This window comes from Castanea sativa, chromosome 1 (genome assembly GCF_040712315.1).
Source record: "Castanea sativa cultivar Marrone di Chiusa Pesio chromosome 1, ASM4071231v1".
NCBI lineage: Eukaryota > Viridiplantae > Streptophyta > Magnoliopsida > Fagales > Fagaceae > Castanea > Castanea sativa.
Genome location: NC_134013.1, coordinates 82,587,688 through 82,731,866, shown reverse-complemented (window position 1 = coordinate 82,731,866; position 144,179 = coordinate 82,587,688). Strand labels below are relative to the sequence as shown.

The 144,179-nt window shown below is 33.8% G+C and overlaps 10 protein-coding genes across 15 annotated transcripts; 7 read left to right on the top strand and 3 right to left on the bottom strand.

Moving 5' to 3' along the window:
- Positions 1-2,428: 2,428 nt before the first annotated feature.
- LOC142615746 (uncharacterized) lies at positions 2,429-7,741 on the top strand. 2 transcript variants are annotated; one of them, XM_075788576.1, is made up of 6 exons: positions 2,429-2,752; positions 3,792-4,076; positions 4,304-4,477; positions 4,622-4,728; positions 5,659-5,990; positions 6,802-7,741. In XM_075788576.1, exons 1-6 carry the CDS (start codon positions 2,564-2,566, stop codon positions 7,380-7,382), a joined length of 1,668 nt encoding a protein of 555 aa, XP_075644691.1. In that variant the 5' UTR covers positions 2,429-2,563; the 3' UTR covers positions 7,383-7,741. The 2 variants fall into 2 exon arrangements, with proteins under 2 accessions (XP_075644691.1, XP_075644683.1); XM_075788568.1 differs by having other exon boundaries at positions 6,778-7,741.
- A 1,534-nt stretch (positions 7,742-9,275) lies between these two features.
- Positions 9,276-12,856, bottom strand: LOC142609074 (uncharacterized). The gene is made up of 4 exons (XM_075780710.1): positions 12,779-12,856; positions 11,421-12,045; positions 10,611-10,982; positions 9,276-9,686 (listed from the first exon to the last, which is right to left on the bottom strand). Exons 2-4 carry the CDS (start codon positions 12,037-12,039, stop codon positions 9,415-9,417), a joined length of 1,263 nt encoding a protein of 420 aa, XP_075636825.1. The 5' UTR covers positions 12,040-12,045; positions 12,779-12,856; the 3' UTR covers positions 9,276-9,414.
- An 8,971-nt stretch (positions 12,857-21,827) lies between these two features.
- Positions 21,828-30,060, bottom strand: LOC142615726 (autophagy-related protein 11). Its single transcript, XM_075788520.1, has 5 exons — positions 28,995-30,060; positions 25,892-27,581; positions 23,304-23,524; positions 22,698-22,899; positions 21,828-22,538 (listed from the first exon to the last, which is right to left on the bottom strand). Exons 1-5 carry the CDS (start codon positions 29,927-29,929, stop codon positions 22,122-22,124), a joined length of 3,465 nt encoding a protein of 1,154 aa, XP_075644635.1. The 5' UTR covers positions 29,930-30,060; the 3' UTR covers positions 21,828-22,121.
- Positions 30,061-61,854: 31,794 nt separating this feature from the next.
- On the top strand, positions 61,855-73,772 carry LOC142618036 (serine carboxypeptidase II-2-like). The gene is made up of 10 exons (XM_075791017.1): positions 61,855-62,157; positions 62,696-62,803; positions 68,298-68,393; positions 68,492-68,584; positions 69,431-69,516; positions 69,608-69,874; positions 70,604-70,737; positions 72,626-72,721; positions 73,087-73,192; positions 73,385-73,772. The coding sequence occupies exons 1-10, from the start codon at positions 61,875-61,877 to the stop codon at positions 73,532-73,534; spliced, it is 1,419 nt and encodes a 472-aa protein (XP_075647132.1). The 5' UTR covers positions 61,855-61,874; the 3' UTR covers positions 73,535-73,772.
- A 3,700-nt stretch (positions 73,773-77,472) lies between these two features.
- LOC142618027 (serine carboxypeptidase II-2) lies at positions 77,473-84,650 on the top strand. Its single transcript, XM_075791005.1, has 10 exons — positions 77,473-77,881; positions 78,265-78,372; positions 79,372-79,467; positions 79,565-79,657; positions 80,606-80,691; positions 80,783-81,046; positions 82,449-82,582; positions 83,421-83,516; positions 83,870-83,975; positions 84,172-84,650. Exons 1-10 carry the CDS (start codon positions 77,599-77,601, stop codon positions 84,331-84,333), a joined length of 1,428 nt encoding a protein of 475 aa, XP_075647120.1. The 5' UTR covers positions 77,473-77,598; the 3' UTR covers positions 84,334-84,650.
- Positions 84,651-86,150: 1,500 nt separating this feature from the next.
- Positions 86,151-91,128, top strand: LOC142621504 (uncharacterized). Its single transcript, XM_075794773.1, has 7 exons — positions 86,151-86,355; positions 86,504-86,564; positions 86,681-86,790; positions 87,754-87,827; positions 87,908-88,011; positions 88,228-88,290; positions 90,683-91,128. Exons 3-7 carry the CDS (start codon positions 86,726-86,728, stop codon positions 90,950-90,952), a joined length of 576 nt encoding a protein of 191 aa, XP_075650888.1. The 5' UTR covers positions 86,151-86,355; positions 86,504-86,564; positions 86,681-86,725; the 3' UTR covers positions 90,953-91,128.
- A 3,864-nt stretch (positions 91,129-94,992) lies between these two features.
- On the top strand, positions 94,993-99,373 carry LOC142621503 (pentatricopeptide repeat-containing protein At4g30825, chloroplastic). 4 transcript variants are annotated; one of them, XM_075794772.1, is made up of 4 exons: positions 94,993-95,115; positions 95,217-95,286; positions 95,382-98,041; positions 98,918-99,373. In XM_075794772.1, exons 2-3 carry the CDS (start codon positions 95,267-95,269, stop codon positions 97,921-97,923), a joined length of 2,562 nt encoding a protein of 853 aa, XP_075650887.1. In that variant the 5' UTR covers positions 94,993-95,115; positions 95,217-95,266; the 3' UTR covers positions 97,924-98,041; positions 98,918-99,373. The 4 variants fall into 4 exon arrangements, with proteins under 4 accessions (XP_075650887.1, XP_075650885.1, XP_075650884.1 ...); XM_075794770.1 differs by having other exon boundaries at positions 95,217-98,041; XM_075794769.1 differs by having other exon boundaries at positions 95,016-98,041.
- A 1,510-nt stretch (positions 99,374-100,883) lies between these two features.
- LOC142635586 (uncharacterized) lies at positions 100,884-101,330 on the bottom strand. The gene has a single exon (XM_075809729.1). The coding sequence runs from the start codon at positions 101,328-101,330 to the stop codon at positions 100,884-100,886; it is 447 nt and encodes a 148-aa protein (XP_075665844.1).
- A 2,757-nt stretch (positions 101,331-104,087) lies between these two features.
- Positions 104,088-120,838, top strand: LOC142621470 (DNA-directed RNA polymerase 3, chloroplastic). Of its 2 annotated transcripts, none has more exons than XR_012841804.1 (19): positions 104,088-105,068; positions 106,438-106,641; positions 106,757-106,890; positions 107,137-107,206; positions 107,711-107,769; positions 108,059-108,176; positions 108,768-108,881; positions 111,082-111,213; positions 111,496-111,912; positions 113,105-113,155; positions 114,086-114,156; positions 114,339-114,423; positions 114,545-114,704; positions 115,171-115,245; positions 115,419-115,508; positions 116,165-116,212; positions 116,303-116,417; positions 118,839-118,942; positions 120,025-120,838. XR_012841804.1 is itself a non-coding variant. In XM_075794722.1 (19 exons), exons 1-19 carry the CDS (start codon positions 104,271-104,273, stop codon positions 120,133-120,135), a joined length of 2,949 nt encoding a protein of 982 aa, XP_075650837.1. In that variant the 5' UTR covers positions 104,088-104,270; the 3' UTR covers positions 120,136-120,838. The 2 variants fall into 2 exon arrangements, 1 of the variants encoding a protein (XP_075650837.1); XM_075794722.1 differs by having other exon boundaries at positions 114,552-114,704.
- Positions 120,839-128,837: 7,999 nt separating this feature from the next.
- Positions 128,838-132,670, top strand: LOC142634889 (putative leucine-rich repeat receptor-like serine/threonine-protein kinase At2g24130). Its single transcript, XM_075809137.1, has 2 exons — positions 128,838-131,361; positions 132,143-132,670. Exons 1-2 carry the CDS (start codon positions 128,838-128,840, stop codon positions 132,544-132,546), a joined length of 2,928 nt encoding a protein of 975 aa, XP_075665252.1. The 3' UTR covers positions 132,547-132,670.
- The last annotated feature ends 11,509 nt before the right edge of the window (positions 132,671-144,179 follow it).

Here is a 144,179-nt window from a genome sequence, read left to right as displayed (position 1 = left end):
GACTATAAAGTGGGTTCTAGTTGGAAAGCAATAAAAACAAATAAATAATTATTTTCTTTAATTTTGTATCAAGAAGACTATAAGGTGGGTTACAGTCAGCTCAACTAGTAAAATCTCTGATAATTGAATGAATCTCGCTTATACTAAAAATTGATTAGTGTCTTAGTTTGATAATAAAAATTTATTGTAAAAAGTAAACGTTATAAATTAAAATCCTTTCCCCAAAAATATAATAAAAAAAGGATAAGAACCAAGAGCCCACGGTGACCACCAACACTAGCCCGCACCATATATTTTTATGTCATCCGGTTCAACAATCCACGTGCCGACAAAACGAAACCATGTGTGACAAGTTACTGCGGGATCTGCTGCCACGTGTCGTACCAGACCAACCACCGCCGTCATTTAAAGACAAACCTGGGCCCCCACATTTATCCAATAAATTCATACGTGTCTGCCAACGCATGCTCGCACACACTTCTATCAAATGACCAAACTAGCCTTCATAAAAATGCAGTACAAACTACCTAGTACAAAACGAGTGAAATCTTGTGTACTTCTTTACCATGAATTTTAGCAAGGAAGTAGAATTTCTAAATCCATCTTCTTACTGTCTTGTCTACACCATCTATAAGAGAATTTCTCTCTTTATATTGAACTTTTGTATGATTCAAAAATACCCCTAAACCTTATATTTAACAGAAAAAAAAACTTGAGAACAACCCGGTAAAACTGTATCTTCAACTCCACTTAAAATACCTAAAAAATATGATATTTTTCTACTAATCTATGTTTTCAAAACAAACTTATCAAAAAAAAAATTATGAAACTAGACAAAAAAAAGCCTCATCACTCGCATTTTAAATTACGACACTAGACTAAAAAAAATATAAACATCATTTTAAAATAAATGGATTCAATTTATTATCTGTTTAAAATATTGATGAAATTATAAACTTTTATAATGGAGTGTTATCTTACGAAATTTAAAATATTTTTTTGATCAAAAATCGAAATGAACAAAAAAAATAAAACTAGACAATTTTTTTTTTCAAATTGTTTTGAAAAAAAATCCCCTACAATTCATTATTTGACGATCTATATAACTATTTACTAATATTAAATTATTTAAACGTGTTAAATGATCCATTAAAAATGACCAAAATTGCAGGATATTACTATCTTCAAACATATTTTGCTAAACTTCCCCAACCGAACTTATTTGGGGACATAGCCTCCATTTGAAACTCATCATTTCAAAGTTGAGTTTCAATGCATCTTTATTCTTAAAGAGTTAGTCAAGCTCAAGGTCTAAATCAGTGCTAGCTAAATTCGACTTTTCTATATTTGATTAAACATATACACTATTGGTTGAGAAATGCCAAATGTGTTAGTTTGTTCTTTGTGATCAAAATGGTACATTGAGATCCTTGAGAACAGTGGGAGGAATATATCTCCGGTAGTTGACTTCATTGTAGTAAATATTAATGTTTTAGTAAGAACTTAGCTCCAAAAGAGTTGTTCTGTTTAAATCAAACTTTAAAAAATATATATAAATAACTATCATTAAGAAGTCAATTTTCAACTGGCACAAATTTATATAGAACTCAACTTTAGAAAAGTCAAGTTCCTTCTAACCGTTGAGTTCCAAGTGGGCATTTAAAAAAAGGCCACATTAGCCGCAACCATGTCAATTAAGATGCACTAAAACTCAACTTTTCAATTTCCAAATAAACCTGAATGGGGCGCTATTTGGCAAAATAAGTTTTAATAGGGTAATATCTTGCAATTTTGGCTAACATTAAATATGTCATATGATTAAAAGTGCACATAATTGGTTGTTTGAGCTCTTAAAAAAAAAACTCATGTAGTTTTTTCTTTTTAAATTAATTTGACAGTTGGAGGATAAATGATTTGAACTTAGACATTTCTATTATTTCTAGTAGGTGGTAGTTGAATTACAATGTTTTTTGACAAGTTCCCAACTTTTTTGAAAAATAAACTCTCACCTCTAGTAATTCAATGGTTCTAAAACCACAAACTATTAATTTATTACATGATATTTTTACTATAATTCTAACGCGACAGACCATAAATAATTGCTAACTACTTATACATAAACTTATAATTTTTTTTTCACCACTTACCGCCTACCAAATCATAATTGTTATAGAAAGTTGTCATAATTTGTGGTACCATATACTTTCCTAATAAGTAAATCGAACCTTCACGATTCAACCAATTTCCATGAATTTTTAGCAACAAAAAGTAAAAAGCCCAAAAAAAAAAAAAGTAAAAAAGAAAATAAACAACAAGGGCAATTGGGTAATTAGGTCAGGGCCCATTCGAAACGACACGTGCTCGCCGTCAAGCCCCCCATTCTCTCTCTCTCTCTCTCTCTCTCTAACACCGTTAAAAGATCGCCGAACCATTTTTTCCTCCTAGGGTTTACAGAATCTCCAACTCGTTCGATCACAAAAAAACTTTTTTTACACTTTTCTCATTTCTGACTTTCTCGGGAAAATTTATCGATTTTCTTTGTGAAAATTCCAAGAAAATTTTAATGGTACAGTTCATGAAATCGACGAACATGAGGCCTGAGCCCGAATCAACAACAACAACAACAACGACGACGACGACTACAACTACAGCATCGTCGAAGCTTCCGGTGAAGTTAGAGATCGAGGACTCTCTAGAAGAAGAGCACGGACCTCTCAACAAGCGGTCAAAGCCTTCTCAATCTTTTCAAGAGGTACTGAAATTCAAAATTTTTTTTTTTTTTTGGCTTGGTTGTTTGGTTTTGGGGAAATCGTAGGAAACGGTGAGAAAATCGTGAGACTCAGTCAGAGCTGAGATTAAATATATCGAAAAATGCCTAATTTGAAGTGGTTTTGCTTATTTGAGTGGATTTGAGTTTTTAATCGGAGCTGCATGAAAGATCAGGGAGTCAAAAGTGGATTTTTCCTTTTGTTTGATTCTCCGTTTTCTCGGAAACCAAACAGTGGATTAGGGTTTGGTGATTTATGTATATGATCTTCTTATAAGAAGTTTGAGTTTTTATTATTGGTCGAGGATTTGGGGTTTTTCTGATTGTTCATCCTTCCTTGAGTTCTCAGCTTCTCTTAGACCTGCCTATGAATTTTTTTTTGGTAATTTCTTCTGTTTCTTTGTGCTCATCATCGTGAACTCAAAAGTTTATATTTTCCATGATTAATAAAATTGCCTAATTACCTATCCTTTTTTTTTTTGAGTTTTGCTTTATTTGTGTATTGCTATCTTGTATGTGATATGGTAATCAATTGAATTACTGGGTTCCCTGTGTTATCTGTATAAAATATGTATTTTCTTTTGCTTGAAAAAATACGAGTCAGATATTTTCTGTTTGATCCCTGGGAGATCACAGGAAAGTAAAAAAGTTGTTATATTGGTGATAATTTTGATGGGGTTTAATTTTCTGGTTTATTGGGGGGAAAACTAAAGAACTTCGTTGGTTACTTTCTGGTTTTCCGACAAAATTTGCATCTTCTGAGATTTCAAGGTATCTTTAAATTACATGTGGCTTTCTATGCAACTATTTCAAGCGTTAATAATTCTTGAGCTTGTTGAGGATTTTGGATTAAAACAATTTCTGTTACTTAGTTTTTATTCATTTATTTATTTATAGATTATTATCAATGTTGAGATTTGGGTTGCATTAGAAATCTAAGAGCTTCTGTAACTTTCAGTAGTAATTTGGATTCTTTTATTGATTTATTTATTTTTTGTCTTACACAATCGTGTTGCCTAATCAGCAATGGAGTTCAGGAACTAATGCATACCCTATTCCTCCTTCACAATACAACCCACTTGATGAGCCTAGCCCTCTGGGTTTGCGGCTGAGGAAGAGCCCATCTCTGTTAGAATTAATTCAAATGAAACTTTCTCAAGGGGGTGCTTCTAGTAACGGAGCTTCTCAGAGTGAAAACTTTAATGCAGTAGTTAAAAAGGAAAGTAAGGGGGCTTCTTTATCTAGTGCTACGGACAAGCTAAAGGCTTCAAATTTCCCAGCTTCACTTCTGAAAATTGGCGGTTGGGAGGTATCTTATTTACTTTTGTGCTACTTTTTTTTTTTTTTGGGGGGGGGGGGGGTGCATAGAAGCGTGAAAATATTTTAATGATATTGTGCTGCTAACATTCTGAAAAATTTAGAAATTTTTGTGGAATTTGGCATATAACTTGGCAGTACCAGCCATCTCTCTCAAATCCCATGGAAGACCTTGTTTTTTTTGTCATTAAACTCTACTTTTTTTTTTCCTGGTGGCAGTATAAATCAAGATATGAAGGTGATTTAGTAGCAAAATGTTACTTTGCTAAGCATAAGCTTGTTTGGGAAGTTCTTGAAGGTGGGCTGAAGAGTAAAATAGAAATCCAATGGTCAGATATTATGGCTTTGAAGGCAAATTGTCCTGATAATGGACCTGGTACATTGAATGTTGTGGTATGTATGGTATTTTTATGCTTTCTATCTATGTGTTTGTGGCTGTGTGTGTACCTGTTTGTAAGTTTTATGAATGTTTGTCAGAATGCTAAGGTGTGCGCACATATAAATGGTTCATTAAGACACTGGTTATTCCTTGTGTAGCTGGCTAGACAGCCCCTTTTCTTTAGGGAGACCAACCCTCAGCCTAGAAAGCACACCTTATGGCAGGCTACGGCAGATTTTACCGATGGGCAGGCTAGCATAAACAGGTAAGATTAGTTTTGTTTATCCTGTGCTCTCTCTTTATAATTGAAAGCAAGACTGCCAAAAAGTCTGCTGCTTCTATACTTAAGCCTTAGCTAGAGCCTAGAAAGTCTTGTGCTGACTTGGGTTGTTCTGGGTGTCTTATTGTTTGCTGGATGGTGTTCTTTCTCTTATCCATACTTGTTCCCATATTCTTTTGCTATTCTCATAACTCTATGCAATCAGGTCTATTGTTTCTTTTATTTTCCCTCTTGATTCTAGCTGCTTGCAACTACATTTTCTTGTCCTTCTTGACTGTGCGTGCGTGTGTATCGGAAGCATTTTTTTAATTGATCTATCCCACAAACAGGAGGAAACATTTATAGTAAAAAAAACATTTGTGCCAGTTGTGCATTTGCAGTTTCATTTTTATGTTCTCTAATCTTTTTTATCCTCTCCTTATGTAATAAGGGTACAGTAAATTTATTCAAATTACATATTAGGCTACTTCGTGTCTATCTTTTTGAAGTAGTCTTTCTTAAATAGAATTTTCTTACCTATAAAAAAAATGAAATAAAATAATTCTATCCTTTCTACCAAACACGCACTAGGGAAAATTGAAACCTTTTGTATCCATCCTACATTTTCTAATCTCTCACTTTTCCATAATATATATCCTCATTATTGATACACAGAACTCCTTACCATTTTTTTGTAAGCAATAATTTTATTGAAAAGAGGAAAAGCTTATGTATCCATGTATGCACAAAACTTCCCTAAAGAATTACAAAGAGAAAAATTACCATCTAAAAGAAAGAGAGCCGTTGAATTCTAAAATCAAATGCTCATCACTGGTTCCAAGAGTACGAGATCACTTAAACAAACATCTCATAAATGAAGATTTAGTTTTTTGTAACTTCATATTGATTGAAAATTTTGCTTTTATGGTTTTTTAGGCAACATTTTCTGCAATGCCCGCAAGGGTTGTTAAATAAGCATTTTGAAAAGCTTATCCAGTGTGACATGCGCCTTAATTTCTTAAGCCGACAACCAGAAATAGTTGTGGATTCACCATTCTTTGAACCGCGACCTTCTGTATTTGAGGACCCAGAAGAATCTAAAGAGCATAGTTTTGATCAAATGGATAGCGGAGGATCCATGTCTGGTTTCCAGGATGTAGCATCACCAACTCCAACACAATCATCTTCGCTGAAAATTGAACATAAACAGGATTCTGCTGGTTTGGCATTGGAAAATCGGTTACGAGAAGCTCCTTCTCCCAGTTCAGGTACAATGAGTGTTGTTTTGGGCATGGTGAATGAGTTTTCACCTTTTTTTTCTTGGGCTTTTGTAATTTAACTTTGGGCATTATGATATGGTAGCATGTTTGATAATTGCTTCTGATGATGCTCCTTATGTCCTAAATTATTTGTTTTACTTGACATCTTGTGAAAACATTGCTATCCAAATTTGCTAGGTGCATGGCTTAATTATGGCACACACTTCAATTAGAAGTTCTGTTTAAGAGCCCTTATGTACTGATGGCAGCTTAATGTATGAATATTTCTAGTTTAAAATAATTTATCCTGCTTTGCTTCCACATTTATGTGGTTATTTGTTATGGTAGGTGCATGCCTGAATGATGTGCTGTCTAGATCTATTCTTGTCCAATCTGAATGGATCTTAGACATTACATTGGCCGTTAAGAAACTGCATGCATGTTCTGAAGGCCATTTCATATTTTGTGTTTATTTTTGTATTTTTGTGTGTATTGCAGCTTATTTTTAGAAAGCTGAATGTTTGACATGTTTAGATTTTAAATTTTTATGCCTTTAGCATTTTGAAAATGTTGCAACTTGGAAGTGATCTTTTTTTTTGGGTAAAGACCTTCAGTTTTCCATTTATATTCTTCAAATGTTTCTGAATACTAGATTCTGCTTAGCCCTAGGGTTTGAGTGCATAAATTTTATATTTTGAGTAGGATGTTTGGTATAGTTGTAAGCTGCAAGTAAATTGTAATTACATATCTTGCTTGTCATTGTCCATTGGTCTCTGATTGTCATTCTGATATTTAGTGATGGACGCTCGTGCAATTGAAGGTAATGGAAGTTCTGAAGCTGTTGATTCTGCGGCTTCAAGAAACTGGGACCAGATAAAACTGCCTGGGATCCATCCATCCATGTCAATGAGTGATCTAATGAGCCATATTGGACAGTGTCTTTCAGAACAGATGACTTCTGGAAATCCACCTGCAACTAACGAAAGTCCTGAATACCAAGACATACTGGAGGACATTGCTCAGTACCTGCTCAATGACAATCAGTCTACCGCAGCTTCTGATGAGAAATCCCTCATGACAAGGGTCAATTCCTTGTGTTGCCTTCTGCAGAAGGACTCTGCCACAGTTCAGAATTCACAGGGTAGTGGGGGAAGTTTTGCCAATGGGCCTGATGGTGGGACGAGTGTTCAAGTTAAGAACAACCCTGAACAAATACATGATAATAAATATAGAGCTGATTTGAAGCTTTCTGATCAGGATACAAGGGATTTATCAGGCAGCAAGCAGGCAGCCGGTATGTCAAGGAAAGACTCGTTTGGGGAACTGCTACTTCATCTTCCTAGAATTGCCTCCCTCCCAAAGTTCTTGTTTAACATTTCCGAAGAGGATGCGGAGAGCTAATGTACATAGTTCTGTTGTTTTACATTCCAGAAATTGCAAGAATCAATCTAAGATTGCAAATTCTCTGTCTCTCCCTCTCTTCCTTTCTCTGTCTCTCTCTCTCTCTCTTGTTGAAGATTTACTGGCTGTTTAATATAATCTGATCACTCCAATGAGGTGATTGTCCTTTACTTGAACCTCGGGAAGTTTTGGGATTCAGAAATTTGTTTTGATGAAGAATCCTGCTCAAGTCCCTTGTAAATTACTGTATTAGGTGTAGCTTCATCACTTTATGTTTTCATGTTCTATGAACAGCTTGCTACATCTGTTTGTACAAATCGTGCAAAGTTCAATGTATTTTAAGGTTCTTATTAGCAATTTGTCCTGTTGTTTTCTGAGGATGGTATATTCTGGTTTGAGCAAGGAGTAACCAGTACGATCTCACACCCAGGACACACCTATTTGTTTTAGCTGTGAGAGTTATGAACCCTCATCATTTAAGTAGGTTTAATCAATTATGTACCGAAGCCCTTTCCTGCTCTCGGCTGATTGTATGAAAACATTGACAGGAAATCTTCCTTTTTTTATTATTGTTATTTCCAGTGTTTTCAGTATTTTGTTCTTAATGGAGTTCTGACATTTTGCCCGTATGAATTAAAAAATAAATACATGAGGAAAGAACAGTGCTCTCTCTCTTTTTCTTCATCCCCTCGCAAATCTTGTAAAGCTTATACGGAAGCATGGGCTAACCAATTATGTAAACAAAGCATTCTTTGCATCTCCACTTTAAGAAAAGAAGCCCGACTTATAAGAGATCTTACCGGGACTTAAGACATGACCCCATATGGATTATCAATTACAGAATTCAAGAAAGGAAAGGAAAATATATTTGCAACTTTGAGAAATTGATAAACGTGGACAAAGGCTCATGACAATTCCATCAGAGAATTAAAATTTCTAATTGCTTTACGCTGTAAAGATCAGAAATCTAACCAATATTAAATAGTGACAACTAATTGAGGCTAGAAGGTTCAAGATCAGTGGTCAAGCCACTGGTTCAAGTTTTGTGGATCTGAATTTAATTTCTCTTGCCAAATTTTCTAGGAAGCCATGACCCGATTGGGCATGTAAACAAGTTGAAACAACGAATATTTTGATGATCAAAGTATTACCATCTTTGGAGCAATCAGCAAAGCAGGACACGGCCTTCAAGTGCCAGGACAATTCAGATTCACCCTGATTCAAGGCCTTCAGTCCATTTGTATTATTGGTCATGATAGTAGTACACAAACAGCACTAATTTCATCAGTTTTAGTTACAATGAAGCAGGGACCATGCGCCTTTGTAGGCAAGGACAGAATTAGGGTTTCGAGTTAAGGGAGGCTGATGATCTATGGATTGTGGTGGTTTGAGCTGATATATGGAATGTGGTTGTTTGAATTGATTTGTGATGTTATTTGGATTGATTTGTGAAGTTGTTTTAGCTGATTGGAGGAGGGAAGACAAGATTTTGGAGAGAATGAAGGTCAGAGTTTTATTTTCCTTGAGCCCAATTCAAATTAAGCCTTAATATATCTATATAAAAAAAAATAAATAAACACTTGGTGGGGCCAGGTTTGGGGCCCTAGTGTGGCTCCATCCCTGCTTGTAGGCGGATGAAACCTTTTCATATATGGTGGCATGGGGATGAGGTTCAAGTTGCAAGGTCAGCAACCAAAAAAAAAAAATTTCTAACCGTCTCCCCCCCCCCCCCCCCCCAAAAAAAAAAAACAGAAGAATCTGTGGCACCAATTTTTTTGGTGGATTAGCTAATCTGTAAAAAGTTATAATAATAATAATAATAATAATAATAATAATAAATAGTTGAGCTAGATTTGACACCAAAAGTAAAATACATACATAATTATATGTCACTTTTATGAATCATCAAAGCTGTACGTACATTTGCAATAATCAACCAATGACTGTTCAAACAATCCTACACTAATTTTTCTTTTCTTTTCGTCTGCTCTAGTTACATTAGGAATGTGTACAAAAACATAAGAGTAGAATATCAGAGAGAATTGCCATGATTTGTTAGAGACAAGCCATTCACACAAATAAAACATGGTGGATCCGTGGACTGCTCTTCAGATGAGACAAGCAGCAAGCAGTGGTAATGGAAGGAATGTCCACATGAAAGAACAGCAACCTCTGGGAGAACAGAAGAATATAATTCTTCTTCATCTGTGGGTGAATATGCAAGATCGTCATCGCACAGAGGACAATTTTGTCCAAATGGTTCAGTGATAGAATCATCATCATCATCATCATCATCATCAAAACCTGCAAATGGAATTCTGATGATAAATAATGGTACCAAAATAGGAAGCCAGATATCACAATATTGAACATAAAAGCATCAAATTGATAATTAAGGTGATAGAACAACAATACAACTATGAAAGCTCCTCCTATGTATATTTTATTGAACTGGTGTGAATCAATGAATTTGTGGTTGTAATTTGGCATCATCCTATTAAAAGTTGTATAGAATTTTGGGTTCTGTAATGCCCATTATGCCACTCACTTTATATTTGTATGCAAGTTAATCAAATTTAGTGTGTCAATTTTTGAAATAAAAATAGACCATACTTGGTTTTGCACATGCTTGTAGATGACCTAATTTATAATAAAAATGTCATGATTCACTGGTAAATTCAAGAATATTTGTTTAAATTTGTCAAATCATGCAACTTAAATTTTCCAAAAAAGAGGCATATGCTTCTTACATAAATTGTTATAAGCAGCATAGCTTTTCCACCCTCCCCATTTCATCCATATACATTACAAAAAGTATGAGAAGCTTTTGTTGTGCTAATCTGTCGTTATGTTCTTTGCTTATTCATTAAAACAGCATGCAAGAGGATGGTTATGCAAAAAGGTCTTGATTCTCACTTATGTAACCATGTCTAGTTTAAAAGATACCGTGAAATATAAAGTTATAAACTCAGTTGAGCACAGACCATGAAAGCAGATGTGAACATTTGTTAACCTAAGCTTAAGCAAAAAGGAATAGTTAAGACATTCTAAGCATGGTACTTCTCCAAGATACATATCTCATCACAGCAAGTAAAATGCATAGTACCAAAATTAAACATAAGATTCTTTCCAAGACACATCAGAGTGCAAAAGTAGGCACAATGTTGGATATTCTCAAGAGTAAAATTTTAATTAGAAAGAGAAGTAAAAGGTTTTGTTTAGACCTACCATCCCACACAATATGATATGATGGAACATTTTGTTTTGACTGCTGTTTGGATGGCTTTTTGGAAGGCTGCTTCTTGACCATAGATTGCTTCTTGGAAGGTTGCATCTTGACCTTAGATTGCCTTTCAGAAGGTTGTGTCTCTACTTTTTTTCGCCAAACTTGGTGGGAAGATGGAGTGCTATGGCTTTGTCCAGATTGGTTTCTGGAAGGTTGCATTGTGACCTTAGATGGCTTTTCAGAAGGTGGTATCTCAACTTTCATTTGCCAAACTTGGGGAGATGGAGTGTTATGTCTTTGCCTATTCTTAACAGGTGGCATAAAATCTTTGCTCTTTTGAGTAGACCGATGTTGTGGAGTGTAAGTTGTTTTATCTGTGGAAAACAGTAACAACAATAAAAAGCTGCTAAATTTCCAAAGGATGATCCTAAATATTATGTTATCTTGCATGTGAAGACTAATGCTGGTACTAAACTGTAACAGAACAATGCTCAACATTGAGTGCATTGAGCTAAGCTATCTCATGTTAACAAATGACAAATGCTGGTAGATAAGTTAGCATAGGAGTACACGTTTATGTAAGGGATGTTAAAGATACGACAAAACAATAATACTTGCATATTTATGTGTGTGTATGGGTGTTTGTGTTTTATTTTTTTATTTATTATTTTGGGGGTAATTCTAGCTACGAATGACCTCTCAAAAACCCTGCAAAAGTGAGTGGTCATTGGCATCTTTCACATATTTATGTGTTTTCTTTTGGGAAATTGGGTTGGAAGTGGCTTGAGGTTAAGGTTAAGATTGTACACTACCTGTCTGAATGTAAGCTTTAATGCGTCGTTTGGCCCTGGCTGTTGTAGAATCTGAGGATATTTCAGCTTGGGAGGTCTTGACTGCATTCTTTTCATCATGCTGCTGTACTTCAGAAGGATTTTGTTCATCTAGTACTGAACTCACTTTAGACACATTAACTTGATTCTTTGGTCTAACTTGGGAGGTCCTGACAGTATTGTAATTGCTAAAATGTACTCCTGAGGGTTTTTGTATATAAGAGACAGAGCTTATTTTAGACACATTACCCTGATTATTTGGTCCAACAAGGGAGGTACTGACAGGATTGTTATTGCTATAATGTATTCCTGATGATTTTGCTCTATAAGGAGGAACTGAGGTTAATTTAGACACATTTCTTTGATTCTTTGGTTCAACTTGAGAGGTTCTGACAGTACCATTATTGCCAGTCTGTAGTCCTAAGGATATTGCCTTATAAGAAACTGAGCTTATTTTAGACACAGACACATTGCCCTGATGATGCTTTGGCGCAAATCGGGGGGCTCTGACAGTAGTATTATTGCCATTTTGTACACCACAAAAATTTTGTTCATTGGTTTTCCTTGTAACAATATCCTTTGAAGATCCCATCCTAGACATATTTACCTGAAAATACATTGAAAAACAACAACTGCTTAGAAATTATCATTCTGAAACTACAACATATACAACATCTTTGAAGTGTAGCTGTAAATACAAAAATTATATACAAAAACAAAAACAAAAAAGAAACCACAAAGGGTTTGTCTCATACTATTCAATTTATTAACTACAAAACAGAACAAAAATATTCAAGAAGAAATGACAAAATTGGCATGCAAAAACAGGATTTCTTGAATATATTGATAACAGTAGGAAACTAAATTCACTGTGGTTTGTAGTATCATAAAGATATATGTTGCTTCACTTCTAAAATTTATCTTTCTGTAAAGTATCCTTGTTGAACAGTGGTACATAGAATCATATAATGCTAATAAAGACAAAATTTTGTCGAAGATAAAACAAAAGCAAGAACAACCCAGAAACATATACCAACAAAAGAACCAAACTTTAACATGCTAATAAGAAAAAAATTTACCCACAATCCTTAATGCCCTTTAACTACAAAATTTTCAAATAAAACAAGAAAGACAAAGCAAAATATTTTAGTCAGAACTTAAAAAAAAAAAAAGGAGATAAATCTTTAACATGAAATTCCAGAATTAAGAGAAAAAGATCAAGAGCAGTAGCTGATGTAGCATGTAATTCTTTATAAGTTAGGGAAAACAATAGAACTGGAAATTATGGATGTGGGAATTGAAATTTGAAGATAAAAGAGAGAAGAGAAAGAAAATCTTACTTGGTTGGTACTATGAACATTGAACTATGAAGAAGAAGAAGAAGAAGAAGAAGAAGAAGAAAAGTGGGTTTGTGATTTTGCGGCGTGGAGAAGAGGGGGCTTTGGCTTTTAAAGGTTTTTGGTGTGGGGTCCACCAAGTATTTCCTAAGTCTAGTCGAAGTCGAATGCTACTAACGGAACCGACTTTGAATGTTTTCTTATATTGAGGGCCGTTGATGTTAGGCGGTATGAGTTTGCCAGATCTTAGAGTCCTGTGATTGGACGGTCCTGATACTATTGATTCATACAACCACTTCAGTCCTAGCCTTCCTAGAGAAGATAATAAAGAATCCGCCGGAATAAAAAAGGGGAAAGAATAAAAATAAAAAGTGAATAAATTGGATGATGTGGCATAACACTTTTTTTTTTTTTTATATATATATATATATAAATAAAAAATAGTGTTTATTGTACAGTGCGTGAAAGTGTGGCTCGGGTTTTTCCAAAAATATATATATTTATCTTTATTTGACTTTAATTTTTATGATGAATGATATATGTGACTGTTGTTAGGTTCTTTTTATTTTTTGTTTTCCTGGATGTTTTTAATTAATTATGTGATGAATTGATAGACTATTTATATTGGCCATTGTTAGAGTTTGAAAATTTGAACCCAGACCCAACTCTATTGATTTACTTGAAGCTGAGGGATGAAAATGGATATGGATAAAAATGTTTGGACATGTAGAAAAACATGACAACTCGTACTTGACTCCTTAAAATGATGAGTTGGGTTGGGTTGATCAGTAGTTCACAAGGGTTGTTCCCTTTTTCTTTTTCTTTCTTATATTTAGTTTAAAAAAAAAAAAAACTCATTATCTTTAATTTTGGATTTGAAGGTAATATTTAACTTATTTATAGAACAATCGTAGTTTTTGTAAGGCCTAAGATTGTGGCCCAGGCCTACTTAGAGCAATGTGACCCAGTACAACAAGCCCAAACAATGGATTTGTGAGAGAACAGGTTCTATGAGCCAACTACAATGCAGTGCAATTCTAGACTTGAGATAATTAGGCTGGTGTGATTAATATAAGTGCAAGAGACACAAATTTAGCATAAAAATCTTCCTTGGGAGGAGTTGTTCATTAAAAGTTAATACTAATATTTCTACAATAAGTTTCAGTTTTCTCTTCCTTTCACTTTTTTTGTGTTGAATGTGCATCTCCATTTTCAAGGGAGTTTTTTTGCTTTATATAGCTCCTCCCATTGCATCTTAGCCCTCCATCTGTACGTTTCAGGGGTGATGGTTTGGATGTTTGTCCCATTAAGACCATTCTGAAGGTAGTTGAGAGATTTGTGAGCTGTTAAGTTACTGCTTAGGCGTTTTTTCCTCATAAATGCGGCCAACTTAGTTAGTACAGAGCATTGAATGTGCAGGTGATAGTCACCTTCCTAAATATTTCATTTTTTTCCGTTGCTTGCATGATTCTGATGTCTTCCGTAGTGTTTCATTTTTTGGTGTAGGGAACCAAATAAGGTTCTCCTAAGGTGCACTTGCTCCTCGAGCTTCTCAAACGACAGGTCATCCAGTCTTTTTTCTTTGGGTCTCTTACCTTAAATTTTAGCCTGGTTCCACGTGGTCTTAATGCCCTCTATTCTTGGTTCGGGCCCAAATGCCAAACTTGGGTTAACACATGTATGGGCCTTTAATCATCCTTAGTTAGGGCCTAGGAGCTTTTGTGTGTCCTCGGATCATTTGCTCCCATAGTTTTAAAATTTAAAATTTTAGCGTATTATTTGGCCATTTTCATCATATACTAAAGTTGTATTAAAAATTCTATATGGTACATATAAAAGATACTAAATTGAGATGCAATTATTAAATCTAAATATTTCTAAAATAAAATCTATTACTAGCATTGAGTAGTTTTTCATAAAGTTATAGATTTTTTATTAGTTATTTACTTTTTTTAGCTAAAATTTTGAATTTTATTCTTATAAAATCTATGTATTTAATTATTTTAATAGGTTACTTAATTTTATTTTTTGTTTTACATATGACAAGGGCACCTGAGAGTCTGAGATTGACCATTAGATTATGGCATAATTTTTTTTATTTTAATTTCTGTAAAATTATTAAACTAGTGAACTACTAGAGTAAATTATCAAAATGTAAAATTAAGGAATTATTTATTATTTAACTTTTCTTTATTGGTTCTATTTCTTTGTTCTTTTATTGGTATTGAAAGAAAAACAAAAAGAATATTTTCAAGTTTCATTTTATTTATTTATTTATTTTATTTAATGTGAAAAAATAAGGACACTCAGAAGGCTGACCTGAACTATCAAAAGATTAGGAAAGAGTCATAAAAAACATAACCCATTAACAAGTACTCCTTTTAACTCGTACCCAACATTCTATCCCAAAAAAAAAAAAAAATTCTGTACCCAACATGGTCAAACTAACATATATGATCTGAACAATTTTCCTGGTCCAACCATTGAATCCTAGGTGATTGATTCTCATACTAGGTGGGGTTGGTGCCTAATAGATTCCAACTCCATAACTTAGCCTCAAAACTTAGTCAAGGGGAAGTAGCTTAGGTTTTGTTCTTTGAATTCTCTCCCACACAAAGGATTTTAACATGATAGTGTGCACACTAGATTCAACAATATGGCAAGACATACCCTCTAGTTCATCACAATGAAGCAAATCCAAATGTCTATATAATATACCAAGGAACAAAGGAGCAAAGGGAAAGAGACACCTTCGAAAATATCAATACCAAGCCTAAATAGTGTAGGCTTGTGATTTGTGAATGGGTAAATACATCTCTAAACACGAATTTTCTAAGGAAATAATCAATGAAAGCCACTCTGCATATATGATCCTACAATCATTGTTCAAGCAATTCCTACACAAATTTTCCTTTTCTTTTCACCTCCATTTTAAATGAGCTGAATAGCTGAGAAAATAGACATGATACATTCAAGACTAGCCATTGACACATATAAAACATGGTGGATCCATGAGCTGCTCTTTACATGTGTTGAGCAGTAAGCATTGGGAATGAAAGACATGTCCACATGAAAGAACAGCAACCTCTGGAAGAAGAGAAGAATATAATTCTTTATCCTCTATTGGTGAAAACGCAAGATGGCCATTACATAAACAACAGTTTTGTCCAAATGGTGGAGTGGCAGGATTATGAAAACCTGAAGAAGGAAAAAGAAAAGAGCATTCTTATGATAAATTATGGTGCCAAAATATAGAACCTTTATATCACAATAAAGAAGATAAAAGCATCAAATTGAGGTTTCAAAATAACTATGTTAGCTAATTTCTGTGGCATATTTTATTGAACTGATACGAATGAACGTGTTTGTTGTTGTGGTGGAAACATCCTGACCGAATTTGTATAGAACTTTGGATTCTCTAATGCCACTCACTTTATGTTTGCATGCTTTTACAAGTAGAATGACCTTTTTTTTTTTAAATTACTAGACTATATCTAGTTTTTAGTTCACTTTTTAGACTACCTGATTTATAACAGAAATTTCATGACTATTACCACTAACTTCTACCTATATGTAAAAACTTCCCAACTCATGGTTCAAAATTCCATAACAATGGCCTGTTCTTCTTTCGTAAATTGTTATAAGCAGCATAGCTTTTAATCACTCCCTATTTCAGCCTTACACATCACATTGTTGCTAAACTTTGAATTTACTTGAAGAGACTGGTCTCCAACTTTCACTAAAAAATGAAATTATTTTGATCATGATTTGAGGACAACACTAGTGTCAGTGTCCTTATAGATGCATGAAGATGTTCATGTATTTAATTAGTGTTATCTATCCTTATACCGGACAACATTATTGAGGGCGGCCTATGCAAAATGGTCATGATTCCCACTTACAGAATTATGTCTAGTTCATAAAATAATGTGAAATGAAGTTATAAACTCAACTAAGAACTGACGATTATAGCAGGTTGTGAACATTTGGGAGCCTAAGCTAAGCAACATTCTAAGCCTGTTACTTATCCAAGATACATATCTCACACAAGAAGTAAAATGCATGGTACCAAAACTGAAGTGTAAGATTCTAAGACACAACCTGAGCACATAACTAGGCACATCATGAATATTCTTTGGGTAAATTTTTGAACATGGAGAGTAGTAAAATGTTTCCTTTGGAGATACCATCCCACATGATATGATGCTTCAGAACCTTCTGTTTTGAGGGCTGTTTGGATGGCTTTTGGGAAGGTTGGCTCTTAAATTTACTTTGCCGAACTTGGTGGGATGGAGTGCTATGGTTTTGACTCTTCTTAACATGTGACATTAAATCACTCTTCGGAGCAGACTGACACTGCAGAGTATGACCTGTTTTACCTACAGGAAACAGCAACAACAATTAAATGCTGCTTATTATTGAAAGGGCGATCCTTAATAGTATGTTTACTTGCATGTGAAGATTAATTCTGGTACTAGACTAAAACAAAACAAGGCTTGATATCTAGTGCATTGAAATAAGCTAAAGATGAGTGCTCCCATTCATTAGCTTAACAAATGACAAAAGGTGTACATAAATTAGTATAGGAGCATATGCGATTCTCATACCCCAGTACAAAAATAAACTCTTACATGTGTAACGGATACTAAAGACATGACAAAAAAATACTTGTAGTATATTTTTCTTTTGGGGAAGAGATGTTGGATGTGGTCAAGATTTTGTACACTACCCTATGTAAATGTTAGTGTTGATGCCTGCTTCGCCCTAGCTGATTAAGCTAAAAAATGACATAAAAAATTATGCAACAGCAATACCGTGGAGCATGACCTGGTTTACCTATAGGAGAAATGCAATTAAAAAGTTGTTAGATGAATAGGAGCACATGTGATTTGCCTATCAGTATAGAACTCAAGCTCCTATGCATGTAAGGAATGTTAAAAGACATGACAGATTTTTTTTTTTTTTTATAATATTTTTGATGAGTAAACAGAGTAATTTTTATTTTTCCACTTTGGAGGGAGGGTGGGGTGGGCAAGGTCTTCTAGTTTTGCAAAACTAGAAGACCTTCGTTATGTTATCAAAGTCAAACATGAGTGATACATAAAAAGGTTTGATTGAAGTTATAATAAAGTGGACTGAAGATTAAGGGTCAGTTTGTACATTACCTTCGTGAGCATTCAACTTGGTGCCTCCTTTGGCCCTGATTATTAGAGAATTTAAATATGATTCTATTTGAGAGATCTTGGCTGCATTGTCATTAACATGCTGTACTTCAGACAAATTTTGTGTATTGGGGACTGAACTTATTTTTGACACATTTCCTTGATTCTCTGATCCAACTAGGGAGGCCCAGACAGTATTACTATTTCCATACTGTAATCTAGAACAATTTTGTTTCTTGAGAACTAAGCCCATGTTAGACACATTTCCCTGTTTACTTAATTCAGCTTGGGAGGTCCTGACAGTATAATTTTGTCCATTGGCGATACTTGAAACAGTAGCATTTTCTGATCTTATCTCATATAAATTAACCTGCTTCATATTTGGCAAAGTAGCTTCTTGGTTACTATAGGGTCTTGAAGCAGCCCTAGGGCCTTGAAGGCAATAGCAATGATCTGCCTTTACCCAACTTGCATCTCCAAAACCTCCTAAACTAGAGTCCCCACTGTGAACTGCTCCATTAGTCCTTCTACAATCATTGTTAGATGAAGTCTGGCCACCCATGTTAAGGCCATAACCGTAAACATTATGTTGATATCTATCTTCATTGTTACCTCCACAGCCAAGGGGAGAACTGAGATCAATCTTCTTCGGATGGTAGAGGCTACCATTTTGAAATGAATTGTGGGCATTGTGCACTTGGTGCCCCGGAATTTCGTTTCTTGATGACTGAGCTCATTTTAGACACATTTCCCTGATCACTCAATTCAGCTTGGGAGGTCCTGACAGTAGAATTTTTTCCCTTGGCGATACTTGTAACAGTAGCATTTTCTGATCTGATCCCATATAAATTAACCTTCTTCATATTTGGCAAAGTAGCCTCTTGGTGACTATGGGTTCTTGAAGCAGCTTCAGGGCCTTGATGACAATTATAATGATCTACATTTACATAACTTGCATCTCCAAGACCTCCTAAACTAGAGTCCCAATTGTGAAATGCACCATTAGTCCTTCTACAATCAATGTAAGACAAAGTCTGGCCAGCCAGGCTAAGTCCAAAATTGTAAACATTATGTTGATATCTATCTTCATTGTTACCTCCACAGCCAAGGGGAAGAGAACTTACATCAATCTTCTTCGGATGGTAAAGACTACCATTTTGAACTTCATTGTGGACATTGTACGTGCTTGGTTCCCTAGAATCTTGAAGATAGTATGTGGCTGGAAAATGACTTCCAAAGCTCATATTTTTATCAGACTCTGGCTGCTGAATATAATTTGATTGAGCTTGCAGAAGATTAGCTGCATTCACCATTGTACCAGAAGGAGACTGATATGTATTGGCCATGTACCCTCTTGGATGTGGACTGGCAATTGCTGGTATATATAAGGTAGGTCTTTGGACATTGTCAACTCCCATGGAATACATTGGCCTATAATTGTCTTGTCCTTCACTTTGTAAAATGCGATTCTCTTTAGCTTGGTAATCTTCTTGAGCAATTCCCACTTGGTAAAGGTTGCCCCACTCCATTTAAAAAATGAATTCTGGATTAACATTAATTAATACATAAGAATTTATCAAATACTCCTTTTAACGCCACAATATATTACCAAATTTTTAAAATAATTTTTTTAACAGTGGAAATTCAATAAAAAAAAGGAAAAAGAAAAAAAAAAAACATAGAAGAAGATTTGTCACAGCATTAAATCCAGTGAGGTAAGGCTACCAATGATTTTTCTGCACTCTAACCAAAATTTTTCTCATAATGCTCAATTTTTTTCTGGTAACAAAATCATTGCAAAACACAATAGCTTTTTTTATCACTGCTAACAACAACACCAAGCCTTAGCCTAAAAAATTTGGGGTTAATTATGAATCCTGAACAGACTACTTAGGATCGGTTACATTACATGTATTTTTTTTTTTTTTTGTCATTAAATTTTATCTAAAGTCATACCATCTATTATTTCCTTAATTGACATATCTTTTTTTTACTACTTTTATTAATGTTTTTTTTTCATCAACCTTTTTTAATCTCCTTTCTTTTCCCCAACTTGATTCAACTCACTCTTCCTCACTTATACATTAATCGCTCTCATTTGAACATGACCATACTATCTCAAGTGACTCTCTCTCATCTTTTCATCAATATGCCATCCCCTTTCTTTAAGCAAATTCCGGCATTTCAAATCCTATCTTTCCTAGCATATCTACTTATCCAATTTAACATTCTTATTTTGACTACACTTATTTTATAAGCTACATCTTAACAACCCCTCATTCAATACCGTAGAATTTATGAATATGCTACTTTCACATCATTGAGTAGCAACAAAAAAAAACCGTAAAAAAAAGGTTCCCCTTGAAAATATTGCTGGAAGTAGGAAATGATCTATTGCTTCACTCCTAGAATTTGTTTTTCTCTTGTGGGAAATTTTCCATTAATAACAAAATCAAAGAGAGCCAGAGACAGCTGTTGTAATTTTCTAGTTACAGCTTTTGTAATTATGGTGAAAGAAACCAACCCAAATCCCACAAACCAATAGACATACTAACAACAAATAAAGAATAAAAATTTGAACAGGATGCAACAAAGATAAAATCACCCACAATATACTTGGTATAATTCTATGAATAATAACTAGTAAAGTAATATACTTTTATTCCTCTTACACAATGGTTATGACCCTCTAAAGCCTTATAAAAATCTCATAAATATTTTTTTTTGAGAGGAAAAAAAATATCATAAATGAAGAAGGAACATATATATATATATATATATATATATATGTATGTATGTATGTATGTATGTATAAAAGTATATTAGAAGAAATATAGAATACCTGTTATATAAATTTTTTTTAATACAAACTGGGTTTTTGATACACAAACAGAAAACTTTGTTACTGGGAGCTCTAATACTGTAGTACTAAGTCTGCAGTCAGCACTAGAGTGTGTTAGGTTAGGAGCCGAGGCCTTTGGCTTTTAAAGGTTTTGGTGTGGGGTGCCGGGTGCATACCATAACATTACCAAAAGTCGGTTTAGACAAAGCAAAAACATTCAGACTGACCTACTTTTCTCTTACGTTTTTATTTTTTTTATTTTTTTATTTTTTGCTATAAATTTTTTAGTCTTGTAGCTCAAGTAGAAATTCCTGGCTTTCTCAACAGGTACAATAACACATTTTATTTCTCATCATTGGATGGTATAGGAAGAGAGAAGAATGAAGTTCATTTATTAAATCTTGGTCTAGAGTTTAGATGAGGAAGTGCAAAGTTGTTTGGAGAATGGGGGGATTACCAAAGGAGCACAGTTGTTTGAAATGCTCTTTGAATGGATCACCTTCTAAACCAAATGTTGTCATAGTTTTTTAAAGTTGAAAAATGTTAGATGAGTGTCTTAGCATGGATGAAATATGAAAAAGAAAATTGTAACAGCATTTTCTTCATTTTTATTTTTTGGATAATTTGATAATAGAGGAAGGAATATTGATGGTTTGGCGAAAAGAGATAATTGAATTCCATTCCTTGGCCAAAATATGCCAGTTTCTTTTGAAAGATATTACCAAAAGCATTTTTAATTCAACTAATAAGTCAGTCTTGTAAATGTGAAATCTTTTTGTATATAAAAGGGTTTTTTTAAATTTCTTTTTTTGAAAATAATATATATATATATATATAAATTATATTACCTAAAAAAGAGAAGTCAAAGTTAGGACCAGAACAGTTTTAGACAATGTATTCAAGGAGGTCCTAAAGAGAAAAGAACAGTTATTAGACTGTGTATTCAAAGAGGCCCTAAAGCATCAAAGGCTATATATATGCAAAGTTATATTACAAGTGGTGTAAGATGGGCTTAAATGAACATAATGCATCACAGGTGCTGCACATCTTTCACGCAAGAGACGGATTTAATTTACAACTCCTATATAATTGAATGATCATGTTTTGACACATAAATAACAAATAAAGATCAAGAGCTGGATAATATTCACAACTTCTTTCTACTTTTTTTTAAGATACGAGTAGCTATATACACAAAAGGGGATATCGACTTAATTGGATGATCAGCTGTACAAAGGAGAAATCAAGTTCCAAGTCCCACCAGGTTGGTTTAACTTATGAATGCTATACTAAGTATGTACACTTTGATTCTTCCATCACATCTATCTGCCTGAAGCAGGGATCAGGAAGGAGGTGGTGAATGAATGGTAGTATCAGGCAACATGGCTACCGTCACTAAGAAGTATTCACAGCCAATGGGGAGACCATATGGGTTCAAGGTTGATCCTGAATTCAAGGTCAACCGATCGGTCCCTGTGTCAGAGGTCAGGTTTTCTGCTTGATCCATCCTACCATGCTCAGGCCGAGTTGGAGTAGGGAGCAACGACTTCACAATTTGGCGTTCAATATGCACAATCTGCCCAACAATGTAGTTCGGTCTGCATGGGATATGGTCAGCAAACAAGGCCACAGATTCAGCAGACAAGTAATAATTCAAACAGTTCCGAGTGATCGCCTCATAATGCCCGGCAGAGTTAAGAACAAATGCAGCGATCTCATGAACTTCCAAGCGGCCAAACGATATCTTTTCCTTGTTCGCCTGTAACACAATCACAATCAAAAGATAACTACCAATTTTAGTTGGTGGCTCAATCAGAACCGCATCCCATTATTTTCATTCATTTCAATTTTTTTTTTCTTTTCAAGTAACAATGAAGAAATCATAAAAACACCACGAACAAGTCAATTAAAAAATTACCTGCTTCTCAAGTTGATGCTTAGTGTATAAAGTTTTAACCAGCTCTTTCTTCTCATCCAATTCCTTTCTAAGTTGTTCAACTGCAGCTTCAACCTTTAGGTGCTCTTCACGGCACCTGGATAAATAACTAACTCTCTCTGCAAGGACCCGGATGCATCTTCGAAAATCGGCAGTATCATCATCTTCATTGTCGTTCATGGAACTGAAACAATTCAAACCAAACCAACAAAAATAAAAATTATAAGGATGTCAGTGCAAACACTCCCCACCTCTCTTCTTGCCCTTTTTTTGGGAGGAGAGAGGGGGAGGGGACATTTGACAAGAAAACATAAACTCATCAGAAAATTAAAATCTACAAAATTGATGTACCAATTGCTTTAGAAGAGGCACTTATCACCCCCTTTTTACTTGCAAATTAATTAACTGATTTTAGTGTCAGCATGATAATTGAAGTATTCATGCACAATAAAGTTTAGTGAGGCATCCACAACACTTTGGACGATTTGAGAATCCCTCCTTTGAAGGAGAAATAGAGAAAAATGGGGAGGGGGATCAATGGAAGCTTTTTCACAAACACTAATATTAGTCTTCTGGCAGGAGTCTTACTTAGCCAAAGATTGTGCTAAGGTCTGCAACGAATCTGCAAAAGCAGCCACTCCACCAGGTGGATTAATACAGCTCCGAAGTCTTTCAAAAAGGCCACGCATTTTCAAAGCAGATGCGCGCAGTGCACTATACTCTGAGGCCCTCCGATCAGCTGCACAAAGATGGGTCTGGGCTTCCTCTCTTGCCTCATGCAAGCAGTTTTCCAAGTGAGCACAATTCATCTGTCATGCAGGGGAAAAAATGTAATAAGAAAAAACAGAGTCAGTGGGATAAAAAATTAAAATTATTAAAAGCATGTTTCTCTAATAGACAAGAAAATTACAGTTGCATGAAGATGATTTACAGGAGACACCAATATCGCAACCAGACAGAGGCGTATGGTTCCCAACCAAAATTTCATATATGCATTAATATATAAAAAAGTACTACAGATTTTCTCTTGCATCTAAATGTCAAATAACAATTACACCTCACATTTTGTGTAGATGCTGTGATGCTGAATTAACAATAAAGTAGGTTGTTAGAATAGCAAAGAAAGCAAAGAGGATTAATCTAAGGAAGCTGCAAGTGTCTGCTCAGTAGTTTTATGGTTAAAAAAATGGAATACTCTTACTCTGATTCACACAAAGTTAATAAGTAACAGCCACTAAGGCCAGAGGAATTTTTTGCTTTCTCTTATAGTGTATTATTAGTTTCTTAATAAAAAATTGTCAGAGGATTGCTTAGCTGGCTAGCTTCAAGGAAGGGAAAATTGGTTTAGCATGCATCTCCTTCTGAAGACTGTGTAGTAAATTAAGTTCTCCAAATGAGCTGTCCCTTCAATAGACAACTTTGATTTATAATTCAGTAGTTAAATGCTGTGTCCTTTTCCATTTACACGAGTTAAATGCTGTTTCCTTTTCTTTTCCGTTCTTTTTTTCCATTTACTTATTTTACCATATGTGAAGCAGCAAATGGCATTAATTAGAAACTCTAAGTAGGTTATCTAGCCCTGGGGTTCCAAATCTTTTTAGTTCAGTTCAAATCAGTTGCCCAAGGATCATTTCTGAAATTCTGAGAGCTAGAAAGCAAGCACAATAAACAACTCTTCTATTTTTCCAGCTAATGTTTTCGAAAAATGCTTCCTTTAAACCAACAAAAAACTTTTAAATTTTTTGTTCTTTTACTAAAAAAGTAAAAAATTCTTCCATTCTTTCAATAGATAACCCCTGATAAGGTTTTCATTTAGAACTAGCAACATAGCCATCACCAACCTTTCCTTCAGTGATCTTACAACAAACAGTGGTTTTTTGGATAACTCAGATAAACCTATAGAAGATCTGTAGAGGCATTCACTCGGACCAACTAATGATATTCCTATTCAGGCAAACCAATATTGTCATCCCACAGGGCCACAATATCAGGAAAGGCAACCTGAAACCTTGTAAGTTTCACTTTTAAATCATTTTCATTCATGCATAAATAACTAAACATCATGCCAAACTTCGACAAAAATGTAATAATTTTCCATAACAAAGAAAAATGTCAAAGTTATGAGAAAAGAATATAGATGATAATCTCTTCACTGAGCCAACCAATATGAACAATTTATTATTTTAATGCAAAAAATTTCATTTGCGTGTAATAAAGATTAGTTACAATCTTTAGTTTATCCGAAGGACTTGACTAAAGTCACCCTAAGACTATAGGAGCCTATAATTACCAATTCAGAGGGGAAGGACTAAAAAAGAGGGCAAAGTTTCAGCCACAGGAATCCAACTCAGGGATCTGAAACTTTTGTTATTGTTTCAATTGTACATTGTTCCCACTTCAGAAAAAAGCCATAGCACAACTAAATCCCAGCTGAACGGACTGTCAATCATAAACTATCCTACCTTACCCCTTTCACAATTTCCTGATATTAAACATGTTGAATATCTCTACAATTGACAATGTAGCCCCTTAACCCTCTTAGCATATCCAAATTTAATTGGAATCTAACATCACTCTTTACGTGACAAGGTGTGCTAAAGAACGATTAATACTTAACAGGCTATGCTACATTTTCACTTCCCCATTGCAACTAAACCTAACAACCCTAACCTAGTCGTAGAAGTTCACAAGTATGCATCATGTTATGCCCCAGAATTTCAGTGTCAACACCAAATGCTTGCAGTATCATTAGAATCTAACCATACACAAAACTCAATTTCCAGAGTAATCATGATAACCTAGTGTCATTAAGTGCTAACATATTCAAAAAAGGGACATTTAGCTATCCTTTTGGAGGCACACTCACTCATACTTTAGTTTGAGTGTGTATATATGCATGCCTAATGGACATAACAACATTCAGTAGAAATTCAGAAAGACAAGAATGTAAAAAATTATTGGGGCAGAAATGAGGAAATCATCTAAGAACTAGTTGTAATTTGTGTGTGTGTGCGTGTGTGTGTGTGTCCGAGAGAGAGAGAGAGAGATTAAATTTGACAAAGAAATAATGAACATTTCTTCATAGAAATTTGAATCAATTAATACTTACAAAATCTCCTACAATGGAAACTCCAAGAAACCATAAAAAAAAAGGTTAAATTTCAGCTAGCTAATACCTGAGATTCATCAAGGAGCTTCCGACTCGTTTCCAACTCCCTCCTAAGCAAGGAAAACTCATCCAAGGTAGCTTTAAGCTTGGTTTCAGTTTCAGTCAATTGGCTTGACTTGTCTGCAAGTGCACTTTGTAATTCCAACAAAAGATCACTATTGACTTTGGAATTTAACCCCAGCTCAGCCTGTGTATCAGAGGGTAAAGCAATCAGAGGCCCAGCCATGCTCTCAGCAGTGGAACTGTTTGTAAGGGACATGCCCAACTGTCCTATCATCTTATCTTTCCCATCTTTATCACTGACAAGAAGTTCTTCACGATTTGGCTCCACCATTGAGGAATCAAGCTGAGAATTTTGCATTCCAAAGGAATCCATCATATTCTCATCCACTCCTTCTCGAGCTTTGCCATGTTGCCCAGTTAATAACCCCAATTTTGCATTCAAAGAACTTGAGATACAAGAAACCTCATCCATGGGCTCAGTAGTAGATATGCAAGGTATGTGGGCTTCACTACCTAAGACTTCTCGCTTGCAATCATCAGCCCTCTCAGCCAAAAGTGCAAAATCAGTTGTATCTTTATTATTTGAAATCTTCTGCCCTTGCAAATATTGATCAGACAATCTCTGCTCCAATTCTTGAATGCGCTTCTCATAAGACACACACTGTGTCTGCTTCATTCTAAGCATAGATTGCAGATGTTTCACATATTCATCTTTCAGATGCAAGGCTTCAGATGTCTTCTCTTGAGCATTTTTCAATAAGCGATCCAGTTTGTCATCATCCAGAGATTCGTATTCAACTTCAGCCCAGTGCAAACAATTAAAGGCAATTGCAGAAGCAAGGTCAGCCTTCAGTTTTGCATTCTCAACTTCCATTTTACTAGTCCCAGCAACCTCAACCAACTCACAGCCTTCAAGAAGCTCCTCAGAGTCATATTTCTCAAGGGTGGTGTCCACAGAAATCTCCTCAGGCTCAGCTGAATGGGAACTGTCATTAGACAAAGATAATGAACCTTTAAAGCTTCCATGCTTCTCACCCTTCAAAGGCAGTCTGGCCAAATGCTCAGGAGCATATCGATCTAGGTCTGAAATGTCAATATCAAGTAAACCAGTATCAAAAGGAGCTATATTGACATCACATTGATTGGGGGTATCAAATAATCCAAGGGATCCTAAAACATCCCTGGGTATGTAAGAACTATAAATCTTCAGAAACTCCTCCCGTCTCCGAACCTCAACCTCCCTCTTTGTAGCAAGCTTTTCAGCCAATTGTCCGGCCATGCCCATGTAAAGCTTCATAGAAGCCTTTCTTCTCACAACTTCTGCAAGGCAGGATCGAAATGCAGGGCCAAGCCCACGGAGTAACTTCAACTCCATAAACTGATCATCCTGACGCACCAGTGCCTCTCTAAAAACAGGAAACTGTAACTTAGCATCTTTGACGACAACAGTGACAATTGTTATCTGTTGCATGTAATTATGTAGAAAGAGATTCATTTCATTCTTCTTATCCCTGCAGAAGTCCAATAGCTTAGAAATTTCACGATCACAAGCCTGCATCTTAGGCAGGTGATTCCTGTCATGGACATCATACATAGGACCCAAGGCTGAAACTGCATCATGAGGACGGAGGGATGAAGATAATTGGCTGGACAGACATTCATCCACTAGTTTCTTCACTGTATTGACATCTTTGCTGCATGGATAGACACATGTAAGTATTCATAGGCTTTTAGAAATAACATGATTAAAAAAGAACCAGGTATCATGATCATACAAACCACGGAATACAAACAGTAAATACAATGGTTAATTCATAAGACACAAGTGACATCCAGAGTCTTTTTTACTTATATTGGTAAGTTACACACACATTAGTGATTACGCTGTCTACCAACCACTATTTCCAAACCACACAGAAGTGGGATCCTTGTGTATTGGATATGACATTTTTTAAAGTTACACACACACCCAATGGGTCTTGAACCCATGAACTACCCTCCATCCCATTATTAAGGGAGGACAAAGCTCCTTTTGTGCTAGAGCCCATTGGCCAAGTAACATCCAAAGTCTTGTGTACTTTAAACTTGCTTAAACCAAGATTTTGACTCCATGACCGCTTTCAATTTTGGGGTTTAGGCATTTAGCATTGTAGACAGTAGAGCCAAGCAAATGAGGTCCAAAACACCATAAAGGTAGTTCACTTATCTGTATCACAATCCCTTGCTATGCTATGAGGAGAACCTAGGTTCAAATCTCTCTCCCCCCACTTATTTTAAGCAAGCCAAATTTTATTTGAAAAAAAAAAAAAAAAAAACTGCCATGCTATCCAGTTTCCTTGTGTGTATATACATATAATCTAGGTCATGGCTTCAAAAAGTTTAACATCATGACATGGACCAAAGATCTCTAAACAAGAAAAAGCACACGGGAGAACGCATGCACACATACACCATACAAGCCAGGTACGTTACTAGCCCAGATGGTGTATCATATTGTAAACTGAACCACTCCATGTATACCTGATGAACAAGGCATCATGTATGTCTGTTGAAGAATGTGTACATATGGAAAAAAGTTAACTAGCACACGTTTGGCAAGTATGCACTTCTAAATTAAATTGAACATAAACATCTTCAACCATATGTCCAGAAAATGCTCTCCATTTGAGATATGCTGAGTAAAAATTTAACCTAAGACTAGCATAACAATGGAACAGTGTAGCACAAATCAATGAGGCGTGCATGCACAGTGCGAGGCTGCATCTGTCTTGGAGAATACAAATACCAAAAAAGGAAAGACTACATGCTTAGAAAGCATGAACCTTTAATTAATTAGGGAATTGAAATCTTCAACCACACATAAATATATCTCCATGAGGGAAGTGCCAACCAACTATAAGATTATCCTAAGACTAGCATTGTGTTCGTACAATTTTTGGAAATTATGTAACTCAGCCACAACAAAGTTTTGAAAAGATCAAATCCAGGAAAAACTTAAATGACCTGAAGTGAGTAGCATAAATAGGCATTTCGAGACCAAACAAATAATAAAGAAGATAAATATATAGGTAATGCTGAAACTACTGCCAAAATAAAAGAGAACCCACCTCAAAGACTGCAGTATGCTCTTTTGTTCATTGATGAATTGCTGGTCCTCCTTAATCATCCTCTCCAAATCTCTAGTAGGAAAAGATATCCTGCTAGCAAACAATTCCTCAACCTTGTATTTCGCTTCATTAACCTTTTGCTTAAATTGTGAAACCTTGTTCTCAAACTGCCTGTGGGAACTGCTACAATTCTCAGCTGACTTCCGCAAAGTCTCTTCCTTGACAAAATCCAGTAAGCACTTGCGTGTGGAAGTCTGTAAAGGAAGGGGAAGCTTGATGGATCTCAATTTCTCAATATCCTTCCCAAAATTTCCCAGGAGATCAGAATGAAACCGGTGCTGTTGCGAATAACGCTTCATGAATTCTGTGTAATTTTGGTTAGTCATCTTATAGAATTGATCCAAATTACAACTTGCAACCTCCAATGCCCTCTCTTGAACCTTCTGCTCCCTCAAAAGCCTCACACAAGTATCATATTTCTTTTGGCTACATTTATAAATTGCATCTCCCTGGATGAAATGGTACCTGAATTGCCTCTCATATGAAGGCAAAGCCTTCAAAGCAGGGTCAGGAGCATTATCCAAAGGATGAGGATTATGCAAAGAGGCCGGCAATGGAATCTCAGGGCTATCAAAATTCTCAACTTGCTCCGGCTGAGGACGAGGCGAATTCATATGCAGTCTTGCCTTATTAAATACAAACACTTCCCTGTCATCCGAAGGAAGATTATATGCTGATAACAACTTCTGCGGGTCAAGTCTAACCTCCAAATGCAGAACAACCTGCTCATGTAAACCAATGTTCTCCACGGATTCAACATACTTCATAACCACCTCAACCGGCGTGTTTCCATTGCAGTGGGGCTCATATGTGTGCCCATTCTCAGCAATACGAACCACAAGCTTGCCTCCAACTTCTGAGGCAGTAGAACTCATCTTATCCTCTAAGAACAAACTATCCTCCACCACAAATTCCCGATAAACACAATCAAAACCACAATACCACCTTGTTCACACAATCCAATTCTCAACCCCAACGCCTAACCGAGCTTAAGCCTCGATAAAAACCCGATTTCTCACAATCCCACCACCAAATTCTGCAGAAGCAGCCCGATTCTATACAAACCTACCAAGGATTTTACCCCCAAAAGGCACTAATTGCCAATGACCCATCAGTGAAACCAGCAAAACCAACCTATCCAACACAGATTTCCCCACCACAAAAACCAAAACTTGGATCACCAATCCTTGCCAAAACCCCCCCTCAAACCAACACCGACCCACAACAAAAATCTTCGAAAGTATACACAAATTCCCAACGAACCCACCAACGATTACACACAAAACTCCAAAATCATCACCGACCCACCATACGATTCCGCAAAATTAACCCAAATCGAACCAGACCCACCAACTTTTTCACCGTGAAATCCCCAATTTCACTTCCGGCAAAGCCCCAATTCGTTCCACCCTCCAACAATGACCACCACACGAAAACAACCAATCGAATCAAAAACGAATTTTGAAGAAAGGGTTAAGGAGAAAAACTTGCACAGAGGCACGAAGATAATCAAAGAAAAGGGATTACGTGAAGCTAAAGAATCTTCTAAAATTTTTTTCTTTTGTTTTTGTTTTTTTTTTTGTTTTGGTTTTTCTCTCAGCACAAGGTTTGCACGAAACCCTTTTTTTTTGCTAGTTATTTTATTGTAATCTACGTTATCTTATTCTTCTTCTTCTTCTTCTTCACCGATTTTTTTTGCTATTTTTTCTTTTTCAATGAACAAACACAGAGAACCTTCTGCAAGAAGTAACCACCGCGAAGCAGAAGAGCTCTCTCTCTCTCTCTAGAGTGTGTGCTTGCTATTCTGTGTTTCCCTCTGTCTCCTTCTCTCTCTTCACAATAACTTTGGAAGGAATAGAGAAAGGAAGCAGCTATATATCGTTTAGATATGATTGAACTTTTTCTATTTCACTATTTTATTCTGCTACAAATTTTTCAGATTCCTATTTTAGTAGAGTATTTAACTATTCAACTCAGATAAAAAACATAAAATAAAAAGAAGAAAAAAAAACTACTATTCAACTACTTGGGGGGGGGGGGGGGGGGGGAACACAGAGAAATGTTAGGTTTATAAGTTTTTGACATAAATATGTCACATTCTGTCTACGCTATTTGTTGTGAGTGGTTAAATTATAAACCTATTATTTTTACTTTACAATTTATAATTTATCATGTGGACAAATTGTAATAAAAAATGTGTTAAAAGTTGTAGTTTTAGCATTTTTAAAAAAGCAATTGATAGACTAAAAAATATCACAAACTACCATTTTTTTTAGGAGTCATTCAAACCCTAGATGTCTTTGATAGAAATACCGAAATATACCAACCTAACATGCCACAAGTCACCTTAGTATGTTTGGTGAAAATTTTCACTTACTTATAAGTTATAACTGATTTTATGCGCCTCAAATAGGTGATAATATCCTCATTGAGATACCTAGATAGTGGGTTCATTGGTTGGGCAAGGTAAATTTGGAGGTTTGAGTGAAATAGGCTATATATATATATGTATGTATGTATGTATGTATGTATATAATTTTATTTAATATATATTCAGATTTTTTATATGTATAATTTAATTTTTGGATAGATATCTTATTTATAAATTATTTTTTTTACATATTCTCTTACCATCTTAAATTTTTTTTTCTCCTTTCTCTTAGTAGTCTCATGATTATCTCTCTGCTTACTCTTTCCTTCATCTCTATCTAATTTATGTCATAGCAAAATACTTCTAACCAGTTCCATCTCAAACTTACCTTGCTCTCTTCTCACACGGGTTTTAACTGCCCAAAAGCTAGGATAGAATTGGAACGAGACACTTGTAATCCAATCCTACATGGCTTGCATATGTGTTTGTCCATTGTAAGTTACTATACTAAAAACAATGAAATGGGTTCAAGTTATATCTCGAACTTACCTTGCTCTCTTCTCACATGGGTTTTCACTGCCCAAAAGCTAGGATAGAATTGGAACAAGACACTTGTAATCCAATCCTACATGGCTTGCATATGTGTTTGTCCATTATAAGTTATTATACTAAAAACAATTAAATGGGTTGAAGTTATATCTCGAACTTACCTTGCTCTCTTCTCACATGGGTTTTCACTGCCCAAAAGCTAGGATAGAATTGGAATGAGACACTTGTAATCCAATCCTACATGGCTTGGATATGTGTTTGTCCATTGTAAGTTATTATACTAAAAACAATGAAATGAGTTCAAGTTATATCTTGTATAATTTTAAGCAATGTTACATTACTCAATATTTTTTTTTTATTGGTTGCAAATTTTGACAAATCCACCATTAGATTATATAAAATTTGTATATTTTTTTATACTTGCGAAATTTCAAGACAATCAAATGTCAATAACTATGTCATCAATAAAATGTTTAAAGTTCAAGTCTTTATAGTTTATAATAATTATCCATCAAAGCCGGGTGTATGATTAAATAGTAAAAAAAGTCCAATTGACATGAAATTTAGCATGCGTGTTAAGAACATGTAATCCATCGGTGAGATTTTCAATTTTAAAATCCAATAGAAATTTATTAAGTGGTGTAATATTATTTAAAATTACACCAAGTGTAACTGGAATCCAACTCGAAAACAATATATATTATTGAAACTATGTTAATAATCAATGAAATAGAGTTTCACTTGTATTAAATTATCATAATTAATACACACATACATGCATACAAATAAATTTTGAATCATCTGGTATTATGATGGTATTAGTGGGTGAGTTTACTATATTAAAATACAAAATTAGAGTAGATTATCAAAATAATTATTAAAAGATATTAAATTTTATTTTATATTTCTTAAATATTTTTTGCAACATGATTTCAGTTTGAGAAGAATTTCAAATTTCTTAATTTTTTAAAAATATTTTCTTATAGTTCGATAGTTGGGGGAGGAAGTATTTGAACCCTAGATGTTTTCATTGAAAATAGTTGAAGGTGCTATCCAATTAGGCTACAAGGCTCTTGGCAAATTTCTTGAAACTTAGGTAAAAGAGTTTTGTTTGAAGTAAACTATATCTTAACAATTAATAAACTAAATTATTTAAATAGTTTATGAGAACATATCCACTTGTCACATAGAAAAGATAGTCACTTGGCTTAATTAAGACTTCTAGGAGCATGAAAAAAACAATAAAAAAAACTAAGACTTCTAGAACCCAACTTTTATTATATAAATTTTTTTTTTCTTTTATTGGTTTTCTTGGTAGCGTCTAACAAGTCCTATAGCAATTAAAAATCTAACTAAATGTAATGTAGGTTGGTGTTAAACAAATTTAAAACATTTAGAGGTCTCAAACGTGTGTTTGTCACTGATTTTGAGGTTACTTGTTACCAAAGAAAAAGGTGATAAATTAAATTTTAGGTTTTATTAAGGTCTTGGTTCAAACCTAAACAGCTTAATTTCGAAGTGCTCCGAATTTTTTTTTTTTTTTGAGAAGTCAATATTACATTATCCCAATATATAAAAATAAACAAAAACAGAAGAATATATATATATATATTATTACCCATTTACCTTGTTCTTAGATGTACATCATTAATGTATTCCAATAATGGCAGCTTAAGGTAATGATGACATTCAATCCCATCAAACAATTGAAATTATATTTGTCTTTATCTTTATCTGTTATCATTGTTGATATATTCACGTCTATTAATGTAACACGTTTATCAAATAAAATTTTTTTTAATGTAACACGTTTTTTTTATTGATAAGTACATGTTTTTTATATGTTAATGATGTTTCATTTTTTTTTGCTAATGTTAATGATGTTTTATGTCACCGAATGCATAAGCAACTTATATATGTAGTATTATTCTATGGCTTCTGTTCTGTATGCTAATATTATAGTGATCCGATAACATCATAACAATTTATTCTTAGGGTTCACCATCACATTATTCTTTGGCTTCTGTATGCTAATATTATAGTGATCCGATAACATCATAACAATTTATTCTTAGGGTTCACCATCACATTATTCTTTGGCTTCTGTATGCTAATATTATAGTGATCCGATAACATCATAATAATTTATTCTTAGGGTTCACCATCACAAATGTCGCACTTAATTAACCTCTCACTACTTTCATCACCATCTCGAACATGCTAAAAACATCAGGCTATCATTAATATTGATTTAGTTTCATCAACCCACAAACTCAATCATCAATAATTTCACTAGAGCAAGCTCGCAAACACTGATGCTACATAATATATTGCCTAATTTGACACTTCCCAACCATGTTTCACATGCATTGTCTGTGCAGTTTCAATTTTGTGTCTCTGGATATACCCAATGTAATTACTTCGAGAAAAACAATTTAAATCTAAATAATAATAAAATTATAAATCAAAGGCTGAGATTGCATGTCAGCAACATGTAGTGGATAAGATGAGTTAATTTAATAGAATTTTTATTTTATTTTAAATATAATTCGATAGTTTGATTCGAGAGCATACGATGAAAATCTAAGTGGAACCTAATTTTAATTAGATCATTGCCCCCTTAAAAAGAAAATAATAAAAAGGTTCACTAGCATCTAGCAAAGACAAGAATAAATTCAGATTGTAAAAGTCAAATATTCTAGATGATAATTAAAGATCTCAACCGCTAAGAATATTTTGCCGCCTTCTTTGCAACAAAACAGTGTAAACTTGGTCATCAAGAAAATTAATTAATGGTGGACTCTTTGTAGAAAAAGTAGAACAAGAAGTACTCGTGCATGCATGTGTAATGTGTTGTATATAGAGGAAGCCATTGAAGAGGTCCATTTTGGTAGGCTAGGATAGGGACTAATAGTTTGTTTTACATTTTTAGCTTTCATCGAAAATTTCAAGAGAGAATGATCAAAGCTATTAATGAAGGGCCAGAAAATATGAACTGGGTCTAGATTTTTTTGGATAAAATAATCCAAAGTATTAGGTCATTGTGAAATTAGTTGGTAAGTTCTTGGCAATTTCCCTGGTTTCTGGGTTTGGTTTTAATGGAAACTCCTTGCATGTGTATGAATATTTTAAAGGTGAAATTCTAATGTCTGCCATTAGATTCTCAATGCCCAAATTGTCTGGGTAAGCAATTTCCAATGGCTTTTTCTTGGTTGGCCAAATAAGCAACACGTGGAATTCACTGATTTTGTTGTTTTTTTATAACATGTAAATTCCACCACCAGTTGAGTAAAAAATAAAAGTGGTTTCAATATCTAACACTTGTCAAGTTTTGGTGTTTTTTGTTTTTGTCGTTTAACAAACTTTAGTGTTAATTAATTAGTTGTCAGAGAATAAAGCAAGGTCAATTCCACATCCGAGGATAGAGGGGAAAGATATGTTGGTATTATTTTATTGTTAAGCAACTAAAAAATTGTGATAGTTGTTTGACAATGAATCATGAATGTTTCACACCATTACACTACCTTTCACTTCCTTTTTTTTTATATACCTAAGAAAGCCTTTAAATACGGCCATTTGGACAGCCTTGAAAAATTGGATTTGGGGTTGGTAAAGTTGAAGAATTGGTAAAGGAAAAGCATGGAATTCAATGAATAAGGCCACAAAATTAGGCAATATTACATTAATTCTCACAATTTCCTACATTTTGGTTTGTTTTTAATGAGATTCATTGAACCTTTAGTTGGGTATAAACCGTGTCACTATGATTGATACATTTCCAATTATTTGAGCTTCCTACAATAACTGTGCTAGAACTGAAATCCATTTAATCTTACATTGATCTAAAATGGCAGTATAGATGTCATTATTGGAGGGAAATTATTGTGTACTTTTAGAGTACCATAAATGCGTACTTCCTCCTCTCACATAAATGGTGGGTTCTACTAATTAAATTCATGGTAGGACCCACCATTTATGTAAAAGGGAGGAGTACGCATTTATGATATTCCGAAAGTAACTAATAATTTTCCATTATTGAAATACTTGAAACAAATTGAAGTTGCTTCCAACTAGCTAGCTACTGCCTAGGCATGCATATGGTACAATGTGAATAAAGTCAATAAACCATATCAAGTACAATATTTGGCATCATAGAGAGGCTCCATTCAATGAACATTTATAAAATTGATACAAAAATGAAAGCTAGACATATTTACAATAAGTTAATAAATGTTTAGGAGTTAGGTTTTTGTATTTCCAAAATTAGCACCACCTATATAATGTTCTTGAAGATTGTGGTCCTATTTTTTTTGGCCAAATAACGAAAGTAAAAACAATTCGTCATATCATTTGGAGTTTTGGACTTCTTTTTAAAAACAAATGCGTTAGTTTGCCGCTAAGGGAAAAATGATCAATTTTGGAAACTGCCATTAACTTTAGCTTTGGCCTTTGAGTTGAATACTTAGGTGAGAAGGGAGATAATCGCACAACACACCTTTTTGTTACATTTGAATCTGTTTATTTGCATGATTTAAAAGAAAGAGGAAAAATGGGGGTTAATAAAATTTTAACCATTATGATCTTTTATAAAGTTTCTATTGATCTTATTTTTATTAGGCTCCTTGTGAACATGTTTGGATCCACATAAAGCAATAACTCAGATGTTTCCCTAACCCAATCTAGAAAATGGAAATAGACCAAAGGGAACCGCACCATAGGGAATGTATGTGTCTTGTCGCAAGGCTCATTTTAAGTGGTGGGTAATAGGGTGTGCAACATTATTTGATCAAGGTCGGGGCACAAGGATCCTAATACTATTTAGGTGCAAAGAACTATTGTAGAATAGACTGTCATGACCTTTTTTGGACTCTCACGCGCACCTAAAATGCACTAGTAGAAATCATTGGCTTCGAAGTCGGAATTGCATGAAATTTGGCAGGCTAAAGCGAAATGGTCTTTTGAGCAATGGTCGTAGCCTTGCATAATTAGTGAGAATTAGGGTTTTAGACATTTCTTAATTATCCTAGGGTTTTACTTTCTCAATATTTATATGTTTTATAGCTGTCAGAGGTAAATCAGATTATTATTAATAAAATACAGATTTTTTGTCAAATTTTTTCTCTAGTGGGTTTCAGTTTATCACCTTGTAGATTCAAAAAACCCCTTGTGGATTCGAGTTTTACTACCTAAAAACTAACAGTTTAGTTTCTGTCCATCAAAAAGAGCATTGTATGTGCTTTTTTTAGGCTTCCGCGACATCGAGAACTCTTGAGATGACTGCAATAAGCAACAATTTCACTCACAATTAAATGGTGAGCAAAAACTCAAACTTTTAAGTAAGTTTTTATTAAGAATTAAAACGGGAAGTTATAAAATGAGGGTGGATGTCATTTTTCATCTAGATCCACAAAATTTAATCCCAAAATTGAAGAGAAAAGATTAGAAATTAGGAGGGACTTTACATTTACATAATTACATTGTCCCTCTATTGACTACATGCACTTTTTTATTTTTGTTTTCTAATACATGTCATGTTTTGGGATTACCAATTCTTTTTGTTTTGTTACTTACGGAATATATGTGCTTTGGTTTTGTGGGTAATATGGAATTAAAAAAAAAATCGCATTTATCAATATCTCGTTACTCTTCGTTGTAAAAATAATTATGTTATATTATACATATGTGATGACAAGTCTATATTGTTATCCTATGATAGATTTTGAATATCAATCCTGGAGGAACTACTACAGATCCTATTATTCATTTGTTAGTACAATATATTATTGTAATAAAATTTTAGGTACTGTAATAAAAAAAAAAGTTAAAAATAAATTGTTTCTTATGTAATCGAGGTGAAATTATAATTAGCACAAAATTATAATTTATTTTCTTTATTTTTTCCCTCTCAACCAAATAAAAGAAAATTATATATATTTTATATGTTCTCTTTATTTTTTCATTCCCTTCTACGAAATTCAAAATAAATTTACCTTTTTTTTAGACTTTATATTTCTCGTCTCTCTTTTTTATTCATTTTTGCAACTAAATAGTAAAATAGAGCATGTGGGTCCCACTTGTTTGGAGAAAAATGTCTTATGACTTATGAGACTAATTAATGGGATACCTTCTCCTTGAAAAATCAATAAAAGGTATAACACCAACTTGTTACTTAACATGCAATAATATATTAAGGTTTTAAAAGCAAAATGGTTTAAAGACACAATCTATGACAAGTCAAATGGATTATTCTTTCTCTTTTTCTTTTTTTCTCAGCAAAGAAAAAAAAAGTTCTTCATTTTTGTACCGTTCATATGGTTGGAATTATGCTTCTCCAACTAAAGTTTACCTTTCCCTGAAGAAACCATTAAATAAATGACCAACGGTGCAGAATTCTTGAAAATAAAAGTTGATGCCACTACTTTTGGCAACTAGATCTTTAGTCTTAGGATTCTCAAAAAAAAGATCTTTAGTCTTAGAGGTCAATATTTAACGATTATATTTTTTTTAATGGAAATATTTAACGATTATATATTACACCTAATTGAAAACTGTAAAATAAGAAGAAAACACAAAGAATGCTTTGAGAGAAAACTGTTATTTACTAATCTTGAAAATTGTAATAATGGTTGTTACATAAATCAACTAACAGAGGAGCTATATATACAGAACCTAAAACAGAGACTGAAAACTAGCGGCAAAACAGTAACCGTTTCTTCAAAACTACAACCAATAAGATAGAGACACTTGGCATCTAATATAACTAACTTCCCACTAATTTAAACGGTGCGTTTCCCTTCCTTTTGTTTCTTTGCCGTTTTATGCTTAGGCTTTCTTCCACTGATGTCGTTTTGCTCTCTTTGTTTGTCCTGTCGTTTGTCTATTACTCCATTTACTTCAGCTTCTATTACTTCATTCATTTCAACTTCAACACTCCCCCTCAAGTCCAGTGTCTTAGACTCTGTGACTTGAACTGATTGCAAAACTTTAGGCTGAAATATGTCTTTCATTCCCAATTTTGCTGAGAGTCTTGTAAAAGCTGCCATGCCTAAAGCTTTTGTCAAAATATCAGCAACTTGAGAATTGGTTGCCACATGAAAAGTCTTTATTTTCCCTTCCAAAATCTTGTCCCTTACCAGATGACAGTCAACCTCTATGTGCTTGGTCCGCTCATGAAAAACTGGGTTTGCAGCTATATATAAAGCTGCTTGATTGTCACAAAATAACATAGCAGGTTTATGATGTTCAATCTGTAAATCCTTAAGCAATTGCATCACCCAAGTAATTTCACAAGCTACACTAGCCATTGCCCTATACTCAGCTTTTGCAGAGGACCTGGACACCACCCCTTGCTTCTTTGATCTCCAAGATATCAAGGAATCACCCAAATACACTGCATACCCTGTTAAGGACCTACGGGTATTAGGGCATCCAGCCCAATCTGAATCACAAAAGGACTTAATGTGCAACTCTGAACTACTAGGAAAGAAAATCCCTTTACCTGGTGACCCTTTGATAAATTGAAGAACCCTATGTGCTGCTAATAGATGAGGTTCTCGAGGCTGTGACACAAATTGGCTCAATCTGTGCACAGCATATGTCAAGTCTGGTCTTGTCAAAGTTAAGTATAGCAGCCTGCCTATGAGCCTTCTATACACTCCTGGGTCAGCAAGTAACTTCCCTTCATATTTGGACAGCCTCAAATTTTGCTCCATGGGAAATCTAACAGGTTTGCAGCCCATAAAACCTGTGTCTTTCAAAATCTCCAAGGCATATTTCCTTTGAGTAAGACTAATACCCTTAGCAGTCCTTGCAACTTCTAAACCCAAGAAGTACCTTAAGGTGCCAAGGTCTTTTAAGCCAAATTTATCATCAAGCAGTTTCTTCAAGGCAGCAACACAAGTAGGATTGTTACCTGTAAGCAGAATATCATCAACATAGACCAAGAGTGCAGTGAATGAAGTTCCTTGTGAATGTGTGAACAAGGAGTAATATGATTTTGACTGCACAAAACCCATCTGCAATATGGTATCTGAAAATTTCTCAAACCATTGTCTTGAGGCCTGTTTAAGACCATATAAACTCTTGTTTAACTTGCATACTAAACCCTCCCCCTTGCTGTGAAAACCAGGTGGCAAAGACATGTACACATCCTCCACCAAATCACCATGTAAGAATGCATTGTTAACATCCATTTGATGCAAAACCCACCCTTTCACAGCAGCCAAGGAAAGCACTATTCTAACAGAAACAGATTTGGCAACTGGAGAAAAAGTTTCAGAGTAATCAAGGCCAAGCTTCTGAGTAAACCTTTCAGCAACTAAACGAGCCTTAAACCTCTCAATGGACCCATCAGGCAAGTATTTAATCCTATAAACCCACTTGCAGCCTATCGCAGTCTTACCAGGTGGCAATGGGGTTAAAGTCCAAGTATCATTGACGTCCAAGTATCATTGACTTCCAAGGCTTCAATTTCTTTGTCCATGGCAGCCCTCCACTCAGGAAACTGCACAGCCTGATGAAAAGAGACAGGTTCTGATGGAGTAGCATTGACTGCTAGAACAAATGACTTAAAAGAGGAGCCCAAGTGAGAATAGCTCAAGTTGTCTGAAATGGTGTAAGGCAGACCAGGTTGAGGTTTAGCACTAACCATCTTACAAGAGTAGTCTGAAAGATAAGAAGGAGCAACATGGGGTCTAGTGGACCTTCTTAAAGGAGCAGAAGGAATAGGAGTAGAATCAGAATGAGAAATAGATTCTGATAAAGAAGGAGTGGTGGCTAGAAGCTCTAAGGAAACAGAATCAGTAGAATGAGAAGAATCTAGAGAAGCTGGTATGGAAGTATCAAAGGAAGGAGAAGGAACAGTAAGGGGAACAGAATCAGAATCACAAGGAAAAAAAGAAGAAACATGAGGAAACACAAAATCATGCAAGTATGAGGTAGATGGTGAAGGATTAGAAGCATAAGGAAAAATTGTCTCATAAAACACAATATCCCTGGAAATGAAAATAGAATTGGAGTCAAGGTCCAATACTTTGTAGCCTTTAATGCCATGAGGGTAACCTAAGAAAACACATTTTCTGGCCCTAGGTGCAAATTTGTGCCTATGATTGGGTGAAGTGGAGACAAAACACAAACAACCAAAATTTTTGAGATGAGCATAAGAAGGTGGAGCATGAAAAAGGAGTTCATAAGGAGTTTTGTTACCCAAAGATTTGGAAGGAATCCTATTGATCAAGTGAATTGCAGTAAGAATGCAATCACCCCAAAAACATAAAGGAACTTGGGATTGAAATTTCAATGCCCTAGCAACATTGAGTATATGTTGATGCTTCCTTTCAACAATGGCATTTTGTTGAGGAGTATCAACACAAGATAACTGATGCAAAATGCCATTGGAATGAAAGAAATCTTTGAGGAAAAATTCAGTACCATTATCACTTCTAATGGTCTTAATATTGCTATGAAATTGAGTTTTAACCATGTTAGCAAAACTAGGAATTAAAAACTGAGTATCAGACTTCAGTTTAAGCAAATACACCCAAGTGCATCTAGAAAAATCATCTACAATGGTCAAAAAATACTTATAACCTTCAATAGTGCAAGTAGAAAAGGGACCCCAAAGGTCACAATGAATCAATTCAAAAGGAGTAGAAGATACATGAGTACTAATGCAAAAAGGAAGCCTTTTCTGTTTTGAAAAATGACAAACTTCACAGCATGGAGTTTTATTGGAAATGTCAATATTTACAACATTTTTCAACAATTGAAGTTTGGAAAATGAAGGATGACCTAGTCTAGTGTGCCACAAATTTGAAGATGAACTGGCAGCAGCAGTGAGAGCATAAAAACTTTGTTGTTTAGCTGAGTTCAACAGATACAAGCCATTACTCACTCTACCCTGACCAATCATGCTCCATTGAGCAAGGTCCTGAATAAAGCAATAATGACCAAAGAATATAAGACAACAAAATAAGGATTTTGTAAGCTTGCTCACTGAAATCAAATTAAAACCAAAAGATGGGACACACAAAACATCAGTTAAAACAAGTGTAGAAGAGAGATGCACAGTGCCCACATGTGTGACTAAGGCTTCTTCCCCATTAGGCAAATAGACACAAGTATTGACTATGGAAGTGATAGATGTGAATTGAGTTACTGAGTGTACCATATGATCAGTTGCACCAGTGTCTATGATCTAAGAATCAGATTTGTAAGCAGTCCTATCAGTTACTTGAGCAGAAAAAACAGAATGTGAAAGATTGGGTGGAATCCAAAAGGGGTTACCTGAAAAACTAGTAGAGAAGGAAGGGGAATTGGAAGTGGTAGGCAAAGATGATTGAAGTTGTGGTGAAGTTGGAACAGCATTGGAAGTCATGACAGATGCAACATGACTAGTTGGAGTGCCAAAACCTGAACCCACACCTGCATACCCTTTCAAGAAACTTAGCAATTGCTCACACTGAGCTTGGGATATGGGACATTGAGGCTGATAGGAAGCACTCTGCTGCATGAAAGAACCACCAGGAGCACCATGTGCAAAACCAAAAGGTGAGCTAGCAGCACCATTCCCAAAACCAGACTGAGTACTGATGGGAGCATTCACCAAATTCTGAACCATACCATCAGATTGGACACCAAAAGTAGGCAAACCAGTAGGCACACCATTTGACTGAGCTATGGAATTACCATCAAAACCAAGATTTCCTGAAACTTGATTAACCATAGGCTTGGTACCTCCTTTGGGCTTATAACCAGGAGGGTACCCATGAAGTTTATAGCACTTATCTGCTATGTGTCCAGTAAAGCCACAATAAGTGCACACAGGTCTTTCTTTCTTTCCTTTCCCACCAATTTTGTTCTGACCTTGATTTGCATTGAATGGCCTATTATTATTATTCACATACATTGCCACAACATCCAATTGTTGAACCATATTAGCAGTGCTACCCAGATTCCTTCTTTTCTCTTCTTGCAAAACTAAAGAACACACTTTACTAAGAGAAGGAAAAGGTTCAAGAAGCAAAATTTGCCCTATTAGGTTTCCATAGCTGTCATTCAAGCCCATCAAAAAACGAAATACATGTTCTTTATGCTGTGCATCTAACTGAGATGACTTAGAACCACAAACACAAGCACAAGTGCAAACTGTGAAAGGTTGATTATTAGCAAATTCATCCCATAAAGTCTTGAATTTAGTGAAATATGAACTCACCGAGAGTGATCCTTGAACCAGATGAGAAATCTCCTTTTGCAACTCAAACAATCTTGGTGTATTGTCCTGAGATAGCCTGTTCTTGAGATCAATCCACAAATCTTTTGCAGAATTGATGTACATAACACTAGCTTTAAGATCAGGACTAAGTGAATTGGTTAGCCATGAAAGGATAGTAGTGTTACATCTATTCCAAGAATTGAATAAGGATGAAGTTGGATCTAGTTCTGAAATTGAACCATTAACGAATCCAAACTTGTTCCTGGAACTCAGAGCCAGAAACACAGATCTCGCCCAAGTCATGTAATTCTCAGGGCCAATGAGAGGTTGAGATGTGAGAATTAAACCAGGATTCTCATTTGCTGGTAGGAAATAAGGATTGTTTGCATATTCATCTGCCATGACTGCATTTGCAGTTGGAGTGGACGAAGAAGATGGTGCACTCGAAGAGTCTGAAGCCATGGGAAGCCAAGAAACTTAGTTCAAAGAAAAAAAAAATCTGTTTGGTTGGTAGGAAAGTGAAAGAAAATTGCTCTGATACCATGTTAAATAAGAAGAAAACACAAAGAATGCTTTGAGAGAAAACTGTTATTTACTAATCTTGAAAATTGTAATAATGGTTGTTACATAAATCAACTAACAAAGGAGCTATATATACAGAACCTAAAACAGAGACTGAAAACTAGCGGCAAAACAGTAACCGTTTCTTCAAAACTACAACCAATAAGATAGAGACACTTGGCATCTAATATAACTAACTTCCCACTAATTTAAACGGTGTGTTTCCCTTCCTTTTGTTTCTTTGCCGTTTTATGCTTAGGCTTTCTTCCACTGATGTCGTTTTGCTCTCTTTGTTTGTCCAGTCGTTTGTCTATTACTCCATTTACTTCAGCTTCTATTACTTCATTCATTTCAGCTTCAACAAAAACAAAACTATAAAATTTAAGTTATAAATTAAGATAAAATAAAGCTGTTCTTAATTTTTACCCAAATCTTAATAACACATTTATTGAGACATTGTGAATTGCAAATCCCAAGCCATCCATCAAAACAGAATCCTATGATCGAGAAATTAACATCACTCTTTCTGCAAACGTATTCATCAACACTCAACAGTCATAAATATCGTTATCATCTCACACTTTTTGTAAATGCAGCTCGAAAGCCAGTAAAACCTTTTACTTGGAATGGAAAAACTATTGCAATCTTGACATCTCATTCACAAGTACATTTTGCTTTCTTTTTCATTGAGACATAGAGCATATGATATAGGACCATGGTTAATATAATTCTCTTCCCTAATAGAGTACTTTTGAATTTTGATCTCAACCAAATACTCCTAAATAAATAGGAAAAAGAAATGTCTAAATGCCTCCACAATCCACATGCATCATTATGCAAGCCATAATTGAAGCACTTGCCGATGGGGCCTTGGTGATGGATATTCATATTGCAATGAATCATTGATGTCCGATATACATTACTCATCATTTGGTTGCCTATAGAGAGGAAATGAAAACTTGAAAATCTTATAGCATCTTATTGAATTTCTCTTGTTTGAGTTTAGTTTTTGGGTAAATTGCATCACTCTTCTTTGTTGTTACTAAATTACACTCTCAAATGTTTCATGGAATGCAATGTTATTATAGTAATGAAATGTTCTATTAAAAAAAAATGCTTACTCAAAGTATGGACAAGAGGATACTCCTCTCCCTTGAAGTTTGTAGATAATCCATGTATAAATTAATAGAAATCCCTTTTAAAAAATAGAATGTTTTATTAGTAAAATTTAAATAATATCATATATATAAATCTATAAATCTCAAGGGAGAGAGAAGCGGAGAAGTGTCATTTTGTAAAACTTTTAGGGATGTAATAATAATATATATTTTAAGTAGAGAAGAGAGAGTTGAACTTTAGACATATTTATTAGAAATATCAGTAAATGATATATATATACAAACACACATCTTAGATGGAGAAGAGAAATTTGAACAATCCTATATACGTTTTCATTAGAAACACAATGGAAGTACCTGTTTTATCAAAAGCCCAAAGGTCATTAGTTAGGAAGTATCTGTCATGGTAATGCTGCCAATTAACAAAGATACAAAGAAGAAAAAAATGGCTGTTATGGGATTGGTGAATGGTAAAGCACCTTTATTCCAATAGCGCCGAAGTATCTGTCAAGCTAATGCTGGTGCCATGGTGGTCTTTGTTTATAATTTTCCGTAGTTTAATGGGAAACTGCTTTGTACCATATGTACAGTAAATTAACATTAATTAATTACAAAAGAAGGATCCACAAATTCTCATTAGTATTTTGATTTGAAATTGAATAATGTCAGACAAGTGGAGCTCTCTCTCTCTCTCTCTCTCTCTCTCTCTCTCTAACACTTCTCAATTTCACATCATATACTATACATGATATATATCCCTATGATGTTGCATAATTGTTAAAAAATTCTAATGAAATTGTTTGAATAGTCAAGGTAAGAAATTGAACCAAAGAGTTTATATAAATCTTAAATAAGCAACAAAGATGAAATGTTTTAGACCCAAACGCAATGTCGTTAGCCAAATCAATGAGATGCAAACAAAAGAACATTCATAGAGCCTCATGGCCTGGACTGTCACATGGGGACGAGCAAAATGTGATGGTGATGTTTTAGCCACAATATACATGTGCATACAGATTACAGAGACAGTTTGTTGAAGTGGACCACAGTATTGGGATTGAGTCTTCCAATCATCTTTCATGTAAAATTGTGTACTGCAGCCTGCAAGTTGTTCAATTTGCTCGTCAATTTTTGCAGCTCTCACGTGCTCATCCCTTAGCCATAGAATCTCAAATCTCAATTGATCAACAACAAAAAAAAGCTTGGTCTGGATTCTGTAACAGTTCTCATCACCCCCACCATTCAAAACTAAAAATGATCCATTTGCAAACTTGTTATTTCTACCAACAACAACGTATTTATAGAGAATTCGTTCATAATGGAGTGATTAACTTTTACGCTGACTGTCAACTTACCACAACTCTCTTCCTTTTCTCGGACTTAAAACAAGTTGTGAATAATATATGATATTAGGCACAAACATATGTGAAATTTTACAATTTCTTTTTAACCTTTTTTTTTTTTTTAAATTCAAAAAAAATACATTTTAAGTAGAGAGGGTGTAAACCCTAATGTTTGGAAATATGAAAAATAATACTACTTGACTTCCAAGTCTTACTAAACTTTAAAACCAAGTAAAGGTTCTTTCAAAATGTTTGGTACCAAACGGTTTGCCTCTTATTATTAAGCTTTCTGTCAAATTTAACAGGAAAATCAAAATTTATATTCAAACTTATGCCCAATACTATTTTTAAAAACATTGATTTCTTCATTTTTTAAGTTTAGAAAATATTATAACTGTATCATAGTTAAAGGTAAAAATTTCAATTTACCCAAAATAAATATTAAAAACTCAAAACTAAAACATATAAAATACTAAAAGAAAGATAAAAGTTGTGGTAAACTTTTTTTTGGTAAGTAAATCCTCCAGTTTCCTTTAAATGAATAATATTTCTATTTTGTTATATGCTAGTTTCATTTCCATTTGAAATTCAAAAAGAAAAGAAAAAAAGTGTGGATGGAGATTTTTTTTTTTTTAATACAAGATAAAATTCTTATTCTAGTCTAATCTAAGTGTATATGTGTGTGAAACTTCTTCCTGGAGACTTGAACTCCGACCCTTGCCCCCAACACCCCACAAGCATTTATACTTGTGAAGTGACCACCGCACCAAAGGTGCGCGGTGATAGATAATGTATTTTTATATATATTCTATATTAAAATTCTTTTAATGTTTTTAAGTGTAAGATATGAATTCATGAAATCTCTTTATTGTGATTTTCAATTTTTATTAGACCAAGATACTTGACATATGTATAATATTACAATGATGACAAATTAATATAAAATAATAATTTTTAATGGATTTCAATTAACTTAACTAGTTAATTTCTGATAGATAGAATCCGAAATCTTAGTTTGATAATATTTATAAAATAACTATCTTTTAATATTAGAAGTTATGTTTACCAGTTTATGAAACAAAGCACCTTACGCCACAAAGTCCATTTTAGCTTTCTTTTGTTACTTTTATAGTTTACAATTGCAAGAGTAAATATCTTTCATTAATTATTAGTGGAAGAAAAATCTTAGCCCGACTTGCCAAATAAACCAATGAGCGTCTCACATGAGAGGAACCAATGGGCTTTAAGCTTCTGATTTTACACGTCTTGTCAAACTTGTTTGTGGAATCTATTTGAGTTTAAGCAACCCAATTATACCAAAAGTATAAATATAAAAAATAAAAAATAAAAATAAAAAACCATTGACAATTCACAGCTAGTCACATCTTCAACTAAAAAACCAACTTCGATTAGTTAGGCAATGGTACCGTTAAACAGACCCTATCAATCAATAGGTAAACAGGTGCAGCTAATATGGGTCGGCAAGATGAAGCAAATTAATTAGGTAGATATTTTATTTACAAAATTAGTTAGAGGCTAAGGCTATATTTTTACTCAATAAAATAAATATTAATACATATTTTAAAATTTTAACTGTTAATACACATGTTAAATTTTATGTCAATTGAATATTATTTATTATATAATATATAAGTTTATATTTTATGCATAATTTTAAACGACAAAAACTTGTCTTTTAAACAATTTATTGATGACATAACTATTGATTTTGCAAGTAAGAAGGATATAAGAAGAAGATGTAATCCACTGGTGGATTCGTCAAAATTCATCTCTAATAAAAAAAATATATTGAATAAGATTGTAATCTTATGTTACAACCAATTGTACCGCTAAACTTTGTCTATTAATTATATATTATACTTTGATGGTAGAATTTCAATTTATCGTATTCAAACACTGATGATTAGCCTTTGTCATTAAGTCAATATAATAATTGATTTTTGGTATAAATTAAATTTTGATCCTTAGATTTAAGTGAAAACAACAAATTCAGTCAATATTAACACCCAAATATACTTTTGGTCCATTATGGGAATAATTTGTTTTATTTGTTTTACAGTTTTCTTATTATGTTTTTCTTTTTTAAATTCGATAGTTGCGAACTTACAATAAGAGACGGAAGATTTGAACCTTAAATGTTCCCATTTAAAATATTAGAAGATTTCTTGTTTTTGATAAATTCAATAATTACAAGGCTCCTGCTATTTTATGTCTTAAGCCGGCTGTCTTTGTTCTTTATATAACACAAATGAAATCCATACTTGGTTTATTAACTGCTTAAGAAAAGGGGAATGGGGGAGGAAACTGGTACTTATAAAAAATCAACTGTAAAGGTTTTTGTTTTTTTTGTGTTTTGTGTTTTGTTTTGTTTTGTTTTTTTGTTTTTGTTTCCAAATGATAGAATGACTTTCTCAAAAAAAAAAAAAAAAAAAAAAGATAGAATGACTAATTGCGACAATACCATTTAAAGAATAGCTCTAGACGTATTATTTTATAGTAGCAGTTAGTAATATACGTGTCGGATATATTACATATTTGAATAAATAAGAGCACTTGCAACAGTGGAGCTAAATAGCTATATAGCTATTTTAGCTCCACCAAAACACAAAAAACCACCATCTAGTAGTGGAGCTAAAAGCATTTTTTTTAGCTTCATTGCTATAGTGCACATCTATAGATAGATGTGCACTGTAGCTAAGAGCTAAAAAAAAACAATTTTTTATTCTGGCCGGATTAAAATAATATAGGTTGGTTTTTTTTTTTTTTTCTTTCTTTTATTCTCACGCCTCTCTCTCTGTTCACTCTCATCTCATCTGAACTCTCATCTCTCAAAACTCTCTCAAGCTCACTCTCCCAAGCTGCCGATAAGCCTCAAACTGACTGTGTCTATCACTCTCCTCTCACTCTTAACTCCCTTTGAACTCTCACCTCTTTGTCTCAATGTCTCCGACCCACGCCTTCGCCAGCCTCAACGTCACCGGCCCAAGCCCTAAGCCGCCGATCCATGCCTCCGCCTAGTCCTCCATCTCAACGCTCACCTAGCGCTGACAAGCTTGGGTTTCTTTGGATTTCATGGGTTTCATTGTCGATCCAAGCTCTAGGTTTCATCGTCGAAGCCGTCGTTGCCTTCCTCAGCCCATTGCTTTGGTTTTCCGTCGATCCAAGCTTTAGGTGTTTTTTTTTTTTTTTTGCATTGCGTGAATTTGATTTGTGCCAAGTGAATTTGTTGTTTTCTTTATCAATGGGATTAAGCTACATGTCAAATTAAGTATTTATGCATCAAATCGCACCGGTGGTGGCGGCGGTAGTAGCAGCAGTTGCAGTGGTTTTGATTGTTGTTTATTGTAGTGGATATATTATTTTATTGTAGTAGATATATTATTTTATTGTGATGTTTATATTATTTTATTGTGTTGAAAACTAAAATAGATCCACTGCTGTAGCATGTTTTGTAAAGTGAGTAGGTAAAATAGATAAAGTAACTTTTTGTGGTGTCAAATACCTAAATTTTTAGCTCCACTGCTGTGGATGCTCTAATACAAAAATGACAGAACTTTAATTTATAAATGTTAGAAAATTTAAATTTCTTTTACTATATTTTATTTAGTTGTATGGGTATGTAATTTAAATTTTCATAAGATATTATAACAAACTAACTATTTTAGTGCACTAATTAAGTAATTAATATAATTGTATATATTGCCTTCAAATATATATATAATTGTATATATTTGTTGAAAATTTCACCATGTTTTCAAGAAAAATAACTGAAAAAACTATTATTTTCTCATACTACTATAATGAAAATATTTTATTTTATATTAAACATCCAAGTTTTCTTATTTTAATTATAAACTTAATTTTTTTTTTCTTATTTTAGTTCTAAACTATAAAATAAGAAACTTTGGTGTTTAATATAAATAGTAACACATGCATAGAAGTAAAAGAATTTTGATTTTTGAATTGGGTTATAGAAAAAATCTTAGTACTCCATATGAGTATTAATAGTCAGATTGGAATTTTTTTTTTTTTTATATTAGAGTTATACAAACAACATTTAATACGTGTCATATTATATACTTTTAAATTTTAATTAAAAAAAGCGTATTTTTTCAGAATATTTTTTTCTTATATGGTAAGCAAGAGTTTTAAAATGCTTTCATTAATAATATATTGGATCGTATAATAGTTTACCAACCATATTTCATAGTTTATGCTCAAAATGTATATAAAGAACCTGCTAAGGAATATACCCACTTAAGCAACTTATCGCAAAGCACTACCTGTTAATAATTACGTGTTGTTCCCATCAAGTTATCTAGCAAACAGCCCAAACCTATATAGCCATTGAGCTTTCCACAACTTTGAGACCAATAACAAATACTAATAATTAAAAAAAGAATTGTGAGACCAATAACAAAGAGGCATATGTTTCTCGAAAATAATGCATGCTATAGTTATCAACATAAATTTTCGGATAATCTAAGCATCTATGTAGTCAAGGTTACAACCAAAGTGCCACGTAGCCTTTGTCCCACAGCTATCAAGATTAGAATCTTTCTGTTGATAAAAGTCACCTGCTATATAATGCTATATCATTTTCTCATTGTCAATTTCGTGTTTATATGGTGTCAAATTAACGTAAAAGAAAGCTGTTGCTATGTCTCTTTTTCTAAATATTCTATGTGTTCATACACAGACACAGTGATAAGTTTTGTAATAAATGGCCTGATTCTTCTCTAATTTTCTCATCTGTCCGGTTGTCGAAAAAACTGCACCTGCTCGGGGAAATAATCATATGCTCAAAGAAGTCTGGAAAATCTCGTTTCTAAAAAATTAAATAAATATATAAATAAACAAAACAATTGCATTACATAAACATTATAGAAAATCCCATCCATACAAGTGCCAAAACCGTCTATAATATTTAAGTTAGCATTATAAATTACGACTGTTGTCCCAAAGAAAATGAAACAATCAACCCCTTTGCTAATATTTCTATAATTGATGCATTTTACTTTCTTTTTATTTTAATTTTTTGTGGATGCCCTGAAATTAAGTTTCTGGTCTGTGTAAGTAGTGAAATGCTTTGTCGGTAAGAGAGATTAACAAAGCCAATAAATAAATAAATAAAATGTCCAAATCATAATACCAGAATTGGCAACAGAGCAAGTTGGCTCTCTCAAGTATCTTTACTTATAAAAACTAAAAAGCAACTCAAACGCCACAATATGAGACATCTATTATGATTCATGACTTCAACCTGAATATCAAGCAATGATGTCCTGGCAGTTCTAATTATTTAATTTTTTCTTCTTTATATATATGTGTGTGTATGTATGTATAAAACTTCGTATTGAGCAGTAAAGCAATCAGCGTCAAGAGAAAAATTAGCAGTACTAAAATTTCCAACATTGTTCATCAAGTCTGCAACTACTTTAACATCCAATTCAACTTCTAGAGCACTAATTCGCGGGTTTACTCATGTTTTTCAATCTGCAGATTAGTGTTCTAGAAGTTAAATTGGATGCTAAAGTAGTTGCAGACCTAATGAGTCTAATGAACAATGTTGGAAATTCTAACGCTACTAATTCTTCTCTTGTGACTGATTGCAGACTCCTAATTTTTCAAGTTCCTCAAGTTAAAGTGACTCATTATTATCGGAAAGTCAATCACTATATATGCTGATGCTCTTTCTAAATTAGGAACTCATTACCCATCAAATTTCTAATGTTTTGTATTGTAATTCTCACCCTCTAATCTTTTGGATGTTTTCCTTTCGGATTTGTTTGGCCTTTATCATTTCATTTCTGGCTTTGCCCTGACTCTCTGATGTAGCTCCTTCTATTTCTTAGTTGAATGCATGTTCCTTCTCACCAAGAAAGAGAAAAAGAAAAGAAAAGTAATGTGGCTTTGAGCTGGGCTCTGGAGTGGTAGGCCGAACACTAGACTTAATGGTACGGATATGGCCTTCATATATTAGTCTTTCCAGGCTTTCTAGATAGTTTGAGCTCGGCCCTTTTATTATGACATGAGCCCAAATCCGTTTACGACAAACTGTCAAAAGACTCAAAACACTGATTAGACGTGTTTGGTTCCATTCGGTAAAAAGTACTACTTTCTAAGGAGCAGGATTACATCTATATGTTAAGAAAGATATGCTTTGCTTTTCTTACTATTGAACAAGTTATTCGAAGTTTAATTCTCGTTTATATTAAAAATTAATTGGTATTTTGATCTGATAATAAAGAATTATTATTAGGAACGGGCGTTATAAATTAAAATTCTTTCTCAAAAAAAAAGAAAAAGTGAGCATTGTTTTCGTAAATTTTCTTTCCTATATTGTTAAATAAAAATGCATGTTAAATAATTAATACAAAGTCACTTTTACATGAATTTTCTTAGACACCTGATATTTTTAATAATTATGAAATAAATTGTGATTTAGTTATTACTAAACTTATTTAATATACAAAATCTTCTAGAAAATGCATTATATAGAGATTTTGGTTGAAAAAAAAATTTGGGGTACAAATTTTTCTCACATTTGTTATATCAAGTTATAATTGGTTATTGGTGAAATGTTATTTTCATATAGATTAATGAAAGATAATATTTGTATTACTCATCTATCTCGGTAATCTTAAGTTCTTAAGTCTAGTGGAAAATTTTGAGTTTCAGTTTAGCTCAATTGGTCAAGTCTTTTGTTGTTGAATAAGATATGAGACTCAAACATCACCTATACAAAAAAAAAAAGTGTCTTTGCATGATGATATATAAAGCAAGTGGTGGAAAAAGTTTAGACTTTTTATTTGTAAAGGAAAAATATAGAATACTTGGGGATTACAATGAAAGTGTACTCTCTCCTGAAAGGTTCGGTTAATGGATGCCCTTAGAGTGTTTGTTAATAAACCATTTTAGAGAGAAATTATAAGGTCCTCATGGTGGACAAGTGACGTGGTTCACTATTCTACTAAAAGACTCTTACTTGTTTAAAATTGCTAAGTTGGAATTTTTTTTTTTTTTAAACAGAAACTAATTACAGACTCAGTAATTTTAAACAAATAAGAGTTTGTTAGTGGAATAGTGGACAAGTGACATAGTTCACCAGAGGACGGTATAATTTCTCCATTTTAGGAATGTTTTGATATAACTTTTATAAAAAATATAAAAACTGAATCAATTTTTTTTCTTTACCATAAAAAATTTCTAAAAAGTATTTCCTAAACAAATGTCTTTATGACATCTATTAACAAAATCTCTTAATTTATAAGAACATTATATATTATATAAGAGGAGAGATAATGTATTTATTGTGCCTATAATTACCAAACCAAACATGCCCTTAATTAAGAGTCCAAATCTTCTATCCCAATTTTCTTGCTCCACTCTTTACCTATTTAATTAAATTCTAATTTTTTTTTCTTATTTTGGATAACTAAAATAAATAAATAAAATTAAAAACCAATACATTCCAACCACTGCTGTTACCTCTCTCTCTCTCTCTCTCTTGTGTAACCACTGCCATCAGCACACCTACAAAAGAAGCCCACCTCCACCTCACTGGTCCCTCCAGACTTTGTCTACTAGACCAAGCCAAATTGCTTTGTTGATTTGAATTGAAAGTCAGAAAGCATAAACTTTCTAGGGTTGCAATTTGTTGTGATTTAAAATTTAAGAAGAAAAAAGGAAAAAATTGAGTGCCTTGATGATTGAAGAGGAAAGCTACAAAAATAGTAAAGGCAATGAATATTTAAAAGTCGAAAATATATTTTTAGTCCCTACATTTTTGGTTAATTCTCGTTTCAGTCTCTGCTTTTTTGGAATGCCTATTTTGGTCCTTGAAAATAAAAAATCGTTACCATTTTGGTCCATACCATCATCTCATTAACGAAAATTGCATACACGGTAAACGGAGTGCACCATTAGCATGTTAAATGTTGACATGGGTAATAAAGTAATAATAAAAAAATTATTCGGCATTTAAAAAGCTATGGCAGCAAATAAATTTAAAAAAAAAATTTTAAGTGAAAAAATTCAAATAAATTTTTTTTCAATTTTAACAATTGAGAAAAATTTTTATAGCAACTTTCTCAAATTTTCTTGAACTTTCTTAGTCACTCAACACAACATCACACAAACCCAAATTAAAACCCTTGAGTCCCCAACCCAATGGACTCTCTCTCTCTCTCCCTCTCTCTCTCTCTCTCTCTCTCTCTTCAAACGGGCTAAACCGGCTAGATGTCTCTCTCTCTTAGTTCAAGATTTCCTATTTTCTCGGTTCAAGCTCTAGACCCCTCTCTTTCTCTTAGAGCATTCTTATCAAGATGGGCAAATCCTATAAATGCTAAAATTTAACATACAAAATCCTATAAATACTAAAAAGCATGCTCCATCAAACCTACTAAATGGTATAATTTTTGCAATTGGTGAACAATGCAATCTCATATTTGAGACCGCACTGTTCACCAATTGTAAACCTTTATATTATTTTTTTATTCACTGGGCCCACTTTCTTTTCTTCTTCTTTCTCATTTCGTTTCTTTTCACCATTTCTCTGCTCGCTCTCTCTCTCCCTCTGCCCGACGTCTCTGCCTCCCTCTCTGACGAAACCCAAGCCAGAGCATCAAGCCAAGCCGATTTTTTTTTATTCACTCAACGCTCTCTCTCTCTCTGCTCTGTCTTTCTCTTTCCTCTCTCACTTCTCTCTTCTCTCTTCTCTTTGTGCTTCGCCGATGTGGTTCGTCGATGATTTTGCTCCGGCGATTGTGGGATGCCGATGGCTGTGGTCCGGTGATTGTGGTCATGGAACGTGGGTCTGATGGTTGTGGTCCAGTGGCGGCAATGGAGGTTTTTTTTTTTTTTGGTTCTGCGTGGTTCTTCTTGGGTCTGATTGGGCTCCGATCGTGCGAAGGAGGACATGGTGGTTGTGGGATTGATTTTGGGTATTGATTTGGTTTTGGGATTTTGGGTCTTGATTTGGTTGGGGTGGGTCTTGATTTGATTTACAGGTGCGAAGGTGGAAGTCAAGCCGCGCGTGGAAGAAGATGATGACGGGGAGGGAAGTGGTGTCGGTGTCCTGTGGGTTTTGGTTCGGCGTGATGGGTCTGCTAGTGGGTTTGCTGGTGGCGGCGATGGTGGAGGTTTCTTTTCTTTCTTTCTTTTTTTCTGCTGTGGTTGGTGGTGGTGAGTGGATGTGGAGGTATCTTTCTGCTGTGATTTTTTGGTGGTGGTTATGGTATGGATGGTGGATTTTTGGTAGGAGGTGGGTTTTTGGTGGGTGGTTGGTAGTGTGGTGCCAGCGATGCTGTGAGAAATAGAGGAGAGAAAAATAAAAAAAATTATTGAAAAATTATAAAGAATCATAATTTAAATGAAATGGTAAAAAAAATAGAAGTTTTGATATAAGTGGTATTGTAAAGTGGTGTGTTATATGTTATAAAATTAGGTTTTGAGAGGCTAAATGCTATATTTTTAAAGATGTTTGATAAGAATGCTCTTAGAGCATTGTGACCAAACAAGCCAAGTCACAAATCACACCATTGCCACTGCCACCAATGGTCGAAAACCCAGGTCTTTAAGGCTCTTTAGGTTCAAGCTCTTGATGTCTAGTTCGTTCTCTCTCTAATTCATTATATTTGTCTCTCTCTTTAAACCCATGGCCAAAAACCCAGATTGGTAGTGATTGCGTGGTTTGATCGGTCCAAATATGAAAGAGAGAGAAGCATAGAGGACATCTAAGTTAGAGAAGGGTTAATTGGATTGGGTTTTCTTTGGGGTATGTAGCAGATCTGTGGTTTGATGATTTTGGCTAAATTTTATGGAAGCATAGAGGTTGGGTTTTGCTGGTTTGATCGGTGATATGTTGTTTTGTTGTTGATTTTGGCTGGTTTTGATGTTTTGTTGTTGATTTGGTTGGGTTTCAATTTACTAGTTTTGGAAATATGTTGGGATGAAGTCTATGTATTTATGTTATGAGAAATGTTGTTAGGATAAAAATTTTTGGTTGAATGTATAATTGATTTTTGTGGAAGAACGTATACAAATCTTGGAATATAAATTTTTTGAGTACTATGTCCTTCGTTCTTCTAGTTAGTATTTAACTTTTTTTTTTCGTTTGCATTTTTGTGTTCTTGTGATATGGGTTTGTGATCTTGTGATCTGGGTTTATGTTTTTATGTATTCATGTTCTCGAACATGATATGAATTTACGTGTTTTTATGTTTTTAATTTTGTTTTATGTTTTTTAATTTTGCTAAAAATTGATAAATTAATTTTAAAAAATCAAATGATGATGTTGATACTGACATGGTATTTATTATTATTATTTTATTAGACATGTCAGCATTTAACATGCCAACGGTGCACTTCGTCTACTACGTAGGCAATTTCTGTTACCAAGATTATGGTAGGGACCAAAACGATAATGATTTTCGATTTTCGATTTTCAGGGACTAACATAGGTGCTCTAAAAAAGCAAGACCAAAACGAGAATTGACCCAAAATGTAGAGACCAAAAGTGTATTTTCACCTAATTACAAACAAAAAATCGAACTTTATTTGGGTTTGTAGAACATAGAGGGCGGCTCCTTTGTCAAAACAATAGGGATTTAATATTTGGGTTTCTTAAACATAGAGGCGGTGGATGGCTATGATTGGCCGTATTGATGGTGCCAACAATCTCTTGCCAGTGGTGCTGGTGATCTTTGCTTGTGGTGACCGATGGTGATGGGAATGTGCTGGGTTATTTATTTTTTATTTCTCTTAGGTATCTAAAATAAATAAATAAAAGCAAAAAAGAATTAATTAAATAAGTGAACATGTTTCAAGTTTTTATTTGTGGAATATAGAATAGAGTAGGAAAAGTTGGATAGAAAATTGGGTCCAATCTTCTATCCCACTTTTCCTACTCCACTCTATACTCCACAAATAAAAATGTAGCATGTGTTGAATTATTTAATTAAACACCCTAATTTTTTGCCTTTTACTCATTTAAGTTCTCCAAATAAAATAAATAAATAGAACAAGAGTAATGCTACACACATAAACTATTTTACAACATTTTTAGAAATTGTTGATGTGGCTTTAGCATTTTCCAATTTTTTATTTTTATTTTTATACAAGATATAATTTCTACTCTAGCCTAATCTAAATGCATATGTGTGTGAAGCTCCCTCTTGGAGACTTGAACCTCGGTCCTTGCCCCCCACACCCCACAAGTACTTATACCTGTGAAGTGACTATCGCACCATGGGTGTGCGGTGGTAAGTAAAAATGTGATGTTAATGGGGGAAATTATTGTGTACTCCCGGAGTATCATAAATGCGTACTCCCATCTTTCACATTTAATTAGTGGGACTCACCATTCATGTGAGAGGGGGGGAGTACGCATTTATGGTACTCCGAGAGTACCTAATAATTTTCTTGTTAATGGTGAGCCCAAATTAAAACTAGTAATAATTTGCCACATCAATAGTTATGTTGTAAAATAGTTTGTAATTGTAGCATTACTTATAAAAAAAAAAAAAATTGTGGTTGTGGACCGATGGTGGTGGGAATGTGATGGATTTTTTTTGTCTATTTATTTTATTTAGATAGTTTAAATAAGTAAAAGGCAAAAAAATTAGGGTGTTTATTAAAGGGTAAATTACATATTCGATCTCTATCCTTTACACCATATTTCAATTTGGTCCATAACTTTTCAATTGTGTAAATTTGATCCCTAACCTTTCAGTGTTGTGTCAATTTAGTCTTTACCGTTATATCTTTGATGAAAATTGCTAACATGGTAAACGACCAAAATAAAATTTTAGTTTAATCTCACATTAATGGAAGCTAATTTTTTATTTTAGCCATTAAGCACGTCATCAACTTTCATCCAAAAGATAATGATTGTGGCTAAATTGACACAGTATTGAAAGGTCAGAGACCAAATTGACACAATTGAAAAGTTATGGACCAAATTGAAATATAGTGTATAGGATAGGGACCAAAAATGTAGTTTACCCTTAATTAAATAATTCAACTTTTGCCATATTTTTATTTGTGGAGCTGAAAAAGTTGGAAAGAAAATTTGGACCCAAAATTTGTGGAGCATTGAGTGGAGCAAAAAAAAAAAAAAAGGATAGAAGATTTGTCAACAAAACCAGCCAGGCTTTGCTTGTTGCTGTCAGCAAAAAAAAAAAAAAAAAAAATCAACAACATGGGAACCATTTATATTATTCTACTCCTACCCAATTAAGATTTGGACTCTTAATTAAGAATACGTTTGGTTTGGTAATTATAGGTAAAATAAATACATTATCTCTCCTCTTATATAATAAATATTGTTCTTATTAATTATGATATTTTGTTAACAAATGTCATAAAGACATTTATTTAGGGTGTGTTTGTTTAGAGGTGAAACAGGGAGGATGGAAAATTTTGGAGAGAAAATAGGAGAGAAAACTTTTTGGAAGTGTGTTTGGTTAGATAGGGAGGAAGAAAAATAAATGGTGGGGCTCAAGTATTTTCTCCCCTAGCCCACCAAAATGTTTTCTCTCCAAAATAGAGAATAAACTGAATGAGGATAAATATTTTCTTGATTGACAAAAATGTCCAGCACATATATACACACTTCTTCAAATTGCCTTTATTTTTCAACAACGTTGTTTTGGCTTATGTGTTTTTTTTATCTGGGCAGCTAGTAGCTACGTTGCTTGCTTTTTTTTTTTTTTTTTTTTTTTTTTTCTTTTTTCTTCTTTTGATTTTCTAGGCCCGTGATAGTTTTTTTTTTTTTAACTAGTTGTGATTTTTATTTTTTTAATAAATTTGGGTGATTTTTTTGTGTGGTTATTTGTCACTTTTTTGTTTTAATTGGGTATCATTCTTTAATAAGGGTATATGAGTAAATTTATTCAAACTCATTTTTTCTATCCCTCCATTTTTTCACCCCCAACCAAACAAATAGGAGAGAAAATAAAATTTTTTCTATCCTCCTATTTTTCCACTCTCCCACTTTTCCACTCCTCCAACCAAACGGATCCTTAGGAAATACTTTTATAATTTTTTTATGGTAAATAAAAAAATAAAGATTTTGCTGACAACAACAAAAATAATATATAAATGGTTCCCATGGTGTTGACTTTGTTTTGCTGACAACGACAAGCAAAGCCTGGCTGGTTTTGCAAACAAATCTTCAGTCCAATTTTTTTTTGCTTCAACACATTTTGGGTCCGGAACTTTTATCTTACTCTTTTTACTTCACTCTATACTCTATAAATAGAAAAGTGACAAATGTTGAAATATTTAATTAAACACCCTAATTTTTTTGTCTTTTACTTATTTAAATTATCTAAATAAAATAAATAAGATGTGGTGTAAAATCTATGTTTTACCCTTCCAAACCCAACATATCATATCATCTTATCACATATTTTAGAATAAGTATAACCTCACTCAATTAATTTTAATACCCATATATAAATCCAACCAAATAGAGAGTTTATTGAGATGTTATTAGGTATGGTAGGATGTATTGAATTTTAAGTAAAATGTTAATGTGACAATCTCTTATTGGATGGTATAAAACATAGGTTTTACACCTCATCCTTACCAAATTCGAACTCCTAAATAAAACAAGAGTAATGCTACAAACACAAACTATTTAACTACATTTTTACAAACTGCTGACGTGGTTTTAGCATTTTTCAATTAGTTATTAGTAAGTAAAAAATGTGATGTTAGTGGCGAGCTCAAATTAGGGCTAGTGAGAGGGTGTTTGGTAGAGTAGTTTGAGATGAAATTTTTGTAGTTTTTTTTTAAATTTGTGTGGGTGAAAAAGTGTGTGGAAATGTATGTAAAGTTATTTAAAATGTAAAAATGTGAGTTTGAAATAAGGTAACAAACAGGCCCTAAGAATTTGTCACATCAATAGTTATGTTGTAAAATAGTTTGTGACTGTAACATTACTTTTTTTTTTTAGAAGAAATACCTCGAAAACTTTATTAATCAAAGCGCTAGTCAGCCAACACAAATTGAACTACATTGGAGGGAACACACTCCATCTAAACTAAGGGTGTGTTTATTTTAAGGTGAAATAAAAATGATGGAAAACTTTGAAAAGATAATAGAAAGGAAAATTTTTTTAAGTGTGTTTGGTTGGATGGGGAGGAAGGAAAATAAATAGTGGAGTCCAAGTATTTTCTCTCAGGCTCCACCAAAAAGTTTTCTCTCCAAAATAGAGAGAAAATTGAGTAAGGATAAATTTTTTCTTAATTGACAAAAATACCCATATATACATTCTTCAAGTTGTTTTTTTTCTCTCTTTTTCATTGGGCAGTACGTTCCCCCCCCCCCCCCCCCCCTTTTTTTTTTTCTTTTTCTTCTCGGCAGTTGCTTTTTTTTTTTTCACTGGGCAGTATCGTTGCCTTTTTTTGTTTTGTTTTTGTTTTTGTTTTTTTCTGGGCCGTTGACTTTCTTGTTTTATTTTTTTATTCTTTTGATTTTCAATACCGTAGGCCTTTTTTTCTTTATTCTTTTTGTTTCTTTTGATTTTCTAGGGCTTGGTGCCTTTTTTTTTTTTTTTTTTGCAGTAACATTGCCTCTTCTTTTTTTGGGATAATATTTTTATTTTTTAATAAATTTAGATGATTATTCTTTTTTTTTGTGTGTGATTATTTATCACTTTTTTATTTTAATTATCATTATTCAATAAGGGTATATGAGTAAATTTATGCAAACTCATTTTTTTCATCCTTTCACTTTTTCACTCTCAACCAAACAAAAAGGAGAGAAAATAAATTATTTTATATCCTCCTACTTTTTCATCATCCCACCATTTTCTATCCTCCCACTTTTCTACTCCTCCAATCAAATAGACCCTAAAAGCGAAAAAGTAAGTCTAGCTCTCTTAACTAAGGCATCTGCAACCGCATTAACTTGCATATAACAGTGAGAGAAAGAGATACTTTGAAAAAAGTTTACAAGTGAGAAAACATCCTTCATCAAGTGACCATACATGGATCTGAGATTTGAACCAGACCCTAAAGAGTTTATCACAAACTCGGAGTCACTTTCAAGGACAACTCTCTGAAGATCTAATTCTCTGGCAAAAAGAGCACCGCGCCTAGCTGCGGCAAAAAGAGCACCACGCCTAGCTGCTAGGACTGTAGCATTACTCATAAAACAAAAAAGCTGTGGTGGCGGGAATGTGTTGATTTTTTATGTATTTATTTATTTTATTTAGATAACTTAAATAAGTAAAAGACAAAAAAACTAGGGTGTTTAATTAAATAATTTGACACTTGCCACATTTTTATTTATAGAGCAGTAGAAAAAAAAATGGGGTAGCAGATTTGGACCCAAAATTTGTGGAGACTTGGGTGGAGCAAGAAATTTGCAATAGAAAATTTGTCGGCAAAACGAGCCAGGCTTGCTAGTGGTTGTCAGTAAAACAAAGAAAGTGAACATCATGGTAACCATTTATATATCATCTACTCCCAAGGCCTACCCAATACCCACATCCTCAACCAGCCAGGCTTTGCTTGTTGTTGTCAGTAAAAAAATCAAAGTCAACGTCATGGTAACCATTTATATATCATTCTACTCCAATCCAATACCCACATCCTCAACCCCCCCCCCCCCCCCCCCCCCGGCGGCAAAGAAATGGCCAATCCAAGAGGACCCTCTGGTTTTGTTAACAAAATCTTGACCATCTTCATATATGTCTATCTGGGCATCACTATTGCAACCTCTTCTACTCACCCACTTGTCCAACAACGACTGGACAAGGTTCTGCAACTCCCAGGACAGAACTTTAACGTGAGCTTTGCACACTATGCTGGTTACATTACAGTCAATGAAGATTCTGGGAGAGCTCTTTTCTATTGGTTCATTGAGGCTACTAAGGATCCTGACTCAAAGCCTCTTGTTCTTTGGCTTAATGGAGGTCAAACTTCAATATTATTCACACCCTTTTCATAGTTGTTATTGATCTTTATAAATATTATTGTTTTTGACTTGTACTTTTTGAATTAACATATGGTTTTTTTTTACTGTTTAAATTATTCTATACCGTTAGATTGATAAGTTAGAACAATATGTGATAGTAAAAAGTCTTTATTTCTAAAATGATTCTCTATCTTGATGTTTTTTTTTCTTTTTGGGATAGAGGAGGAGGGATTTTATAAACAACAGAACATTGAATTATCTAACTTGTTGTGTGTTTGGCTACAAATTAAAAAGCCAGCTTATTTTATTATTTAGCTTATTTTTTTACTATTCATGAGCCCACTGCACTTTTTATTTTCAGCAAAAAGTTTTTCGTTTCAGTAAAATAAGCAGATCTCAAATATACCTTTGATGTGTTTTTTCGCTTTGTGACTCTCTTGTCCCTTGAGAACTTATAGCTTGTCTACTTTTCTAATTGCTATTGATATAGTACAATCTTTTGAAATAAGTTCCTGACCAAAGACTAATTTCTTTAGGGCCTGGATGTTCATCCATTGCTTATGGGGAAGCAGAGGAAATTGGCCCTTTTCACATTAAGCCTGATGGGAAGACCCTTTATTTGAACCCTTACTCTTGGAATAAAGGTAAGAAACATCTACTATTTTGTCAATTTTTCAAAACTCTTTGTCTATAACAAATATTTGAGCAAAAAAACAAGTAGCCAATAACCGAATGCAGATGAGCTGGTGGGTCTTGAACCCACAATATCACTCTCCACCTTGCTGTTACAAGGGGAGGAAGTTCCATGTGAGTTAATATATAATGGCATGGTGATCGATACACAAACACATTTTCTTTTTCTTTTTTATCTTGGCTAGTAAGTGATGCTAAAGATTTCATTAAAAAATGGATGAATTATATAAAAAAAAGTCTGAACCCTGAAGTGCAGGTATCAGTTATTGAACTAAAATTTTGTTTTCGAGATCATTGTTTGAGCGGTCCTGCACTCTTGGCACTAGTGATATGCATTCGAATGTAGATTTTATACTCTCATTTAGAATGTAAGTATTTAAAAGAGCTTTGTACACATCTTGCATTTGTACATGAGATTCCCCCCGGCACATCAATATAAGTCAATTAACTATAAATAAATAATATTTATAGCATGGTGAAATAATATATGAAGTTTATTTGTAGATAAATCACCGATATATATATATAAAAGCAGAGTTGAGAGAAAATCCAATTAGATTTTAAATTGGAATTCAATTATAATTTAATTTTGCGCCACGTGTCCTATTTAATTTAAGTTTTTAAATTTTTGTGCCAAATTAATTAATTCAATGTAAAAATTAGAATTCAATTAGAGTTTAATTTTGTGCCACGTGTTTCATTTAATGTAAGTTTTTAAATATTTGTGGCAAGTGAGTTAATTTAATATAAAAAAATACAGTCTATTACTAGCTAGGTAATATATAAAATAACTAATAGTCGAAATGTTTGACTTTTTGTTGACCGCATCTCATTGCGTCATGTGGCTACATAAATTTCTGCCACACGCCTACATTTAAAGAACCGAACAGTTATGACTTTTACCTTGGTGTTCAGTTGTGTCTCTCTTGGGCAGTAGTTATAGGATTAAAAAATTAAAAATTAAAAATCATGATAAATTACCAAGTAGACCTTTCTAGGAAAAAAAAAAGACAATTAGGTCAATAATTTTTTAAGGTCTCATACACCCTAACACACACGTTTCACCAAAAATTTAGTCTAACTACTATTTCAAACCCACACTGTTTCAGTGGGTAATCACTTTTATTATTTATATACGTTGTTTACTTAACTTTCGCTCCATCAATTTTACCCGATGAAGATGGAGAAAAAAACAATTGTGGTCGACTCTGTCTTTGGTCACCAGCTGTTCGTTTTTCTTTTTCTTAGTGTTCACTGTTAACCAGAATTTATTCTCTACCTTAATCATCTGTACATAACCCTTACTTCTGGCTCTTAAATCAGAATGAGACGTTGAGAATGGTTGGTGATAAATATTGGATCATATCTCCTCAACTACACAATTAAAGAGCTAATCACAGAGATAATCTCCTTAGGTTACTCAATTCGAATCAATGCTTGAAACCAAATGCTCTAATTGGTTTAATTGGGTTTCACTGATTTTTGAAGATAAGTTTTGGCTTTGGGAGGCTTCATTTTTGGCAGTTGGTTGGTCTTCATGAACCTTCCACAACTTCGACTTTCCCCTATGATAAACAAGACCCTTCTGTCTCTGAATTGGATTTCACCTCTTCGTTATTGTAAACACACACACATGCAGAAAGCACAAGCATCGTTTCTTACCAAAACATTTGAAAGTTAAGCAAAAAGATAACAATAAAGAACCATAATAATCTATCAATAACATTTACAATACAAATATGTATCACAAAGTTCGAAGTGCAAATTGTTGCAGAGAAAAGGTCGAATTACAAACTATGGCAGAGAATGGATTAGTTGCTTAGGTCCAGAAAATTTTGGCCCCACGCGTACACTATATTATTATCATTTATGTTTATTGAATTGAATTTTAACCTCATTTGCATTTATAAGACAATAATATGTCTGATTGTTTGATATTCTTTAAGGTGCATTATATTTGTTGCTATTTTCTTAGATTTAGTCATGTACACACTCTAATGCTCAAGGAAAATTGTCAACCTGCTATGAATGATGTATATGGTGTGTGAAGGGTGGTTACCATTAATTGGTTATGTCAAAACCATAATAATCTTTACAAAGCTTTTAAGTTGGTAAATATCTATAAGATGCTATGTATAGAATAATAGGGATGTAATATCTGTTGAGTTAGCAGAAGCTGACACTTGACTGAATAATGAGCTTTTATTTAGGAGCTAGACTCTCTAAATTACAACACTTTACAAACACTATTATTGCATCAATACACACACAGCACTATTACATACACTCACTTCACCAAATACACATGCACACCTAGTGACACTATAGCTCTCCTTTGTTGACTTTGCTTCACTTCTCTTTACTCTACTTCACCTAACACTTGACTTCTCTTCACCTGACTTCTCTTCACCTCACACACTTCACCTTACCCATCTCTCACACCTCATATATCACAAGTAGGAACCAAAAAGGTTCCTATTTATATAAGCATAAGGTTGGTTAAGTAACAGACATTGAAGCTTCTAGCTTCATCTAATTTCTGCCACAATAGAGTTCTACTAGTTTTAGGCTTTATTTTATTATTATTTTAACTAGCTTGTAACCCATGCATATGCATGGATACATTTAAAGATATACAATAAGATGCATAATATAATTCTAATATATATAATTTAAATACTATTGATAGACATTTTTATATTTTGTTAACTCTTTAAAAAAAATTGTAAGGATATTATTAGGTATAAAATGTAAATTGTCCATGTTTTTTAGGATTCATTTATTCTAAACTCTTTGGTTTTTGTCCTTTATAACTCATTTGGATAAATATTTGTGATATAATCCCACATTTGATTCTAAAAATAAGAAATAAAATTCTTTAAGAATAAATTAGTTACGACACATTGAGCAAAATTGAAACTCTAATTTGGAATTCTAATTTGAGTTTTTTTCAGTTTCACCTATTATTATATATATAGATATCTAGCCCATGACAGCCTCTAGACTATTACAATAATTTGTGGCTGAGTTTCACTTCTACATAGAAGTTTCTAGAGATATCTCATAGAGAAATCCGGAAAGAGCATCATGGAGAAATTTCCGGAATGCAAGAGAATTTTCTAGAGAATGAGAGAGAGGCGGTGCTTGATTTTAACAATATCATGTAATGTACAATAAAATTGTTGATTTGAACTCACCTTTAACATGAGCTAATTGATTGACAAATTTTTGATGACTTAAATTAGTATACAATTTCATGATTATAGTTATAGAGCATGATTTGTCCTTTTATATATAACATGAACTAAATGATTGAATTCCTGCATTTTTTTGGTGTAAACCAAAGTCAAACAAAACTTACACCTTCAAAGAAAGTATTAAGAGAGAGAGAGAGAGAGAGAGAGAGAGAGAGAGAATTGGAGGCTGTGGGTAATAAGCCGCAGCCACATCCATTAGAGGTTCAAGTTGGGTTATGCTTAAATTTTTTAGAACATATAACACTAAGTTATGCTTGAATTATTTGCAAGGCCTCCACTCTATCCAATTTTGGACATGTCTATTTTTCCTTTAGATTAGGTAGGTGATCGATAATAATGACTAGGCTCTTTTGTTTTGTTCTTTCCCTAATAAAATGTGTGAAATTGTATTTGAACAGTGGAATATGACAGGATCCTGAATTTTATGGTCAAAGAAGGGTAGTTAATGTGTTACCTCAGAGTTTGGCTTCACATTGTTATCTTTTATATCAATTGGTATAATTTGGTGTTATACTTTATACAAATTTGGTGAAAAATTAAGTAGCTTGAAGATGTCCAGGAAGAGAAAAGCCTATGAGAGGAAATAAATTCTTGAAATTTGAAAGGTATTGTATAAAGCTTGAAGATGTAAGTAAAATCGTATATTTATTTTGTTTACTAATTCTTTTGTAATACTATTAAACCAAATGTAAGAGAAAGCTTATAATAACTATAATATTTTTTTTTTTTTGAGAATCATAACTATAAAATATTACTTTATAATATTTGTATCTTTCTCATTTGTAAGGATCTTATGTATAAAATTTTGGAAAAATCTTTATAAGGAAATTTTAAATTGCAGTTTTCATCTTATTTTGGAGCCAGTTCAACTTTCAAATAATATAAATTAGAAAAATATTTAGACATGTATATGTTAATAAATAATCTAAAAATTTTCCGTGTATCGTACGGGTTAACAACTAGATTTATAAAACCAATGAGAAAATTTAAATAGATTCAAAATTGAATTTTACTTTTGTTAGTTTTCCATAAAAATTAAATTGTTTAGATTTTTGCGCTAGGATCTTAAACATAACAAATTGTAATTGAGTTGAATGATCTCATTCACCCATCCCTAGTCAATCTAAGAGATACTATTGGACCAATTTATTATTTTATTTTGTGTTGTATTTAGCAGAATTTCACAAACAATGATTATGAATTGATATTGTATATATAGTATCTAATAATGATTTTCAAATATATACATAATAGCAGTGTAATGACTTGGCGTAACTAATATCATGAAAATTGCAAGAAAATACTATTTTAGTACCTCCAAATATCCTGGTTGAACTAATATCTTATATATTTTAAATTTCTTGTAAATTCTAAATTTGATTTCAATTAAGGTATAATATTGTGCCATGTGTCTAGTTTAAGATTTTTAATTTTTGTGCCAAGTTAATTAATTATTCATTGAAAAAAACAAAGAGTCCAATATTAAGTGAACCATATATAAAACCAATCAACCATATATAAAACCAATCATACACTTAATCTAATCTTTTTATTTATTCATAAATACCTATTATTTAAACCACCTTAAGGTTGATTTTGGTATAATATGTAACATTTTAAGGACTATGTAACATGCTAGAAGCCCTATTTGGGTAACTGATAAGTTTTGTTTAGTACCTAAAAAAATGATAAATATTTTTATTGACCAAATTGTAATTATATACATGTTAATTCAGATCAAAATCCATCCCTAAAGCTATATTATATAATATTATGCTAATAAAAAATTACATGAAATTATCATGGTTTAAGTTAAATAGTTAAAAGACGTTTAAAATAAAAAAATACAACCTAAAAATATTAAAACTACTATAAACTAAACATATGATCTACAAATCTAAGTGAATATAGAATTGTAGCTACATATAGTGCAGTTTTCGTGCTAGTTTAAATAATTATACGAATTTATTTGAGAAACACGGATTGTTAGGCATATATGATTCCTTCCTTTAAGACTCTTTCTTTTGTTCATCTTCTACTTATGAGGACCTAATTGGTTCAACATTACAACTTGCTGGCATGACTATTGTTTACATGTTGCTCTTTTGTGCTTTAAATTTTCTGGAATGATAAAATCACATCAAGGTATTCCTTATGGTTTACTCAAACTACTTTTACCCTTCTGCAGTTGCCAATCTTATATTTCTTGATTCCCCTGTTGGAGTTGGTTTTTCTTATTCGAACACTTCCTCCGATGTGCTGAATAATGGAGATAAAAGAACTGGTATTGCTTGGACCATTTTAATTTGGTGCTTCTGCTTTGAACAGATTATTATTGTTGCTAGCTTTTGTACCTTAAATTCATCATTTTCTGGTTTGCAGCCGAGGACTCTCTAGCATTTTTATTGAAGTGGTTTGAGCGCTTTCCTCAGTTCAAAGGAAGGGACTTTTATATTACAGGAGAGAGCTATGCAGGTTGTGTTCAATCTTTGTATGTAGTTCTAAAGTAATGGCAATGTTTTTGTTCTGCACTGTTCAATAGATGACACTAAAATGCCTCTGTAGCTCTTTTATTCCAGCTACATGAATATGAATATTTTATACAAGCATCTTGTCTATGCTGATTCTTTACAACCCTCATGAAGTAGATGCCATGAGTTCGGATCCTGTTGTTTAATATAGGAAAAGGAAAAACTTCTCCTAATAATCAAAGGATACAAGCATAGTGTTTGTCATAATACAAGCTGTTTAAGAAAACAGAAAGAATGATTTAGTAGATTGAACATGCTATGTGGAGTCAGTGAGCCTAGACTTTGAAGATGTGAGAGAAATAAAAATTTGTCATTCTAATCACAAGTGGTTCTTCGTCTATTCACTTCTGGAAGGCCATTGTAAAGGACATACAAAGGCTTTCCAGTTTCCACCTACCACCCATCTGAAAGAAATTTTATGGATAAATCCTTTAGATTGACCAAACTTGTTCTAAATACTGCTTAGTTCATAAAAAATGGTATCATTGTTGTAAAAAAATTACAAAGTAATATATTACGCTTATAATGTGGAATTATTTTAGTAATTTCATCATTAATCTGGCCTTGCTAGCCTCCACATCCATCCCATTGTATAAGATTATTTTATATCATTGAAATAGTAGTAATTACAACACTTATGTAAAACAAGGGAAGTAGCTCTTTGTTCATTAGTTTGACTAAGGGCTGAAGAGGTTTGTCATATTTTATTTTCTGCATTTATATTTATAACTTCTTCTGATGGCTAAGGAGGTTGTGTATTATGGTTTAATAACTGAAATCTGTGTTTCAGGACATTATGTTCCTCAACTAAGCCAAGCCATTGTAAGGTACAACACAGCATTAAAGGAAAAAGCAATTAAGCTGAAAGGATATATGGTATAGACTCTGTTCTTTGCTATAGCTAAAGTTCCTGATTTGTTATGTATTATGTTGACAATTAAAACATCAAAGTCTATTTGTTATGCAGGTTGGAAATGCTCTAACTGACGATCACCATGACCACTTGGGTGTTTTCCAGTTTTTGTGGACTACTGGTTTAATTTCTGATCAAACATACAGGCAGCTGAACCTTCTCTGTGCTTTTCAGCCATTTTTGAACGTCTCAGATGCATGTTCTAATATTTTAGTCGTTGCTAGTACAGAACTTGGAAACATTGACCCATATAGCATCTTCACTCCCCCCTGCCCTGCTAACGTAAGCCAGTCAAATCGGCTGCAGAAAAGAATGAATCATGTGAGTCATGCTAAACCATCAATATATATATGGATTTTAGTAACAGGCATATCTTAGTAAAGTAAAACTATTTTAGGAAATTTATTGCGAAAAAGTGACGGACTTTTTTGGTAATTTTTCATAAAAAGTTTACTAAAATGAATGATTAATGTATGTCTTTAAGGCACACATTAACCAGACCGTATACATATAGTTATATACCATATAGTATCATCTTTTAAAGGTCATACTCTTCTTCCCATCTTGGAAGATTCCTTGACTTTGTCTTTTGTTCTTCAACTTATTTAAATGGATTAAATCAAATATATTTGCAACGGTAATCTAAACTTACTTTGCAGCACTTCAATGACCGAGAAAGCATTCTTGCTAAACAAAATTAAATATATGGCTATAGATAGTAAAAATTGAAAATAGTAATATAATATTGTTTTGGTCATCTATTATCTATGTCCTTGCATTTCTTTTCTGTGCCAAATCGATGCACATACCCGCCATCGTCAAAGAGTAGTGTATAGATTCTCTGCCATATTCAGAGTTTGGAATTATCAAGTCCTGGATCAAACTTCTCCTACTTTTAGTTCTAGAGCTATGTTAACTTATTTAATCAGCTTTTGCCTCAATAGTCACCAAATCTAATATGAAATTGAATACATACATACATACAAACATATATATGTATATATTTTTTTCCTGAAGAGATTTTTCAAAATAGCTGAAATATTTGGTCAGATGGTTGGTCACATCGGTATGAAGTATGATCCTTGCTCCGCGGATCACGCAGTTGTTTACTTCAATTTACCTTCGGTACAAAAGGCACTTCATGTTGATCCAGCTCATGCACCATCTCCATGGTCAACCTGCAGGTATATAGCTCTTTGAAGATAAACGCTTAGAGCATCCACGTTGGTAGAGTTATAAATTTAGTTCTTTGGCACCACAAAAAGTTACTTTATCTATTTTCATTTTAACTTTTAACACAATAAAATAATATAAAAAACACAGTAAAATAATATATTTACTACAATAAACAACAATCACTGCAAAAAAAAAAAAAACCACACAAACCGATCAATGACACAAGCCACAAGAAAATGTCAGTAGCTCAAGTTATAATTGCATTGCTAACTTTAGGTAGGTGAATAATAATTTGGCCATAAGAAAATGTCAGTAGCTCAAGTATTCCTTTTGGTTAATTGGAATTTCCTGGTGAAGGTACCCCCACAAATGTGCAGGTGGCAGTCCCAAATGATTTTAAGCAACATTCTTATATTCACTAATATGAACGTTAAGTTTTGATTGAGTTACAATGATTCAGAACATGCACCATGCAGCAAACGGATGGGGAGGATAAGGGACGAGGTAGAGAATCCAGCCATTAACTAATATCTTTAATTAACCTTTTTTAAGTTTTAGTCATAATTTTTAGTTTTAGTTTCCTTTAGAAGATTCGTTCAAATTTTTTTTAAAAGATAAAACAAAGGTATAGTACATTGTATTTCCCTTTTAAACTCATCCATATTGAATTTAATTCTTCTTAAAAATAATAGACCATTTGTATTTTAATGGTCATGTAAACAAGTATTTGAATTTAATTAAAAAACATAATGTACTACAATTAAGTTACCGTCCTTAAGAAGTTTTGTCATTTCCCACGATATTCTCTTACACTTTATAGCCACCAAAAAAACTCTTTTCATTACTGGTGTTCTCTCTTCAATTTCAATTTATTAATTCTTTCTTACGATGCTCTCACATAGTCACATTTTAATTAACTCTTCTGGCTCTTAACAAAGAGTTTTCTTATTTTAAATTTAAGCCAATCTTGAGAGTTGAAAGGCATAAATTCTTTTTCTTCTTTTTCATTTATATTGAAGTTTAATTTCTATTTATATATGAATTACGACTTACTTTGGATTTCTTCAAAAAATAATAATTAATGCATGAAGACACACACACACACACACAAATATATATGTATGTATGTATATGTATGTATGTATTGTACTTCGAATTTTTCTTAAATTACAAATCAATATGATAGTTTTACCTTGGCCCCCCAAACAAAAAGTCTTGGTTCCACCCCTGCTAACATTACCATAATCTAAGACTATGATTGGAATGTAATTTAATGAACCAAAAACTTTAATATCACATTAAGGCAATGTGAATACATGAATCTAAAATTACAAAAATGTAGCATTACACCTTGATATAACATTAAGCAAATCAAACGCACCCTTTAGCTTATTAGCCTGCCTGTGACTTATTAAATTGAGTGAGGAGGTTATGCATCTTTGTTTTAGACTTGTAGTTAATACACCCAGGTGTGGATATTAGTATATACCTGAGTAAACACTGCCTGGTGTGATGTGATGTCTTCATATTTTTAACTAAAACTTGATGTCATCAGCTCCTCGTTCTATATACAAGTCATTCAAATTTTATGTAACGTACCATACTGAGCATCTTATAAGGTGATATGCTGGAAGTTTTAATTTTTTTTGTTTTTAATTTAGATATTACTGATTACAAGAAATTGATTTTTTGATGTCACTTGTGGAAATTGTAGCTTGCATCTGCTCTGTGCGCCACATATTATGTTTAATTTATGAGTTTTTTCTCCCTAAAGAACTTGACATAAATCTTCTTCTTGCGATCTTCTATGTACATAAGTTCTGTGTACTTTGATAACCTTGACTGAAGTGATAGAAAGATGGCAGTCCTCACAATTTTTACTTATGTTGTTTGTAGCGAATTGGTAAATACTAACTGGAAGGATTCTCCTCGGACAATGCTGGACGTATACCATGAGCTGATTCATTCAGGACTGCGTATATGGATGTTCAGGTTCCTGTTGACATCTAAGCATATTTTTTACATACATTTACTGCCTGTAGTATTGCTTTCATTTGTAATGAACATTTGCATTGACCTGTACCTGCCAAAAATCACATGCATTCAGCATTTGCTTACTTGTTAATTGCTGATATCAAAGCTAGGAAGTACCCTGCAAAAATTCACATGCATGTCTAATGGAAAAATTGTAAAAATAAAAAATTGATTTCTGAAATTAAATTGAACTATAATATTGTTTTCATGCTTCCTGCATCATGCTGGTTCTGCTGGCAAATGGTTTTTCTTTTCTGATTCAAGTGATTTCAGAAAAACTTCTGGTAATGATCCAAGTTTTATTCATCTTTCCTGTATGACAGTGGTGACACAGATGGCGTACTCCCAGTTGCAGCAACCCGGATGAGTATAGATGCTCTTAAGCTTGCGACTTTGAGACCTTGGCGTGCCTGGTATGATGATGGACAGGTACATAAAGTTAACCATTTTCTTCTCCAAGCTTTGTTGTTGTTGTTGTTGTTATATACTTCTCTCTTCATATAAAATCAAAATGTTTTTCAATTATAGACTACTTGCCTCATCTCTATAATATATGTATCAATAAGTAAATTTACTACATATGGCAGTAGACACTAGAAATTAAGAAAATTTGTTGAACAGGTGGGTGGATGGACTCAAGACTATGCTGGACTTACCTATGTAACAGTCCGGGGAGCAGGACATGAAGTTCCTTTGCATAAGCCCAAACTAGCTTTGGCACTCATTAAAGCCTTCTTGTCAGGGAACTCAACGAAACTGGCCAGTGCATGATGAAGTCCCCCTTTTTCCTGTAGCTTGTTCCAGGAATAAGAAGGAAAGATTACTTTTCCTTGCGTCCACTGTATCCAGCTAACATTGTCTCAGAATGTACAATAAGTCGATTCAGGGACAACAAATTGCACAACTGCTAAATTGGTGTGTTGTGATTTGTGTACAATAAAAGTAGTGTCAATTATTTTTTGTACAATAAAAGTGGTTTCAACAAGGGTATATGTTATTTGCTGGCATTGACAAGATCACAAAGTTGGAATTTCCATCATGTCAAAACGTCATTGGTGGATTACATTTTTTTCCATAACTATAAAACTACTACACGTCTAACTTAACAAAAAGATACACAAATACAGTGTGCACTGAATGTGAAGTGTGCATTCTCTAAGCCTATTTTTCCCCTCCAATAAATAATTTGAGAAAGAGTAGGAGGATGAAATCTATAAGCGTAACCCCAAACTCGCCCCAGAAAGGAGCACTTCACTTTACTTTAGTCCTAATTGTCTTTTAGTGTTTAAGATGTAGTGCAGGAGCACTTGAGAGTAAAAAAAGTGAAGTTCTCCAAGTGCTTGGATCTTTGTCTAAAATTTTAGGGATATAGTTGAGAAGATTTCTTTTTAAGTTCTTATAATGGAAAGCTAAAATTGCTTCTAATGAATGAAGTCATATTTGCCAAACTGTTCTGGAGAATAATGAATAATCCCAAAGTTCTGAGGAACAACTACTGTAAAAATCAGTTTGTTTTCACTGTCAAGTTAAAGGCTTCTAACTCTTGGGGATGGAAAGGGCATTATGTCTCACTGAAACACAATCTTGACAAGAGCTAAATGGCGTGTGAGAAATACACAAATCACCACATGCCATACCAACTCATCAGTGTTAAAAAATGGATTGGCATGCTTCTCAAGGGGGCTAACTTAAAAAATGAATTCATTTTGATGTGCAATCTTTGAACACAAGAAGTGAATCTAAAATTGGCTCCAGTAGTGAGTCAATACCCTATGTTAGCATTGTTTATGTAATGTATGTGTAGTGACCCAAAAGGCCACGTGAGTTCTAATTATTTAAAATTTTCTTCTATATATATATATATATATTTATTTATTTATTTAACTTTGTATTGAGTGGTAAAGCAATCAGCTACAAGAGAGGAATTAGCAGCATTAGAATTTTTAACATTCTTCATCAGGTCTACAACTATTTTAGCATTCAATTCAACTTCTAGAGCAGTAATCCGTAGGTTTAATCATGTATTTAAACCTGCAGATTAATGTTCTAGAAGTTGAATTTGATGCTAAAGTAGTTGCAGACCAAATAAACAATATTGGAAATTCTAACACTACTAATTCTTCTCTTGTGGTTGGTTGCAGGCTCTTGATTTCTCAAGTTCCTCAAATTATGGTGACTCATTGCCATCGGAAAGCCAATCGCTATGCTGATGCTCTTGCTAGATTAGTAACCTATCAAATTTCTAATATTTTGTATTATAATTTAATTCTCCCCCTCTAATCTTTTGGATGTTTTACTTTCGGATTTGTTTGGCCTTTATCATTTCAGGCTTTGCCCTGACTCTCTGATGTAGCTCCATCTGTTTCTTTTTTTCTTTTTTTTTTCTTTTTTTTTTGAGAAACAGCTCCATCTGTTTCTGAGTTGAATGCATTTTTCTTTTTACCCAAAAAAAAAAAAGAAAAAGAAAGAAAAAGGAAAGTGACGTGGGTTTGAGCTGGGCTTTGGAGCTATAGAGTAAGAGTATATGTTAAGTAAGATATGCCTTGCTTCTTGCACAAGTGAGCAATGTTTACGTAAATTTTCTTTCCCCTATTGATAAATGGCATGTTCTATAATTAATACAGCGGATTCCGAAACCATGCTTTTGACGTAGCTATACCAGAAATAGCCTAGTCCAATGATGCTCTTTTAATCCAGGTTGACCCAGGCATGACGCTTATGTGCACATTTGTTCCAAGACAATTGAACAAAGACCAGATGACAACTCTTTCCAGAATCATGGATCACAAAATATGAGACTCTTTATCAGGCAGCTCAGCCAATCCAGTCCAACGCTCCTTTCTTCATCAGAAACCAAAATGGTGACGTTGAAGTTAGATTTATGGCAGCCACACCAAAAAAGGAAGAGGTGACAGTCTTTCCTACGGCTATGATCCAACCAGTCTCATATGAAGGTCTTGAAGGTCTTCAGATCAAAGCATTTCGAGAAGATGGAAAACCTGTCTATGAAGGAAAATCATCCACTGGCCACATATGGTGGGATATTTGTGATTGTGCAGAATGCCAAGAAGAAGAAGTATTTGAAGAAAAGCAGAAAAGAAGAAAGAAAAAGTCTTCACAGCAGCTTCTTCTACTTTTCTTCAAATACTTCTTCTTCTTGGCATTCTGAATGTTGAACTGGTCAAACTTAGAAGCTTGGACATATTCTTTTACACTAGAAGGATGAGAAGGACCTAAAAGCTTTTTTATGGATTTTTTAAAGGTATTTTGAGGTTTATCAAAAGCAATATAATGATTTACAATAGGGAAATCAGTAATAGGAATTTTACTATCTTCAGGGACATGGGATATTTCATACAAGTAGTCTAGTCTATTTGCAGTGAATTTATGAAGGGAAAGATCACACATGGTTGTAATGGTATCTGTAACTGCTAAGGATGATGAACTAGCCATAATAGTTTCTAAAATGAAGAACTATTTTCCTAAGGTCTGATAGGACTAAAACGCCACTCCTAAGCTCACGTCCACAAGATGACTTAGGAAAATAGGTTCTTTGACACTTTTAGTACAACCCCTTAGTATTCTACTTGATTATCAAATCCAGTGTTCTGATGTGATAAATACAGAAGATCCACTTATTGTGGCAACTGTAAATCACAGAGCATATTAATCAGGACAATAATCAAAGTATACTAATCAAAAGAGAGTGAAACTGGTTGCAAGGCAATAGCAGTTATGTACACGGCTCTAATACCAATTATGAGAGAAAGTGACAAACAAACTAAAGGACGAAGAACAAACCAAACTAAAAGACGAAGAACAAGCTAAAAGACTAGGAACAAAACTAAAAGACTAAGAAGGAAGCTAGGGGAAAATGAAAGAGAATAAGGACGAAGACCTCCATCCCTTTCCCGATGCAAAGAAAGTCACATGAATTTATTCTTAATATTTACTCTATTTTCTAAGACACCAATCACAACATGATATTTTACTATGAAAAAAAAATTGTGAATTTTTTTTGGTATTACTAAACTTATTTAGTGTACAAAATGGACCACTTCTAGAAAATGCATTATATAGAGATTTTGGTTGATAATAAGTTTATGGGTACAATTTTTTCAAACATTGTTATATGAAGTTATGATTGGTGAAATGTTATTTTCATATAGATTAATGACTAATAATATTTAAAGTACGCATCCATCGTGATAATCTTAAATTCTCAAGTGTCGTGGAAAAATGTGAGATTCAATAATTTAATTCAATTGGTCAAGTCTTTATTGTCGAACCAGAAATTAATTTGGGTTTAGCATGATGATATAAAGCAAGTGGTGAAAAAAGTTTAGAATTTTTATTTGTAGAGAAAAAATATAGAATTTTGGGAGATTATAATGAATGCATACTTTCACCTTAATAGTTTATTTAACGAATGCAATGAACTATTTTCGAAAAATTTTGATACAATTTTTTTTTATACAACTTTTATAAGAAATATAAAAAATATTAAAAAAATCAGTCATTTTTTTTCTTTATCATAAATTTTTTTTAAAGCATCTCTTAAACGAATATTTTTATGACATTTGTTAACAAAATCTCTAAATTAATAAGAAAGATAATGTATTTTTGTATCTATAATTCCCAAACCAAACGCTACCTTAATTACATCCAAAAATATGGGGGAAACGTGGAGGGCTGGTGGATGGTGTCAGCAAAGCAGCCAGGATTTGATTGTTGCTTGTTGTCAGCAAAACCAATAAAGCCAACATCATGGGAACCATTCATTTATCATTCTACCCAATACCCACATGCTCAACCCCCATTAAAACTTAAAAGAAATGACCAATCCCAGAGGACCCTTTGGTTTTGTTAACAAAACCTTGACCATCTTCATCTATGTCTATCTGGGCATTACTATTGCAACCTCTTCTACAGACCCACTTGTCCAGCAACAACTGGACAAGGTTCTACAACTCCCAGGACAGAGCTTTAACGTGAGCTTTGCACACTATGCTGGTTACGTAACAGTCAATGAAGATTCTGGGAGGGCTCTTTTCTATTGGTTCATTGAGGCCACTGAGGATCCTGAATCAAAGCCTCTTGTTCTTTGGCTTAATGGAGGTCAAACTTCAATATTCTGTCTTGATACCCTTTTCATAATTGTTATTGTTGTTTTTGACTTGTACTTTTTGAATTAATATATAGTTGTTTTTTGATATCTTACTGTTTAAATTATTCTATACTGTTTGATTGATAAGTTAGAACAATATGTAATTGGAAAAAGTCTTTATTTTTAAAATGATTCTCTATCTTGATGTTTTTTTTTTTGGATGAAGGAGGAGGGGTTTTAAAAAGAACACAGCATAGATTTATCTAACTTGTGTTTTTTTTGCCTTGTGACCCTCTTGTCTCTTGAGAACTGATAGCTCGTCTACTTTTCTGATTGCTATTGATAAAGTACAGTATTTTGAAATAAGTTCCTGACCAAAGACTAATTTCTTTAGGGCCTGGATGTTCATCCATTGCTTATGGGGAGGCAGAGGAAATTGGCCCTTTTCACATTAAAAAGGATGGGAAGACCCTTTATTTGAACCCTTACTCTTGGAATCAAGGTAAGAAACTTCTACGAATTTGTCAATTGTTTTTAAGTCTTTGTCTATAACAAATATTAATATTTGAGCAAAAAAAAAACAAGTAGCCAATAACCAAGTGCAGATGACCTGGTGGGTCTTGAACCCATGATCTCACCATACACACACTTCTTTTCTTTATTATCTTGGCTATTAAGTGATGCTAAAGGTTTCATAAAAAACGGGTGAATTACATAAAAAGAGTCTGAACTCTGAACTGGAGATATTTTCAATTAGCTGAAGCATGGCCTGTTATGGATTGGAATTAGTGCATCTTTTTACTCAGTTATATGTAAGCCACATCCTACAGACTATTATTCTCTTGGCCTACATAATGTATATTATATCATAATCTTACTCGAACTTTGTATATAAACTACTAACACTTTAAAAAGAAACAGATATCTGAATTATATTTATAGTCCCCTATGAGTAATTTGGGCAATATAGGGGGAGAGGAACAACCGCACATTTAATGAAGTGCAGTTATCAGATATTGAACTAAAATCGAGAGCATTATTTGAGTGGTCCTGCACTCTTGGTACTAGTAATATGCATTTGATTTTAGATTTTATATTCTAATTTAGAATGTAAGTATTTACAAGAGCATTGTACGCATCTTGTAGCATGGTCTTTAAGTATTTCTCCCCCTGCATCAATATAAGTCAATTAACTATAAATAAATAATTTTTATAGCATGGTGATATAGTATATGAAGCTTATTTGTAGATAAATTACCAATTTAAATAATTATACGAATTTATTTGAGAAACACTGATTGTTAGGCATATATGCTTCTTTCCTTAAAGACTCTTTCTTTTGTTCATCTTCTACTTATGAGGACCTAATTGGTTGAACATTACAATTTGCTGGCATGACTATTGTTTACATGTTGCGCTTTTGTGCTACATTTTCTGGAATGATAAAATCACATCAAGGTATTCCTTATGGTTTACTCAAACTACTTTTACCCTTCTGCAGTTGCCAATCTTATATTTCTTGATTCCCCTGTTGGAGTTGGTTTTTCTTATTCAAACACTTCCTCCGATGTGCTGAATAATGGAGATAAAAGAACTGGTATTGCTTGGACCATTTAATTTTGTGCTTCTGCTTTGAACAGTTTATTATTGTTGCTAGCTTTTGTACCTTAAATTCATCATTTTCTGGTTTGCAGCCGAGGACTCTCTAGCATTTTTATTGAAGTGGCTTGAGCGCTTTCCTCAGTTCAAAGGAAGGGACTTTTATATTACAGGAGAGAGCTATGCAGGTTGAGTTCAATCTTTGTATGTAGTTAATCTAAAGTAATGCCAATATTTTTGTTTCTACACCGTTGAATAGATGACACTGAAAAGCCTCTGTAGATCTGTTATTCCAGATGCACGATATATGGGCCTTTTCCAAGCATCACTTATTGTTGGGTTAGAATTAGGGACAGTGAATTATTGGTACATGTCATCTTATTCCGTGTTGCTGAATTTGAATATATATTAAACCACAAGTATCTTGTTCTTCTGATTCTTTACAACCCTCATGAAGCAGACGCCATGGGTTCGGATCCTGTTGTTTGATATAGGAAAAGGAAAAACTTCTCAATAATAATTAAAAGACACAAACATAGTGTCTGTCATAGTACATGGTTGTTTGGGAAAATATAAAGAATGATTTACTAGATTGAACATGCTCTATGGAGTCAGTGAGCCTAGAGTTTTGAAGATGTGAGAGAGTTAATAAAGGGAATAAAACAAGAAATGGAATTAAAAAATTTTCATTCTAATCACGGGTGGATCTTCATCTATTCAATTCTGGCAGGCCATTGTAAAGGACATACAAAGGCTTTCCACCTACTACTCATCTGAAAGGAATTTTAAAAAATAAATCCTTTAGATTGACCAAATTCTACCTAACTAGTCATAAAATGGTATCATTGTTGTAAAAGAATTACAAAGTAACATATTATGATAATGTGGAATTATTTTAGTAATTTCATCACCTTACTACCCTCCACATCCACCCCATTGTATAAGATTATTTTATATCATTGCAACAGTATTAATTACAACACTTATGTAAAACAAGGGAAGTAGTTCTTTGTTCATTAAATTGCTATGGCCGAAGAGGTTTATCGTATTTTATTTTCTGCATTTATATTTATAGCTTCTTTTGATGGCTTAGGAGGTTGTGTATTATGGTTTAATAACTGAAATCTGTGTTTCAGGACATTATGTTCCTCAACTAAGCCAAGCCATTGTAAGATACAACACAGCATTAAAGGCAAAAGCAATTAATCTGAAAGGTTATATGGTATAGACTCTGTTCTTCTCTATAGCTAAAGTTCCTGATTTGTTGTGTATCATGTTGATAGTTAAAACATCAAAGTCTATATGTTATGCAGGTTGGAAATGCTCTAACTGACGATTACCATGACCACTTGGGTGTTTTCCAGTTTATGTGGGCAGCTGGTTTAATTTCTGATAAAACATACGGGCTGCTGAACCTTCTTTGTGATTTTCAGTCATTTATACATACCTCAGATGCATGCGATAATATTTTAGACGTTGCTAATGAAGAACTTGGAAACATTGACCCATATAGCATCTTCACTCCCACCTGCCCTGCTAACGTAAGCCAGTCAAATCGGCTGCTGAAAAGAATGAATGTGAGTTATGCTGAACAATCAATATATATATATATATATATATATATATAATTTCTTTCTTAGATAAATGTTGCACATATTGGGGCATATGAAAAATCAGTAAGTTAGGTCACTAGTCCCCCCCCCCCCCCCCACCTCTTTCCTGGGTAGAAAAAAGGGTAAAAGTGGTGGCCAGTTGTGGAGATCCTACTGGGGCATTACCATGGTAGTTCCTACCTATTGAGAAAACAATGCTTGAAGGGTCTAGGCAATAAGGGTAGGCCGTTGGCACTCCTTCAAGTGTTTGGCCACTGGATCCTAATAGATTTCAAAAGGATGAAACCATGTCAACACCCCGTCCTTAACTGATTTGTTAATATTGTATCATCTTTCCGTAGTTTTTAGTGTTTTGAGTGAGTTTTAAATGGGGAAAACACTTAGCTGGCTGAGTTTTTTGCTCTGTCAATCAGGTCCTTTTAGCTATCTAGATGGTTCTCAATGGAAATTTCAGTTCATGCATTTCCTTCTGTGGATAGAATAGTTTTGTCTAACAAACTACTACTTGATTGTAGTCAGATAATCTTCTCTCTGCTTTGGAGATGGTTCTATTTCTTAGTGCCTCAAATAATTAGTAGCAAGCTTCATTTTGCCACGATGATGGAAATGTGGTCTATTGCATGTCATCCCATATTGCTACTCTTTCTGTTGTCAAAATTAAAAATCTACCAACGTGATACAAAAACAGTATATTAGAACTGTACATCTTCCAAAAATAGCGATTGTGGCTGCTCAACTTAAGGACTCTGGAGGAATTTAGTGTAGATTTTACATAGCTTTATTATGCTTGAAGAAAACTGCCATGGATATTGAAAATATTCAAAGGTCAAACTCTTTTTCTCATTCTGGAAGATTCCTTGACTTTGCCTTTTGTTCCTCAACTTTTTTAGATGGATTAAATCAAATATGTTTACAACAGTAATCTAAACTTGCTTAGCAGTACTTCAATGCCAGAGAAAGCATTCTTGCAAAACAAAATTATATATATCATATATGGCTATAAATAATAAAAATTGAAAATAATAATATAATATTGTTTTGGTCATCTATTATATATGTCCTTGCATTTCTTTTCTGTGCTAAATTGATGTACACACCTGTCACCGTCAAAGAGTAGTGTATAGATTCTCTGCCATATTCAGAGTTCGGAACTATCAAGTCCTGGATCAAACTTCTCCTATTATAGTTCTAGAGCTATATTAGTTTATTTAACCAGCTTTGGCCTCAATAGTCACCAAATCTAATATGAAATTGGAAATTATTATTATTATTTTTTTTTGCTTTTCTGAATAGATTTTTCATGATGCCTCTGAAATAACTAAAACATCTGGTCAGATGGTTAATGATATGTAATGTCATCTTATAGATGGTTGGTCACATTGGTGAGAAGTACGATCCTTGCACCGAGGCGCACTCAGTTGTATACTTCAATTTACCTTTGGTACAAAAGGCACTTCATGTTGATCCAGCTTTTGCACCATCTAAATGGTCAACCTGCAGGTATATAGCTCTTTGAAGATAAACATTTATAATTGCATTGCCACCTAAGGTGGGTGAATAATTTGGCCATAAGAAAATGTCAGTAGCTCAAGTATTCCTTTTGGTTAATTGGAATTTCCTGGTGAAGGTATGCCACAAATGTGCAGGTAGCAGTCCCAAATGATTAAAGCAACATTCTTATATTCACTAATATGAACTTTAAGTTTTGATCGAGTTACAATGATTCAGAACGTGTATAATGCAGTTAAGGGATGGAGAGGGTAAGGGACGTGGTAGAGAATCCAGCCATTAGGGTGGGATTTGGATGAAGTATTTAAGGGAAGGAGCTGCATGTAGGCTTTTTAGCCTGCCACTGGAATACAGTCTTATTAAATTGAGTGAGGAAGTCATGCATCTTTGTTTTAAACTTGTAGTTAATATATCCAGGTGTGGATTAGTATATACCTGAGTAAACACTGCCGAGTGTAATGTGATGTCTTCATATTTTTAACTAATACTTGATGCCATCAGCTCCCCATTCTATATACAAGTCATTCAATTTTAAGTAACTTATCATAGCATCTTAAATGGTGATATGCTGTAAGTTTTAATTTTTTATTTAGATGTTACTATTTAAAAGAAATTTATCTTTTGATGTCACTTGTGGAAATTGTAGCTTGCTTCTGCTCTGTGCACCACATATTATGTTTAGTTTATGAGTTTTTTCTCCCTAAAGAACTTGACATAAATCTTCTTCTTGCGATCTTCTATGTACATAAGTTCTGTGTACTTTGATAATCTTGACTGAAGTGATAGAAAGATGGAAGTCCTCATAATTTTCACTTATGTTTTTTTGTAGCGAATTGATAAATACTAACTGGAAGGATTCTCCTCGGACAGTGCTGGACATTTACCATGAGCTGATTCATTCAGGACTGCGTATATGGATGTTCAGGTTCCTGTTGACATCTAGCATATGTTTTGCATACATTTACTGCCTGCAGTATTGCTTTCATGTGTAATGAACATTTGCATTGACCTGTACGTACCAAAAATCACATGCATGTGCTTCCTTATTGATTGCTGGTATCAAAGCTAGGAAGCACCCTGCAAATGATCACATGCATGTCTAATGGAAAAATTGTAAAAATAAAATTGATTTCTAAAATTAAATTGAACTAAAATTGTTTTCATGCTTCCTGCATCATGCTGGTTCTGCTGGCAAATGGTTTTTTCTTTCTGATTCAAGTGATTTCAGAAAAACTTCTGGTAATGATCCAAGTTTTATTCATCTTTCCTCTGTGACAGTGGTGATACAGATGCCATAATCCCAGTTACAGCCACCCGGTTGAGTATAGATGCTCTTAAGCTTTCAACTTTGAGACCTTGGCGTGCCTGGTATGATGATGGGCAGGTATATTAAGTTAAAATAACCATTTTCTTCTCCAAGCTTTGTTGTTGTTGTTGTTGTTATCATATACTTCTCTCTTGATATAAAAACAGTCTGTTGTTCAATTATAGACTACTTACTTCATCTCTATACTATATCAATAAGTAAATTTACTACATATGGCAGTAGACACTAGAAATTAAGAAAATTTGTTGAACAGGTGGGTGGATGGACTCAAGACTATGCTGGGCTTACCTTTGTATCAGTCCGGGGAGCAGGACATGAAGTTCCTTTGCATAGGCCCAAACTAGCTTTGGCACTCGTTAAAGCCTTCTTGTCAGGAAACTCAATGCCAAGTTTAGAACTAGTCAGTGCATCTTGAAGTCCCTATTACTTGTTCCAGGAATCAGAAGGAAAGATTACTTTTCCATGTGTCTACTGTAGATTGGTGGATATCTATCCAGTTAATGTTGTTTCAGACTGTACAATTAGTCTAGGGACAACAAATTTTACAACTATTGGGTTGGTACGTTGTGATTTGTGTACAATAACAATAGTGTCAACTATATAGTTGTTTGTTTACAATAAAAGTGGCATCAACAAGGGTGTATGTTGTTTGCTGGCATTGGCAAAGATCACAAGGTTGGAATTGCCATCATGTCAAAACGTCATTGGCAGATTACATTTTTTTTCCCATAACTATTCTGCTGTATAAGCTCTCCCTTTTCTAGCTTATATATATATATATATATTATTTTTTATATTTTTTAAAAAAAAAAGAAGGAAAAAAAAACTCTCTTGTGTGTGTGTATTATTTGCGTCGTCTTGTTCCGTCTAGCACCAGATTTCATTCCCTCTAAAACTACTACACGATCTAATTTAACAAAAAGATACACAAATACAAAGTGCATTGAATGTAAAGTGTGTACTCTCTAAGCCTATTTATCCCCTCTAATAAATAATTTGAGAAAGAGTGGGAGGATGAAACCTATAAGTGCAATTCCAAACTCGCCCCAGAAAAGAGCAATTTACTTTAGTCCTAATTGTCTTATGGTGTTTAAGATTTAGTGCAGGAGCACTTGAGAGTAAAAATGGTGAAGTCCTCCAATTTCTTGGGTCTTAGTCTAAATTTTGTTGAAAAGTTCAATAATATTTTGGAATATGGTGGAATTTTTTTTTCTAAGCCAAACTGGTTTTAATGAATGAAGTCATGCTTGCCAAACTGTTCTGGAGAATAAGGAATGGTTCTGAGGAACAACTTTTGTAAAAATCAATTTGTTTTCACTGTCAAGTTAAAGGCTTCTAACTCTTGGGGATGGAAAGGGCATTTATGTCTCGTTGAAACACAATCTTGACAAGAGCTAAATGGCGTGTGAGAACTTAAAAAAATCACTACATGCCATACTAACTCAACAGTGGAAAAAAAAAGAAAAAAGGATTGGCATGTTCTCTAAGGGGGCCAACTTGCAAGATGAATTAATTTGGAACTCAAGAAGTTAGTCTTTATTAGCCCAAGAAGTGAATTGATATGCAATCTTTGAATTCAAGAATTGAATCCAAAATTGGCTCAGGTAGTGAGTCACTACGCCATCCCCAAATTCAAGAAGCAAATCCCTCTAGTAAACAACTTAACACCCTATATATCATAATACCTCATGTTAGCACTGTTTATGTAATGTGTGTAGTGACCTAAAAGGGTAATAGCTGTAGGCCATGTGGATGAGTTTGTGTGATAAGGTGAGGGCTTGTAATTCATAAAATTCTACATTCTCTATGTTTGACAAAAGAGGAAGACTTATATGTGAGTTGAATATCCAAAATGTTAACAATGCATTTTCCCTTACTTTGTGCTTTAGATAAAATAAGTTGCGGAGAAAATGAATTGTCTCAACTCTAAAACCTAGAATGGAGGTAAATTGGTAATTTAGTGCTTTTTAATTTTTTTAGAATCTAATTGATGTTAATTTAAATATAAATAATTAGTGAGTTTTTTTTTTAGAATGAAATAATTAGTAAGTTAAACACATAATTTAAGAAGAAGCTATAGGATATACTATGTTGAAAATATGAACTTAACATAATCTTCTAACAGAATAATTTGTCTATTTTTCTAACCTTTTACTTAAAAAAAAAAAAAAAAAAACCATCTCAAAAACTTTTTTTAAAAATAGTCTATTTCTATTTTTTAGGCATTTACCAATCAATCACGATAGCTTGATTTTATATTCGAGGCCCTAGAGAGAGAGAGAGAGAGAGGGAGAGTATTTGAGTTCGACCAGTAATCTAAAATCAGACCCATTTCCCTAGCAGTTCCTATATTGGTAGCATCCTGTCAAAACTGCATGGTATCCCTCACCCTCTCTGATGAAACTCGGTGCCTACAAGCCTGGTCAGAAAATGCCCGGTACGTGTTTGTTAAAATGTCTGACCCAACTTTTCACTTGTCTTCATTCAACACTTTTACCTTTACCTTAGTAAAACTAGCGTGATTTGAACTAGACTTGCTCGCTTAATAAGCGATCATGAACCAGTGTTTTTCTTTTTGGGTGCAGAAATCTTAGCTTAAATATTTGGGTTTGAGGACCCAACTGCAAAAAAGGTGTTCCTGAAGTGGTATGGGTTTAAAAATCTGCTCTTTTTATTTAAAGTTACTCTTTTTTATTTGTTATAGTAAAATGCAGTGATGGGTCTTTTGAATACTTGAATTCTGTTGTGTTGTGTTGGAGCAGAACAGAAGGGAAGTGAATTAAAAAAGGTTGAGGGGTGCAACAAAAATGGTGGTTTCAAGTTCTAATCCACACAGCAAGGAGATTTCTATCAGGAGGAGGATTGCCAGCATGTAATGATCGCTCTCTCTGTGTCCATTTGTAAAGAATTGAAAATCTAACTATTTTCATGTGAATGGAATTCATCTTTGACAATGTGGAGAATATTAGTGCATATGCATTTAACCTTTGCTTTTACCATGATTTATGTAGAATTATTCCTTAGATTCCAATTACTGAAGCCCGACGACAAGGGGAAATTAGTGCATATGTATTTAACATTAGCTTTTACCATGCTTTTGCTGAATTTATTAAGAGTCGAATTACTGGAACTTGGTTGTAGGTTAAAATGTAATTTGGTTGTTAATAGGGTTGTGAGTTATGTGATGATACTCATGAGTATGGATATTTGGGTCTTTTTAAATATGGTGGCATTTTTAGATTTTGGATATTGTGGATAGTAGGATATTTTGATTCTATATGTCTTTGTGATAGGTTGTTTTGCTTAGAAGAAGCTTATTTAGTGCTTTTTATACGAATTTTATATGGCAGAAGCATCTATTTAGATTCACAGCAGTTTTTAAATCAAATGAACTGTTAGTGAGGAAGTCAAAAGGGATAGAATGTCCGTAGGAGGTCCATAATTTTGGTTGTGTACTTCAGACTCCAATGTCAAGTTTTAATTGACTGCTAATTTAGAATCAGTGGATCTATTCTTTTTAGAAAGGGTCTGTTCAAACACATGAATTCTGAAGAGGAAAAGATGCCAATATTGGAGTTTTTACATATCATGATAACAAGGGTTCAAAGCTTCCTATATGTAGGATAGATGAAGAATTTTTGTTTTATCAACTTCTACACATAATGTTTTGATAGCAATCATAGAAAATGTAATGACTTGGGACACATTTTTAATGTTTGTGCTTTTTGAATCAGGTTCTGATTTTGATTATCTGTTCCCTTTTTTTTCTTAGCCAGTGTATATATAGTAGTAGTATTAAGTATCTTCTCTAATTATAACTCATACAATATTGTAGATTCAATAAACGAGAAGAGGATTTTTCGTCCCTAAAAGAATACAATGATTATTTGGAGGAAGTGGAGGACATGAGTAAGTTTATTAATTTTCCTTACTGAATTTCCATACATATGAGTGCTTATTTTAACAAAAAGAAAATCAATCTGTTTCAGCATTTAACTTGATTGAAGGAATTGATGTCCCTGCTATTGAAGCAAAAATCGCAGAGTATGAAAAAGAAAATCATGACCAAATAATGATAAACAGAGCTCGGAAGGTACTTGAATAATGTTCTGTTTTCTTTCCCTAACATCTGCCACTTTGTCCCTAACAAGTGGTTTGAGATTTGGATTAATAATTTTTAATTAGTGCCCTAGAGAAAAAAAAAAATTTATATGATATGAGTTCCTCATGCTAGCACTGGAGAATTTTGTGATATGTCCCTTAATATTTGCTTAAAGGCCTACTAATTCTGGTGATATTAATAAAACAGGCTGAAGAATTGGCTGCGGCTCAGGCTGCAAGCAAGGGTCCTGCACAGAATGATTCTGATGGGGTGAGAAATGAGATTTTTTTTTTAACTATCATATTTTTCTTGAACTAGTGATGTGGTGTGATTTTATTTTTCCTTCTATTTGTTTATACTTTGTCAAATTTTTTATTTGAGGTTTTTGGGAGCATATTTATTGATATCTGTCATGCAACCTTTTGCCAATAGTATATAAACTAACTAGAAGCATGTAAGTGATATTGAATTAACTATAGTGAAACATTTCTCAATTGGCTGGGAAATCAAGAAAATGGAAAATAGAAAAACCGGAAGGCAAACTTGGGATCTTTAATTTTTTGTGAACTTTTGACAAAATATACATGTTTTTGATATTTTCAATTTAATGCTCTGCTTTATTGAGGCAGGACAATCCCATTTTAATTTTCTACTTGCAAGTTCTATCTCTAACTTATGAGCATATAAATTTTGTACTTGCAAGTTCTATCTCAAGCCTTGAGAGCAGCCAATTAATGCAGAAATGCTATGGGAAAAGTATCTAAGCAACACTTCTTGGGCTGCACTTGGGACCAGCATTGGTTGATGACCCTTTTCAACTCTTGGTTTGCTACTTTAATGGTTGCAACTGAATAGCCTTTCTTTTAGAATGAGCCCATAGGCAGTGATATTAATATATCATTGTAACTTGAAATCATTGATGCTGCGTATATTAAATATTATACTCCCTTGAATCAGATAACGTATGTGTTCCTTGTATATGTATTGCTCCTAATTTGAAAATTATTTTCGTAAACCAACATTTTAGCTTTATTTTTTATTATTATTATAATGTTAGGATACCTGGAATGTGGCTACACAGCTTGTGTATTGGGATTGCACTTTTCTTTAATGAATTTATTTACTAATAAATAAATTAAGAATTACGTATAAAAAAAACTAATAAATAAATAAAGAATACCTTGAATGTGGTAATGCAGTTCCTTTTCATTGCGCATAATTGGTGTTTCTACTCAAATTTTAAGTTGATACTTGATTTACACTTGTCATAATAAAGCCAGTATCACATTATTCTTGCTACTGCTACTTGGACTTTCCAATAATTCAGAGAGATGTCCATAAATGTTTTTAAAAGGAGAAAGATTCATACTCTGATGTAACATGGGGAGTTTGTAAATCTTCTTATATTACATTGCACAGCAGCTTGGGAATTGTGGTCACTATTTTTTTGATTATCTAAATCCATAGGGTAACATTTGATGGAACAGAGTTACCATTGCCACAGTTAAGTTTCTATTGCTCAGGACCGTATTTGAATGAATGATGCTTCATAGGCCTTTTTCTTCTCTTCTCTTGTACATAATTTTCTATTTCTGCTTTTTTTTTTCTTTTCCTACTTCATTTTTTTGATGGAGTAGTCTAGTATTTATATAATTCTTCTTACCTATCAAATGTATATATGTGTGTGTGTGTGTACATTTATTAATTTTCTCTCTTTCCCCTTTTGGCACTTCCTTTGTATACATCCTGTGTACTATGGTGGGTGCTCCCTCTCTCTCTCTCTCTATTTGTGCTTTTTCAATGAACTAGAGTTACTAAATTAAATAATCTGGTTTTATTCCCAAGCCTTTACCCCACTGGGTTGAGAAATGGTTTAGTTGGATGGACCTCCAAGGAGATGCATATTATTCAAAATGGGTGGGCAAGTAAGAGAAGAATGACATATGACCTATGTCAATTTTTTGGCAATGAAAGGCATCATATATGGGTTAGAGTAAGTGTTTGTCTTAACTGCTATCAGTGTTTAGATTTTACAAGGATCAATTATAAATGAAGTTCTCCACCAGTGAATGGGACCCATATTTTTAATTATTTCAACACACACAAGTATGTGTTGAGTTTATTATCCTGGTCTCTTAGATGCAGCTTAGACATCTAGTCAATTCACAGGCAAAAAAAGACTGTACAATGAGAAAAATACAACGGAAAAACTGTCCATGTTATACATTGCTCTGGCATAGGGAAAGTTATATTTCTGTAAATCATGAAGACTGATTGCTTTTCTTTTTCTTTTATACTCCTGCAATAACATTCTACTTGGAATGCCAATGAGCTTTAGCTCAAATGGCACTCTCCCCAGAACAATCTTGGGATCTTGTTATTCCGCTCATCGGCAATCATAGGATGCCAAAGATGTTCAATATATGTTACATTTGAGACATACACCAGATGATTCGGTCATTCTTGAGAACGTTAATTGTTAATTTGCTTGTTTTCTATTTAATTGTTGAATCCATTGGCCATTTTCAATTGGATGCTTGCATCATGATGCTTTGAGTTTATTCTGTTAAACTTTTCCAGCCTAAAAGAGATGAGAACATATTGATACTTCTTTTTGCGGAGTAGAAGCAATGATGGCATTTTCTTCTTTTTATTGAGACAGGCCCCAAACCAAAGCTCTCAAACAGGATATGGTACTGGTGCACAGGGACAATATGCTCCTACATTTGCTGGAGGGCAGCCACGACCAACCGGCATGGCGCAACAACCAGTTCCTCTTGGAGGGGGAATCGACCTCCATGGTTATGCTGCTGATGATGAGGAAACGATGAAGCTCCGAGCAGAGAGAGGTGGAAGGGCAGGAGGGTGGAGTGCAGAGCTGAGCAAGAGAAGGGCACTTGAGGAAGCGTTTGGAAGCATTTGGATCTATTAGGACCTATGTTTGTTTTTCCTTTCTTGTAACTCGGGGTCCTCCATGTGGGGTAATTCAATTTTCTGTCAGATTCTGACAAGCAATCTTAGAGCTTTTCTTTTTGTTTTTCAACATTGAGTGTAAATTACATATGCTGAGGATAGATCATATATTGAAATGATAGATGAGGTTTGTCATTAGAGATGTGCGCTCTAGCCCCCATTAGCTTCCCTCCTAAGTACCCAAAGCTTGGAACAAGATAATTTGTCATAACGATCAATTATCGAATGGATCAGGAGTCATTATATTCAAAGTTCAGACTACCATACATTCAAACTATTGGATTACCATCACTGCGATTGGTGGAAGTCAATATATTTGGGATGGAAAGATAATTACTATGTTTGGACTGAGATTGCATATATGTGTGGCCTAGAATGGGGCCATTTTATACACACGTCCCCTTTTGTTCCCGCTCAAATACATCCACTCTAATCAACCATTGGATTATATTTTATTCTTATATACCCTCTATGTTTGCAAAATTTAATGATTATAAAAATAAATTTAAAAAAAAATCAATAACCATCTCATCTATATTTTTCTTAGAACAAAAACCACTTTCTTTTTTCAAACTTTGTTGAGGATACACAAATAAGATATGTAAGTATTACAAAGAAAGATAGAAAGGGTACCAACTACCAAGTTGCCATGGTCTTAGCTTGACAAGTGAGTTTCAATTAGCTTAATTGATAAAGTTTCTTATTTCCAAAAAGAGATTTGGGATTCAGATCCCACTAACACAAAAAACTAATTGGGATTTTAGCATGATAATAAAGAAGAATCATATCGTTATATGACCTTAAACGAAATGGTAAAATGCAAAACTGACCTTCTAAGTTTCTTTAAATTTCATTTCAGTCCTTTAACTTTGTTTTTATTCATTTCAGTCCTTTAACTTTCAAGTTTATTCAATTAAGGCTTTTCCATCAACTTTTGTTATATGTTGTAGTTAATTTATCAATTTTATAAATTTTTCTTCAAATTTTTTAAATTAAAAAAATTCAATTAATGATTGAAAAATATTTTCCAGATTTTTTTTTTCAAAAAATTTTAACAAAAGTTAAGGAAAAAGCGTTGATTGAATAAATTTAAAACTTAGGGGATTGAAATGAACGAAAGTAATGTTAGAAGACTGAAATGAAATTTGAATAAAATTAGATCGTCAGTATAGCATTTTAGCATAAATGAAACATATTAGTTATCAACAATGTCTATTGGATTGGCATCTTAGCTTGATAAATGAGTTCTAGTTAGCTTAATTGATAAAGTCAATTGTCTCCAAAAAAGAGATTTGAGATTCAATTCCCACTACTATAAAAAAACTGATTGGCATATTAGCCTAATAATAAATAGAAAACATACCGCAATATGACATCAAACAAAACATATTAGCTATGTAACCTCATTTGTAACACACTAGCACAAAGAAACAAAACAAATGGTGTAGTCTAGGACCCAAAAGATGGGCTAATATTGCCAAATAGCATAATTTTAGAAAAAATTTAGGAGAAATGCATCCGGCTAAACTTGTTTAGTTATAAATTTTTTTTTTTTTTTTTTTTTTTTTTTTAGAACTTGAGTTCCAAGCATTATGGGCTCGCATGGCAATCCGATCACTTAGAACTTGAGTTCCAAAAAAGTGCTACATGATTAAATAAGTTTAGCCAAATAGGTTTCTCCTAATTTTTTCCTAAAATTATGCTATTTGACAAAAAAAGTAGTGATGACAATTTAAACCTGCGCTTGCAGGTACCCACCTCACCCGCCCTTAATGGAAGGGTTTTACCTGCCTCGCATAACATATGGGGCAGGAGTGGAGCTTAACATTTTCCCCTGCACCCGCCCCGTTTATATTTAAATAATTAAAAAATATTTTTGTGGCGGGGTCAAAATTGAATAAGCTAAATTCTAACATCACACAATTTATTTATAAAGATGAGATGTCAATCAACCTTAGCTATTCTTGTTAGAGTGAATTAATCAGGTGATATTTGAGTACGTGCTTGGAATATATGTAAGTCAAGGAAATTGAATAATACTAGTCTTGAATTGATTAAGTTATGCTCCTCGGGTTTGGTCAAAGGCATAGGTTTATACTTGTTCTTGGGTTACAATGCTATCACTCTCTTTTCTCTTCTCTCCAAATGTTTAATCCCCCCTTCATAGGGGATCTCTTTCTCTTATATAGTCATCTAGGTTATATCCTGGCCTTCCACTTGGAGGGCTAGGGCTTATTTACCCTAATACTTGTCCCATCAGAGTCTTACTAGAAGGTTTCTCTACTAGACTGTGAGTTATGATGACACTGTTCAGGAGTCTTAATGCGGCCAGCTAAGTGAGTATAGAACATTGAATGCAGAGGTGATAGATGCATTGTCTGTAGACTTCCCTTTCTTGCTTGATGACAAAGTTTCCTTCCCTTCCTCGGTACGTGCCCAATGGTCTTCAAGACTGGACTTCAGCCCTTCCGAGGACGTATCAGTATTCTTGAGGTCCTCGGGCATTCTAATCTTCTTGGATTGGTGGTTGTGTTGTCATATTTGCTCTAAGGATTCTTTTGTTGTACTTTTCGAGGTGTGCTCCTCTGGTGTTGATCTCTTCTCACTCATTCCTTTCCTCGGCTTCTCATCCTCTCACAATTTTTATAGGTTTTTTTACAAGATACTCATATGTGTTTTCAGCCATCTACCTTTAAATTTATGATGTTTTTTATATTTTATTATTGAATTTATACTTTTATGTTTTTAATATTTATGTTGTTTATATTTTCTAGTTGTTGTACGGTTATGTTTGAATTGTTTTTGTATTTTTTTATTACTTGAATTGTTGTATTGTTATGCTTTGAGAATGTTTTGAAATGTTAAAATTTGTTTTTTTAATAAATGTTTATGAGTTTTAATTTAATGCATTCAAAATAAAATTTTAATAAACTATATATATATACACACGTGGGGATAAATAGCTTGGATAAGGGTATTGGGTTGTGGGTTGCGCCCGGGGATGTCAAAGAGCCTGATGACAAACAAGTATTAGTAGAGGTAAGTAGGTCATCAGGCCGAGGACGGAAGTTGGTCAGGACAAGCAAATGATGTTGTCTGAGGAGACAAACCTCGGGAAACAGAGTGGAAGCTTGAAGTCCGATCACCCAACAAGTATTGGGAAGGAGATAACCATGCTTGGAAAGAGGATAAGCTTTGGAGAGAGGAGAATCAACAGGGAATTGAGAAATATTTGGGAATAAAACTGCGATCACTGCATTGAATGCTCTGCACCTAATCAACTGGCCACATTAATATGGAGGTGATGCCTGAACAGTGGTTTCTAGCCTTACAAGTTTACAACTACCCACCAAAGACTTCAAGAATGTTATGATGGAACAAGTATTAACGAGATTAGTTACTTGATCAACAGGTAGAAGGCTAAGATGAGTGGAGGGGAAGGAGTATAAAAGGGAAATGGTTCTCTTACAGAAAAAGGGGGATCAGAGAAAAAGAAGAAAGAAAACCTCTTTGTAACCAAGAACTCAAATATTTGTATAAGTCTGAGAGATATATACAAGAACATATCATCCTCGGATTTGACTGATGAGTGTTTTTCTTTCAACTTGTTATTCTCATTCATTCTAAGATTAAACTAAGTCGTAGTGATTCTTACTGGACTCATTTAACGTTCAATATTATACTCATTCTCTAACAAATTTATTGTTGTGGGTTGGTTGTGTCATTGTCCAAACCTATTGGACCGTGAACCAATTCACGTCTTACAAAAAAAAAAAAAAAAAAAAAAAAAATATATATATATATATATATATATATATATATATATATATATATATATATATATATATATATATATAATTTGGGTGCAGCAGGATGAACCCTGCAAAAATGGAAGTGGGATAGAGGCAGAGAATAGGCAACTTGCCCCATACCCACCTGTTGACATTCTTTTAAAAAAAAAAAAAAAAAAAAAAACCCCCACGAAATATCTCTCTATATCTTATATCCGTAATAAAAAAAAATCTTGGCTCTGGTTTGGACAATATTTTACACACGTACACACTGGTTCTAACTTCTAACTTCCTCCACTGCTTCAACTTCCCTTTATCTCTAAAACCCAAGGTATGCCTAGCATCACACATACACATACTCTTGCTGGGTTTCATTGTTACAAATTCCATAACAAATTCATTCACTGATGCATGGAACTTGTTTGTAAGTAGGTCACTGTGAATCATGGCCTCGCTGAAGCTTTCCATTTCGTTGGAAACCTATGATTCCAAGAAGTTCAATGTAAACCCACCTCAACCCTTGAATTGGTGCTCTGTATCTTCAATTTTTAGTTACATTCATGTAAGTAAAGCTTGTACAATTAATTCCTTGAATAGGGTCACTCACATTAAGGTCTCTCGGTTTGAGACTGACTTGCCGAACACTTCTGAATCTAATGGTTTTGATAATGAGAGCTTGGTTGAGAAAAGGCTGTTGGGTACGAAGAAGGGGATTAAAAGGGAGGTGGGTTTGAAATATAGGTTCAAAAGTTATGGTAGTGAACGAGAAATAGAGAATTTGTTTGTGGGTGAGGGTGAATTGGATGTTAATTACTCTGCTATTGGGTCTGGCTTGAGCTTAGAGCATTGTAATGCTGTTTTGAAACGGCTCGAGAAGTGTAGTGATAGCAAAACTCTGACATTTTTTGAGTGGATGAGAAACAATGGAAAGTTAGAGCGGAATGTGAGTGCTTATAATTTAGTTCTTCGGGTGATGGGTAGAAGAGAAGATTGGGATGCAGCGGAGGCGATGGTTCAGGAATTAAGTAATAAATTTGGTAGTGAATTAGATTGTCGGGTTTTTAATACAGTTATTTATGCTTGTTGTAAGTTGGGGCGAATGGAGTTGGGTGCAAAGTGGTTTCGGTTGCTGTTGGAAAAAGGGGTTCAGCCTAATGTTGCTACTTTTGGGATGCTCATGGGACTTTACCAGAAGGGTTGGAATGTTGAAGAGGCAGAGTTTACTTTTTGCCAAATGAGGAATTTTGGAATTGTTTGTCCTTCTGCGTACTCAGCCATGATCACAATTTATACCCGATTGAGGTTGTATGACAAGGCGGAAGGGGTTATTGGCTTAATGAGAGAGGATAAAGTGGAAAAAAATCTGGAGAATTGGTTGGTAATGCTGAATACGTATAGTCAGAATGGCAAATTAGAGGAAGCTGAGCTGGCATTGGTCTCGATGCAAGAAGCAGGGTTTTCCCCAAATATTGTTGCATACAATACATTGATAACTGGGTATGGGAAGATATCCAATATGGATGCTGCTCAACGTGTGTTTCTGAGCATTCAAGAAGTTGGACTAGAGCCTGATGAAACAACTTATCGTTCCATGATTGAAGGTTGGGGTCGTGCAGACAATTATAAGGAGGCAGAATGGTACTACATGGAGCTCAAGCGGTTGGGATACACTCCTAACTCATCTAACCTGTACACACTAATAAACGTGCAAGCCAGACATGAGGATGAAGAAGGTGCTGTCAGAACTCTTGATGACATGCTGAAGATGGAATGCCAACATTCCTCTATCCTTGGAACTCTTTTACAGGCATATGAGAGGACTGCAAGGATTGATAAAGTGCCCCTAATTTTGAAAGGTTCGTTATATCAACACGTTCTTGTTAACCAGACTTCTTGCTCCATTTTGGTCATGGCATATGTGAAATACTGCATGGTGGATGATGCAATAAAAGTGTTGGGGGAAAAACTCTGGAAGGATCCACTTTTTGAGAGTAACTTGTATCATTTGTTGATTTGCTCATGCAAGGAGTGGGGTCATCTTGAGAATGCTATTAAGATATTCACTCAAATGCCCAAACATGATGGCAAGCCAAACTTGCACATTTCATGTACAATGATTGACATTTACAGTGTCATGGGTCTTTTCCCTGAAGCCGAGCAACTCTATTTGGAGTTGAAATCTTTGGGAATTTCTTTGGACATGATTGCTTTTAGCATTGTTGTGAGAATGTATATCAAAGCTGGATCGTTGAACAAGGCTTGTTCTGTTTTAGACATGATGGACAAGCAGAGGGACATTGTTCCAGACGTTTATCTGTTCCGTGATATGCTTCGCATATATCAAAGATGTGGTATGTTGGATAAATTAGCTGATCTATACTATAAAATCTTGAAGAGTGAAGTGACTTGGGATCAGGAAATGTACAATTGTGTGATAAACTGCTGTGCTCGTGCTCTGCCAGTTGATGAGCTTTCTAGGCTTTTTGATGAAATGCTTCACCGTGGGTTTTTTCCTAATACCATTACCATCAATGTGATGCTCGATGTTTATGGAAAATCCAAGCTTTTCATGAAAGCTAAAAAGTTGTTCTGGATGGCTCAAAAACGAGGTTTGGTAGATGTGATCTCGTACAATACTATTATAGCTGCATATGGCCAAAATAAATACTTCAAGAACATGTCATCTACGGTTCAAAAGATGCAACTTAATGGCTTTTCGGTTTCACTTGAAGCCTACAATTGTATGTTGGATGCTTATGGGAAAGACAGGCAAATGGATATCTTTAAAGGCGTCTTACAGAGAATGAAGGAATCAGATTGTGCTTCTGACCACTACACATATAACATAATGATCAATATATATGGAGAACAGGGATGGATTGATGAAGTAGCTGGTGTGCTCACAGAATTGAAAGAGCGGGGACTTGGACCTAATTTGTGCAGCTATAACACATTGATCAAGGCATATGGAATTGCAGGAATGGTTGAAGATGCTGTGCATTTGATCAAGGAAATGAGAGAAAATGGGATAGAACCTGATAAGATAACCTACACCAATCTGATCTCTGCACTGCGTAAGAATGATAAGTTTTTAGAGGCCATTAAGTGGTCCTTGTGGATGAAGCAGATGGGTTTGTGACATAGACCATATATAATATGTTTGGGTGTTTTGCTTTTTAAGCCTCTCGACACCTGAAAGAAGCCTGGGCTCTAGGAATCAGATCCTACTAACACCTCTCAGAATTTAGTTGTCTGCGGTAAGGGTTTTTTTTTTTTTTTTTTTTTTTTTCCTGCATCTATTTTTTTTTTTTACTTATTATTTTAATAAAAATTTCTCTAACTTCATGACCGAATCCCAAGTGATTTTTTCTGTCATTAATTGTAATCATCTTATGATTGCAGCTTCTGCATTTACTAAATCTACATTTAATTTCAACTTGAGAAATGCCAAAAAATGTGGGATAACTACCCTGGTTTAGTTTAAATTTAGCAGTCTTATAAGTATCCACCTCAGTTTATTTTGCTTGTAACTGTTAGAAAAGGATCGTGAAATAATTTAAGGCTGACTTTAAAAACTTGTACCACTTGCAGATTACATTTATGTTATGATAGCTGAATTACACATGAAGCAATTGTTAAAAATCTTTAGCAATCATGTCAAATGTGGAATGGACTGTTCTCCAGAATCCTCACAAATTGTTTTGTTTTTCTTTTCTTTAATGCTTGTACCTTAGAACACATTTTTTTCCAGCACAATTATATTGGCTTGTGACATCTGGTACTGCTGCAGGGACCGGTAGACAGGACAGTAAGTTCATGTGTGTCCCTTCTGTTTTGCTTGCGGAAACTGATGTAAATTGTTCCTCATTGTAAAGTTACATAGTCCATTATGAGCTGCAGCTCAAACAGCTATCGAGAGGTTTTGGGAATGCATTTTTTGCAATAATTAAGAATGAAACATTACCCTTGTTTGTTGAAAGCATCTTGTTACTTCTTTTATAACAACTGCATTCTTCTTTGAGGTCTCTGATCACTGCATATGAATGTTGTTGGCATCAGATTTCTTTTTTAATCTCATGTTGATAATCCTGTTTGATATAAATATTTATGTATGCTCTTTTTATTTTGTGCAGGCTGAATGATGTTGCTGATTGTAGGGTAAGATAAACCTTGAGTTTTGACATTAAAGTAGCATATCTGCTTATATTAGGGGTTCTCCAACAGAATTGAACTGTTCTTTACATCAAAGCCAACAAGCAGTACAGGAATTTGGCTGGCATAAGCTGTAAAAGAAGATAAAAAATTACAAACAGGCATCTTGGTAAATGCTATGACTAAGAGAGGTACAAAAAAATGAAGGGGAGGTAAAATGCCACTGAAGGACTCAAATGAGGCCGCAGATGTCACACTTCTCTTAAGAGTAGATGCCACTAAGGCAACTTTCTATGGATGTGCTAAGAGTTTAACTTTTGGGAACACAGCAGTGTTGCTTGTTTATTCTGTCAAAGTATTGCAATTCATTCTAGGATTGGTATTTGTAACTCTAATTTGATTATTTTACCCCATAAATCAATGTGGATTGAAACAGTTATATATAGATATCTTCAGCATTAGGCTTTGTGATTTCATGTACTTATGCTCATGAATCTATAGGAATACTGCGAAGTACTTCTTCATATCTCCTCCCCCACCCCACCCTCCCCCCCCCACCGGCGCGTGCGCGATGTTCATATTAACAAAAGAAGAAAAAAAAAAAATACTACAAGATAACCAAAGCTTAACAGCTAATATTTAGTTCACTTCTATTTGTTTCAATAGATATTAGGGAAATTACTTGGGGCCTTGCATAGCGGATTATAAGTACCATTACTAGAATTCCAAGCCACCAAATTTCTTTGGGACATTTTGTTGAACAGGTACCTTGCAGATTCTTTTAAAAGCAGTGTCAACTTGAGGCACTACTTAAGCCTTAAGGAATTTGCACATATTAAGAGCTATTTAAAAGAGCTAATTTATCCACTCATTCCTTAGTCATTACATAAATCGTTACTGGGCAAAAGAACAAAAGATAAATTGGTAGATATTTAACTTTTACACTGATGCATCTATTGGACTTCATGCTGGCAACATCCAATCTAAGTCTGAAGAACTTAACATCTGGAAAACGGATCAAACTTGTTTTAACACTAGTACACACTATAGTGTATTACAAAATACATTCTCATTGTTACTAAAGAGTGCAAGTTTTAGAAAAATTACTGTATCATATGAGTGATGTCTAAAACACATGTAAAAAGTAGTAAATTGAATATGAAACTGCATAATAAAAGAAGACATCACTAAGCAAAAATCTCAATCATAAACATTAAACGAGATGCAAATATAATCTAACCAAGAAAGCTGAATTGTTGATTTATTGCCACAGACGGCTTAGAACAAAAGGCGAGATAACAAATCCCGTCTTTCACTAAGATTTCGAATAACTATCTCAAATTACAATCTAGTTCGCAAATGTAACAAACTAACATTAATACAGCAGTTAAGCATATGACAAACTAACATTAATCTAATACAGCAGTTAAGCATATGACAAACTAACATTAATCTAATACAGCAGTTAAGCATATGTAACATAGAAAAGGTATTAAGTATGCTTACCCATGAGAAATGTGAATACCTGGAGCAGGAATCTTGTTCCCCATTAGAACACAAAATACAGTCTTTGTCTTTCCATCTTTTATGTGAATAGAGAGTATACAAGGATCACATACTTGTTAGTCATGCCCAAAAGAAAAAAAATCAGGTACTAGTTCTGAATATCAAGATGCCAATAACTTAAGCTCTATGCAGAGTGCAGACTGCAAAGCATGTTCAAATTGACAGTCACTGATCTTACTAGTATGCCAAGAAGTTCATTTAAATTTTCAATCAAGGAGTACATATTGCGATTACAAGAAAAAATGGTCAAAGAATTAGGAAGAGTAATCTTTTCATTGTCTTTAATAAGAAAGAAAAAAAAAATTTGAATAATGACATTCCAATCTTCCAAAAGATAAAATTTGTATCTAAATGATTGTATTTCGGCTTCTTCTTACTGCACTACCAACTTTTCTTCTTCATCTTCTTAACCTGCATTATTGGAGAACAAACTCTGACCCTTTCCACCCATTTTTGCATCTCCTCCTTCCTTAACCCCAAACCCGTCAAAACCCCACCAACACAAAACCCAAAAATCCAATCTTTAGCTCCTCTATTTTCACACCACTGAATCAAAACAGCTCCAATTAGCCCAAAACCCAAAACCCCACCAAGCACATTGCTTTGTAATTGTAACTCTTTCCCAAACAAAAAACCCAAACCACAAATCACCAAAAGCCCAAGAATCAGCAAATTCCTGTTCCTTTTTCTTCTCCTTCTCCACCCATCAAACCCTCCTCCTCCAAGCACTTTCCAGAACCAGAAACCACCCCCATTTCCATCTCCACCGCCAATTTCCGCAATGACCAAATCTAAGGGCTGTGGCAAAATCTTGAGTTTGGAGGCCATGGTTGTTATCAATTGGAGTATAAACCTTGTTGATCTTTGAGACCCATTTCTTCTTTTGCTTCTTCTTGCACATACAACTGGTGTTTGGACCTTTCTTGTGTAGATAATTGAGTTTTGCACCTGGGTTTGATGAGAAAGCAAAAGGGAAGAGTGAATGAAAGAAGAATTTGGGGCAAATTTGGTGGTGTTGTAACGAGAAGTATTCATTTTACAAACTGGGTACGAACGAATGGGTTTGCGTGAGAGGTGGGAATGGGGTTTGAAGTGAATGGGCTGCTGCATTGTGATCTGTGTTCTTGAGGAAGAAGAAGTATGAGCCGTTGGAAGGAGATGAGTATTATAATTTTTTTTTTTTTTTCAAAATAGACTGAGAAATTGGACAAAAGGCACTCCATTTTAAACTATTAACCGCCAGTTCAATCGTTTATGAGATGAGATTTTTGAAATTTTATGGTGAAATATTTCTCTAATGAAATATATATATATATATATATATATATATATTTTGTAGAAAGAAAGTATACCCAAACTATGAATAAAAGACTTGTAAAAAAAAAAATAAAAAAAAAAGAAAAATGATATGTTCATAATACTTTTTTACCTATTAGTAATAACAAGTAACAGCCTGCTATATAAGATTTATTATGAAAATGTTGTGAATCTATCATTTCTTGTGAATCTATCATTTCTTATGAATAAAAGATGCCTAAATTTTGTTACAGTTCCTTAAGGAATGTAATGGAATTGAAAGGAATAAAAAGAATAATATTAGAATATTCTTCTCTTCTCTTGTTTGGAAGTTTTAATGGAAGAGAATGGAATGGGTAAGAGGGAACTCTCATTCTTTTCTATTTCCTTAAAACCTCAAATTTGTATTCCCCTCGAAATTGGGAGGAATGAGAGGGAATGTAATTGATTTAATGATTTTTTACTAAAACTCCCAAAATACCCCTATATATTAAACTCTTTATTTTAAAATAGAGATTTAATAGTAATATTGTCATAAATTGATTTCATGTCATTCCCTCCATGTTGCTCCCAAACAAGATTACTTACATTCTATTCATTTCCATTCTTTTATTTTAAAACATCCAATCAAGATTACTTAATTTCATTTCATTCCTTTCTTTTTCATTCATTTCCCTTACTTAAATACATTCTATTTCATTCCATTCCATTCATTTCCATTCCTTTATGATCATTCCATTTCATTCCCTTATGAACTCCCAAACGGAGCCTAAGTTCTATGGTTTAGGTATCCAAACTATTTTAACTCTTCCTTTCACTTTCCTTTGTGCACGTATTTGACATGATGTATACTTTAATACATTTTAACTCATTAATCTCCACACTTATAAAAAAAAAATAAAAGAATTTCTCACATTTTGAACGTGGGATTAAACATTTGACTAATTTATTATCTTCCAAATTTATTCCCACATTTTTTATTTATATTTTTCCCTAAATTATACTTAATTTTACACTTGTTTCTATGAACTATAAAAATGCATGATTCTCCTTCTAAAACCAAAACCTTGTCATACTCAGCTCTCCTTTAGTCACTTTCCTAGTTAAGTTGATGAAAAACTTTGTCACAAGAGTGACATGACACTAGCTTATATAGAGGGATAGACTATAGCACCATTCTTCACTAGGATGGAAAAGAAATGTACCCAAAAAGGTAAAACTCAAAGTTTTATTTTGAGAGTTTCAATCTAGGGTGTCATAAGTTGAGAGGATAGTGCTAAAGTGCTAGAGTGTGCTAGAGTGCTAGGTTCTAGCACTATTCTTTATAGTTAGACTAAGACACTAATCGGTTTTTAGTGTAAGCGAGAATTAAATTTCATATTTCTTATTCAATCATTAAAAATTTTACTAGTTGAGTTAATTGGATTGGATCTTAAAGTTTACATTAAAAAAATTATCTGTATTTTTAATCCTTAAATCTCCACCAAATGTATTTTTCTGATTAAAATAAAAAATTATCTATATTTTACCTCTAAATTCTAATTTTAAATAACCACATTATCATTTCAAAAAATGCAACTGTGGTTCCTAACATTTTGCCCACCAAAAAAACCATGGAAACTACGGTTTTGTACATGATAAAGTGAATCTCTTCAATGTAGCACCAATCTTGTCCAATCCGCACCACAAGAATCTCTTCAAGGTCAAGATCAAGTAGTTTTGGTTCCTTGTCAAAAATATTTGGTCCTCAGACTTTTTTTTTTTTACATGCGGGGACATGTCCAATTCAATTGGGCAAGAAGCTGACTTAGCCACAGAATTGTTGACGTGTCATCTCATAATTAGTCTATACTCTACACATCATCTTTTATTCTTTTAAGTATCTGTTTGATAAAAAGCTTTTTATTTTTTATTTTTTACCTTTTTTTTTGTCTCAGTTTTTTTTATTTAAATTTATACAAACTAATTTTTTTTTTTAAATAGTGTAACTTTTTTATTTTTTGTCATATATATAACATTTAAAAACTATCAAAAATGATATTCATGGTCTCATATTTAACAAATAAATTATCAAAAACTACAAAACATTCAAATGGACACAATTCATCTAATCCCCCAATGTGATAAGACAATAAAGACGAAATTGAAATAGACTAAAAAATATCAGGGACTATAAATGAAACATAAATAAAACCATATAAAGACAAAAATGAAAACATCTCACAAATAAAGGGTAAAAAAAAAGAAAAAAAAAGAAGAGAATTCTAGCATATTTTTATTATATTTATTATAAGAAATATCTTCAAAATGGCCAAGGTTTTAGGGAGGTTTCACTGTCAACCTCTTCTTCTTCTTCTTCTTCTTCTTCACACATAGTGAGATTCACACACACACACACACACACACTGAGAGTTTCTCTTCCCATTCTTCATTCAAATCCTGTATGAACTATTTATTATTATCATCACCACAATGACATTCGCAGCCTCATTCTCTCCAAGTCCACAACCTCAAATATACACCAACACTTTGAAAAGACCCCTAAAACTCAACCCAAAGTCCCACAAAAACCTCGTCTTCCTCTTCAGCTCAAGCTCCAGTGCCTTCTTCAAACCTTCACTCTCTTCCACCACTACTTTCCCACTCAACCTCAAAACCCCTTCAAACCCAATTCAGTTCCACCCTTTGTCAGATTCAATCCATGACAATCTAGTCGAAGACCTTGAGAATTCTGTGAATTCTCACATACCCATTAACGAAATTTGCCAAATTACGCCGCTAGAATCGAGCCCGAGAATTTTCATCCAAGACCCACCTTGGATTGCCTCAATATTCTTGAAGGGTCTGTACAAAAAGACCAACCAAGAAGTGAAATTGGAGTGCAAAGAAATGGAGAAGAGGAAGTATAACTTGTTGAGGAGGAGGCAGATTAAGGCGGAGACCGAGGCGTGGGAGAGAATGGTGGAGGAGTATAGGGAGCTAGAAAGAGAAATGTGTGAGAAGAAGTTGGCTCCAACTTTGCCATATGTAAAGGCATTGTTTTTGGGATGGTTTGAGCCTTTGAGGGATGCAATAGAGAAGGAACAGAAGACGCAGCGGACGAAGAAGCATAAGGCGGCGTTTGCACCTCACATTGATTTGTTGCCGGCAGATAAGATGGCGGTTATTGTTATGCATAAGATGATGGGGTTGTTTATGATGGGAAATCAGGAGGGTTATGTTCAGGTTGTTCAGGCTGCAATTCAAATTGGTGTGGCTATAGAGCAGGAGGTGAGTGATAAAGTTCTGATTTTGTTCTGTTGCTTTCAGATTTTCAGTTAAAATTAGGTAAATAGTATGTTATTGGTTGTTACTTATATATAAAAAAAGTAATCTTATTGGTTGTTTGCATAGTTTTTAAATTAATGTCATAAAGTGTGCCGATATGTAGCTATGATTAAAAATATTTTAAGTCTGCAATGTTATTGAACTTATGCAGGAATTTCTCATTGTTTTCGAAGTATAATTAAGTCAATCTTAAGAAAAAGTGTAAAACATTAAAGTTGTGATTACAATCTATTTTCATAATGTTGGTTGCTTTGCTCTTCAATTTCCTATTGGGTACTAAATGGTTACTAGAAAAATATGGCAACAGCCTATGGGAAATCTTTTAGACTATAAAAATATGAAACATAAAAAGTTTTTTTTAGAAGGAAATAAAATTAGTGAAATTGTTTACATAGGGCAGATTTATAATTGGCATACTCAAATGATCAGATCCAACTGATCAACAAATCAGATGTCTGTCTGTGAAGTTAAGAAGTAGAAACTGAATTATGGCTTGGTCCAAGAACTAGTGAGCTGTATGCTCGATGGCATTGTCTGAATCTGTTGTAATTGTTGCTTGTGTCAGATTCCCACTGCTAGAGTTTGAATGGGTTATTGTCATGGTTCCAAGTAGCTCCCTGAAGCTGCCAGGATGTTAAAGGGGTCATTCTGAAAGAAAATCAAACACTCACATACAACAATCTCTTTTCATAAGTAAAAATAGTTAAGAAAATATATTTATTTTTAATAATTTGATAGTTAGGGGGGTGGGGGGATTTGACACTCACATACAACAATCTTATGGTCTTGGTTAATATGTGTATGAATTTCAGACAATAGAAGCCATGGTTGCTTTGTATTCTCTTTGTTTATGGTTATGCCTAGAACAGCGGTGGAGGTGTTGGTGTTTGTAGGATGAAATGGGTGCTTTGGCAGGCAAAAAATAGTGAGATTTGGTGAGTGATCCCCTCGTGTCACGTAGTGCAACTGGGGATGGAGGAACACTAGGTCATTTGAAGGTTTTGAGAAGTCAAGTGGCAATTTTGAGATCACCTTATGATTGGATAGCTGCAAATAATAGCATGACCTTCTCCACTTCACTTGATTTCTTGGACCTCCTAAATTCTGTTTCTTCTTTGTTCTATTTTACTTGTTCAGGCACTTATTAAAAAAAAAAAAAACTTGTTCAGGCGGCTTCTCTTATTTAGCACCCATGTTCTGGGGTTTTCATCTTTCTTGTACTTTTATATAATGCTTTATTTGTAAAAAAAAAAAAAACCATGCAAACATGTGGTGTAGTTACTTGATCTTATTATTGTTCTTATTTTCTCAGGTTAGAATTCATAGTTTCTTGGAGAAAACTAAAAATTCCCAGAGCAAGAAGATTGTAGCTGATACTGAAGATGGTCTGCACAAGGAGAAGCAGATACTCAGAAAACGTGTAAATAGTTTAATTAGAAAGAGAAAACTAAAGGAGGCACAGAAACTATTGAAGAAAGAAGAATTTAAGCCTTGGGGTCGAGATACCCAGGCTAAGGTTTGTGGCTATTTTGAATTTTCTTCCTCACTGGGCTAATATGTCAAAATTTCCTATTTATATTTTATTATTTTCTAAATTTGGAAATTAATTGTCCCCAAATGCTATTTTGCAGCTGGGAAGTCGTTTGATAGAATTATTAACTGAAACAGCTTATGTACAACCTCCACTTAACCAGTCAGCGGATGGTCCACCTGACATTCGACCTGCATTCAGGCATAAATTTAAGCCTGTAACAAAGAATCCAGGGTGAGAAGTTAATCTTTTTTCCTTTCCAGCAGATTATCTTTTAGGACTGGACCCAGTGCTTCTAAATTATGTTCACCTTCACACGGTCAATCATTTGGCCATTTCTCAAGATCGGAGTTGATTAATCTTTGTTAGTATTTGATGCTTAAGTTCCTCATATATTTTTATACTATGAGCCTGACCAGTGGTGAACTTTTATTCACTCATGTCAATATTGTCATTCTGAATCATTCTTGCTCCTTGTAGACACAAAATTGTGAAGAATTATGGGATTATAGAATGTGACCCTCTAATCCTTACGGGGCTTGATAAAACTGTAAGTTATCTCTTTTTGCTTTGATGTTACCTGTTTGGTGCATTAGAAATTAGTTTGGATTATGAACTCAATTAAATGCACTGTCATTTGGTGCAATTCTGTGACTTGAAATAGAAAAAAAAATACCACTTTGATCTGTGATATTACCCGTTTGGTCCACTTAAGATAATCAGATTATCAGAACCTAGTATATGCAAATGCATCAGCTTAATATTTCTTGCTTTTTCTACATATTTGCTAACATGTTGTCCAAGATATTGCATTTGAATGGACTTCATAATTTTTCAATTCTTTACTTTGGGGTGGTTCTACCAAAAGATGACATGAAGTTTCTAAGTGGGGATTATTCATCTTTCACTAAAGTGCATATTAGTCATGTTAATATTGTCAAACCTATTTGTAATTGCATGTTGAGATTCTGAGCATGGTGCAGGTATTGTGGATGTGAATTTGCTTTTAACTTCTGCTACTTAATTACTATCACATGTCTTTGTTTCTGTGCAGGCTAAGCATGCGTTGATTCCTTATGTGCCCATGTTGGTACCTCCCAAAAAATGGAAAGGGTATGATATAGATAGAATCAGTGATCTTAATGTTGAAGTTTTTCTTAGGGAGACTTGTTATTGGGTATGCTTATGTGGCTGTAAAGCTAACATGCTTCGTTAAGTTCTCCATCCCTTCCGAAATTGAAACAATAATTGATCTATGAGTGGAAAATTAAAAATTGTAATTATTGGAACTTAATAATTGACTTGAAATAGAAGAGAATAATTGGCAGTTGGCAGTCCGCTGCCTGAATATTGTTAATATTTTGCAATTCTTATTTTAAAAATCTTTTGAAACTCCCACCAGGTATGACAAGGGTGGGCATTTATTCCTACCTTCTTATGCCATGCGTACTCATGGATCTAGGAAGCAACAGGATGCAGTAAAGAATGTTCCTGTTAAACAGATGCAAAAGGTTTTTGAGGTAAGAGAAACAATTAAAGTTCTCTTATTTGCTTAATTTCATCTCTTTTCTAGTGGTATTAGGCCTAGGCTGAGGCCATAGATGGTGGCCATCTTTGTTGGTTATTTCCTTGTTCCATTTTTTTATTCCATTTTGTTTTTTCCCTTCCTTTGATAGTTGTAACTTCACGTTAAACTTAGCCGTGAAGATGCAAAGCTTGTTTTTTGTTGATGTGAGCATCAAAGGAGTGGCACATTTACTTTTGGAATTGTATTTAATAATCAGTTTTCCCTTTTTGTGTTAAAAAAAAACATTTTAATAATTTGTCTTTGTTTTACTCTCAACAGTTTCTCTACCAGTAATCATGTATAAGGACATATAAAATTCTAGACTGACTCATAATTTAAATGTATCCTAATTTATGGCTTTCTGGATGTTGTTTTCAACACGTTGTGTTAGTTTCTAAAATTCTAAATGCAGCACACTCTTTCTAGATGCATCATGCTTGATCACAGTTTGGATCTGATTAATAATGCTTCTTTAACTTGGGACTTGGGTTTAACTTTTTCTTCATCATGAAGTTGTTGACCTATTTCTGTTCTGAATGTACAGGCTCTGGATATGCTTGGTAACACCAAATGGAGAGTAAATAGAAGAGTATTTAGTGTAGTGGAGAGCATTTGGGCTAGAGGAGGCAATATTGCTGGCTTGGTTGACTGTGAAGATGTGAGTACCTAATGAAGTTTAACATCTGAGAAACAACAATGTCTCTCTTTTTTTTTTTCTTTTCCTTTCTTTTTTCTTTTTTGAAACATATGTTTTGTATTCTACTTTTCTTTACTTATTATAAAAAAAGGTTGCATTCTACTTTTGCATTACAGTCTTGTGAGCATTATTGAAATTAGTGTTTTCAAGGCTTGCTGTAAAGGGAGGGGCAACAAATTTGCACTAAGACATAGATTGATTGCCTCTGGGCATAGATATTCCTTGTGGACACCTGAAAGGTATTCTTTGCATCTGTTGGCATAAGCATGTACATCACATGGTGGGATTTGTTTTTCCTATGTAGCCATACCAGGCAAACCTTTTGTTGAGTGCTCCTCTATTATAGATTTTGCGGTTTGAAGTAAGCCATGGTCACCTTTAGAGCCAACCATTATTAAACCAAACTATCAATATTCTTTTACCTTTCACAACTAGTGAGGCCAAACAAAGCTTTCTTAAATTGAGTTGAGGGAAAACAGAGTACAGCTGTGTTGGCAACAAATTCCTACTTGCTGTGAGTTTCTCTCTAGAAATTGATCTCAGCTAGTGTTTCTGTTTCGTCCTCTTAAAAGAAATCCTTGCCTTTATTCTGCATTCATTGATTTTAGTTTCCTTTATCTTTAGTGCAAATTTTCCTCACAAAACTGGTTCAATCAAAGTTTTTTTCTTCCAGTTTTCAGTTTGCTGGATGTTGGTTGGGCAATATTTGAGGACTAAAGCGTTCCTGCTTTTCAGTTTGCTCGGTAGTGATAGGCATGTGTAGCTGATTGTTAGTTCTGCCTTTCTTTATTTTTCAACTTTTACCATATAATTAGTCCTATTATTGCAGTTTTCAGCTGCATATTCTTAACAATATGTCCAAATGTACTCTGTTGTGTTGAGTGTTTACTATTTAATTTGGGATGACAACTTCACTTTTTGAATTTTCATCTTTGATTGAATAATTAAAATGAGATATCTTTTTAATAAATTGTCAATTGCATCAATCTTTTCAAGGTCCTTGCCTCACCTCAGGGTTGAGACGTCACACCTTTGCCTTTTTGCTGTTTAATATATGCTTGTGAGGATGTGGTACTTGCAACAATATTATTATGGTTATTTTGCAGATGCAGGATGCCAGCACCCACCAAGTGATGGCTCCCATTTTGCAAATATTCTCTTTAACACCAAAATTGACTTGGTTGAATGATCCATGATATTAAATTTTGGTGAAGATAAAGGAAACTAAAATCAATGAAACTAAAAACTTTGATTGGACCAGTTTTGGGATTTCGTGGGTTCCCTCACGTTCGGTGACAAATTTTCTATTTAGTTGGTGGAATTGGTTGGGGAAGCATTCATCTCACATTTGGAATTTAGTTCCATTGTGTTTGATGTGATGTATTTGGAGGCAACGCAATCGGCGCACTTTCGAGGACTTGGATAGATCGGATGACCAGCTGCTTGCTCTCTTCTCAGGATTCCTTTTTGATTGGTCTAGGGCTTGGGGGCTTACGTCTAGTGATTCTCTCCCTTTGTTCCTTAGTTCTCTCTTTCTTTGTAATTAGTGTTTCTTTTTTGTTTTTGCTTTTTTCTTCTTTTTTTGTATTGTTTGATATGCTTTGTGCTTCTTTGCATTTAGCAATTTTTTGAATATAGATCTTTCTTACTTATCAAAAAAAAAATGCCATTTTGGTTCCTAGATTGGGGTCGCTATCAATTTGGTCCTTATATTTTTGGTATTTAGTCATTTTCGTCCTTGTTATTTTCAACTTGTAGTCAATTTGGTCATTTCCGTCAACTCACTAACGAAAATTGATTGCGAGTTGACTACAAGTTGAAAATAACAAGGACTAAATTGACCGTCACCAAAGTGTGGGACCAAATTGACAATAACCCCAAAATGTAGGGGCAAAAATGATTTTTTTGCCTTATTGTTTGGCTAATATATCCATGATATTAGATAATTATATTATTTCCCTGACACATTGAGACAACCCATAAGAAATGCTATTGACTAAAGATCACTCAATCAATTGCTTTGTGGTAAAACTGTCCTGGATTGAATTTTGTAGTTTCTTTTGATTGGTAATTTTTATAGCTAATTATAGTAGGGTTGTTGTGTTCATCTGTTTCTTAACTATTTCATCTGGCCTGTATTTATGCTTCCATTTTCTTGTAGGTGCCTATACCTGAGAAGCCATCCTCAGAGGATTTAACAGAAATTCAAGAATGGAAATGGAGTTGGAGAAAGGCAAAGAAGATTAATCTAGAGAGGCATTCTCAACGATGTGACACTGAACTTAAGCTTTCTGTAAGATCTTCAGTTCTCACATATGAATTTAATTAATAAACTTATGTTAGTGTCTTGTGACATTGGGAAGTCCATCGATCCACTTGCTAAGCTGGTTATCTTGTAATCCTGCATATGTCACAACAACAAAAGGGGGGAAAATGTTATGTGTAATTTATTGTGAATAGGTAATATAAATGCGATTTAACTGTATAAAACTTTCTAAACTTTGGTGGGAAGAATTGCGTTCACATATGCTATTCCTTTTGTAAGTATTGATATCGATCAAACTCATTGATATAGGTGGCTCGAACAATGATTGATGAGGAAGGCTTTTATTATCCTCACAATCTTGATTTTCGTGGCCGAGCATACCCAATGCATCCACATTTGAATCATTTGAGTTCTGATCTCTGTCGAGGGATACTTGAGTTTGCTGAAGGACGACCGCTAGGAAAGTCTGGCTTACACTGGCTGAAGATACATTTAGCAAACCTGTATTCAGGTGGTGTTGAGAAGCTTTCACATGATGGACGTTTAGCCTTTGTTGATAATCATCTCGATGATATATTTGATTCAGCAGACAACCCTGTTCATGGAAACCAGTGGTGGTTAACAGCTGAAGATCCTTTTCAATTCTTAGCTGCTTGTATTAATCTTTCAGAAGCCTTAAGAAGCTCATCACCACATACCGTCATCTCCCACCTGCCGATTCATCAGGTAAAGTGATACATCTGAAGCCATAAAGTAGTGAAAATAAAAATCTAGCTCATGCCAATATCTCCAAAATGAAAATATATCGTTAATTTTTTTAATAATTATTAACTTGATTTCTGTAAGTAAATCATCCCTTATGTTTTTATAAATTCAAAGCAAAATGAAAATGTACTCTTTAGGCTCATCCTTGGTGTAGATATCCTCTATATTTGTATGAATATCTGGCACACTCAGAAATTGTTAGTTCAAAGGGAACCTTTTGTTTCTTTTGCAGCATGGAGCAATGTCAAAGTTCTTTGTTCTATTTTCCTTTTGACTAACAGGCACCGTTAATTTTGTCAATTTTCCCACCAAATATCTAATTGAGGTGTTCTTGGATTTGTAAGGACCTGATGTGGAGCAAAGTCCTTAAACTATTTTAGTTACTCTTCCTGCTAGACTCAGAATGAACTTGATGAGTTTGCTTCTTTTGTCATCAAATATGCTATTATTGTCATAGGCTGGACCTCTGGAGAATGTCATCTTACTATCATAATGTTAACTTTTTAAGTCTGATAATTCACATAATTGTGTAGAAGTAATCAAGTTAATACTTTTGAATTCCATTATAGCCAGATGTTATTGGAATATAAAGTTAACACACTAGTGACAGCATGTCTTTGATAAGAGACAATTCTGTTAAAGTCACAACAGTGATTTCTTTGTGCACGGTTTTATAAAGTAGCATATACTAGGCTATCATTTCGGATTTTGGATCAAATTTTGGTGTTTAAAATATTCTTAAAGAAGTCATCAGATATTTTCATGTATGTCATATATGGAGGTCACTAACTATCGATTCGTGATTTGTAGCCATCTTCTTTCTGTGCTACAGTCTGTGTTGAGCTTTGCCACTTTAAAGAAACGTCTGAGAGTGACCTATTACCTCATGCCTTTTTCACTAAATTTTGTTGATATTTTTTCTTGCTTGTATTTTTATCGATGTCTTTTCCATTGTTTTTTCTAAAACTAAAAGCTATCTATTATCTTATGTTGATTTTTTTATCCCTTTCCTTGGGCGTTCTTGATAATTTTCTTGCATAATTCTTTATTGTATACCTTTTCCATCGTTTCTTTACCTTTCTTATATTAATGTTTCTTTATTTAGTGTTTTTTTGGGGAGTATATTATTAATGCAGAGCTCAAATATTTTTAGGATGGTTCATGCAATGGTTTACAGCACTATGCAGCTCTGGGAAGAGACAGTGTAAGTTTGCTTTGTCCACATGTACACTTTTTGTTATCTGCGCTAGATGATTTATTCTTTGCTCGTCACACTCCAGATGTGTTTCCTTATTAGATTTTTGTGTTTCCTGAAATAAATGGTTCCAGAACTCATAAGGCTGATGTTACAATATAATTTAACATTCATTTATGGCTCTGGTGGGTACTTAGACTAAGTTGACTTGGTAGATCAACTCAAATTCCATTTGTTTTCATTTTTGGTCAGAATATTTTATTTGTTGTCTTCTTTGTTGAATGCAATTTTGTGCTGGAAATTTTAGAAATTATTTCCTTTTCCTTATTTCACTTTTCAATTATTTTGAGATGCCTTTACCAGCATCATTCTTTCATGTTATGCAACTTGTTCGGTAATATAGCTTCATGAACATATAATGTCAATGATGAGAACTGTTTTCTATTATCAGACTTTATTTTTCTTTTAAAATTTTCGTCATTGTTTGTACAAATCTAGAAGGTCCTTAATGATTGACTTATTCCCAGCTCTGATGTTCTAGCCATTTTGCTGGAAATCATTTCTTTTAGCAACCTAGGAGGCATGCTTTAAATTTTCACGAAGTTGTTTCCTGGTGTTCTGAGTTGCTAAATATGAAGAGCATTGATTTGAAAATCATTCTACTACTTGATTTGAAATCTGGTTATAAACTCTACTTCTGTAGCTTTTACTGCAAAATTGAGTTTAAATCCTTGCATGGTGCTTGCCAAGTGTAAAATGTTGTAAAAGCTGTGCCTGAAATTCTATTTGTTTCTTTCTTTGATCAGAATATTTTATCTGATTCCTTACATTATACAATCTGATCATTGAGTACTTATGGTATAAGATCTTTGTTTTGCTGATTGATTTGAAATGCAATTGTGTCCTAACTTGTCTCCTGTGGTAAATTCATATTCTCAGATGGAAGCAGCTGCAGTCAACTTAACTGCTGGTGACAAACCTGCTGATGTTTACTCTGAAATTGCTGTGAGGTATTTTAAGATTTAGTTTTAGCATATTAACTTGATCATTACCTCCCATAGGTCTCAGAGACACATTCGATGTCTTCTGTATGCATACTCAACAGTTTATGTTCTGTTTAGTGAAAACTCAATGGTCAACACTTCTGTGTAATACCTCCATTGCCTTATCTTCTACATGTTAATGTGGGCAGGGTGCATGATATTATGAAAAAGGACAGCAACAAGGACCCAGCTACAAATCCACATGCTTTATTAGCGAAGGTCTTAATTGATCAGGTTGGTCTTCCTCATTTCTTCTGAGTTTTGCATTGTACTACCAAAGAAAATTTACATATCAAAATTTCTGATTTTTTAAATACTTTTTGCCTTTTCAACTGACAGTTTTAGGTTGTTGAAGTTTTCAGGTCGATCGGAAATTGGTGAAACAAACAGTGATGACTTCAGTATATGGGGTTACTTATGTTGGGGCACGGGAGCAGATAAAAAGAAGACTAGAGGAGAAAGGTCTCATTACTGATGACAGACAACTGTTTACTGCAGCTTGCTATGCTGCTAAAGTAAGCAACCAGCCACTTAAACAGTTGGGAATTGGTTCTAGCTATTAGAGACCATATTTGCCTCGAAATGCATATTCTGATAATATGTTAGGGGGTCTGGGGTTACTTGCGGTTCTTGGATTTATTTATGAAGAAAATTCTCCAGGAAGTTGAAGATAGAATGCAAAGTCAGCCAGTTTGGTGTTATATTTTAAGTATCAGATTTTAGACCTAGATGATGGGCTTGCATAACAGCATAATTATAAGTTATTTTATAATGGTTTTTGGGTTACCATCATGTGAGTGATGGTGGGACCCACTGTGGAACCCACCACCTCCACATGATGATGCAGAGTAATACAAGACCTGTGTGGAAATATAATTTCCTGTAGTTCTTTGAATCTCATATTTACATGCTTTTGTGATTCTAAACACTAGCATATTACAGCTGAATTTTCCTGTCAACAATTTATTCTCTTTTTTATAGGTAACATTGGCTGCCCTTGGAGAGATTTTTGAAGCTGCACGTGGCATTATGGGTTGGCTTGGTGATTGTGCCAAGGTATATGTGTTCTTTTCAAAATCTGGATATGAAATTTCACTGACAGCTCAAATGGAATTTCCTGTTCCCACAAGAATGGGTGGAGGGTGAGATCATGGATTCAAAACCCACCAGGTGTGTGTAATTACAAATAAATAAATAAATCTGAACTGTTGAAATATGAACTTCTGCAGATAATTGCTTCAGAAAATCAACCTGTGCGTTGGACCACTCCTCTTGGTCTCCCAGTAGTACAACCCTACTGCAGAAGTGAAAGGCATCTTGTGAGTGTGACTTCTGATTATTACTGATCCAAATAGAGGTCATGTACATTTTGTAATATCTTTAATGGCTGGCACAAGGAAGTGGAAATCGTTTATGAGTAAATTATTAGGGATAGTGTTGTTTGGTAAGAGGTCATCAATAGATGATCAGTGAGTATCTCATCAGCTGCACTGGGGAAAATTGTGTTAAAACCAAATAAAAAAATTGGTTATCTTGTTGCTTAAAGCGTGTTGTATGGATAGATGACTCAATAGTCACTGACTCACTGGCATATGGAATAACAGTTGTGACCTCAACTTTCTGTTGATGTGAAATGACTTGAGTGGCAACAAAACTTGAGGCTACAGATTTGGTGAACACTGTTGATACAAAAAAAGAAAACACACATGTGCACGCACACATTGACCACTTTTGATACTGGCTCATTGTAGGATGCAAAAACCATATTTGGTTCAAAATTTTACTCGATAGTATCATTCGGGAAAAGTGACTAATTTTTATGCTAGCCAACAATCCATTTTCTGGGCTTGGGACTGCTTACGAGTAAAAAATAAAACACTAAGTAATAATACAGGCCGAGTTACTCCAATATTATCTAATCTGCTCCATAAATAATCTAAATATTGTACTAACTTTTCTGACAATGGGGCTGCAGATAAGGACGTCTCTTCAGATTTTGGCTTTGCAGCGGGAGGGTAACATGGTAGGCTTATGTCATGGTCTTGTTTTCAGCATTTCTTTCCTTGATATTATATTCAGTCATTGGAGAACTTCATTATTATGTCAATTTCAGGTAGATGTTAGAAAACAGAGAACTGCATTTCCTCCAAATTTTGTACACTCGCTTGACGGTACACACATGATGATGACTGCTGTTGCCTGCAGGGATGCTGGCTTACGTTTTGCAGGTTTGTCATGCTATTCTGTATTTGATTGAGCTTGAACTATTCACTAAGAGCCTTGAAGTATACTTTTAAATTGTTTAAAAATTCGGACGTGGATTGGGTGTGAAGATATAACTGAGTTTATCTTGATTAACAAAATGAAATTACTTTGTATGGAGTCATGGAGCGTACTGCATGTTCTGCAATTGCAATAATTATCGCATGTGTCCACTCTTTTCACAAGCCTATGGGCCCCATGGGTGTGGGACCCACGGACCTGTGAGAGGCATGTTTCCTCCTACATTTGGCAATTCACCATTGGCAATTTATTTGTATGTTTCTTAAATGCATAGTTCTGTGTTGAATTTTACGATATGTTGCCAAGAATATAACTTGGTAACTTCAGATGACAAGGGAAAAAACAAAGACTTTCCCTATTTATTAATTAACATTCTCATTATTTTGGCAAAGATTGCATAGTTTTGCTTTAAAATTAAGTCATATATTGTCATGGAAAGAGTTAAAAAGTAATACAATGATTCACTGACGCCAATGAGCTTTAGCTCAAGTGTTACTTGCTTCTCCCATAAGAATGGGTCAAGGGTGATGTCATGGGTTCTAAAATTACATCCTTCCTATCCCTTTGAATGTGGCTAGACGTATTGAGAAGTTACAAAGAGATTTTCTTTGGGGAGGATTGGGAGATGAATTCAAATATCACTTGGTGAGTTGGGGGAATGTGTGTGAGCCACTCCAAAATGGGGGGCTAGGCGTTCAAAATTTGGTTCTATATAATCAAGCATTGTTGGGGAAATGGTTATGACAGTATGTGGAGAGGGAGGCACTGTGGAGAAGGGTTATTGACTTAAAGTATGGAAGTTTATGGGGGTTGGTGGGGTTGGTGTTCCAACAGTGTTCAAGGGCCTTATGGGGTTTATCTTTGTTTGGAAGAGCATAAGGAAAGGGTGGGAGAAGTTCTGTAGTTGTGTTAGTTTTAAGGCAGGGGACAGTTCTTCTATTATATTTTGGCATGATCCTTGGTGTGGAGGACCTCCTTTAAAGGAGATGTTCCCTGAACTGTATGGCATTCCTCGTTACTGAGATGCATCAGTAGTAGAGCTAATCTCTCTCTTGGGGGACAGCTACCACTGGAATATTAATTTTCATCCGATCAGTCCAAGATTGGGAGTTAGAGTCTGTGGCCTCCTTAATAGACTTGCTATATTCTGGAGTGTGGAAAGGGGAAGGGGTGGATAAGATATGGTGGAAACCGTCTGCTTGGGGAACTTTAGATGTTAGATCCTTCTATAAAGCTTTACAAATCCCCTTCTCATATTCCTTTTCCGTGGAAGACTGTGTGGGGCTCCAAAGTGCCTTCAAGGATTAATTTCTTTGTATGGACAATGGTGTTGGGTAGAATTTTGGCTAATGATAATTTGAGGAAGTGTCGGCTTGTTGTGGATTGGTGTTGTTTGTGTAAGAGGGCAGGGAAGTCTTCTAACCATCTTCTCTTGCGTTGCCCGATAGCTAGTCAGTTGTGGAGTATGGTGTCTATGCTTTTTGGGGGTTTTTTTTGTGTTTTGCCCAAGGATGTAGTGGAATTATTAGCTTGCTGGCCAGGCAAGTTCAGGAAGCATAGAAATGGGGTGATTTGGAAGTTGAACATGGTTCCCCATTGTTTGATGTGGGGTATTTGGAGGGAGAGAAATGCTCGAACTATTGAAGGAAACAAAAGTTCCATTTTTTCGTTAGTTGTTTTGCTTGATGGATGAACTCTGTTTTCTTCTTAGTACACGTCCTGTGTGCTCTAGCCCCTTTTGTACTAGTGTTTTTTTTTTTTTCAATGAAGTATTTTACTTATTAAAAAAAAGAAAAAGGTTTCTAAAGCTGGGTGCATGCGTAACTTACCAATAAACAAATAAAAATGCTACGATTTACTGAATTTGTCCGATTTTTTGTCTCAACACACTGAATTTCATAATCTTGCTTCAAATTTGACTTGCACTTAGATGTGTAAGGCTTTGATACATTAATATCAAATTTGTCAGTATGATGTGTAATTGTTTCTCTATATTACCACAACTTTCCAAAATTTCATAATCTTGCTTCAAATTTGACTTGCACTCAGATGTGCTGCAAGGCTTTGATACATTAATACCTGACACATGGTATGAAAATATGAATATCATGCTAAAAGTGAAAAATTAAAGTTAAATTGTGACAACTCAAGTATAAGAAGCACTGTTTATCATTAAAAAAAATCTAATATATTTGGCTTTTGTTGAATGTAAAAAAAAAAAGGAAAAATTCTGACTTGTCTATATATGTGAAACTTCAATCCTGCTATATGTGCTACTTGTGAAGATCTGAGAGAGAAACTGTGTTAAAAGCCGTTTTAATTTCTACATCAATTCTCACGATCCTGTCAAATAAATTTGTTTACAGGGGTGCACGACTCCTTCTGGACACATGCGAGTGATGTGGACAAAATGAATCAGATACTTAGAGAAAAGTTTGTGGAGCTTTATAGCAAGCCAATACTTGAAAATGTAAGTATTTCATGACCTGGATTAACTAGCAAAATTGTTAATTGAAAGCTATCGTGGGCTTGTATTTGCTACGTAACAATTTCAGGGTCTCTCTGCTCCCCTCCCAAAAAAAAGTCCTTTGCTGGGGAAAATAAGTGGATTTAAAAGTTTCACTTTTTCAGCAACTTAATTAGAATGCTTTGTGTATTATGACGCATTCCAATGTTGGGAGAAAACTTGCAGCCCTTTCTTCTGTGACTTTATTAGAAGGCTTTTTAATATAAAATGGCACTTCAAACAATGCCTTGAATCAGGTAATATGCAGAAACCCATTTTACAAATGACACACACACACACAGACATTTATAGCGTGCCAATACTTGAAATGTAAGCACCATGACCCTGTTTCTCTTCATTAACAAGAGGCCTAAATCGAGAACTGACATGAGTCTATGTTAACTTTACCTAGGGAAGAATGAATATATATTCCCAAATGAATGATTTCCTGAGACATCAACATAATAATCATCTTCTTAAAAATACCAATAATAATAAAGAAATAAATTAATTGTCTCTTGCAAAGGGAAAACAGGAAATGAATCTAAAAGCTGTGGCACTTCCGTATGTGGTGAATAAGTTGATTGTATGGCTGATGTGGACAATGGACACCTGCAAAAAGGTAACTGTAAGGACACCGGTGTGGTGCTGGTGGCAAGGTCTTTGATGCTAAAGGCATTGAACATTCTCCTTGTTGGAAAAGAAGTAGTCTGTGTTTTTTATAATCAGTGCATACCTAAAAAATAGAATGGAATTTTCGTTTATAATGAGGCTTGATGGCAAATATTTGCTTGGCCAGTTGGCTGCATCAAAGTGTAGAGATGCATAAATTGATACATACATCTGCACATACATAATACACCAGAGAGACACCCACACCCTCATATATTGCTTCAGTTTTGATTTATTCATCAGGATCATTGGTTGTAATTAAGTTTCTCAGACTTTTTTTTTTTTTTTTTTTTCTGGAGAAAAGAGAAAAATGAATGAATATCCCATCTTTCTCATTTGACATAATTATAGCTTTTAATTCTTCTTGTCTCCAGTTGCTTGAGAGCTTCCAGGCGTCATATCCAGAACTGATGTTTCCTCCCCTCCCAAAGAGAGGTGACTTTGACTTGCGAAAGGTTCTTGAATCTCCATACTTTTTCAACTGATCCTTCATGCAAGAGCAACAATCATATCCTTATGTAGAAGCATTTTTATATCTGATGCAAAAAGTGTCATCGAGTTTTCTGAGAAAATTCATCCACCAAAGTGGACTTGAAATTGGAGTGGGAAAGCGCAGCACATGGTTGCCTCTGTAGAGGCTGACAAGTGGACAAAAATTTGATCCATGCTGTTTCCTGCAAGGACTCTTGTCCTGATATAGTGATTAAAATCATAGCAGAACAGGCTGGTTTTGGATTGAAGGCTATGGAAGGCAGCTTGATCAGGAGGCTGATGGCTGAAATTCTCTATAATGAAAATTTATACTACTACATTGGTTGATTTTTTGAGGGAAGATAGACGCAGATGAAATATTTGCCGCAAACGTTTCTTTGCAGTAGGAGCTAATTTTAAGAGGTCATCTTAGGGATGCAAAATCAAGAGTTTTCTTTGTACCCTTTTTATTTTTTATTTTTTTTTGTGGGGAAGAAGGGGGGAACAATTGTTCCCATGTAATTTGTTGTACACAAGTTGTATCAAATAGAAAGGCAGGAAGGGATTTACTGTAGTATTCATATGTTGAAAAGGCAAACTCAAGTGCATCTCTGTGGTAGATAATAAACTTGAAAGGATTTTTCCCCCTTTTTTGTGAAATCCTTTTTCATACTGAATATCGAAATAGCAGAAGAAAAATTGTGGATGTTTAGTACATGTTTCAGCCTTGTATGCAGCTTTTGACTGATTGATTTCTAGAGAGCAAAAGTTCTTGTGAAATGAACTGTTGAGACTGGAGAGTAGCACATATAAATGATAATTACAATCATAGATACTTGACAGTCTCAAGCCGCCAAAGACCTTGTAGTTGAATTGACACCTCTCCATGCACAAAGTGCTTGAGGGTCTAGTGGAGAAAGTGTTCGAGCTACGGGATTAGCAACATGTTGTAATTATCTCTAAAAAAAAGACAGTCCCAAGCCTTCTCTGATTTAGTTTCATCATTCTTATGTTTGTTTATGACATAAAAACAGCTCGACTCCTTAGTACCTAAAATTTCTCTCTAATGGACTACAATTCTTCTGTTCTCATTTGTTTTAAATACTTTCCAAATAAATATTTTTCTCAACTTTAATTAATCGTGTTTGCAATTTTCATGGTTATCAGCTATCACACTTGGATGAATAGGATTGAATCAAAATGTTTTAATTTTAGCTCCCAATTAGTTTGGAGCAACATCCATTAACCCACTGTGTGCCTATGATGATTAAAGTTTGGATCTTTGTTGTGACTACACACTCAACACCCTGATTTCAACCCAAGCTCAATCCCTCCAACTCTTTCCCCTGGGGATTTTGATCATATTTGAGAAGCCTAACCTTTATATAATTCGTATTGTAGAAATGTATCACGGTTGGACTGATAATTCCAATTAAACAAATATGACTTAAGTAGAGTAAGCAGATGCCAGCCCAGAGGGTGTTCTTGGCCATCAACCAAATAAGCCAACTACCCCCAAATTGAAACTGACGTTCTTGGATTGGGGCGGCCCGAAGCATTTGGGGCCTAAAGTGAAAATTAATTATTTTATTTTAAATGCAAAATTATTACAATTAAGATGAACCATGTAGAATTTTTTTTTTTAAACAAAGAGTATAAACACACAAAATTTGACAAAATGTTTCACATATGTTGATGTGGCAGATTAATAGGTGGTAAGTAATAGAGTGATGTTAATGATGAATTTAAATGACAACTAGTAAAAGTTTGCTAATTCAACTATTGTGAAAAATGTTGTAAATTTTTTTGTGTATTGCTTTTGTTTTTTGAGAAGTGCTATATTTACAATATTTTTCACAACAAATCTTAGGTGTTAAATTATTACTAATTTTAATTTGAACTTACCACTAAAATTATTTTTTGGCAACAATAACAGCCTGTAACAACTTACTACTTAGGATTTGTTGTAAAAGTGTTGTGAAAAATCTTGTGGAATGTAGAAATTTTTTTTTTTTTTCATTTGATAAAAAAATATTTTTTTATTTATTGGCTAATATTTGGGTTTAATTAATACTATTACAATAGAAGAAATAATCCTATTGGTTAAATTTTTGGGGGCATTTTTTTTACTTGGAGCCTTAAGCGATTGCATCAATTGCTTATAGCATAGAGCCGACACTGTCACTTTCACTTCTGGAGTGGGAGAATAGAAAATGGATAGATGATAAAAAAGTAAGGGGATAGAAGATATTTTAGTTTCCCTCATTTGTGTTTGGTTGAGGAATGGAAAAGTGGAGGGGTAAAAAACTTATGAGTTTGTTTGAAGAGAAAAGTGTGAGGATGGAAAAGGTAGTTTGCGTGAAGTAACTCTTATGTCTTGATTACATAGTATATACGAACTAATTGGATACATTTATAAAAATGATACAATACAATTATAGTTATATTCTAACTTATTTCTCTTTATTTATTTTTATATATAAAAAATGTGATTAATTAAATGAGAAGTGTTATGTCTACAACATTTTCACAACAAATTATAGGTTCTAAATTAAACCTATCATTACAATTACTTTTTTTGCCTACCAATAACAACTTACCATATATGATTTTTTGTGAAAATCTTGTAAAATTGTTGTAAACATGGCATTTCTCTAATTAAATTGGTTTTAAATAAATTAAAAAATAAAGAAAAAAAATTCTCAACTTAATTGTGGAAGTTAGGTCCTCATTCTTCTGAATTTAGTATTGTTTAATTGTTTTGGCGGGAACTACAACTATAAAAACACATTTTAGTTACAAACTTGCAATTTCACTATACCATAACCAAAACAAATAAAAGAGATTAGTGTTTGGGAGTCTTGCTAAAGAAGAAAGAGAACAACGAGTAGGAAGAGGGAACAATGTCTCTGACCCAAGATGGATGCCGTGTTTACCGAATGATTGTGAAGGCTAAAATGACTGGCATTATTAGGCTTCGTCCAAATCTTGATAATGGTTGGCAATCACCATTTCTTGATTTTCCCATTAAGGTACTTAACTTTCTTAATTAGTTTCTTAGTTAGGGTTTACTTATTCAGCACTTAATTCACTTTTCTTTTTCATTTTCCATTAAGCTTATGTGTGATTATTGTGGAGATAAATCACCATTCTTGTATGTAAGTCAAAATGACGGAGTTAGGTTAGGCATGAAGGTAGAGTCTACAACTTCTTGTATGAGGTAACTATTGCCCTTTTCATTTGATGGGCTTCGTTATTTCTTTAGTAGTTGCTTTTCTTAGGTTTTTTTTTTTTTTTTTTTTCGTAATTGCTTTTCAATCCTTTTAATTTGATGTTTTTTTTTTTACGTGTCCAGATTTCAAGTTAAGAACTGCCCTGAGTACACTGATTAGATTGGATGGCAGGCCCTAAACAAAAAATATCAACATGCCTCTCATATATCTGGGCATTGATGGGATGTCACCCATCCATGGATTACCACTATTTTTTTTGCGAATTCATTGCAAATAAAATAGTGGTAATCCATGGATGGGTGACATCCCATCAATGCCCAGATATATGAGAGTCGTGTTGATATTTTTTTGTTAAGGGTCTGCCATCCAATCTAATCAATGTACCTAGGGCAGTTCTTAACTTGCAATCTAGACATTGTTGGTAAAAAAAAAAAAAAAATCAAATTAAAAGGATTGAAAAGCAATTACGAAAGAAATGAAAAAAAAAAAAAAAACCTAAGAAAAGCAACTACTAAAGAAATTACGAAGCCCACCAAATGAAAAGGGCAATAGTTACCTCATACAAGAAGTTGTAGACTTTACCTTCATGCCTAACTCTGTCATTTTGACTTACATACAGGAATGATGATTCATCTCCACAATAATCACACATGAGCTTAATGGAAAAAGAAAAAGAAAAGTGAATTAAGTGCTGAATAAGTAAACACTAACTAAGAAACTAATTAAGAAAGTTAAGTACCTTAATGGGAAAATCAAGAAATGGTGATCGCCAACCATTATCAAGATTTGGACGAAGCTTAATAATGCCGGTCATTTTAGCCTTCACAATCATTTGGTAAACACATTTGGTAAACACGGCATCCATCTTGTGCCAACGACATTATTCTCTCTTCCTACTCGTTGTTCTCTTTCTTCTTTAGCAAGACTCCCAAACACTAATCTCTTTTATTTGTTTTGGTTATGGTATAGTGAAATTGTAAGTTTGTAACTAAAATGTGTTTTTATAGTTGTAGTTCCCGCCAAAACAATTAAACAATACTAAATTCAAGAGAATGAGGACCTATCTTCCACAATTAAGTTGGGAATTTTTTTTCTTTATTTTTTAATTTTTTAAATTGATTTAATTAGAGAAATGCTATGTTTACAACAATTTTTACAAGATTTTCAAAAAAAATCATATGTGGTAAGTTGGTATTGGTACGCAAAAAAGTAATTTCAATGATAGGTTTAATTTAGAATCAATAATAACCTATAATTTGTTGAATGATGAATGATGAATCAATAATTGCTTTTCAATCCTTTTGTAGAAAGGAAAGACAAAATATGATGAATGATGACTTCGGGCAATTCTGAGATTCGATCTGTGGCACCAACTCTATCATTCATATTGCTCAAATTTCTTCTTTTGTGCTCCATTATAATTGATGGCTGCTCCTGCTTTGCCAAATATTAGTCATAAAAATAATTCCAAAATCTCGAGATGCAAATGCATACCATATCATGTATGTATGAAGAACAAGTAATAGAAAAATAGCTAGACATCGCTCACTCATTAAAAAAAAAAAAATCCTTTTTTTTTTCTTGAGAAAAAGAAAATCACCTATGAAATCCAGCTGTTCTAGCATGTGCAATGTCATGCATATAAAGATCGTTGTTGTGAATATTAACCTGTATGGCTGTATCTATTTTAAGATATCTATACCATCTGTTTGATTGTATTTATTTTTAATTAGAAAAAAGAAAGACATTTTTACATATAAGTATATAACAATCGACTAATAAGCTTAAAACAACTATAAACTCTAGCTACAGCTGACTTTTAAAAAATGTTGGCTTGAAATTGGGTTTCAATCTAGTCTTGTTTCAGTGTATGAATTAAGAAATCAATCCTCCAAAAACCTCCAAAATATTATCACCCAAAGTTTCTATCAATATTGTTGTTGTCGTTGACTGTTTCTATCAACAGTCAATTGATGTGTGACTTGGAGCAATTATCATAAACTAAACATCATAGATTTAAAATTTTTTAAAATTCACATTAAATACAGTAATATTATATAATTTACCTGAGATATTCCCGTCACAGTTAAAAAAAAAAAAAAAAAAACTTTCTTTATTTCTTTTTCACAAGCGCAGTTCTCTCTCTCCTTGGCTTGGCTGTGTTTTGGCTCTCTTTGCAAAACCACACCAAACTATGTTATATATATTATATATAATAATCTTTACCGCCTCAGTATCTCCTAATCCAATTGTAATAAGAAAATCTGATGTGATGACTATCTATTTCTTGAACCTCACGTTATCATCAAAATTCTTATTGAAATAGGATACATGTTGATTTAGGAGACTTCGCAAGTTCACGGGTTTAACGTTTAACGTTTAAACATTAAAATAAAATACCACAATCCTTCAAACGGAAAACATATCTAACTAAATATATATGTATATATATTTTTTTTTTTTTGCTGAAAAAAATATATCATATATGTGGATTGGACTTTGTGCACTCAGGGCCGGCCCTAGGCAAAAGGGACCAATAAACCCATGTCAAGTGGTCTGTGCACCGTCCAATGGTAAATTAAAACAAAGAGTTTGGGCACTGCCAATATAAACAGTGATTTCTCAAAAGACTTCCAACCGTAGTTTAAGGCAAAGCTTTAAACAGCTTCAGTGGTTGAGCTATTAATTTTGAAGGTTTGCTTAAAAAATTTTATTTGCTATATTAAACACTTGAAAATTTTTATTAAATTTTTTTTTATAAGTATAAGATTTTATGTACGAAAATATCTTACTTCCAAACAACTGAAACATAATATAATTGTTATTAGAATGTCAAGCTGCGGAGTTCTAGTCCTAGGCCTTTTGGATTTTTTAAGATTTCATCACCATCTATTCCAATTTAAAAATATAATATAAAAATGAAAATATGGATTTCTTTTAAAATGTTCTTTTGAAATTTCTGATTTCTTTACACCAATATTTTAAAGTAAGAGGTGCAAAATTTTTACAACTTGATTGGACAAATTAAAACTTATAACTTGACTAAAACAACCAAATATCAAACAAAATTTAATTAAATTATCTCTATTCTTCTCCAAATTGGATCCATGCTGTTTCCTGCAAGTACTGCTGGGACTCTTGTCCTGATATATATAGTGATAAAAATCATAGCATAACAGGCTGGTTTTGGATTGAAGGCTATGGCATGCAGCTTGCTCAGGAGGCTGTTGGCTGAAATTTTCCATAATGAAAATTTATACCACTACATTGGTTGATTTTTTGAGGGAAAGATAGACGCAGATGAAATATTTGCAGCAAATGTTTCTTTGCTGTAGGAGCTAATTTTTAGAGGTCATCTCAGGGATGCAAAATCAAGAGTTTTCTTTGTACCTTTTTTATTTTTTATTTTTTGTGTGTGGGGTTGTTTTAGTCAAGTAATAAGTTTTAGGGATGCAAAATTTGAAGGTTCTTTGTACCTTTTTTATTTTTTGTGTGTGGGGAAGAAGTGGGGGAACAATTGTTCCCATGTAATTTGTTGTACACATATTGTATCAAATAGAAAGGCAGGAAGGGATTTATTCATATGTTGAAAAGGCAAACATATACTCTAAAAAGCTCAGTTTCAGGTGATGTTTTTAGGTAGGAAATAGATAAATTTAGTAGATATAAGAAGGTGTTTCACCCCTAGGGAAGAGATATGTGAAAAAATCTTGAGAGATGTCTTGTTCATTGTTTAGAATACCTAAACCAAAGCATCAATTTAACCATCAGAGTGTCCTTAGCTGATGATCAATCTCATGATAAGGGCTTTCTCTTTCTTTGCAAGAAAGATTGAGCCACCAACCATCTCTTTTCTTGTGATCTTCTCCTATTCTTAAATCCACCTCCAAAATTATATATATGCACACGCACCATGCATGCAATAAGGGGTCATGGAGGATAATTGTTATTAACTAGCAAACAACTATGTAATCACTCACAAAATATTAACATTCAGGTAAAAAAAAAAAAAAAAAACTTTGACCTCAGAGTAACTTCACTTTGTGTTTAATTAGTTTTCCCTTTTGTCTTTTGTCCTTATAGTTAGTTTTTTACTTCTAATTTTACCACGACATCAATCTCTTTCAGTAGGTTAGTTGCATGGTGGGCTACATCTTTGTGAGTGCAATGCATGATACCCAAATGAAATCAGGTATGGATCATCTTTTGAACTGAAATCAACGTAGTGCTAAAACACATCACTCTCAGACGACAAATGTGCCAAAACCAATACCCCCAATTAATGCCAAATCACCGTCCCTAAGCATGCCTATTATGCTACATTTCTCTTCCTAAACAGCACATCATCCACTAAATTAGTCCAAACTCACCACTCACAAAGATACCCATGTTCTTCTATTCTTCAATTAAAAAAAAAGAAAAAGGAAACCCACATGTTTCACAAATTAAAGCACAATATTGTCTGCTATTAATGATCTGTTAAATATAGAGATACACTCAATTGCACATATTCCTTTTGGGAATATAAACGATTTTCCATATATGTGAAAGGTAAAAACATACCGAAAAATAATACACATAAGACAATCACGTGACACAAGAAATTACTTGATTTGGTAATTTGCCTATATCCAAGTAGTGATTTCATTATTTTCAGGGTAAAATACAAGATGCAGCAGTATAGTTTTTGAGAGATGCTACGTCCACAACATTTTTAAAATATTTTCACAACAAATCACAGGTGGTTAGTTGTTATTGGTTTAAATTTGAACCTAACACTAAGATTACTTTTTTGTCCCAACAATAACAACTAGTAATAACCTGCCACTTAGGATTTGTTGTGAAAATATTGTGAAAATATTGTGGACATATCATTTCTCATAGTTTTTCTTTCTAAAAAAAAATACACAAAACTTTAATATGAAACAACAGTATTTATATCCTACACAGAGGATTTACAATGAGCTAAAAACTGGCCAAAATTTTTTAGGCTTGAGCAGACCAAGCCTTAGAAAATCTCCCGTTAAAAAACAACACTTTATATTGGATTGGGTTATAATTCAAATCAAACACAAACTACGCTCCACAACTCTAACAATTTCATACACAGTCCATTAAAATTGTGTTTTTCAAAACATGGTTTCAATCAAAATTGTTATTAAACAATTTCATAGGAGTGGGTAGGGAATGTGTGCAACAATGGGTGTGTCATGTGTGATAATTGTTGTACTCTTAATGGGTACGTGGGCAAGTGCTTACATGTACACCACCATTGCATTTGCTACACGAATCTTAACGTTACTTATGTGTCATGCCATAGTTCCAAACTTGTTTTGTGGCTATAAATACATCTCCTCCTTCAACGGCAGTGAAGCACAAAATATTAGAGTTCCCAAAGGGTTCAGATTTTTTGTAGCATTACAATTCCTTCTTAATATTGGACACACATACAGCTTTCCCTCTCCTTATAAATCAATACCACAATGGGTTTTTGTAAATTTTCCATGTACAATTTCCTATATTTGGTCATTGTTGTTTTGTTTGGTGTCTTTGGTGAGCAAAATTCTCAGCTTATGAATGACAAAGTAGCACTGCTTTCTTTCATGTCAGAGATTGTTTCAGACCCTGGAAACGTCCTCGAGAACTGGAACTCTTCGGATGTTCACGTTTGCAACTGGGCAAGAGTGAGATGCAACAATGCACGTGACAGTGTCGTAGAGCTTATTCTCAATGCAACATGGCTAAGTGGCACTATTTCCCCATCACTAGCCAATCTTTCTTCCTTGGCTGTCCTTGATTTGTCAATGAACTCCTTTGAAGGTCCTATTCCAAAAGAGTTAGGTTCTCTCACTCAGCTTAAACAACTTAGCTTGTCATGGAACTTTCTTGAAGGGAAAATTCCCTATCACTTGGGATTTCTTCAAAAAATGGTATATCTTGATTTGGGAAGTAACAAGCTTCAAGGTGAAATCCCAGAATCACTTTTCTGTAATGGGTCTTTATCCTTGCAGTACATAGATCTTTCTAACAATTCTTTAAGTGGAGAAATCCCCTTAAAGAATGAATGTGGGCTTAAAGAGTTGCAATTTCTTTTGCTTTGGTCGAATAGGCTAGTGGGACATTTACCACGAGCCCTTTCAAATTCCACACGACTTAAATGGCTAGACTTGGGGTCTAATATGTTAACTGGGGAGTTACCGTCAGAGATTGTACGTGAAATGCCAAAGTTACATATACTCTTTTTGTCCTATAATGACTTTGTTAGCCATGGTGGTAACAACAACCTAAAACCTTTCTTTGCTTCCTTAGTAAATTGTTCTGACCTCAAAGAACTCAAATTGGCGGGAAATAACCTTGGTGGGGAAATACCTCCCATTATTGGTGATCTTTCTACCAATCTTGTAAAGATTATTCTTAGTGAGAATCTTATCCATGGATTTATTCCACCTCACATTTCAAACCTTGTGAATCTTACCCTCCTAAACTTGTCGAGTAACTTATTGAATGATTCAATCCCACCTGAACTATGTCAAATGGGAAAGCTAGAGAGGGTTTACTTGTCTAATAATTCACTCTTGGGTGAGATTCCGCCAGCTCTTGGCAACATTCCCCATCTAGGTCTTCTAGATTTATCGAGAAACAGGCTATCGGGTTCAATTCCGGATAGCTTTGCAAACCTTCCCCAGTTAAGAAGACTCATGCTTTATCAAAACCAGCTCTCAGGAACAATACCACCAAGTTTAGGTCAATGTGTCAATTTAGAAATTTTAGACCTCTCCCACAATAAGATTTCTGGGGTGATTCCTAGTGAAGTTGCAGGGTTGAGGAACTTGAAGTTATACTTGAATTTGTCTAGCAATCACTTATATGGGCCTTTACCATTAGAGCTTAGTAAAATGGACATGGTGCTAGCTATAGATTTATCCTATAACAATCTCATTGGCACAATCCCAACACAACTCAAAAGCTGCATTTCACTAGAAAGTCTCAACCTTTCACATAATTTTTTAGAAGGCCCCCTTCCATTTTCAGTAGGGCAATTGCCTTATCTTCGATCACTTGATGTGTCTTCAAACCAATTGATTGGAGAGATACCGCAATCTTTGCAGATGTCCTCTACTCTCAAGCATGTGAACTTCTCTTTCAACAAAATCTCTGGAAAAATACCTAACGAGGGAGCGTTTTCATCGCTCACCATAAGCTCTTTCCTTGGAAATGATGGCCTTTGTGGCTCAATAGAAGGCATGCCAAAGTGCTCAAATAGACATTCTCATCTTATGCTTATTTTGTCGGTTCTTCTCTCATTATTTTCAATTCTTATTTTGTGCATATTTGGGTACTGCCTTGTACAAAGGTCAAGAATCCAATCACAATTGGAAATATTCAATGGAGGAGACTTGGACCTCAAGCACCCTAGAATCTCATACGGGCAACTCAATGAAGCCACTGGCGGGTTTGGTGCTTCAAGCCTAATTGGTTCAGGCCTATTTGGTCATGTCTATAAGGGAGTTCTTTGTGATAATACAAGAATTGCTGTGAAGGTTCTAGATACAAAGACGGCTAGAGAAAGTCCATGGAGCTTTAAGAGAGAATGCCAAGTCCTAAAGAGGGCAAGGCACAGGAATCTAATAAGGATAATCACAATTTGCAGTAGGCCAGACTTTAAGGCTCTTGTTCTTCCACTGATGTCGAACGGAAGCTTGGAGAGGCATCTCTACCCAAGCCATGGATTGAAACGTGGGCTAGATTTGATACAGCTAGTGAGCATATGCTGTGACGTTGCTGAAGGAGTGGCCTACTTGCACCATCATTCTCCAGTTAAAGTTGTACACTGTGATCTAAAACCAAGCAACATTCTTCTTGATGATGACTTGACAGCTTTGGTAACTGATTTTGGAATTGCAAGGCTGGTTAAAGGGGGTGATGAGAGTGCTAATGTGAAGGAAACAATCTCCATCTACTCAACAAATGGCTTATTATGCGGGTCTGTTGGCTACATAGCTCCTGGTAAGTAATTTTCTGCCAAAGCTAGAAGCCTAGAATTAAATATAATTATATTTTCCTTATGTGATTATGTGTTAGTTTTGTAGTTAGAATTCTTCATAGTGTTTATGTAACAATATGGTTGCCCTTACATATTTGCTATATAAAAGGTTATGAGCAAGTCACAAATCTTTATTATATCATTCAGTTCACACTTCTTGCCTAGTTTGTGCAAAAAAATTATGTTGAACATTCTGCAGACCAAATGATTTGTCAAAATCAATTAGTCAGTTGGTTTTCCTTCTTAGACATTGAATAGCCCCATACTTCTCAGAAAAAGCATAAATAGAGTTCTCTGTAAAGTCAAGTAAAATGATAAGAATAATAATTTAATGAGTTAGGACCTTATTGGTTTAGGCATAGTATTCACTATACTAATAGATTATTTGTTCACAATGCTAGCAATAATTACAACGTAATTTAATAAGTTATGACCTTATTGGTTTAAGCATAGTATTCACTATACTCTTAGATTATTTGTTCACAATGCTAGCAATGATTACAACATACTACATGTCTTGGTACCCATTTTCCATTACACCGAAAGTCTCCTAAGGAAATGATGCATCACACTAAGATAGAATAAACTAAGGAAACTGCTAATGCTATTACTGTTTTACTAAAAAAAATTATTTACAAATTGACATGATAACAATTATGATTTGTGTCACCTTAACAGCATAATAAATATAAATATTTCACTATCATACTGATTGTGCTCTTTCATCAATTTATCCAAATGCAGAATATGGATTGGGTAGAAGCGCTTCCCCTAAGGGTGATGTGTATAGTTTTGGGGTCCTTTTATTGGAAATTGTAACGGGAAGGCGCCCAACAAAAGTTCTTATTGATGAAGGCTCAAGCTTGCATGAATGGGTTAAGAGTCACTTCCCCTACAGGATGGATCCCATAGTTGAACATGCTCTTGATAGGTGGACCCCGTCAGTCATGCCAAAGGAATACACCAAAATATGGAGAGATGTGATTCTAGAAATGATTGAGCTTGGTCTTATGTGCACACAGTTCACACCTTCAACTAGACCAACCATGCTGGATGTAGCCCGTGAAATGGGACGGTTGAAGGATTATCTCTCTAATCCTTCCTCACTGCTAATTAAAGAAGAGCCTCCTAACATTGATGGTGTTTGATTTGTTAGAATTATGTGCCCTCAAAAACCAATTTTATAAATTTTTATATGATAATAAATTTATTTTAATATATTATAATTATTTTTATTTTTCACTATTTGAATGTTGAACTGTGATGTCAGCTTTGTAGACATAACATGTTGATGGTTAAGCAACCAAAGACAGAGTGATAATTTCTCATAGACTATCAAATTGTCCAAGTTGTGGATATTAACAGAATATTATTGTTTTTCTCTATTTCCTACAGATCAACAAGCTCTTTTCATCTCAATATTGCATCAAAACCATCTAAAGATTTCTTTTCTATTTGTTAATATTAGGGAGATAATGCTTTGTAGTTAATATAATATATAGGAACTTTAGCTTTTAAGATGTTATCTCCTTTGACAGATAATATTTTAATTAATTAGTGCAATTAGTAAGGAAGGTTAAAGTTGTGAATCATGAATCACAAATCTCATTTGTTCTATTAGTCAATGTATGTCTTAAAAAATTGCAAGATGTGTTTGTAACAACCCCAGAATGATTTTCATTACATTTGCACTCAGTTCTCCTTTTGCATACCAATTGATATGGAATTGCTAAATAAATACCTAGTGGAAGGTGATAATAACACTATATTCTCACTTTATATGATGATACAAACCACTTGAGATCATTTTTTTATCCCTAATGTAGCACTTGGAGGCCGCTACACCACCGTATATGCTGAAGTAGGTCAAATTGTCCTTCACAAACGATAGGATAGAGGGGTTATAAAAATGAAATATGCAAATGCGCAGCAAATTGATTTGAATAACACACAAAAGTAATGTTAATGTTTATATTTAAACAAACATAAAGATAGAAAACTTAGGCAATTGTGTTTCATGACTAGGCCTAGGTATAAGAATATTATGCTATATCAAATTGTCAATGCTTTCTCCGTTTTTCAACACACAAAAAGAAAAAAACAAAAGAAAGAAAGTTGTCAATGATTGCTTGCCTAGAGAATCACTTTTCACCAATGTCCGGTCTACTATCTATATCTTCTCCATTTCTCACCTACTATGACCATAACCTACTACCTCTCCATCTTTTCTGTCACACCCCAAACCCAAGCAAAAGCTACGCATGTGACAATGGTCGCATGCTTATAAAGTAAGCAATCTATTAAATTTGCAAGGCCTTCTTAGTAACTAAATTTTATCCTCAATAATTATACAACACTAATCGCCGACTCGCGTGTTGCGCGTAATAATATTTTTTGGGTGGTCTCATTCTCAAACCCAATTTTTTCTACTGTACACTAAAAACATCGAGAAACATATCTAGAAAATTAATAAAAATCAACAAAGCTACAATTCAAAATAAAAAAGAAAGGGAAAAATAAAACTCACATCAAAGTAAAACTCCTTCTCTTGAATATGTAAAACATATCAAATATGATTTAATCAATCAAAATATCCAATGCATAATCAATTTCAAAATTTTAATAAGGCTTGGAAGTAACGCAATAGAAATATGCCGTTGTTTCCAGGCAAAAGTGCGGGTTATAATCTAATCTAACATCTAATCCAACATGTCAAAAATAAATAGATAAATAAATAATTTTAAACACAAAATTGAATTTGCTTTCTTAAAAATCTCAAACAATACACTAATGAGATAATGATATTCATAAACACTTTAAAAAAATTACTCAAATATCTAAAACATTATATAACAAAGACATAATAACTTTTTGCTAATTGGTTAAACAAAATATTTAGAAACAGTGAAAGGATACTGTACAAAGACCATTTTCATCAATATATATTGTCTAGACTATGTCTTGTTGTTTTCCAAATAAAATAAAACCTGACAATAACACAAAATATGACATATTATAATATAATTTTTCTCCAAATTATATGAACAACAAAAAATATTCATTAAAAGTATTTAGTGTTGTAAATAAAATGACAAAAAAAATATTTGCATCAAGGAACACTTATATATTGACTAATGACATGCAACAAATTATGAAATGCAATATGTTGTGTTAGTTTTCCTAGATCTATGATAAAATGTCATTCAAAAATCCTAGATCTACACCTTGCACCATGCAAATAAAGAAAAACGTTTTATTTATTTTGTTACGAGAATACCATGACTTCATAATAGAAAATCCCAGATCTAATTTTATGATGAAAAACTATGAATTCATATTTTTAATAGAAAATACAAATCTAGTTTTATGATGCAAGAAGGAATGAGTTTTATAAAAATAATTTCAGATATGTTTTTGAGATAGAAAAAAAATGAATTTCATAAAAATAATTTCGGATATGTTTTTGAGATAGAAAATAAAAGAATGAATTTTATGAAAAGAATTTCAAATATTTTTTTGGAACAGAAGACAAAAGAATGAATTTTATAAAAAGAATTTCATATCTGTTTTTGAGATAGAGAATAAAAGAATGAATTTATAAAAAGAATTTTAGATTGGTTTCAAGTGAAACATAAAAACAAAAACAATTTGTCCTGCAATAATCTAGGTGATAATTAAGACTGGTTTGAAAAAATTAAGGGTAATAAATGACAGTGTGTAATCAGCGTCTAAATTAACAAACACTTACAATGTCAATGTGCATTCTTACTATAACAATTAAGGCAATCAAACATTTGGATACAATGCATAGACATTACAATTAATCCTAAATTAAGACGTTTTTATTTTTTTATTTATTTTTTTTTAAGAAACAAATACACACACACAATGGAGAGGGAAAATGGTTCTAACATAAAGGCACACCACAACTCCACTCAAAAGCTATGGTAACTTTTAAGGGAGGGTAGGGCAAGTTATACTACACACAACACATTCTCTTAAGCAATGTGGGACAATTACCCATTCTTTTTTTTTTTTAGAAACAAACACACATACACACAAGGGAGAGGGAAAAGGGGTTCTAACACAAAGGTACACCACAACTCTACTCAAAAGCCATGGTAACTTTTAAGGGAGGGTGGGACAAGTTATATTACACACAACACACTCTCTTAAGCAATGTGGGACAATTACCCATTCTTTTTTTTTTTTAGAAACAAACACACACACACACAATGGAGAGGGAAATGAGTTCTAACACAAATGCACCCACAACTCCACTCAAAAGCCATGGTAACTTTTAAGGGAGGGTGTGACAAGTTATACTACACACAACACACTCTCTTAAGCAATGTGGGACAATTACTCATTCTTTTTTTTTTTTTAAGAAACAAACACACACACACACACAAGGGAGAGGGAAATGTTTCTATATATTACAAAATATCCATAGTATAGGTTTCTATCTTTTTCATTCATTAGAAAATCATTAAGTTTATGAGTTATGTACATGATGAGTTAGATAATAGGAGGTATAGTGGCTAGCCTTTTATCTTTTCATTTTCAGTTATAATAAACCAAAAGTAAAGTTTTAGAAAACACAAATATTCATCAATTTAAGGTAGAGATGCAAAAGAAAAAAAAATCCAACAAAAAATGAAAAATAAAAGAGAGAGAGAGAGAGAGAGAGAGAGAGAGAGAGAGAGAGAGAGAGTACCTTTTTTGATGGAAAAACTATGCCTCGAATGGAAGAGAGTGACAAATTTATAGTTAAAGTTTGGGAATAAGAAGAGCCAAAATGAAGGAAGATAAATTGGCAAAAATTATATGTAAATTTAAACCGCCCAAGATGAATATGTATAGACAATAGTTTTGTTTTGAATTATTTATTTATAACATCAAAATTAAAGTCCTTGAATATGTAAAATTAAAACAATCTAAGATGAATTTGTAAAGACAATATATTTATATATTTAATATTGTAAAAAAATTAAAATTAAAAATATAAATATGAAAAAGAATAATGACATGGTAGATGAGGTAGCTCAACAGAAATGTAGCAACAATAAATACTACGTTTCAGTTTTTAAATATATATAGATAAATCCAAAATATCTCAACAATTTCTTTATGAGTAGATCTCCAATAATTCAAAAGGAACAAAACCTAAACTTCATGCACATAATGCCAATTGGCCAATAGATATAAGACTATTACAAGATCATCTAATCCCAAAATTACCAAGCTTTTTTCCCCTGCTCACAACACAACAGCAAAACTCTCAAAACTTACTATTCTTCACAATCTGAAATTGGAGGGAAAAGGGGATAAGTTGACTACTCAATAAATAACCAAATCCTAATTAGCTGAGACAAGCATATAGTTTGAAAAAATAATACATTTTACATAGGATCAAATATTTCACATATATCAAAAATTATAATATACTATGAGTTTCAAAATAAACATTAGAAGTTTCATAGACTTAAAATAGTTCATATATTCAAACATAATTCATATTATTAATAATCTTTTATGACTATGGTCATACTATACCCCATGATTGGGTATCAAATTTAGATGAAACTAGTTTCGTACTAATGTATATCTCCCATTAACTAGATCCAGAAACACGATAGATTTGTGATGACCCTATGTATATTCTCTTTTTTGGTACTGAAGATCGCTATGCAAATTTATTGGAAGGTCACTGCATGTAATGGTACCCTTAAGTTTTGCCTTAAATCAGGCAATATTTTCTTGGCCAGTTGGCTAGATCAATTTAATTGTGAAACTACTACATTTATTCAGAGATTTTGTATCATTAAGCTGTTTTATAATGGATAGAGATACATTCTCATCAATTACTTAAAAAAATAAAAAAAAGAAGAAGATATACATAAATTCATTATTCATATACACACATGAACATAGAAATGTAATACACACAGACACCCACACCCTCATATATTGCTTCCAATCTCCTCTCCAGGTTTTGATTTTATGCATCAAAATCATTGATTGTAATCAAAATCTCTCAGACTATTTGTCCCCCCCCCTCAAGAAAATTAAACTAGTATCCCATTTGTCTCCTTTGAGCTTTGACATTGTCAAGGGCAGTTTGTATTTGGAACAAATCAAGTATGTCCAAGGCTCACCAGACCATTCCACAACAAGATTAAGTCCAAATGATGGACAAAAAGTACATGCAGAGTGGTTTACAAGCTTAACTCCGAATGGGCCCTGTAGTAGCCCAGTCCGTGGCCATGGGCCAAACCAACACACTGAGAAGTAGTCTGATGGAAGGCCCACACAGCAACCCAAGAAGAAATGAAGCTGTTTTTACTTTTTATGTGTGCTAAAGTAAAAAAAGAAAGAAGAAAAGAAAAGGAAATGATTAATTAACCCAAACGTGAAGCCCCACTCTAATCAGCATCAGGAACTATGTCTATGGCTGAACCATCTTTCTTGTCTTTTACCTCTCATTTCTGCTGTATGGACCAAACCAATACATAGGAGGAAGGATCCAACACGTGGAATAAGGTGATCATTAATGGGCTCATTCAAGTACTTTCTGATGGACTTGGAACGCAAAAGGGACCAACAAACCCATGTCAAGTGCTCTGTGCACTGTCCAATGGTAAATGAAAACAAAAAGTTTGGGCGCTGCCAATATAAACAGTGATTTCTCGAAAGACTTCCAACTGTAGTTTTAGGTAAAGCTTTAAACAGGCGCGGTCCAGTCACGGGATCTCCGGCACCAACGGCTCAGGTGGTTGAGCTATTAATTTTGGAGGTTTGCTTAAAATATTTTACTTGTTATATCAAACATCTGAAAATTTTTTATTGAAATTTTTTTACAAATGGAATATTTCACCAATGAAAATATTTGTAATATAATTGTTATTAGAATAAGCTACAGAGTTCTAGTCCTAGGCTTTTTGGATTTTTTAAGATTTCAGCACCATCTATTCCAATATTTTAAAGTAAGAGGTGCTAAATTGTTACAACTTGATAGGACCAATTAAAACTTATCACTTGACTAAAACAACCATATATCAAACAAAATTTAATTAAATTATCTCTATTCTTCTCCAAACCATGCTGTTTCCTGCAAGTACTGCTGGGACTATTGTCCTGAAATAGTGATTAAAATCATAGCATAACAGGCTGGTTTTGGATTAAAGGCTGTTGGCTGAAATTATCCATAATGAAAATTTATACCATTACATTCTCTGATTTTTTGAGGGGAAGATAGACGCAGATGAAATATTTGCCGCAAATGTTTCTTTGCTGTAGGAGCTAAATTTAAGAGGTCATCTTAGGGATGCAAAATCAAGAGTTTTCGTTGTACCTTTTTTATTTTTTGCGTGTGGGGAAGAAGGGAGGGGGGGGGGGGGGGGGGGGAAGGGAGGGGGGGCAATTGTTCCCATGTAATTTGTTGTACATGTTGTATCAAATAGAAAGGTAGGAAGCGATTTACTGTAATATTCATATGTTGAAAAGGCAAATATATCCTCTAAAAAACTTTGTTCCAGGTGATGTTTTTAGGTAAGGAATAGATCAATTTAGCACATATAAAAATGTATTTCACCCCTAGGGAAGAGATATGTGAAAAAACTTGAGAGATGTCTTGTTCATTGTTTAGAATACCTAAACCAGAGCATCAATTTAACCATCATTGTCCTTAGCTGAGGATCGATCTCATGAAGAGGGCTTACTCTTTCTTTGCAAGAAAGATCGAGCCACCAACCATCCTTTTTCTTGTGATCTTCTCCTATTCTTAAATCCACCTCCAAAATTATATATATGCACACGTCACGCACCATGCATGCATGCAATAAGTGGTCATGGAGGATTATTGTTATCAACTAGCATACAACTATGTAATCACTCAGAGAAAATTCACATTCGGGAAAAAAAAAAAAAAAAAAAAAACCATGACCTCAGAGTAACTTCACTTTGTGTTTAATTAGTTTTCCTTTTTGTCTTTGTCCTTACAGTTAGTTTCCTACTTCTAATTTTACCACCAAATCAATCTCTTTTAGTAGGTTAGTTGCATGTAGAGCCAGCCCTTCTACTAGGCCAATTAGACCATTACCTAGGGGTGTGCGCGGTTCGGTAATGACGGTTTTTTTCCAAATTTATTACCGAACCGATAGAGATCGGTTTTTTTATAATTGGTACCGATGCATACCGCCTAAGGTCGGTTTTCCGACCTATAGCGGTGCGGTTTTTTGCGGTGCGGTTTAGTCGGTTTGGTCGGTTTAAAATATAAAAAAAAAAACCATTTTTTTAATAATAAAAAAATTGGGCTTTCAAGCCTAATATCAATATATCAACCTATTCAATAAAAACATATTCCAAAACCTGTGCAAAAAATCTGTTCACATAATGATCCAAATTTTTTCATTTAATTCACCATGCAAAAATATTTTGAAATTGCCTCAATAAGAGTTCAACTCCCAAAATACTATCATGTAGCATATAATATCATTGGTATCACTTTGTTTGTCAGTGTCAATAACAATAAGCGTTAATGTATCCACTTAATAACGTATTACAGAACCATTTATCACTGTCCACAAATGCCAAAAGAAAGATATACAAATTAAATTAGCATTTAGGCAAAAGAATGCTAATTGCTTGTATCCCCAATAATAATCCCATCCATGAATACCTAAATAACTATCATTAGTGAAAAGTCCACTACCAATAACATGTACAGATATAATTAGCATATAGGCAAAAGAATGCTAATTCAGGCAAAAGAATGCTAATTCTTGTAAGTCCTTTGTCCAGTAAGTCTGTGCACTATGCATCATTCTAGAACTCCTACAAAATACTAAATAAATCAAAATAAACATGTGTTAATAACAATAAAATGTTTATGAACAATAGAATATTTATAATTAACACAAACAAATGTATACTTACATAATACTAACTACTAATTAACTCCAAGCAAAGAGCAACATATCACTCATTATCATCCAACACAACGGTGCTTGGATCCTTCTCCATAGGCATTGGGCAAACCGATGCAATTTCTACAATCCCATTCAAAATAAAATGATTCGTAAGCATTGAGCAAATAAATAAACAATTGATATATACAACAAACAAAATGAACATATATTTACCAGTGTTAATCTCAAAACCATCCATATCCTCCACATTATCCATGCACTCCCGAAGCTTTATTGGTCTTTTTTTCTTTGCATCCTTTAACCAATTTTGGGTACAAATAAGGGCTTATTTGTATTAGGAGATAGTGAACTACGGAACGAATCTAAAACACGCCCCCTGTACTAAACGAGACTCGGATGCACAGCTTGTAGAGACGAGAATAGCCAACACATCACGGGCAATTTGGGAAAGGACTCGATATCTAGAAGAATTCATTTTCCACCACATCAAGATGTCAAAATCTTCCACATCGGGGTCCTCGAAGATTCCAACAAATACCTATCCAACTCAGTTGCTTTCCACACTTGTCCCTGTCGCCAAGTGTTGCTTAAACCTATTATTATAACTTTTAATGCTATCAGACAATGAAACATTACCAACACTTGGCTTAGAGTCCCTAGACAATGAAGCACCACTACCGCTAGAACTCGAAACTCCATTTTGACCCACTCTCTCTATATACAACCTCTTCAATGCATCCCGAACTTTAGAGCTCATCGCATCCCCCTTGTCCTATCCATACCACTCCCTAAACCAAAATTTTACATACTTCTATCTATACCTTGGGTCAAGAACAACAACAACAAAAAGTATCAAATTGATATTATCTATACTTCCCCATTACTTATCATATTTTCTTTTCATCTCTACCACCATAGTCTTCAAGAGTGGATCCCCATCAATACTACACAATTGTTGTAATTGATTTTCAATGCTAATTAGCTCATAGAAGTGTGTATTAGAAGTGATAAACAAGGACTCCAAAAATCTAAATGTCTCGTCATAAAATATGCCAAGAAATTTCACAAAGGTCTTGACATTTTCCCAATCAAGATAGTTAGGAGGACCAATGGGCTTTTTCCCATTCCCATCTGATTCACAAAAATAAAGTTTGTAATGCCCATCCTCCTCTTCCAACCTATCAAATGCTCTCACAAATTTCAAAGCACAATCTAACATGAGATAAGTGGAATTCCACCTTGTTTGCACATCAAGGGATAACAAACATTTGGTTTTGATTTTCTCATTTTCAACACATTCTTGAAACTTCTCAAACCTTGCGGGAGAAGCTCTCACATATCGCACCGCATTCCTAACCCTGGCAATTGGTTCATGAATGGACTTCAACCCACTTTGCACTATCAAATTCAAGATATGCGCACAACAACGCATATGCATGAACTCACCACCCAATATGCTACTATCTCTTTCTTTTGTTTTCTTCTTCACATAATCAATTGCCACATCATTAGAACTAGCATTGTCCGCGGTGATTGTAAACAATCGGTCTATACCCCACTTCAACAAACATGACTCAACCGCTCTACCTATGGTGTCCCCTTTGTGATTAGCTATAGGGCAAAAGTTTAAGATTTTCTTTTGGTAATTCCAATCTCCATCAATGAAGTGTGCGGTAACTACCATGTAGTTCAAGTTTTGTATGGATGTCCAAGTATCCGTTGTCACACAAACCCGTTGCCCAACAAAAGCTCCTCTCAAAATATCCACCTCACTAGAATAAATCTTCATACAAGCCCTTGCAATGGTAGTGCGATGGGGAATAGGAAACCTAGGCTCAACTATTTCCATAAATTCTTGAAAGCCTTGTCGCTCCACAAATTTAAAAGGCAATTCATCAATGATGATCATCCTTGCCAATGCCAACCTTATCTTCTCTTCACTATAGTTTGCAACCACTAACACATTTGAACCACTTTCTCCTTCTCTCTTCGCTTGGAAAGACAAAGTTTTTTGCTTATCATCACGGGAAAAAGGCCACTTCTTACACGCCTTCATGTGTTGTAACATGCCTGAAGTACCATTTTTCTTACCATGACATTTATATTGATTTTTACAATACTTGCATTGAGACTTAGGATTATTGGGATCAAAACCAGCCAACTTAATGAAGTCTTGCCATACTATATACGGGTCTTTACCACCTTGTTTAGGTGATAGTGGGGGAAGTGATGCACCAAGTCCAATTGGTGCTACAGGTTCAGGTGGGTTAGGGTTAGCACTATCAGGACTAGGAGGAGGTGGGTTATGGTCCCCAGGTGCACCAAATCCAGGTGGAGCATCGACATCCATCTAATAAAAAAAATTTCAACCAACAAAAAAACAAAGTTTCCACAACAATATTAGATTATAATTTTTCCAACAAATGCAGTATCAAATAACCCACTCTCAAATCTTAATCAATGAATGTTACAACCAGATTCAATAATAGCAATAACTAATCAATTTAGTTACAAAAATGCAATAATAAGAGACTAACAATCATTAATCATTACTCAACAATTCATGTCACTAATATTAACAACAATTCACAATTAAATAAATATAAAATAAAAGCTAATTTTATATATAATTATATATAAACTTAAAGCAATTGTTACTAACTTACTATGTACTAAAAATTTAAAATCATAAAGTTAAATATAGTGAGTGTTTAGTGATTACCTCTCGGTGAAGAATTGAAAGCATGAACTCTCTCAATCTCGTCTCCCTCAAAAATTAAAATGCTGAAGAATGAAGAAGAAAAAAAAAACGTTAGTGCTTACTACTTACTACTTAGTAGACTATGACAAATAAATGCTAAAAAATTGATAACAACTAAGCTGACAAGTGACAAGCATTATAATTGACAAGCATTAACTATATATTTACCAGGTATAAATTAACTAAATTGACTAAATAAATAAATAACTAAAAACTAACTAAATAAATTAACTAAAAACTAACGAAATAAATTAACTAACGAAATAAATTAACTAATAAATTAATGAATGAATGGTTGTTGAATTAATGATAGCAGTGGACAAATTAAAGTTAAGAAAAGCTTTCACCAATCCTACCTCTAAGCATGAAATTTTTTTTAAGAAATTTTTCTGAGATAAAAGGAAAAGAGTAAATGGTAATTATTGTATATGAAGAAAGATAAATAATTTAAAAAATCAAGATTTTTTTTATTTTTTTTAACAAAATATAGTAAGGGGCGGAGGTAGAAATTTTGGTTTAGGGGGCCAAGTTATGAAGCTAATATATTAGTTAAGACAAACCTTTACATATACACACACATATAAATTAATTTAATAAGAGAATTTATCATCTTTTAAATTTTAATGACTATATAAAAGTCATGTATTTGTTCTATTAGACATGTACAAAAATTTATCATTTTCTACATAGTTTAATTTGTTAAACCTCTTAAATTATATGATTTTAATATAATTTCTCTTTCTTTTAAGAGCACCATTGAAATGATTCAAAATTTGGGGGGCCAACTTCAATTTTTACATGCTACATTTTTTTAAATGTAAATAATATGTATATTATAAAATAAATAATATGGTATGAGGTGTTTTAAAAAGAATAATAAAAAAAAAAGTAGATCATTATATTAACATGAGCAAAATTTTTTACACGAACTAATGAGCCAGCTATTATTCTAAAACTTGTTTGAAAATGAGAATTCAATCCAATAACCATTGAAATTTGAACTAGGCCCTCTAGAAGATGCAGATTTCAATGAAAGTCTTACATTTGTTTGGTTGGCTAAGCATACAAGTCAACAATTTTAGATATTTTT

What these genes read in the sequence shown, in the direction of transcription:
- LOC142621470 (XM_075794722.1), top strand. Translation starts at nt 104,271, where the DNA reads ATGACATTCGCAGCCTCATTCTCTCCAAGTCCACAACCTCAAATATAC. An exon ending in GTGTGGCTATAGAGCAGGAG is followed by an intron (nt 105,069 to 106,437) that starts GTGAGTGATAAA and finishes TTATTTTCTCAG; the next exon opens with GTTAGAATTCATAGTTTCTT. An exon ending in CAGCTTGCTATGCTGCTAAA is followed by an intron (nt 114,705 to 115,170) that starts GTAAGCAACCAG and finishes TCTTTTTTATAG; the next exon opens with GTAACATTGGCTGCCCTTGG.
- LOC142615726 (XM_075788520.1), bottom strand. Translation starts at nt 29,929, where the DNA reads ATGAGTTCTACTGCCTCAGAAGTTGGAGGCAAGCTTGTGGTTCGTATT. An exon ending in AGCATACTGCAGTCTTTGAG is followed by an intron (nt 27,582 to 28,994) that starts GTGGGTTCTCTT and finishes CTATCCATGCAG; the next exon opens with CAAAGATGTCAATACAGTGA. An exon ending in AGCATCAACTTGAGAAGCAG is followed by an intron (nt 22,539 to 22,697) that starts GTAATTTTTTAA and finishes ATTGTGTTACAG; the next exon opens with GCGAACAAGGAAAAGATATC.
- LOC142609074 (XM_075780710.1), bottom strand. Translation starts at nt 12,039, where the DNA reads ATGTCTAGGATGGGATCTTCAAAGGATATTGTTACAAGGAAAACCAAT. An exon ending in TAAAGCTTACATTCAGACAG is followed by an intron (nt 10,983 to 11,420) that starts GTAGTGTACAAT and finishes TGTTTTCCACAG; the next exon opens with ATAAAACAACTTACACTCCA. An exon ending in ATATCATATTGTGTGGGATG is followed by an intron (nt 9,687 to 10,610) that starts GTAGGTCTAAAC and finishes TTCCATTTGCAG; the next exon opens with GTTTTGATGATGATGATGAT.
- LOC142615746 (XM_075788568.1), top strand. Translation starts at nt 2,564, where the DNA reads ATGGTACAGTTCATGAAATCGACGAACATGAGGCCTGAGCCCGAATCA. An exon ending in CTTCTCAATCTTTTCAAGAG is followed by an intron (nt 2,753 to 3,791) that starts GTACTGAAATTC and finishes TTGCCTAATCAG; the next exon opens with CAATGGAGTTCAGGAACTAA. An exon ending in AGCTCCTTCTCCCAGTTCAG is followed by an intron (nt 5,991 to 6,777) that starts GTACAATGAGTG and finishes TCTGATATTTAG; the next exon opens with TGATGGACGCTCGTGCAATT.
- LOC142621503 (XM_075794770.1), top strand. Translation starts at nt 95,230, where the DNA reads ATGGCCTCGCTGAAGCTTTCCATTTCGTTGGAAACCTATGATTCCAAG.
- LOC142621504 (XM_075794773.1), top strand. Translation starts at nt 86,726, where the DNA reads ATGGTGGTTTCAAGTTCTAATCCACACAGCAAGGAGATTTCTATCAGG. An exon ending in AGGAGGAGGATTGCCAGCAT is followed by an intron (nt 86,791 to 87,753) that starts GTAATGATCGCT and finishes ACAATATTGTAG; the next exon opens with ATTCAATAAACGAGAAGAGG. An exon ending in TGATAAACAGAGCTCGGAAG is followed by an intron (nt 88,012 to 88,227) that starts GTACTTGAATAA and finishes TTAATAAAACAG; the next exon opens with GCTGAAGAATTGGCTGCGGC.
- LOC142618027 (XM_075791005.1), top strand. Translation starts at nt 77,599, where the DNA reads ATGACCAATCCCAGAGGACCCTTTGGTTTTGTTAACAAAACCTTGACC. An exon ending in TTAATCTGAAAGGTTATATG is followed by an intron (nt 80,692 to 80,782) that starts GTATAGACTCTG and finishes TATGTTATGCAG; the next exon opens with GTTGGAAATGCTCTAACTGA. An exon ending in CTGCGTATATGGATGTTCAG is followed by an intron (nt 83,517 to 83,869) that starts GTTCCTGTTGAC and finishes CCTCTGTGACAG; the next exon opens with TGGTGATACAGATGCCATAA.
- LOC142635586 (XM_075809729.1), bottom strand. Translation starts at nt 101,330, where the DNA reads ATGGCCTCCAAACTCAAGATTTTGCCACAGCCCTTAGATTTGGTCATT.
- LOC142634889 (XM_075809137.1), top strand. Translation starts at nt 128,838, where the DNA reads ATGGGTTTTTGTAAATTTTCCATGTACAATTTCCTATATTTGGTCATT. An exon ending in TGTTGGCTACATAGCTCCTG is followed by an intron (nt 131,362 to 132,142) that starts GTAAGTAATTTT and finishes ATCCAAATGCAG; the next exon opens with AATATGGATTGGGTAGAAGC.
- LOC142618036 (XM_075791017.1), top strand. Translation starts at nt 61,875, where the DNA reads ATGGCCAATCCAAGAGGACCCTCTGGTTTTGTTAACAAAATCTTGACC. An exon ending in TACAGGAGAGAGCTATGCAG is followed by an intron (nt 68,585 to 69,430) that starts GTTGTGTTCAAT and finishes TCTGTGTTTCAG; the next exon opens with GACATTATGTTCCTCAACTA. An exon ending in CTGCGTATATGGATGTTCAG is followed by an intron (nt 72,722 to 73,086) that starts GTTCCTGTTGAC and finishes CCTGTATGACAG; the next exon opens with TGGTGACACAGATGGCGTAC.